We start from the raw sequence: 124,535 nt of genomic DNA, 5'->3' as shown, positions 1-124,535 counted from the left end.
TTGATTAACAAGCTGTAAACAAGAAACTGGCATTTGTGCTTGGGTGAGTAGTGTAAGGCTTTGGTGTGGTACTATTCACAGTAGCCTTGAAGCCTTCTTAATGGAAGGCTACTGCCTCCTTGCTAAAAGAATGAAATCTCCCTCTGAGAGGAGACAAGCCACCTTCTCTCCACATAGGAGTTAATAATGAATTCTGTCAGCCAAGCACCTGGCCTGAGGAGGGGATCCACTTTAAGGCATTCGACAGCAAATAGGGAGTAAGTGCCATTTTATGGGGCCATGTGCTTTTCCTTCTTCCCATAACCCCTGCTCTTCCTGCAGTCTCTCACAGAGCTGCAGTCTTGCTCCTAAGTCTGTCCACTTTTCTGAATCATCACCTAAACTCTAACTTTTCCTTTTCTTCTATCTCTTCTCTAGGTGTGCTCACACGAATACTTTTTGCTTATGTAATCCTGTGTGGGTCAGTCTCTAAAATTCACCTCCCTACCCAGTGGCTGCCTGTCAATCATGCAGATGATATCCATGCTGGCTTTGTTTATAAAGAACAGCTTCTTCTCATTTTATGCTCCATTATTTTCCCAAAGACAGCTGATGGGAAATAAAGCTAGGGAGGTATCCCTAGGGCTTTCTTTTTCACCTTGGTTTCCCACCTTAGATTTGTTTATTTAATTTCATCTGTGTGAGTATGTTGTCTGCATGTATGTCTCTGTACCACACGGTTGCCTGGTATCCAAAGAGGTCAGAAAAGGCATCAGATCCCTTGGAACTGGAGTTGTGCATGGCTGTGAGCCCCCTGGTGGATGCTGGGAACCAAACCTGGGTCTTCTGCCAGAAAAAGAGCTCCTGACTCATTAGTGTTTTCCTATTAAACTATAATGACATTGTCCTTGAGAAGCTGGGGAGATGGCGAAGTGGTAAAGAGGACTCTTTCTTGCAGAAAATCCTTGTGCAATTCTGACCACCCATATGGAAGATCGTAAACTCCCATAACTCCAGTTCCTGGGGATCTGACACCTCCTTCCGACCTATGCAAGCACCAGGCATAAAAGAGGAATATGTGAAGGTAAAATACTCATATATGTAAAATAACACATAAAATATTAAAAAATTATTGTCCTCGAGTTTTCATCATCTCTTTAAAGTCTCATTATCTGTCAGAGTAAGAACCTCAAGAGGATTTGCTGATTTTTTTCTTTCTGGAATCAGTATTTGTTAAGGGATAATGAAGATGAAATGAACAAGGATTCTGCCTGGGTTGTTCCTCTTCATAGCCATGCTTGAGTAAAACAAACCCTTAATGACCTGACATACAACAGTTAGGAGAGTCTGGCCACTTGATCTGGTATCAGTAAAGGGCTCAGCATCCCTTTTCTTCTTAGTGCTTGCCTCTCTGTTTGGACTTAGTTTCTCTAGTGTACCTTTTAGTACAAATCGACACACATTATCAGTATTTTCAGAAGTGCTATCAGACTCTGTAAAGTACACCACTTAATCTTGTTTAATACTTAAGGATATTTCACATTTCAGTAAACACACTGCAGTGTTTATGTCCAGAGTTAGTGGACTGATTTTGCCCTGTTTCATTCTCTGATTCATGGAGGTATTTTTCAAACAGTGGAAATGCTACCACTCATCTGGCTGGCTGGCCTGCTCTTACACCATGAAAGAAATCAGTGTGTGTAGATAGATAGGCTTTCAAATGCTGGTGTTTGCCAGATTTGCTTTCCCTCTGTTCTTGAAAGCTGCCAGGCATGACAGTATGATGTCAAGTGTAAACCACCAGACTATTCTCAACCTGTGCATCCTCCATACCATCAACAATGCTATTGAAAGGGAGAGGAAAGACCAAACCAGAGAAGCCTCTTCTTGTGTATAAGTCTGCAATACCAGATCACACAGTATAGGAGAACATCTTCCAGCCAAGCACGAACAACCTTATTCTATAGAAAAAAAAAGGAGTTGGATCCAGGGACCAATTACACCATCTGTTAGAAAAAAAATCACAGCCTTGCCTTTTACCACCAATCAGAATCGCGAAGGCTTTAGTTTTAAACCATTCACAGTCTTGCCTCTTAGCACCAGTCACTGTAGTACCTCTCAGGCCATCAAGAAAAGGGGTTGCCTCTTCTTTGTTGAACACTATTCCAGAGTCTTCAGTATTTCACTAAGTCTTGGATAACTGTAAATCTAGTGCAAACAGTTACAAACCATTCATCCAGGCCAGGGCCATATCCTCCGACTAGCAGCATCAATTGTGGTCTTAGTACAGTTTTCTCAAGAGGTCAGTGCAGAGTTCAAGACAGTTGGTGATGAGTAGTCTGCCTAGCATTTGACCTACACTAATTTTGCTCAAAATAAAGGTTTGGCTGTTGGGCTCTGTATTTACTCCCATCAGCTGCAAGAAGAATCTTCTCTGACCATTATTCTCTGAATAAAGTGCTTACCTATGTATTTAGCAGAACATCATTAGGATTCATTTTATCCTCCTCCTTTTCTTTCCTAAGACCAGTAGTATTTGGTTTTACCCTGGGTCCCCAGGCTATCTAGTCTCTGGTCTTGGTCACCAAAGCAGTGTCAGGTGTAGGTCCCATCTGTTGGAGTGGGACTTAAGTCACTTCAGATATTGGTTGTTGCCCCCACAGGACTATGCCACAGATGCCCTAGCATAATTTGCAGACAGGACCACAATGTAGATCCAAGCATTTCTGGCTGGACTGATGTTTGCATTTCTCTCTTGTTGGCTTGCAGAGTATTTGGCTGTACGTAAGACACTAGAATGTAGGGGTGAAGGTTCTATGTAGGCACCAGATTGACCTCTACATGTTTACTGAGGGGTCTCTCTCTCTCTCTCTCTCTCTCTCTCTCTCTCTCTCTCTCTCTGTGTGTGTGTGTGTGTGTGTGTGTGTGTGTGTGTGTGTGTTTCCTTAAACAATGAGGTCTTGCTGTCAGCTTGTACAGACCAAGTTATTGTCTTGGCAGTATTCTGGGTTTGGCGGGAGGGATATCCATGGGACCACTCTGGCCAAGATTTCTATTAGATTCAAACATTCCCAGTATGGAAGATTTGTTTGGTCACACTAGATGGACAGGTGATAATCCTCTCATTCTCTCTCTCTCTCTCTCTCTCTCTCTCTCTCTCTCTCTCTCTCTCTCAATCTGTCTCTGTCTCTCTCTCTCTCTGGAGATTACTCTTGCATTGACTTCATATATTTTAGAATATTTCTACTGCAGTAATCTCCTTAACACCTCTCAGCTCCCCATCGATTCTGTCTCTCCCACATTCTCTTCCTCAGTGCCATTACCCCTCTTCCAATGCAGCTGATCCTCCTATTCTTGCACCCTCCCCATTCATCCACAACATCCACTCTATTCTCCTCTCCCAGAGAGATTCCTGGGTCCCCCAGTCACTTCTTCTATACTGAACCTCTCTGGGTTTATAGATTGTACCTTGGTTATTATTATTTATTTAACTGAAACCACATAATAAGCAAATTTATACCACATTTATCTTTCTGCACCCAAGTTACCTCATTCTGGAATATTTTGTACTCTTCCATCCATTGGCATCCAAATTTTGTGATTAATTAATTGATGCTTAACATCTGAGCAATTCTCTATCCTATAAATGAATCACATTTACTTTATCCATTCTTTTATTGAGGAACATCTGACTTGTTTACAACTTATGGTGATGAATGAATGACCATGGTTGAGCAGCAACCATGGTTGAGCAGGTGTCCTGCTGGTAAGATGAATTGTCTTTTATGTATATGCCCAAGAGTGGTAAACATGGAACCAAAGGCAGATAGATTTCCATCTGGCATATTGTCGATCCAAATCAACATATATGAACTCACAGAGACTGAAGCAGCAAGGAAAGGGCCTGCACCAGGAAGTCTGCATATATATTATAGCTTTCAGGCTTGTCTTATTATGGGAACTCTGAGCATATGAATAGGTGGGTCTCTGATTCTTGTGCCTACACTTGGGGTCTTCTCTTCTGTTGTCTTGTTCATCTTCTAGGTGATAATTGTGTTTTATCTTATTCTAAGTCACATTGTTATGTTTAGATGTGATCACTTAGAAGCCTGTGGTTTTTTAATGAGAGACAGAAAGGCAGTGGATCCAGATGAGAGGGACTATGGAGTGGATCTTGGAGGAGTACAGCAAGTGGAAGTTAAAATTAGCATATTTTAGGGGAGGAAAAGTGAATTTACTTTGAATGAAAGAGGAAAACTTAAGGAAATCTGTCCAGAGCATATTAAGTGATAGAGAGTGGAAAAGTTGTGGAAGAAGATGACCAGTCTGCCAAAAAAAAAAAAATGAAAACAATTTTTCAAGCTCTGAAAACAAATGCATATTTTAAAAGAGAATAGATGTATGTTTGGGAAGTTGCAGGAAACCTTGATGCTCTGAGATATGATAGCATATTGCTAATTCAGTAACTCAGTTTTTAGAGTTACAAACATTTATGTCACAACTATGCCATAATGTGCTAAGCAGGCATGTACGGAGGACATTTACAACACTGGGACAGCCAGTGCTGAGACCCTTCCAGGCAGCAAGGTTCAGATGCACCACCATAGTGACTTACTTTGCTTCACTTAAACCATCTACATTCTTGGGTTTGTTAGTCCTTATTTTATACCAGACTTTCACTAGAGGCTCCCTGTTCTTCCAAATGAATTCATGACAGTACATGATATACTATATCCTAAGAGACCTCGCCATGATGCAGCTCCATAGTCAAAAGTTTCCATCCCAGGATCACCCCAGATGTATCCATGGCAATGATGGCTTTTAAGGCATTGCCTACCATGAATGGGAGAACGGGGAGGAAGATGATAGCGAGCCTCCCCCCAGGGATCTTGGTGCAGATGGCAGCATGAATTGTCATGATTGCTCCCAATGTGCCAACTGTAGGTCCTTATCTTCCTGTGGCAACTTTACACACATAACTGACAAAATTGGAAGGGACACCTTCAGACAGGCACACGGGAACAAACTGCTCTTGAACCAGCCTGTTCACAATGCTGGATGAGAAGTTCCACACAACACATATATTTGTGCCATGTGGAATAAGAAGAAATGACTGAACATCGACAGCCATATTGGAGACCAAAGGACCCTAGATTGTGGGTTTGAATGTGAAACATCTGACATGGTCAGACACAGAAACCACACTCTCCATAATCAGAATACAAGGGCGTCTGCAGCTATGATGCCTGTCACAGTCTTCTCGCCATCACCTAGGCTATTGCACTGTGTGTTAATCTCCTTTCTGAGGTCTACTTCTTTTTGTGCCCGTATGCTATCCAGCCAAATAGCTTTATGACATCAACACAATGCTGCACCTTGGACTTCAGTGGCTCAAACTGCCAAATAGCAGCTGATCCAAACGCACAGCCTGTGAACACAGTAGTGAAGAAAATGGGCTTCACTGGAGTTCTTATAAGCTAAGGGCAAGGATAAAAGACTGTTTCCCCTAGGGGTGGGATCAAGGCACATCTGTATGCTTGTCGCCATAACACTGTCTGATCTTCAAAGTTTATCCTTCCTCAGTACCTTTATAAATGTTCATTTTTTTCTGAAGAAATAATTTTATCCTTTATTCGTGCTGCTGTACAGCTTGGGTCTCAGAGAGCTCCTGGTAGCCTTCCCCCAAAGGAAGCGCAGAAAGCTAAAGACAGTTCCAGCCTCACTGTATCCAACCTTGCAATGCCCTCTTCCCAACCTCTGGCCCATCTTGGCCTGATCTTCCTAACCCTGCAGAAAGACATTATAAGGAATTTGACACGATACAGTGACTTTATTGTAGGTCTCACATGTTTTGCAGAGAACCAAAATTCTTGTTATTAATATCATTTTCTTTCCATTTTCAATAGATTCTTTTCTTATAGTAAATAACCTAAAAATTCCATAAAAATACTAAACTAAAAAGCCATAAATCGTAAACAAAGATGAGATGTAGATACTTTCAGGCCCTATGAATGTGTCTTCAACCTTTATGTCTTGATATGGGCTAAAATCAGTCTGTTGACTGTCCTTGTGATGTAGCTCAGTGGTAGTGCCAGTGTTCTTGCCAGCACAGTGTCCCGTGTTCGATTCCCAACATCTACAAGGTTTTTCTTTTCCTCTCTCGAGGTCTTTTTCTACTCTAAAACACATTTCTGTGGAGACCTCCATAGCCTCCTCACGATGATAAAAGAGCTCATCTATGATATGACAAAAATGTTGCTCTATACCTTGGAGATATTTCCATGGAGACCTCCATAGTCTGGAGAGTCCAGCCTGGTCATGTCTATAGGGATGTTCTGATCACAGCTTGAGCAAATCGCTGCTTTCAGGCCAGTGGGAGTTTCCTAGTGGGCATGCTTTCTCAGGTTATAGGTAACAAGGGGGAATCACTTCTGCTTTGAGAGAAAGGAAGGGAGGGATGGGCAGAGCATTCCTGTTTACTAAGAAGAGAGAGGGAAGGAGCATTGTGGTTGTCATGGAAACCTGAGGTCTTTGTGCACACTCTTTTCAGTGGCCAACCCAGGGATGTAGTGCAAGCTGCATTCTCTGTAGCCAAGCTTATGGGTTCCCAGAGGTGAGCAGTTGAACCTCCCTGAGGGTGGCAAGACAGATGCAGGGATCCCAGACGCAGGTAGGCTCACTCTCACTTCTGGATTTATGGCCAGTGTGTTGCGTGCAGCAGGAGACAGACTTGGGAACATTCTTCTTCGTCAGAGGGAGCTGCTCGGTTCTGGGGTGCGCTGGAGCCATTGCGGGGGAGCGTATTGAGGATGGGGAGATAGGGCAGACTATAATGTGCACTCTCTGACCCCAGTTTTCCCTCTGTCAAACAGGTATGAGAGGTGGTAATTAAGTGGAAAATTCTGAACAGTAGTATAGCATTTTCCTTTATAGATGTGTCAGATGATTTTTTTTACATATGCATTTTATCTTCCTTCCCTATTTTGTTGTTGTTGTTGTAGTCATTGTTGTTGTTGTTATTATTTTTGTTGTTGTTGTTCTCTTTTGCTTTGTTGTCTTTTGTTCCCTTTTTTCTTTTTCTTTTTCTTAGATATTTTCTTCATTCACCTTTCAAACACTTTCCTGAAAGTCCCCTATACCCTCCCCCCGCCCTCCTCCCCAACCTACCCACTCCTGCTTCCTGCCCCTGGCATTCCCTTGTACTGGGGCATATGATCTTTGTAATACCAAGGGCCTCTCCTCCCATTGATGGCCGACTAGGCCATCCTCTGCTACATATGCAACTAGATACACAGTTCTGGGTGGTACTGGTTAGTTCATATTGTTGATCCTCCTATAGGGTTGCAGATCCCTTTAGCTCTTGGATACTTTCTCTAGCTCCTTCATTAGGGGCCCTGTGTTCCATCCAATAAATGACTGTGAGCATCCACTTCTGTATTTGCCAGGCACTGGCATAGCCTCTCAAGAGATAGCTCTTGCATGCGCTCAACTGGCCAGGAAGAACGACACTGCAACAGGATCCTTCTGCACATGTTTATTGGGAGAGCATTGATTGCATAGGCGAAAGAAGAACCCCGAACAAGGAAAATGATGCTGCTTATATACCCCTCCATGTGACATGTCAGCTCCTGATTAGCTGCTCACTCATCACCCCACTACTATGCCCCGGGATGGGCAGTGACTTGGCACGAATTTACTCTTGCACCTGCGCACATTACTTGTTTACCAGTTAGGCACAGTGGAGGCTCGTGATGGCAATTGCTCACGGCTCTCCACAATAGCTATATCAGGATCCTGTCAGCTAAATCTTGCTGGCATATGCAATACTGTCTGGGTTTGGTGGTTGTATATGGGATAGATCTTCATGTGGGGCAGTCAAATAAAATCGACTTTCAACCTAAAGTTCTCATTAAGATAAGGAGAGGCACTTCTTACACATCAAAGTTAAATTTTACCAAGAGGAACTTTCAGTTCTGAATATCTATGTTGCAAATGCAAGGGCAGCCACATTCATTAAAGAAACTTTACTAGAGCTCAAAGCACACACTGCACCTCCCACAGTAATAGTGGGAGACTTTAACACCCCCTTTTCACCAATGGACAGTTCCTGGAAACAGAAACTAAACAGAGATACATGGACACTAACAGAAGTTATGAAACAAAGGGTTTTAACAGATATCTACAGAATATTTTACCCTAAAACAAAAAGATACATACTTTCTTCTCAGCACCTCATAGTACCTTCTCCAAAATTGACCACATAATTAGTCATAAAACAGGCCTCAACAAATACAAAATTATACAAATTATCCCATGCATCCCTTCAGATCACCACGAACTAAGGCTGATCTTCAATAACAATATAAATAATAGAAAGCCAACATTCAAGTGGAAGCTGAACAACACTCTACTCAATGATAACTTGGTCAAGAAAGAAATTAAAGACTTTCTAGAGTTTAATGAAAATTAAGCCACAACATACCCAAACTTTTGGGACACAATGAAAGTAGTCCTAAGAGGAAAACTCATAGCTCTGAGTGCCCCCAAAAAGAAAATAGAGAGAGCACACACTAGCAGCTTGACAACGCATCTAAATGCTCTTGAAAAAAAGGAAGAAAATTCACCCAAGAGGAGTAGACAGCAGGAAATAATCAAACTCAAGGGCGAAATCAACCAAGTAGAAACAAGAAGAACTATTCAAAGAATTAACCAAACGAGGAGTTGGTTCTTTGAGATAATCAACAAGATAGATAAACCCTTAGCTAGACTCACTAGAGGGCACAGGGACAACATCCTAATTAACAAAATCAGAAATGAAAAGGGAGACATAACAACAGATCCTGAAGAAATCCAAAACACCATCAGATCCTTCTACAAAAGGCTATACTCAACAAAACTGGAAAACCTGGATGAAATGGACAAATTTCTAGACAGGTACCAGGTACCAAAGTTAAATCAGGATCAGAGTAACGATCTAAACTGTCCCATATCCCCTTAAGAAATAGAAGTAGTCATCAATAGTCTCTTGTTTGCAATTCACTTTGTTTTGGGACAGCATTTTGCTGTGTCCTAGCCTGGCTTAAAACTCTAAACGATTCTCCTGCCTCAGCTTTCTGGTGACAAGATTACAATTGTGGGACACTGTATGGTTTGGATTAATTGGAAATTTTAAGTTGCCATCTTTTGTGGTACCCACTCTGCACCATAACCCTAAATCTCCTCAGTACCATTGCCAGATGACACTGGCACAGCATCTGTCTGCACACCTACTGTCTTAATGTCACTAATAAATCTCTTATAGAATGAGCAATCTTACTCAATGTCCCAGTAAACAACAGAACACATGAAATCTTTCCCATTTTTTTATTTCTTTTTCCTGTTTGACTTTTGGAAGTATTTCTGAAATTATCATAGACATTTGCTATTGAATATGAATATTTCAAACTTTCATCCTACTCATGGACTTAAATCTTCTCATTTTTTTAAGCTATGGACTTTTTTTTTATATTTTAATGATTTCACCTTCTCTAATTCACCAATTTTGATTTTTATTTGGTGTCTTGTCTGTGAAATCTTCACCTAGAACCCCGTGACAGAGATTTTCTTTTGTACATTCTGTTAAAAATTCTTTAGGCTCACATATGTATACAATGCTCTGTATATGATACATAGATCTTAACTTATATTTGTTTTTGATATTCATTAGCTTAGTTTATGTTAGTGCTCTACCTTCATGAAGAATGCACCAGATCTCCATATAGAAGGGGTGAGCCACCATGTGGTTGCTGGGAATTGGACTCAGGACCTCTGAGAAAAGCATGCAGTACTCTTAACTACTGAGGTATCCAACAGCCAACATTTTATATTTGTGTTTCTGCATATATGCTTACCTCAGTACAGTTCTCTGACAGACCATCCTTTATACACAGAGTTGACTTTGCATATTTGTCAAATAGCAGTTGTCCAGGAAGCCAGGCATGGAACATATGCCAATAATTGCAGTGCCTGGGGTTGGGAGTTGTAGAAAGAATTTATTCATTTCTCAGCCTAGCCTACACACAAGTTTGATTTGAGCATGGGCTACACAGATAAATGTTGGCTCCAAATTGACAGTTGTCTGCACATGTGTGAGTGCCAGTAGGACTGCTGATGTCTGTCTTTCCGGACTTGTCAACCTTGATTCCAATACCATTCTGACTCAGACACCTTAGGTCTATATGGAGGTCTCTCTTCACGCAATCTTCTTCTCTGACTTTGCTCTGTTTCTTGCATTATTTTTTCAATTGATTTGTCTATGAATTTTGGAATTAGACATGCAGTTAAAATAAATAGTATAAGTCTTATTCCTGTTACATTGAATATGTAGAAAAGTTTTGAAAGAATAGATATCATAGCAATAATGAACATTCAGACCCATGATCATGTATATTTTGGATTTATGTATGTAGTAATTCAGCAATGTTTTGAGCCTTTCTAATGTATACGCAATATAGGTATATGTACCCAGATTGCTCACAAATAGCTAACATTTTTTCATTCAAGTATTCCTGTTTGTGCTGTGTGTGTATATGCATGTGTGTGTTCCTGCTTAGACTTATTCAAGCTTCTATAACTTCATCAAGTCTAGACTTTATATTCACCTTAGACCAGGATTGAGTTCCAATCTCGGGTGTATATTAGATATGTCTGAGACATGAAGTTTTATATGCAATCAGAATATACTCAGGTGAAAGGTTTCCCAAACTGAAGAGTTAAGGAAGGTCCCATCAAGTCCAATGTTCTCTTCCTCCCCACCATAGTCCATCAGGCCTGACTCACACTGATGCAGTTCTCATGAAAGCCACGAGGTGGGAGCAAAACTAAATTCTTGCATTTTAGTGAATAGGGCTGATGTTTTACAGAGTAGCAAATATCCCAGAGTTAATGTATCTCTGGTGGGTTTGGAAGCTTCAAGGGTGTACTAGAGAAGTTCCGTTTGTGGATCACCACAGATCTAGTACTCAACAACTCACTTCATTGCTGCTCAGTGTAAAGTGAGCAATTCAAACTGTGTAAACAGTGCTCCTTCATAGAGAATATGGTGTCTGATTATTCAGGGGCATTTTGTAAAGAATATGGTATTCATACTTGGACTGAATTCTGTGGCATTCAGATGCATTCCCCAAACACTCCAAGTGAAGGATTAATTGCCAGGGGTTCGTTTCTCTCTTTCTCAGAAGACTTACTTGCCTCTATGTTGTCAGGCAGGATGAAGTTTTAGGTACAGGAATGTACTCTTCAAGCCACCAATAGAGAATTGCAAACATCAGTCCAGCCACAAATGTATTGATCATCATTTTGGTCCTGCATGCAAAATATGCCAGGACATCTGTGGCATAGTCCTGTGGGAGCAACAACCAACATCTGAAGTGACTTAAAGCCCAATATAACAGATGGACCTATACCTGACACTGCTTTGGTGACCAAGACCAGAGACTAGATAGCCCAGGGACCCAGGGTAAAACTAGATACCGTTGATCATAACAGAAAGGGGATATAAAATGAATCTTGGAGTAAGCTCAGGTTGTCTAACAACAAATAATAACAGGAAGCAACAATATTTCTTCCTTAATCTCTCTTAATATCACTGGACTCAATTCCCCAATCAATAGATATAGACTAAGAGACTGGATACATTAAGAGGATCCAACGTTTTGCTGCATACAGGAAACTCACCTCAGTGACAGAGATAGACTTTACCTCAGAGTAAAAGGCTGGAATAGCCATTTGGTGAGGAAATCAGAGAAAAGGTCTGGGGATAGTGGAGGTAGAATCTGAGTTTAGAGGAATCTTAGTCCTGTTTTGACATCCTTCAAGAGGACAGTCCTAGGTCACAATAACTTTGTTGTGTCTGTTGTAGATATCTCTAGCAGAGAATCTCCAGTGGTAGGTGTTGGGAAGGCTAGATAGAGTCTGGGCAGTAGCAGAGCTAGCATGAAGAATGACAAAAACAGCCAGGAGAATGGAGGAGAGGGGGCTTGTGGAGGGCACATGGCCTGGGAGATCTTGTTGTCCTTCTGGATGTGGTGTTTCCTCTGCCTCCTCCTCCTCTTCTTCTGTCCTTTGTCTAAGTAGAGTTTCAATGCAGTGGCTACAGCCTCCTGACAAATGGTTGGACTGTTAGCCATTCCCTGTGGGAGAACAGTCCATTCATGTTGTGAGGCGGGGCCAAAGTTGTTAATGGGGGTTACTGAGAATGCAAAGCGTTCACAGTCTCAGGGATGGAAAGGGATGGAAAAAAAGCATTTTTTAAATGTCTATTGCTAATAGGGGAACTTTGGCAGGGATGGCTGAGATATGGGGTAGCCCTCTTTGTGGGTAGCCCGAGTCTCCCATGGTTTTGTTAATTGCCCTCATATCTTGTAATAATCTCCACCCCTGAGCTCCTTTTTTATACCAAACACAGGGGTATCCCATGGACTGTGGAAGGGGCAGAGATGTAGCAACAGCTGTTCTTCTACCAGCTGTGTGAGGGCTCTAAGCTTCTCCCTCAATAGAGGCCACTTTGGGACCCAGATGGCTTCATTGGAAAGCCAATCAAGGCAGGGAGTACTATATCTGACAATGGCCCCTAGATTTGGGGGTGATTTGGAGGAGGGATTTTAGGGTCTCCTTGCATATTATCTTTATAGGTAATGTCCTCTATTGTAATGTGGTCTCTTTCTGGTTGGGTGGTAAGAACTACATCTAAGTCTTGGAAGATATCTCTCCCTAGAAGACTGGTGGCTACTTGAGCCATCAGGGGCCATATGTGACCTGTAGCTACATTTGGATCTTCCCACCTGTAGGCTTTTTTGGTAATGAATACATGAGAGGTACCCCCTATGCCTGTGAGTTGGGGCCCAGGGATCAGTCGCCAGTCATGTGGGATCTCTTGCTGTATTGAAATTGTCCTATTTGCTCCAGTATCAATTAAGGACTTGAATGGTTTATTATCTATTTTAATGATTAATTTTGGATGAAAGTCTTCTGAGATGCTGGATACCTATAAGGCTTCTATGGGAGTAGTTGTCCCTCTTACTGCCAGGGCTGAGGGCTTCTTCGTCTGAAGTTTAAAGGCTCCAGTGGCTTAACATCCTTATCATATACAGCAGTACAGTCTTTCCTCTAGTGAAAACGTTTTCTGAAGCAAGGGCAGATTTTCTTACTGCAATTAGAATCTGTTATGGGGAGAGAGTTTTGTGGGCATTCATCACTCCAATGTCCTGCCTCTCCACATTTGAAGCAGATTCCTTCTGTTTTCACTGCTGCTACAAATGCCTGAGCCATGGGTGAAATCTGGTATGATATGGTTCATATATCTGGTTGCCACAATCCACATCTCATGATGTTCCTCTTGAAGAGCCTGGAAAGCAAGTGTGGATTCAGAAGTCATGCCTTCCCATACAATGGTTTTAAGAAGGAGGTGTCTGGAAGTGGGGTTGGGAATTTTTCTTTCTAGGCTCATTTTGGTTCTGAGAATAAAATCAGATAGGGTTTCTCAAGGCTTTTGATGAAGAGAGCAGGGAGGAAGCAGGGTCTTGAGACTCTGAGGGTGGTCTCACTTATACCCTCCTTCCACCAGGGTCAGCTCTACTGTGCGGTTCAGGTGGGGCTCACTCTCCCGAGTGCTGCAGCTGGCAATGGAAGGGACCAGCTCTCCCATGCTGCCCAGGCAAGGGATGCTACCAGCTTTCCTGCTTGCCACAGACAGCAAGGGGCAGGACTGTCTCCTCCACATCCATATACCCCAATGGCCAACTGAGAATAGTGTCTGCTTTCCTGACTGCTGCTGAAGTGCAGGTAGGGGCAGGGTAGGCTGTGCTGCTGTACAGCTCTCAGTGAGCAGGGCTAATTCTCTCTTGCTGAAACCCTCTGAGCAGTGTCACCTATGACCAGCACCAGTTTTATTGTGATGCCCAGGCAAGGTGTGGAGCCCTCTCTCTGGAGTACTGCAGCTATGAGGGGTGGGACAAGTTTCCTCCTCTGCCTAAGCAAGGGGTAGGGCCAGATCTGATAAGTCCATAGACATCAACATGGCCCTCAGTGTCAGCATGGCCTGAACTTTAACATGGCCTCAGGTGACAGCCTCGGCTGCTCTCTTCATTGTGCATAGAGTATTCTGGTTCTCTTTCTCTCTCATGTGTGTGCTGTCCTGTGTATGATGTGTGTGTGTGCTATGAGGTGTGTGTGTGTGTGTGTGTGTGTGTGTGTGTGTGTGTGTGTGTGCTGTGTGCTTGTGCATGATGTGCATGTGTGTCTACCTGTGTGTCTCTGTGTCTGTGCTGTATGCCTATGTGTGGTGTGTCTGCCTGTCTGCCTGCCTGTCTGCCTGTCTGCCTGTCTGCCTGCCTGCCTGCCTGCCTGCCTGCCTGCCTGTCTGCCTGTCTGCCTGTCTGTCTGCCTGCCTGCCTGCCTGCCTGCCTGCCTGCCTGCCTGCCTGTCTGCCTGCCTGCCTGTCTGCCTGTCTGCCTGCCTGCCTGCCTGTCTGTCTGCCTGCCTGCCTGCCTGCCTGCCTGCCTGCCTGCCTGCCTGTCTGCCTGCCTGCCTGCCTGTGTGTGCTGTGTGCTTGTGCATGGTGTGTGTGTGCTGTGTGGTTTGTTGCGTGTGTCTGTGTTCTGTGTATGTTGTATGAGTACTGTTGTGTGACATATGCATACCCTGTGAGTGCTTTATGTGTGCTTTGGTTCCAAAGTTCCGAAGTTCATGGAATCACCAGCCATATCAGATTAGGCATTCACTGTACGCCAATGTCACTTCATTTTAACTATGTTAGTTACAAATTCAATATCCCTATTTCTGAATAAGATCACACTCTAGGCCAACAAGGGATAAGCTTTCAACATACATGTGAGGACACCATGCCACCCTGCATAGTTTGTATGGGGTATCATCACATTAATGCTGAAACTTTAATTTTTTGCTGTTCCTCCTGCTGCTGCTTTTGTTGTTGATGTGAGACAGGGTCTCATGTACAACAGGCTGACCTCAAACGTGTTATATAGCAAAGAGTGACTTTAAACTCCTGATTCTCCTGCCTCAACCTCTCTAGTGCTGGTATTGGAGGTATGTGCCTCCACCCCCAGCTCTTCAATTTTTACTTATTCATATTTTAAACCCAACCCTTCTTCTTCCTGTTGCTATCATTTGCCTATACCTCCTTGGCAAGGAGCAGGAATTTCTTTGACTGATTTATCAGGGGTTTTTTTTCTATTTAACCTTCCATGCCTGAGATTCTATCTTCTGTATATTGTACTCTGTTGGTGATGCTTGCAATTGTAACTTCTGATCACATACCTAGCTTTCCATCTTCAGGATTCCATCCGTTTGTGTTTTCTTTAAAACTTCTATATCCGTTTTCAGGTCATAAATTTTTTTGCCACTTACTTCACCTATTTGATTGTATTTTTGTATGTCTTTAAGGAATTTATTTCCTCTTTAAATGTCTTTATCATCTTCATATGATTGTATTTAAGGTCATTTTCATCTGGTTCTGCTGTGTTGACCTATCCAAGGTTTGCTGTATTAGGATATCTGGGCTCTGGGGGTGCTAGTTGCTCTGGATATCATTATGTTCTTATGTTACCCTCTAGTCATCTACGTTTTGTGGTTATTTTAGGTTTAGGTGCTGATTTCCGAGTTTATCTTTATTAGATGGGTGGTTTTGGATGTTATTCCCTTGGTTTTGTCCCCCACCCCCACCTCCCCGTCTTTTGGCCTAAGTGTCATTGTGTTCAGGTGACTGTTTATTGGGTCTCCTGTTCCAGTAGGATAGCTCCTTGTGGTTTTTGTGTCTTGTGTGACCTCTGGGAGTTAGGGTACATGCTCCTGGTAGGAGGAGACTTTAACAAATAGCACCTGGAGAACACAGAACAGCATATGTTAAGGCCCAGTGTTAAGAACAGGGTTCTGGAAGGAAGTTAGCAGGAGCAGGACAGAGTCAAGGTAGGGTAATTGGGTGAGAAAATTTTACACACACACACACACACACACACACACACACACATATATGATTGCTATGAGATACATTATGTTGTACAGCATAACAATATCACACACACACACACACATATGATTGCTATGAGATACATTATGTTGTACAGCATAACAATATATTGGAAATCTATGCTAATAAGCAGAATGAACCTTTGTTGGTATGGAATTGTAAGACAAACAGCATGCAGCTTCAAGTCGATCTAAAAATATAGTTGGTTACATTGTAGAGGTCTGAAACTAGGGAATACGTGGAGAACCATGGACTAATAAATAGAATGTGATTTCTGTAATGCTGTCAGTGAGGACCATAGTCTTTTTATGTATTAGTAAACTACATTAAGAACAGTATTGGAACAATTAAGGATAACCCCAAATTTAAAACTTATGCCTTCATATTCCAGCTGTTATTTCACTGCATCAAACAGCCTTTGTTGATGAAAAGGCTCTGTTTTCCACAAAAGACTTCCTTAGATCTTTCTTTGAGAACTCAGAGGGTGCAGACATTCTTTGATCTCAGTTTATCATTTCATAATTTCCATGTACACAATGGTATCTGCAGAAAACTCAGAAATTCGGGAAATGGGAGGCATCAAGTTTTGGTTGAAGATTCTCTGCTCAAGTTCTGTGTATGTAACCCCTGTCCTTCTTGTCTTTCAAAGTCCTGGAAAGCAGTAGATGATAAATGATTTGTATGCATGTATTATTGTAGAGTATGAGGGAAGATTAGACTGGGCAGAAGATGACATGCTCAGGAAGACCTACCTGTGTGTTTATTGTGTTTTTAACTTCATACTCTTGTTCCATGCTGGCTGCTGCATTTTTAGGGGACAGGAGAAATTAAAAACATGTAGTGAGATAGTCCAGCACTGTCAAATCAAATCCAGTGTACTTGAGACGTGCAGTAAAACCCATAGCTCCTCACCGGCCACAGAGCAGACTCTCCCTGTTCAGAGCCCCATCCCTCTCTTGCTCCAGACTCACAATTCTCTCTTTACCACAGTCTATCTCTCTCCCTCCACCTCCCCTTTCACACACCCATATCTCTCTCTCTCTCTTTCTCTCTCTCTCTCTCTCTCTCTCTCTCTCTCTCTCTCTCTCTCTCTCTCACACACACACACACACACACACACACACACACACACACACAAGACCTTCCCTGTATATAAGCTATGCTTTGGATGTGAAGAGGCAGAAGACACATTGAGATTTTCACCTGTGTTCTGAGAGCTGAGAAAAAGTACAAGAGCTCTGTTGCTCTCTCTAGAATGCTCAGTCTTAGTTTTCCTCATCTTGTGCCAAATTTCCTTTTGTAAGGGAAAACTACACACCATGATTCCTCCATTACTTATCATTCTACATAGATGACATTTACCTGCTTGTTTCTGAGACTTATTCTGTTTGGAGAAGTAACAAGAGTAAAAGATGATGATGACGACAAGGACCATGGTTACTAAGAGCCCAGTTAGAATGTGCAGGTTCTTGTAGTTATCTGGGAGAAAGATGTTAATTAGAGGTAAATCTTAGGATCCTCATTTTGTTACATTGCATAATATTTAATATTGACAGATAATTAATATATTTATTTAGCATTAAAGGACAAGATGGAGAGCCTACTACTTCTATTTATATTATTATACTATTAACACAGAATATAAATATATTCTTTATTTGCATATAGTATTTCACTGACTCCTAATGACTTATGATTAGATGTAGCCTCCCCCAGCCTGAAGTGGGCTGGTACAGACCCTGTTGCTACTAAGATGGGGCCACCTGCGGTGCAGCTTTCTGACTTGGTTGGCTCATTTTTGAAGTGACAACTGCCCTGCTCTTCTGCTACCTGTGAAGAGGCTGAACCTGTCTTCCTGAGACATTCCTGAATAGGCAATCAGCCTGGCGCCCAAGTGCTGACAGAATGGCTCCAAGCTAGGGGGTGGGGGGATGGGCCTTTCCCCTTATAAGCATGGTCTCTTAGTAAACTCGCAGGCCTTGAACAGAAAACGTGTCTTGGTCTCCACGTGTCTTGGTCTCCATTAATTTCTCTCGCAGTCTAAGTCTCTTTCAGCCCCAGCCTGCCTTCCAGGTGTACCTGGTTCTTGTAGGCCACAGGCTGGCATACAACAATTAGACATGTATATTAGTGAGTTTCTCAACTCTCAGCAGAAGTGCTTGTATTTGTGACATGTGGTTATTTATAGATATACACAACTGGAAAAGTTGCAGAGAGTAAGGGATTACAGAAATCTTGATCCTAAATGTGATGTTTATATCACATCTTTTCTATATATTCAGGGATCTTGTGAAAGATAGGAGATGAGATTGCACAAAAGGCCATGAATAAATACAAGGAAACAGTCTTGTGGACACAGCAGGGTAGTTGCATGTTTGAACTTCACAAAAAGATGTCACAGTGACTAAGACCAATGCAAGTTCAAGCTAGATAAAATTACAACATGGAGAGGAGAGATGCATGTGGAATCCAACCTATACCAAAGAAGCTATAGGTAATTGCTAAATGTTAGGAGAAGTGACAGCTTTAGGAGTGTTGTTACTTGTAAGCTGAGCATTCTCCAACAGAAGGCTATATCCAAGAATATCAGGGCATTATACCCAGGGGCCAAAAGCTCTAGAACCGGCAGTGAAGACCATGTGTTCAGTATCCTAATCTCAGATTGGTAACAGTGTTCAGTTTACATCTACAATACCCTTGAACCTAATGCTTAATTCTCTTTAAGGAGAAATGTGAAATCAAGTCTATCTCACCCATAGGTTGTATTTTTATAAAATATTCCTTCTGTCTGCTTCCCTTTTAAAGGCCACATCACCTTCTCTTCAGGAGTCATCCATTGTTTTGGGGAAGAGAGTAAAATTTACTCTTTTTTTCAATTAAAGGAGATCTTAGGTTCAGGAGTGAGAGACAAGTCGTCCCTAGAGGGTCCACACTGCTCCTCTGCTCCTAAACAACCTTCGATGTTTCAGAGTTTAAGATTCAGAGAATGGAGATGACCAGGCTAAGACTACAGAGCATTGAGGCAATGGAGCCAAAACATGAACCCAAAGAGGTTTTGGTAACCATGTTTTTACAAGAGAGAAGTGGAGTCATTTACTCACTTGTTTTGGTATCTGCTTCTGTGTATGCAGGACAGTTTCCTGTGAATTTAGTAGAGAAGGAGACAGACAGGAAAGGGAACAACAGCTGGTCAGTGGCACTGTCTGTCATCCTCTGATGGAATGTCCTTTGAGATTGGACCATGACCAGTACCTACCTCACTACTTAGTCCTGAGCATTTAAAGTTATAAGATGCCCTATGTGGTTTGCTTAAAGGAGGTGACTCCTTGGATTTCAAATTGTACTGAGATAATAGAAATACTGTGGAGAGCTCTATGTGAGCAGAGAGCAGAAGTGCTGCACCATCTCAGATCTACCCAAGCTGATCCCAACCTTATTCCTCATAAGACTGGCCTGACTCCTTCCTATATCTGTCTGGATACACAGATACCAAATGTGTCTGGCTGACAAGATAAGGATTTGTTGGCAAGATCCCTGTGTATCATTTTGTAATACCTTCACTTAAACTTCATCTCTTCTTTAAATATTTTTAATGGAAATATAGTTATATTCCTCTGTCACTCCATTTCCTTTCCTCAGTGTTTTCCTCTTACCCTTTCTTTTTTTTTTTTTTTTTTTTTAGGATGTATTTTATTTTTTTTTCCATTTTTTATTAGGTATTTAACTCATTTACATTTCCAATGCTATACCAAAAGTCCCCCATATCCACCCACCCCCACTCCCCTGCCCACCCACTCCCCCTTTTTGGCCCTGGTATTCCCCTGTACTGGGGCATATAAAGTTTGCAAGTCCAATGGGCCTCTCTTTCCAGTGATGGCCGACTAGGCCATCTTTTGATATATATGCAGCTAGAGTCAAGAGCTCCGGGGTACTGGTTAGCTCATAATGTTGTTCCACCTATAGGGTTGCAGATCCCTTTAGCTCCTTGGCTACTTTCTCCAGCTCCTCCATTGGGAGCCCTATGATCCATCCATTAGCTGACTGTGAGCATCCACTTCTGTGTTTGCTGCCTCTTACCCTTTCTTACAGGTTTCTTTTAACATCCCAATATTCTTAAGTTGAAAGTATCTTTTTCTTTAATTATAATTGTTATGGAGGGTTCTGTGTACACACATGTATTAATATTGATGACTCAATTTTTGTTTTATATATATGTGTGTGTATGTGTACACATATATGTATTAGTATATGATTGATATGCAAATATATATGCATTCGTATATGTATATGATGCATAGGCATTTACATATATATGTTGCATATGTACGTGAATATGTATACATGTATATGTATACGTATTTAAGTATTTCCTCGCCATCAGTAGGATGGTTCTCAGGAATGGCCTAGCCTCAGGATCTCATTAATTACCGGACATGAGATATATATGAGACAGTCTTACCTTTGGCAGGAAGGTACAAGGGGTCACTTGGGGAGGACCACACATGGGAAGCGTTCCTGAAAGAGCCATAGCATCTATAGTTCCCTTTTTGGATCATTGGACTAAGAAGGAATTTTGCCTCGAATTTACCACTGTGGCTCTGCACTGCAGGCATCCCCTGTCCCCGAGGCACCCCTTCCCTGGACATATGGAACGTGTCAAACTGATGGTCAGAGATGCAAGACAGGGTCATGGTCTCTCCTGACATCATCAGCACAGGGCCCATCAGGGCTGACAGAGAAGGTTTCTTGTATATACCTGGAAGAGAAGACATAGTCCCTTAGAAAGTCTGACTTTTTTGTTGATTGCTTTGATAATTTCATAAGATATATTTTATAGAGCTCTTCTTCTCTCCCGCTCCTCTCACACGCAACCTTCTTACCCAACTTTACTTCTCCTCACCCAACTCCATGTTCCCTCTCTATCTTTAATACTATTTTTCCTACGGAATTTCACATCATGCATCCACATCACATTCATCTCCCATCCCTTCTATATTAATTTCCTCACTCTTGTGACCTCCCTCCCCCAAAATATGAAATAAAAATAAAAGAAACAAAAATAGGAAAAATCTAAAGGGTAAAACGTCCAACTTTGTTATCTATGCACTCATTGGAGAACGGTCAAATTCCCAGTGTCATGCCCTTAAATATCATTGGCTCCTTCCCCTTCCTCACCTGCACCAGAAGCCATCAGGTGCAGAACAATAACTTCAGAGCCCTTATTTCATTTTTAAATATTTTTTTATTACGTATTTTCCTCAATTACATTTCAAATGCTATCCCAAAAGTCACCCATACCCTCCCCCCCACCACTTCCATACCCACCCATTCCCCCCCCCTTTTTTTTGGCCCTGGCATTGTCCTGTACTGGGGCATATAAAGTTTGTGTGTCCAATGGGCTCTCTTTCCAGTGATGGCCGACTAGGCCATCTTTTGATACATATGCAGCTAGAGTCCAGAGCTCCGGGCTACTGGTTAGTTCATAATGTTGTTCCATCTATAGGGTTGCAGATCCCTTAAGTTCCTTGGGTACTTTCTCTAGCTCCTCCATTGGGAGCCCTGTGATCCATCCAATAGCTGACTGTGAGCATCCACTTCTGTGTTTGCTAGGCCCCAGCATATTCTCACATGAGACAGCTATATCTGGGTCCTTTCAGCAAAATCTTGCTAGTGTATGCAATGGTGTCAGCGTTTGGAAGCTGATTATGTGGTGGATCCCTGGATATGGCAGTCTCTAGATGGTCCATCCTTTTGTCACAGCTCCAAACTTTGCCTTATTTCATTTTTAATGAGTTCTAGATTCTTATCCCTGTTCAATCACTTCTTAGTGTTCACTCTTCTCTCTCAAATTTTTGATCTCTCCTTCTCTGCCACCTCCCTGCCTCCAACTCTCTACTTCTCCCCTCATTGTCTCACTCTCTCTCTCTGCCATCCTTCTGTCTATAGTGTTATACTTTGACTCTGATCTCACTGTGGTTCCCCAAAATTTTCTCCCTACTTTTGATTTTTGACAGTTTTTACCTCTATTGCTACTTATAACTTAAGCATTTAATGTATACTAAAAATCTAGAAACTGACTTTATTTTCAGTTATTCCTTTTCTGTCTTGTCTCTTTTTTATATCTATGCTACTCTCTCTTGAATAAGCATTTCATTCCATCTGTTTTTTGAAAATATGTCTTTTATTACTATATATGATTTTTTTCTAACACTGGATTTATGGAATACTTTTATGTGTACATAAGGTCTTTTTATACTTCTTTAAAATATGTTTTAGTTTTTTAATTTAAATCACAGTTAAATTGTTTTTCAATTGTTGTTTGGTGGTAGTGGTGGTGGTGGTGGTAGTGGTGGTGGTGGTGTATGTGTGTTTGTGTTTTTCTGTGTATGTTTAATATTGAACACGTTTAGGCAAATATTTTTTATTGTCTCTCAACATTTACCAGTCTCATTATTTTTTCTAACTGGTGTTTTATACACCTTCATCTTTTTCAATTGTTTTGCACATTGATGCATTTAATCTGAGTTACATATGATTTTATCTTAATTAGCATGCAAATTAATTAACTTCATCATGACCTCTTCTAAAAGTTCATTTTTGTTCATTTTATTTCCATCCCTCCCTTGTGACCCCTTTGCTGGTCCTTTCCCTCCTGCTCATTTCTTCTTTGATGACATATACATTCTACCTGTTTTTCCATCCCTCTCTGTTAACCTTTCTCCATTCAAATTACTCCATAATTTCATCACTTATAACTTAAGCATTTAATGCATACTAAAAATCTAGAAACTGACTTTATTTTCAGTTACTCCTTTTCTATCTTGTCTCTTTTTTATATCTATGCTACTCTCTCTTGAATAAGCATGTAATATCTCATGAATGTGTTTGCTACCCATGTAAGGGACCATAAAGTTCGCCCCTCTCTTGTTCCTCTCAGGGTATTATTGCCTGAGTATATAATATCATGTGCTTCCACAGACATGATTTGAAACATCCAACATCTGCCATTATTTCTCTATTTACACTTGCAAATATTCAAATATTCCATCCAGGCTTTTGATTTTATAGGTTTTCTCTTTCTACACATGCCATGCTTTCTATTTTTCAGCTCTCTCTCTCTCTCTCTTTCTCTCTCTCTCCATCTTTCTCTCTCTCTATTTCTCTCTTTCTGTCTCTCTCTGTCTCTCTTTCTGTCTCTGTCTTTGTCTCTCTCTCTCTCTCTCTCCTCTCCCATGTTGCAATTATGTATATATTCCTGGGCACAATTTCTTAGATTCATTTTGGCCATCCTAGAATGTCTGAATAATTTTAGGAAAGGAACTGAAAAAGTTTGGATGTGTAGACAATAGACAGTGATTGGAGCTCTATTAAATCACCCAAGGCTATGATTTTCTGGGGTAAATAGTGGGTCAATCACAATAAAAGGAAGAATTGTCAAACAGTTGTCAAAGCCAGGTTCCACCTGTGCAAAGACTTAAAGACTCATTAAAAACCACTCCAACTAAGCAATTAACCTGAGGTATGATATATGGTTCTTCCAGCAGATTTCTTACAGAGGTAGAAGCCAAACAAAATTCTGAACTTCCCAAGTGTCTGAATGGAAGTAGAAGTACTTCATTCTCTCTGGTTAAATGAAGCTCACCCAGTGGCCCCTGACCCCTGAATATTTATCTCTACTTGTGACACCTTTGTACTTCCCTGCATTGGTGTCTTACAGAATAACCAATTGTCTGGCCTTGTATCTCTGTTTATATTGTCTATGCCAGTAAAATGCCCACCATGTCTTCTTTTCTCTAAATTTCCCACAGTTATCTTCCACCTGATGCCCCAAGGCTTCCACACTACACGATGTCTGTTATGCATCACGAAGAGGGTAAAGAACAGGTGTGCACTCTCTTACCTGTGATCTTGATGTCAATGGGGTCACTGGAGTCTGACCATTCATAGGGGTAGTAACTGTTAGCACCATAGCATGTGTAAGTCCCAACAAGGTCAGGTGTCATGGGACCTATTGAGTAGCTGACATGTGACCCACTTTCATGATGTTCTGCAGAAACTTGGACAGAGTTCTTGATTATTCCCATTCTGTGTGAAATCAAAATGTATGTATCGAACATATTCTCTGAGTGACATTCCAGGGTCACATTCCCTCCTGTATCCACCAGGGGACTTTGTAGAATCAAGAGGAAAGGCTTCATGTAGATTCCTAGAAATAAGGAAATTGCATGGACTTGGTCACATTCTCCATGTTTTGGAAAATCTATAGTCCTCCCTTTCTTACCCTGTTTTCCCTGTCATTGACCCTGTGTGCCTTTCTGTGCTTATGTCAACTTTGTACACAGACTCCTCCATGTCTCTATATCCCCTTCTCAATTCTTTGGCTCTGTCAGCAGCACAATATTTTCCCATTGACTTGTGAGAATGTGGCTTCTGAAACATTCTAACATAGATCCCATTGCCCCTTTCCAGGTTTGGGGAGAGCAGGAAACATGACAAGCTTAATACCAGGCTCTTTTATGAGTCACTTTGTGCTACTTTTGATCAACTGTAATGCTTGGAAAAATAAGGTATTTAGTAGTGAGTGTGGTTAACAGAGAAAGTCTTCTGATAATCGCTATTATACAAATTTATATCAAGCACTTGTCATTCTTGTTCATGAGCATTGTCCTCTCCAAAACTTTGGTGAGTCATCATTCTGGCCTACTGCTTTCTGGACATCTCTTCTCTAGGTTTTAAGATACCCATTGATATAGATCCTTCTATTAATTTCCAATCACTTGCAGAAAAAATAATCACAATACTGTTCTTAAAAGGAGTAAAAGTATTCTGGAGATCCGAATTTTGAAGCAAGCTAAATGTCATAAAGAATGTTTCTTCAGGGACATGTCACTGCTCAAATCACTAGAAATTTTTCATTATCTTTTCCTTTCATCTTCTAGAGGCCTCATTCATTCCTTGGCACTTGGAGTCTGTTTATCACTGCCAGTGTTAGTAATAGAGTGTCTCCGCCAACGCTTTTTAATGCTAACTACTGTTTTATTAATTATTTTTTTCATACTGACAGTTGTAATTCTACAGACCCAGACTAATTTAGTCTCTCACCCTGATGTCAATTTTTTGATACCTTCTCTGGGTTCAAATATCCATCTTCAAAGCCCAATTTTTCGTTGAGTTATTTTAAACCCAAGAATCCTTTAGTACAAGAAAGTACATATACATGGGTATTATATTATGCCCAGCATAATATTCAATTTTCTTTGTTGAACATTCCTCTATAATGATGAACCTGACTAAAGCTCTTTCTGGAATTTCTAGGGTTGGGAGAATCGGGGGCATGAAATGATAGTCCAAATATGGACTCTGACCTGAAATTATGATTTTCAGAGGCTCACTATGTGCTGACAATACATTAGCATATTGAGGATGGAAGCATCTGTAGGTTCCTGCATGTTCTGTTGTCACAGGACCAAAGACCTGGCTCTTCTGAAATGTAGTCTCATGTAACTGATGGTTTGGAGACCCTTCTTCTTTGTACAGCTTGAATATGTTAGATCCTCTATGAGAGTCACATGTAAGAGTCACATTCTGTCCCAGAGGAACAACATAACTTGGCCAGGCAGATAGGAATGGTTTATCATGGCTTCCTGCAAGAAGAGGAACAGAGTAAAATTTTATTGATCCCTTTATTCTTGAGAGTTAAATCTACAATTTTTAATTCTTTGGGGCCCTTTCTATAAAAATTTTCTGTGAATTAAACGATCCCTGTTCTAATGGGAGAGGTTGAGGGTCTCATGAGTCTTAGGAGGTTAAATAAACTTCAAATGTCCTGGAAAGCTAAAACTTACATGATTTACCTGTGTCCCTTTTAAGCTCTATAAAATAATTAAGAAGCTAGGACAGGTGAGCTCCAAGAGGAGATGTCTGAGTCATGGTGAGTGCCTGAATGTTGTGTGGTGTTCCATGGCTTTGCCCTTCATGGAAAACACCCATATTGAGGTGTGCATTTAGTTATGCTTTGAGTTTCTTCGTTCTTCTGTAAATAATCCCTCATCTCTACTGCTAGTAGTAATCTCAGTAAACGCACAGAATCAACCAATTGGGCATTGATGGAATCATTGTTTGGTCTCTCATGGGTTTGCTTTATGGGGTGAACATGTTAGTATGTGTTGCAGTCCTCTTTAAAAAATCACGATAGGTCATTTTTAAATAATCAGTATTCCCTTACTATTATATAAATATGGTATAGCTTTGTATGCTAAGATCTGTTAACCCAGAGTCTTAAAATAAATATTTAATAGTCAAGCAGATTTGGTCATAAAATTTGCAATTCAAAAAGGATTATATAAGATTATTAGGGGGAAATTCTTTCTCAGATAGCAGAAAATGAATGTTTTTTATTCACATTCATCAACTCTAGATATATAACTGTTATCAGATGAGGGATTACTTTGTAAATTTTCAAGAACTCAGGGGTGAGAGTAAGAAATCCCATAGTGCTTTCCAAAGAAGAAAATCTCCAAGAAATCTGGAGGAATGGAGTGTTTTGAACACATTTGTTCTTTCTGTATTCTCATATAAGTCTCCATCCACAGATGTCATACTGACTCATGCTTCTACACTGATAGTGACAAGGTAGATGCAGACGTGTAGTTTTACTACAATTCCAAGGCTCCACGCATGTGAAACATTGGAATACAGCATTACTTGGTCACTTGGGTGACTTTGAGATAGAATTAGCTATAGTACATGTACACACACACACACACACACACACACACACACACACACAATTAAAAGTTGATCAGCAGCTAAAGACAAGAGCTCCCGGGTACTGGTTAGTTCATATTGTTGTTCCACATATAGGGTTGCAGTTCCCTATAGCTCCTTGGGTAATTTCTCTAGCTCCTCCATTAGGGGCCGTGTGACCCATCCAATAGCTGACTGTGATCATCCACTTCTGTGTTTGCTAGGCCCCGGCATAGTCTCACAAGAGAGAGCTATAATTGGGTCCTTTCAGCGAAATCTTGCTAGTGTATGCAATGGTGTCAGAATTTGGAAGCTGATTATGGGATGGATCCCTGCATATGGCAGTCACTAGATGGTCCATCCTTTCGTCACAGCTCCAAATTTTGTCTCTGTAACTCCTTCAAAAGATGGCCTAGTCGGCCATCACTGCAAAGAGAGGCCCATTGGACTTGCAAACTTTATATGCCCCAGTACAGGGGAACGCCAGGGCCAAAAAGGGGGAGTGGGTGGGTAGGGGATTGGGGGGTGGGTATGGGGGACCTTTGGGATAGCATTGAAAATGTAAATGAGGAAAATACCTAATTAAAAAAATAAAATAAATTTCACTTAAAAAATAAATAAAATAGATTTCTTTTCAAGTAAAAAAAAAAAGTTGATCAGCAGCCTCATATGTGCCCAACTGCAACATCTTGTGATCCTCTCAGGAGGACCACACAAAGGAAAAACATAAGTGAGAATCTAGCACAAATACACACACCTGTTGGGACACCCACACAGCCCAGCTGACACAGGACCTGTCCCACCTCCCTGAGCTCCACCATCCTTCTCATAGAAGAGAAAGTGAGAAAGAGCCTCAAACTCATTGGCTTAGGGGAAAAGTTCCCAAACAAAACACCAGTGGTTCAGGCTCTAAAATCAACAATTGATAAATAGGATGTCATGAAACTAAACAGCTTCTGTGAGGCAAAAGACACTGACCATAGGATAAATAGGAAACCTACAGATTGGGAATAAAATCTTCACTAATCCCACATCCAACAGCAGCCTAATGTCTAAAATATATGAAGAACTCAAGATGTCAACCTCCAGAAAACCAAATAACCCAATTGAAAGTTTGGTGCAGAGCTAAACAGAGAATTCACAACAGAAGAATCTCACATGTCCAAGAAGCACTTAAAACATGTTCAAAATCCTCAGCCATCAGAGAAATGCAAATCAAAATGACCTTGAGATTCCACCTCACTCCAATCAAAATGTCTAAGATCAAAAAGGTAATAGTACATACTGGCCAAGACAGAAAAACACTCCTCCATAGTTAGTAGGAATGCAATTTGGTATAACTGCTTTGGAAATCTGTCTGATGGTTTCTCAGAAAATTGTAAATAGTCTATCTGAAGACCCAGCTATATTACTCTTAGACATATAGCCATATAATGTCCCAACATTCTACAAGGATATGTAGTCTGCCATGTCCATAGAAGCCTTATAAATCTGTAATAGCCAGAAGCTGGAAACAACCCAGATGTTCCTCAACCAAAGAATGGATACAGAAAATGTGGTTCATTTACAGAGTGGAATACTATACATCTATTAAAAAGAGGGGCATAATGAATTTTGTAGGGAAATGGATGGAACTAGAAAATAATACCCTGAATGAGGTAACACAGACCCAAAAGGACATGCATGGTATGTACTCAATAAGTGGTTATTAGTCTAAAAGTACAGAACACCTAGGACACACCCTACAGACCATTATAAGTGTAACAAGCAGAAAAGACCAAGTGAGGAGGCTTCAATCCCACTTAGGAGGGGGAAGGGAATAATCACCAGAGGCTAAGTGAGGGAGGAAGATGAATAGGAGGGCAGAAGGGAAAAATGGAACAGGATTATATATGGGGGAAAAGAAGAGAAGCCTAGAGCACCCAAAGAATGAATGGAGATAAGCACCCTGGGGGGAGGGAGGGGAACCTCTACAAAGTACTAAATACCCAGGAAGTGAGAGATGCTCAGGATTCATTGGGGATGACCTCAGACAAAGTGCCCAACTTTGGGGAGAGGGAAGTCAAAGCATCCACCTTCAGTAGATAGAGAGGTCCTCAATTGGCAGGTTAGAGTTACTAACCCACCATCAAAATTCCTGACCCACAATTGTTCCTGTCTAAAAGAACTGCAGGGACAAACATGGAGAAGAGACTGAAAAAAAGGCAATCCAATGACTGGCCCACATTGGGATCCATCTCATGGGGACCAAGGCCTGACACTGTTACTGATGCTATCACATGCTTATAGAGGGAGCCTGGCATAGCTGTCCACTGAGAGGCCCTACCTGCAGATGACTGAGACAGAGGTAGATACTCACAGCCAACCCATGCACTGGAGTCCTAGACCCCTCTGGTAGAATTAGGGGAAGGATTGAAGAAGCTGAAAGGGAGAGTGACTCCATAGGAAGACCTACAGTCTCAACTCACCAGGACCCCATGGCTCTCCCAGAGACTGAGCCACCAACACAGAGCACATGGGCAGCCAGAGGCCCTGACACACACAAGGCAGGCCTGGCCAGTCCTCGGTGGAGGAAGATGGACTTTAGTCTTGAGAGACTGGAGGCCCCAAGGAAGGGGAGGCCTCATTGGGGAGGGAGGCTCACATCTTAGAAACAAGGGAGAGGAGCACAGGATGAGGAAGTGTGGGTGAGGGGACCAAGGCAGGGACAATGACTGGAATGCAAATAAAAAAACAACTTTTAAAAACTTAATAGAATGATTCTGTTGTGAATTTGTTAAAATAAAAGAAGAAGTGAGCTTAGATCAAGCATTATATAATCTCACCTCTAAGTATAGAAAGAGTATTAAAATACAATGATGAAAAATGACCATATATTTTTATGCCACACAAATACCAAATTATCAGTCCTTAAAAATTGCTAGAGGGAAACTCAGGAAGGTGGACTTCAGAAAATCAAATAACCCCATTAAAAAATGGGGCTCAGAACTGAACAAAGAATTCTCACCTGAGGAATACCGAATGGCAGAGAAGCACCTGAAAAAATGTTCAACATCCTTAATCATCAGGGAAATGCAAATCAAAACAACCCTGAGATTCCACCTCACACCAGTCAGAATGGCTAAGATCAAAAATTCAGGTGACAGCAGATGCTGGCGTGGATGTGGAGAAAGAGGAACACTCCTCCATTGTTGGTGGGAGTGCAGGCTTGTACAAACACTCTGGAAATCAGTCTGGCGGTTCCTCAGAAAATTGGACATAGTACTACCGGAGGATCCAGCAATACCTCTCCTGGGCATATATCCAGAAGATGCCCCAACTGGTAAGAAGGACACATGCTACACTATGTTCATAGCAGCCTTATTTATAATAGCCATATACTGGAAAGAACCCAGATGCCCCTCAACAGAGGAATGGATACAGAAAATGTGGTACTTCTACACAATGGAGCACTACTCAGCTATTAAAAAGAATGAATTTATGAAATTCCTAGGCAAATGGATGGACCTGAAGGGCATCATCCTGAGTGAGGTAACACATTCACAAAGGAACTCACACAATATGTACTCACTGATAAGTGGATATTAGCCCAAAACCTAGGATACCCAAGATATAAGATACAATTTCCTAAACACATGAAACTCAAGAAAAATGAAGACTGAAGTGTGGACACTATGCCCCTCCTTAGATTTGGGAACAAAACACCCATGGAAGGAGTTACAGAGACAAAGTTTGGAGCTGAGATGAAAGGATGGACCATGTAGAGACTGCCATACCTCGGGATCCATCCCATAATCAGCATCCAAACGCTGACACCATTGCATACACTAGCAAGATTTTATCGAAAGGACCCAGATGTAGCTGTCTCATGGGAGAATATGCCGGGGCCTAGCAAACACAGAAGTGGATGCTCACAGTCAGCTAATGGATGGATCACAGGGCTCCCAATGGAGGAGCTAGAGAAAGTACCCAAGGAGCTAAAGGGATCTGCAACCCTATAGGTGGAACAACATTATGAACTAACCAGTACCCCGGAGCTCTTGACTCTAGCTGCATATGTATCAAAAGATGGCCTAGTCGGCCATCACTGGAAAGAGAGGCACATTGGACACGCAAACTGTATATGCCCCAGTACAGGGGAACGCCAGGGCCAAAAAAAAAAAAAAAAAGGGGGGGAATGAGTGGCTAGGGAAGTGGGGGGGGGTATGGGGGACTTTTGGGATAGCATTGGAAATGTAATTGAGGAAAATATGTAATATAAATAAATAAATAAATAAATAAAAAAGAAAAAAAGAAAAAAATTGCTAGAGGGCAAAGGAAAACAGATGTTCACTTGGGAGGATAGGAGAGAGAGGTCTTAAGAATTTAGGCAGGAGGATGCATCTAATTAAAACATAGTATGTGAATTTCTCACAGAATTAAAGGAAGAAAATGCCTATAAAAAAGCAGAAAACTCATTTAGAGAAAAAATAGAGAAGACTCTAAACAATGAGTAGTATGGAAATGATCAGGTACAAGATGGTCAATGACACAAAATTTTCAACCCAGATAAACAAGGTTACAGAGCATATTATTAAAAGAGATCCTGGCATCTGCATGACAAAGGATAATTAGACATAAGGATTTCTAATATAGCTAATGGCCACTTTCTGAGCCTACAAGTCACAAGAGACCAGGATGATGTTTTCAGTGAGGAAAGGGGAAAAAAGAAAAAGTCTGCCTATAGACAGCAGCAAACTGTCTTACAGACATGAAGTATGGAAAACTTGTGTCAGAAAACCTCTAGCAGATTGAGTTCCTCATCAAAAGGTCCAGAAAATGTCATGGAGTTCTTCAAGCTGAAATAAAGGGCTGGTAATGAGCTACATGAAAATATCTTCACGTAGAAAAAGTGAAATGATTCTTCAAAAGTAAGACAAGGAGAGGCATTACAATAGTGTGCTAGTGGCACAGAAATCTTATGTGTAAAAGGAATGCCTGAAGACAAAATTAATACCTGCAACAATTTGTTGAGCAACACATACATAATCCATAATAAATTATAATATCAAAACCTCAAATAAGTGTGGGATTTTGCGTAATAGTACAGAAAAAAGAAAGATTTAGGAAAATTTAAACAGCTTAATATCTATTTGGTGTTGTGGCACATGCTTTTAATAAGTGCACTTGGGTGTCAAAGGCAGGTGCATTTCTGAGTTTATGGCCATCTGGGTCTACAAACTGAATTGTTGGATATCCAGGACTACATAGAGAAACACTGTCCCCCCAAAACATAAAATTTTGCTCATCCAATCAAAATTTAATGTCCAATTCTGCCAGGCACAGAGCCTGGGAGTATCCAGGACAGACTGAGAGGCAGGTTTGGAGGGTCTTTCCTTGGCAGTTCAAAATACTCAGCACCAATCCCACAAACCAGTCCCTGTCCCCCCAAAATCATACTGCCTGCTCTCCTGTCTGAATAAAACCCGTCTATGGAAATGGACCGTAACTTCATGTTTTAGGGACGGACTCACCCAAGTGTGCTGACATCCTCTGGACTAGGAAGAAACCTGGAAGACAAAACCTCATGATGTAAGATCTCCTTTCACAGTAGCTTGACCCTCTGACACCTGAAGTTTCTGTCCATCCTCTAAACACTGGAATCAGAGCCCACGTTGTTTATATGAACTTATGCACCAACACCCTCCATGGAAGCCAGGATTTCTGCTTTGGACAATTCTCACCTCCCAAGATGATAATTCTACCCTGTTATTTCACACTTTTCATCCTCAGCAGAACTCACCAGAACACACGAGGCTGAGGAACCAGAGCAGCATGGCTGGCAAGGAGCAGAGCCAGAACAAAGTCTACCGGATGTTCTGAGAGGCTCAGAGGAGCTGCAAACCACGGGAAGCCAGGCTCACCAACAGATCACACTCATGCTCAGCCACAAGGTCTCTCTTTTTTGACACAGGTTTTTTGTGTCGCCCTGACTGTCCTGGCACTTTGTAGGAAATACTTGCCTTGAGCTCAAAGATCCACCTGACTTTGCCTCCCAAGTGAGTGGATTGTTGTTCTGTGAACCTGTCTCTTGCTGCAAGATGGATGCACTGATTTATTGTGGTCTAGGAGGATCATAGCTTGCTGAAAATTTTCAGACTTTAGTCTTTCAGACACAGCATTTTCTTTCTTTTTTTTTCTTTTTTTTCTTTTTTTTTGTTTTTGTTTTTTTTTTCCATTTTTTATTAGGTATTTAGCTCATTTACATTTCCAATGCTATACCAAAAGTCCCCCATAGCCACCCACCCCCACTCCCCTACCCACGCACTCCCCCTTTTTGGCCCTGGCGTTCCCCTGTACTGGGGCATATAAAATTTGCGTGTCCAATGTGCCTCTCTTTCCAGTGATGGCCGACTAGGCCATCTTTTGATACATATGCAGCTAGAGTCAAGAGCTCCGGGGTACTGGTTAGTTCATAATGTTGTTCCACCTATAGGGTTGCAGATCCCTTTAGCTCCTTGGGTTCTTTCTCTAGCTCCTCCATTGGGAGGCCTGTGATCCATCCATTAGCTGACTGTGAGCATCCACTTCTGTGTTTGCTAGGCCCCGGCATAGTCTCACAAGAGACAGCTACATCTGGGTCCTTTCGATAAAATCTTGCTAGTGTATGCAATGGTGTCAGCGTTTGGATGCTGATTATGGGGTGGATCCCTGGATATGGCAGTCTCTACATGGTCCATCCTTTCATCTCAGGCAGAGAAGCACCTGAAAAAATGTTCAACATCCTTAATCATCAGGGAAATGCAAATCAAAACAACCCTGAGATTCCACCTCACACCAGTCAGAATGGCTAAGATCAAAAATTCAGGTGACAGCAGATGCTGGCAAGGATGAGGAGAAAGAGGAACACTCCTCCATTGTTGGTGTGATTGCAGGCTTGTACAACCACTCTGGAAATCAGTCTGGCGGTTCCTCAGAAAATTGGACATAGTACTACCGGAGGATCCAGCAATACCTCTCCTGGGCATATATCCAGAAGATGCCCCAACGGGTAAGAAGGACACATGCTCCACTATGTTCATAGCAGCCTTATTTATAATAGCCAGAAGCTGGAAAGAACCCAGATGCCCCTCAAAAGAGGAATGGATACAGAAAATGTGGTACATCTACACAATGGAGTACTACTCAGCTATTAAAAAGAATGAATTTATGAAATTCCTAGCCAAATGGATGGACCTGGAGGGCATCATCCTGAGTGAAGTAACACATTCACAAAGGAACTCACACAATATGCACTCACTGATAAGTGGATATTAGCCCCAAACCTAGGATTCCCAAGATATAAGATACAATTTGCTAAACACATGAAACTCAAGAAGAATGAAGACTGAAGTGTGGACACTATGCCCCTCCTTAGAATTGGGAACAAAACACCCATGGAAGGAGTTACAGAGACACAGCATTTTCTATGACCAGAATTGAGTTATGTCTTGGACCAAACCTTCTTGTTCTAAATGTTTTAACTTGATTAACATACTAAAACCATTTATGTACTCTGTTTCTTTCTAAACCTGAGCATCAATGTTTCCTGTGGTGTTATGTGTGATGTGTTCAATGAATATCATTCATGTTATAAAAGCAAAAGTAATCTCTCAATCAAAATTACTATGCTGTGCTCCATCCAGTTTCAAGTCACAATTATGTAATTATAGCTGATTGATTAGTTATTTAGAGTAATAAAATTGCACTTCTGTTTAAAAGTCACAGAGATAAGGCAAGTGCGTTTTAACTCTAATTCAATTGTGTTTTATGACCTAATATTCAAATTCTTTAAAATATTTCACTTTAAAATTCTGTGCATGTGTCTGTGAGTATTTTCATCTGAGCACTGGTGTTTAGTAATGCCCGAAGTGGGTGTTGATTAGAGGCCCTGGTGCAGGGGTCACTGGGAGAAGTGATACTTCTAGTGTAGGTATGTGCATCTGATGCTGGACCCTCTGCAAGCACAGGACACAACTGTATCTTCTGAAGGATGTGTCCAGTCATATAGGCTTACCATTCTTTACAAAAAACCTAGACATAGATTCATTCTGTTTCCCACTTCATTCAGGAACGGTTGTCCTATGTGAGTGCTTCTGATATGTATAACTTGACAAGTCATTTTTGCATTTTCCAAATGGTTTTGATAGCTCCTGACTCTGTTTCTCTTCTTCTTATTCCAGCACAACATATTAAACACTCAATGACAGGACCAGGTAAGAAACATAAAGATTAAGATCTATTTCTAGAAGAATATGTAAGAGGGCAAGAACCAGCAAGGCCACTGTAAAGAAATGGCAACATTTGAAGCAGGACTACAGTTTCCACAACAAACAACTGGCTGCACAGAAACACTGCAAATGAAGTATGCATATGTAGTATTCATTATTTAACAGATAATAGTATTTTAGGCTTTGTAATATATATGTATATGATTCTACATTTTTAATTAAATAATTTGTTTGTACTTTCATGTGTATCCCAGCTTCCCCTATCTCCTCTCATGTCAGTATCTCCCTCTCCTTTCTACTTCTCCATCTTCCCTCCCTTCCTCTTCTGAGAAGAGTAGCCCTTCCATGGATATCAACTTTCCTTGGCATATCAAGTTCAGTAGGAATATAGATGTATCTTTTCTTATTGAGGCTAGACATGGCAGCTCACTCCAAAGGCAGGCAACGGAGTGAGAGGCAGCCCCTGCTCCTTTTTTCGGGGTCCCGTATGAAAACTAGCTGCACATCTACTACCTACATGTAGAGAGGGCTTATGCTCCTCCCATGCATGCTGTCTGGTTGGTGGGTCAGGCTCTGTGAGCACCTGTAAGCCCAGGTTAGCTGACTCTGTAGGTTTTGTTGTTGTGTCCTTGACCTCACTGGCTCCTACTACCCTTTCCCCCTCTTCCACAGGATTCTCCAACCTCTGCTGAATGTTTGGCTGTGGGACTCTGCATTGTTCCCATCAGTTTCTGGGTGATTGACGTTTCTTTGTGGATTTTTCTTGTGATGAGTGCAAAGTGCCCTCCTCTATCTCCTCTGGTGGATTTTGGTTGAAAGTCTATTTTATTAGACTTATGTCATTATGTTAGGATGGAAGCCTGACCTTGCTTTTTGAGTCTACTTGGTAAATCCTTTTCCAGCCTTTTATTCTAAGGTAATGTTTATCCTCCATGTCAGGGTGAATTTCTTCTACTCAGAATGGTGGATCCTGTTTTTGCATCCATTCGATTAACCTGTTCCTTTTTATTGGGGAATTGATTCCATTGACCTGAGAGATACTTATGTCCAATAATTGTAACTTCCTATCAGTTTTACATTGGTGGTGATAGTGTGTGTGTGTGTCCCTTCATTTGGTTCTTTCCTTTAAGACATTTTTTTCATCAACGTGGGTGAAATTTTTGCTGGCTGTAGTATCCTCTGCTGACTGGTATCCATTTTGTCTTAGCGAGAATCTAAATTTTTCAAACTTAAAACATACACTAATACGTTTTTCAAATCAATAATAATTATTTGATTTCTCCTTGCCTTTACTCACCTCAGTCTGTACTCACCATGTAGCTGATTTGTTCACCCTCAGATACACTTTTATATTTAATTAAGTCTACATATCTAGGTATATATTTCTAAATATATAAGTGCAGTCTGTTGAATCGGTATAATGTTATTTATATGTCTATAATTTTAGAGCTGACCACATTTCTAGGAGATGAAATCTCACACCACACTTCCTGTTCCTCTGATTCTTAGAATCCTTCCCCGTATTGCATGATGACCTGTGAGCCTCACTTGCAAAGGAGTGTTAGACTCAGATGGAGCCCCTGCATCTGGGCATCACACGATCAGTGTTTCTCTTTACTTTTACAGGCTTCAGTTTTTGTACTGTGTTTGTCTGTGGTGAATAGAATGTTGTTTTCCTTTTTTTTTCTTCCTTTTTATGGGGACAGTGTTTATATGTACCTATGAATACAAGCATAAATATTTTGACATCTGTCATGAAATTGGGAATTATTTTTATTTTGTAAACTCGCAGATTTTAGATCTCTCCAAAAGCAATGGTCTCACTAGTCCTGAATATTTGGATAGATTTCTAGAACTAGGAATTCTTTCCTTGAGGTAGAGCAGATATTAAGTTCAATTATAGAGCTATCATCTACCACAAACATATGGATGCCACTACAGCCTCTTAGGTTTATTGTGTGTGCTGGTAATTAAGAGACTGACAGAGCCTTAACCATTCATCCTCAGAAATGCCGAAGCATAAGCAACAATATTTGGTAATGTTTTCTGAAGATAAACAATGTCAACATTGTTTAGTTTTAAAATAATTACTTGCTACTGAGGAGATGGCTTTGTAGTGACCGAGAACCTTGCCCTGTGAGTGAGTCTTGTAATTGAAGGTCCATCACAGCAACTGACTTAAAGCTGGAGGATAAATACTGACTGCACAAAATGGTCCACTCACCTACACACCTAAGTTGTGGCAAGCACCTGACCCCTACAAACCCTCTCTCATAGTATACCCATTAGTAACATATAAACAAATTGCTTCGAACACAAGTAATACTCCCGTAGCTCCATGGTTGCTGCAAAAAGAGGTTTGCAGATTTCCCTGTGAAAATACCATTTGCATTTTTTATTATCAGTTTCTTTTTTGTTACCATATTTTTTTTCTCATAGAATTCATCAAGATTATGGCTTCCCTTTGCTTTGTGACTCATAGTTCCTCCCCACGTGAACCTGCTCCCTCTCTGTCTGTCTATAGGAAAAAAAGAACGGGCTTCTAAAGGGATATTATTAAGTAATGACAAAATAAAATACAGAAAGAGAAAGCAAATGCTATCAGATCAGATTTGGATGAAACAAAGTAAAAGGGGAAAAGATCTTGAGGAAAGCACAAGAATCACAGATCCACTCATTTGTATACTCATGAATCCCATTAAAATACCTAAATTGGAATTTGTTTTATACACACACACACACACACACAGATACACATGCACACACACATATGCACACACACATACATGGACATGACCACACTTGTACACACACATGCACACACACATATGCACACACACATACATGGACATGATCACACTTGTACACACACATGCACACACATATGCACACACACATACATGGACACGATCACACTTGTACACACACATGCACACACATATGCACACACACATACATGGACATGAACACACTTGTACACACACATGCACATACAGACACATGCACACCATACCATGCACATGCACACACACACAGACACAGATACAGACACACAGACACACACACACACATACTCATGTACACACATGCACACGCACACACACACACACACACACACACACACACACACACGACACCGGAACACCTGAAGGCTCTGTGCACGCCTCCCTCCTGTCTATGTGAGTCCCTGTGAGCTTTAATCATGTGGTTTTTCAGAGCAATGGCTCTCACCTTGTGGGTCACTATCCCTCTGGGGGACGCATAACAGTTTCACATGGGTCACATATCAGATATCCTGCATGACAGAGAATCACATGATAATCTGTGACAGTGTCAGAACTATAGTCATGAAATAGCAACAAAAACGATTTTACAGCTGTGGGTCACCATAGCATGATGAAACGTGTTAAAGGGCCACAGCTTTAGGCAAGCTGAGAACCAGCCTTTTGTTCACGTGTTGTCCTCCGTCTGTCCCCTTGGCTCACAATCCTTGTCTGCCTACTTTCCTTCTGGGTTCCCTGAACTGTCATGGGATGGGTGTGAGGGAGGGATCTATGTAGGAATGAACACTCAGGTACTTATGTGCATATAAGGGATGTCATTAGGAGTCACTTTATTGCTACTTTTTATTTCTTTTAAACTACAATGTGTTTTTTACACTAGGACCATAGGATATCTCATGTCTGGTTCTCAGCCACCCAAGTACAATTGAGGACAGGTTCCATCTTATGCAGTGGGCTTTAAGTCACAGGTGATATCAGTTGGTTGCTCTCACGACTTTTTGCCACCACCGACCTTGCTTATCTTGTAAGCATGATTCCAATGTAGATTGAAGGCTCTGTGGCCAGGTTGGTGTTTATGTTTCTCTTTTGGTGGTACACACAGTACCTCCCTGTACCAAACATGCCAGATGCCATTTACCTGTGTATTGTGAGATGCCCCCTATAGAATGGTTTAGCAATATTTCATTGTGTAAATGCTTTCTTTACCAACTCTTTCTTTTGGGGACCATATGTATTGTTTACAAACTGGAGCCATGAAGAACAGGATAGCAGTAAATGTGTTGGTGCTAGTATCTCTTTGGTAGGATGAAATACCCTTTGTGTATATCTCAGGAGTGATATAATTGCATTTTGTGGTATGCTGTTTCCCATCTTCCTGAGGAATAACACACTAATTTCTGTAGTGGCTGTACAAGTCTTCACTCCCACCAGAAATAGATGAGAGTTTCCTTAGATTCACTTCCTTGTGAGAATGAGCTATCACTTGACTTATTGATCTTAGGCATTGTGACACTTCTAAGAGGAAATGTTATTAAAGTAACTGATTTGCGTTTTCTTGATGCTAAGTATGTTGAACATGTGTTTAATGCTTTTTAGCTATTTGAATTAACTCTTCTGAGAATTCTGCTTATGTCTGTAAAACATGTTATACTAGGTTTATTTGTTTCCCTCATATCTACTTTTATGAGTTCTTTATATGCTTGGGCTAAGTGGAGGTGGTAATAATTGTTTCCCATTTTGCAGGCTGCATCATTGTCTGAATGACAGTGTGCATTTCCTTGATGAGGCTCCTCAGTTTCATGAGATCTCATTTATTTATTGTTGATCTCAGTGCCTCCAATAATGAAGAAACGGTTCAAAAGGCCATCCTGTAGACCAGTCAGCCATCCAGTTTGACCAGTACTGTTTGTTAAAGTAGGTGTTTTTTTTTCCAGAATGTATTTCTGGCCTCATTTTCAAAGACCAGATGTGCATAGCTATCTGGAATTATGTGGGTGTTTCCTATTTGATTAGAACCTGTCTAAATTTGTATCAATACCCTGCTCTGCTTATGACCAAGGTTGTGCACAAGAGCTATATATAGGTCAACAAAACAAGTGACAGTTAATCCTGGCTACAGAGCAAAATGAAGGAATTATTCATCTATTGCTGGTTGGAGTGAAGACTTATACAGCAACTCTGGTAATTGGTGTGAGATTACTCAGGAAGATGGGAATCGTTATAGAGCAAGACATGGTTCTATCTTTCTAGGTCATATACCTAAAGGACCATTCATTCTACCATAGATCCACCAGCACATACATGTTCACCCCTGTCCTGTTCAGCATAGCTAGAATTTGGAAACAACATACATGTTTCTCCACAGAAGAATGGAAAAGAAATCATGGATTATTTGTACACTGGAGTATTATTAGGCCATTAAGGGGTGTCATCACAAAATACACCGGTATAAAGGCTGAACTAAAAATAAACCAGACCCAGAAAGAAAACTTGAAATCAGGAATTTTGGATGTTTTTAGCTACACTTTCTTTTCTTTCTCATTTCACATGAAGCTAAAAACGGTCTTTTTATGGTTTGTGCAGATTGTAATGGAATTTGCATACGGGTTGCATGGCGTGTGTAGGTTACCTTTGGTAGGATGTCAATTTTTTTATCTTGTTACCACTACCGATCCATGAGCATTTGATCTTTTCATCATTTAACATTTCTTTAAACACTTGACTGTTTTATAGTCCAAGTCTTCCACTTGCTATGTTAAATACTCAAAAGTGCTTTAGATTATTGAGGCTCTTTTGAAAGCTATTTTTCCCCTGGTTTCTTTTTCCTGTCATGGGATGTTTGTACATGAGAGGACTTCTGATTTTTGAGAGTTAATTTTGTATCCAACTACTCTGCTGAAAGTGTTTAACAGTTGTTTTAGGAGGAACAGAAAGGACCCACGGCCAGGGGGTGGCTGCTTCCACAAGGCTATGCAAAACAAACAAACAAACAAACAAACAACAACAAACAAACAAATGGGACATCAAGGCCTCAATGATGATTTCTGCATATGGCCAACCTAGAAATTTGCCTGAGCCTGTAGGAACAACTTACAGCTGGAGCAATGTTGAATGAGGGGACACTACAAAGAGAGAGCACCTGGATCAGACCAATGGTGTTAGGGCGGAGGTTATAACCCTCCCCCAAGCTATAATAAATCAGCTTGCATCTGCATTCTCACCTGCTTGCAGAGTTTGTGTTGTTGATTTTGTGCCTTCTCACTGACTTCCCCCGAGGGGGGATGCTGGGCAGGATGGAGGATGCAGGTTCAAATTTGTCATTTCCCTGTGGAATATTTGGGTCATTTGTGTATGCTACCCTATCCTATCATCTGCCAATACATATGACTTGACCTTTTCCTTCAAGTTTTACTCCCTTGATCTCCTTCATTTGTCTTAGTGCTTTAGCTAAAACCTTAAGTACTGTATTGAGCAGGTATGGAGAGAGTCAACATGTTTGTCATTTCCTGACTATACTGAAATTGGTTTGTGTTTTATCCATAGAAGTCGATGTTGTCTATGGGCTTGCTGAAAACTGTCTCTTCGCTTTATTAATGCATCGATTTTGCATCTCCAAACTCTCCAGGACTTTTATTGTGACAGGTGTTGGATTTTTCCGAGGGCCTCTTCTGCAACTGATGATATGATGATGCAACTTCCATTTTTGATGATATGATCTAGACTGAGATTTTCAAAACCTACTTTAATAAGGATTTTTAAATGCTTTGACCCGCACCCCCCTTCTAGCCCACTATCCAAATGTAGGAGGGAAAAGATGGTAAATAGGACAAGGGAATGTGGACCGGTTTAGAAGTAGCTTTAGGGGGTAATGTAAATCTGTGTTTGTCAGGATGTCAGTGGTCTAGTTTAGAAGTGTTTAGAGACCAGCCCACTCCTGGGTTCTGGCTCCATTTATCCATTTAGAGAACTTGACCTAAGGTTGAACTCAAGTCAACCAAAGATCCTGCACCCAGCACTAGTTTCCAGGGTACTCCCGAGCAAGCATGCGCCTAACACTAGTTTCCAAGTCACTCCTTAACAACTACCAATCCTGAAGAAAGCAGTAGTCAAGTTTATGGTTTGGCGGCCAGCACAAGCCAATCATTTTAAGGGAAATCACAGCCCCTCCCCATCAGATGTATGCTAAGCTGAAAAATCCCCTTGCTTGTTTGTAATGCTTGCTGGAAACTAAGTTTGGGCTTCCCCCGCTCTTGTACTGCTGTTTCGGGGTTGACAGTGAGCCTAAGCTGGAGCTTTAATAAAAAGGACCCCAGTGTGGTCATTTTATTATTCAAAAAATAAATTTATTTAATCAGTTCCTTGGTAGTCTTTTGGGGTTATCAATTCTGATCAGGCACATTCGTGGCAGGATACCAGCTGTCCAGTTTAAAAGTGCCACCAAGTACGGATCAGCAATGATAGCATAATCCAGCAGAAACTGTCAGGCCTCCACTGAATTGGTGTGAGCCTTTGGACACAGCCAAGACCAGCTGAATGCCAGGGTTTTCCTGCCATGACTCTCTCAACAAAGTGAAGGTCAGAGAAGACACAAGACCAATGAAGAGCTGCACAGCTGGCTGTGCAAGCGCCACTCCCTGTCTGCTGCATCCCACTTATAGTCTGTTCAAACAACAAATGTCCTCTCTCAGGAAAAATGCTATGTGATTCTGCATCACATGACACATGTTGTCTTCCCCTTCAGTGTGGTGTATCACATTTATCAGTTTACATAGGTAGAAGCACGCTTGTATCTCTGTGGCTGAAATCCCGTGATCACGGCGGATGAGATTTTTTTTGTGTATTCTTTGATTCAGTTAGCAAATATATTTTGATTATTTTTCCACTGTATTTTCTTGAGGGAAAGTTTGTCTGCAGTTTTCCTTCTTTCTTTGGTCTTTGCATGGTTTGGATATCAGGGTAATTGAGGCATCAAAAAATGAACTGAGAAATATTCCGCCTTTTTATACTTTGTAGAATAACTTGCAGAATATTCACATTAAATCTCTGCTAAATCTGTCTCAAGCTTCTTCTTCATTTGGGGTGGGGGTTGGGGGCCTTGTAATGACTGGTTCTACTTCACTAGGGACTATAGATCTGTTTAAATTGCTCATCTGAACTTGATTTATCTTTTGTATGTGGTATGTGTCGAGGAAATAATCCACTTCTCTTAGATTTTTCTGATTTGTTGGAGTACAGGTTTTTAAGTAGGTCCTTCTGAGCCTCTGTATTCACTCAGTGTTTGTTTTTACATCCCTGTGTTCATTTCTCATTTGTTAATTTGGAGACCCATTCTCTCTCCCTGTGTGTGTTTCCACTAATTTGGACAACAGTTTGATTTTTCTCAGTGAACGGGCTTCCTGATTCATTGATTCTTTGTATTCATTGTGTTTCTATTCTATTAAAGTCAGCCACAAGTTGGATTATTTCTTGCCTTCTACTTCTTTGGGGTGTGAATTCTTCTTTATGTTCTAGAGCTTTCAGGTGTGCTGGTAAGTTCCTTGTACTAGATCTCCACAAAATATTTAATCTTTGTGGACTTAGTGCTATGAACACCTTTACTGTGCCCCATAAGTTTGGTTATGTCTATTACGTATCAGTGTCATTTATAATCATGTTGTCTCTATCTCTATATCACCTATTACATGTCTATCTACTATCTTTCATCTATGTATCTTTCTAACATCTACCTAATCTTTCTTCTACTTATCTATCACTTGTCTGTCATACATATATAACTATTATCAATCAAGTAATTACTCACCTTTTACCTGTCCTCTTGATGCTATCAGTTAACCAGTGTGTCAATCACCTGTGTATTTTTTTTCAAGAGAGGGTTTATCTGTGTAGCCCTGGTTAACCTGGAACTCTTTGTGTAAACTAGGTTGGATTTGATCTCTCATTACTTGCCTGCTTCTGCCTCCCAAACACGGGGATTCAAGGTATGTGCCACCACTGCCTGGCCTCATCTATATGTTTTTGATTTATTAATCTATATGTCAACCCTACTGACATCTACTTATCACAATTCTTTCTTCTATCCATCATCTATTTTTATGTCTGTCTATCTGTCTGCCTGTTATTTCAATCATATATCTGTAGGTAACATGTAAGTCAGTATACCAGTGCCATATTTTCTAAAATGAGCGAGTCTTGAGCATTTCTACTATATTTTCAATCCATCAGTCTCTAAGTCTAGAAGCCCAAACATCATGAAATCCAGACCATGTTTCACAGGTTGAATACATGTAACTGAGGCCCACACCCAAGACCCTTTTACAGTCAGCTCAGCATAAGGCTAAGGAGATTATAGTATTTTTGGCCACCACTAAAATCAGTGAGTCTGCATGTTAAGAGAGAATCTGCCTTTTCTGGGACGCCTGTCTTCCTTGTTTATGTATTTTCTTCTTTTTATTTCCTAGATAAATGATTTATTTTATTTTATTTTATTTTATTTTATATTTTATAGGAAATGAAAATATTTATTCCAGAACTTATTCACACTTCCAAAATATTTTTTGGTACTTTTGTAATAACCAGTTGACCTCCTGTTTCTCTTTTATTTTATTTTATCAGATGTTTTCTTCATTTACATTTCAAATGTTATCCCCTATCTTTGTTTCCTCTCTGAAAATCCCCTATAACTTCCCCCCTCTCCCTGCTCCCCAACCCACTCACTCCTACTTCTTGGCCTTGGCATTCCCCTATACTGGTGCATATAGTCTCCTCAGACCAAGGGCCTCTCTTCCCAATGATGGCCGATTAGGCCATCTTCTGCTACTTATGCTGCCAGAGTCATGAGCTCTGGAGGTACTGGTTAGTTCATATTGTTGTTCCACCTATAGGGTTACAGACCCCTTCAGCTCCTTGGGTACTTTCTCTAGCTCCTTCATTGAGGACCCTATTTCAAGACTTAACAGGACACAGGAAATCAGTGTCCTGTGTGGCCATGATCCTCAAATCAGTCAGCTTCCTGTCCTTGAGTGTTCACAACCACAGATCCTGTGCAGGACCATGAACCACAGGAAGTGTGAGGCCTGAGTCTCTCACCACTCACTCCTATGTCTGTTTCTCTAAAGACCAAGAAAAACAAAGCAAAACACCCAGCTGCTTTCTGAGATACTTGGTTCTTTGTTGCTCCCGAGAAGACTCTTAGAAGAACAATTCTTTTCATCATCTGAAAGTGAATGGAGGGATTTCCACAAAGACTATCTAATAGTGTTCATATTGCTGTCTCTCTAAATTTTGTGTTGTTTTTTTCTTACAGCATTCATTACTCAACCCAGATTACCCCAGAACTCACTGACAAGGAACCAACTCAGTCAGACCAAGTTCCTTCTCCATTTTTTCTGCCAAGTACTGGAAATACACGTGTGTCTAGCTGCCACACTTGCCTTGAAACATTTTTATTTTCATATTTAAGGGAGAAAAAGTTTGACTCCCAGTACAATCGCCAGAGATAGACATTTGATTGCACTGTACCAAAGTTTAAGTGGAGATATCAAAGGATACATGGTTGAGCTAAGCTATCATTGTCCACTATTAAACAATTCAGTACAACCTGCTTAGGAAATTGTGTCTTTCCCCAAATATGGCGTATATCACATTTAATCTAACTAATACCCTCAGATATGTCCATAGGCCTACTCTCTGATTTCTGTGACACTCTTTCAGACTCCGTCTTGAAGATATTGTAGGTTGTGGTAAAGCTACATTTAAAATTTTAAAAATCACATTTGCAGAAAAAAATAAATGTTTAAAAAAACATATGCAATTTGCCTAAAATATAGAGAAACAAATCTCACAATTCTTTTTAAATTAATTGATTTATTTTACATCCTGACTGAAGTTCTTGCTCTGTTCGCTCCACTCGTGGTTCCCCCACCCCAATCCAATCTCCCTGCATTTCTCTTCAGAAAAGGGGCAGGCTTCCAATGGACGTGAAGCAGCCATGGTATCTAAAGTTGCAGGAAGATCATGTGCCTCTTCTCATATGAAGGCTAGAGGAGGCAACGCAGCAGGAGGAAACAGTCATTCCCTTGCTGCACACACCTCACTTGGAATCATGCCCCTGCCTCATACCCTTCACTCGCAGTCATCTTTCTGCCTCACACTCTTCACTTGCAGTCATCCCCCTGCCTAATAACCTCAATCACAGTCATTCCCTTGCCTCACAAACGTCACAAGGAATCATGCCCAAGCCTCTCACACTTCACTTGCAGTCATCCTTCTGCCTCACACTCTTCATTTGCAGTCATCCTCCTGCCTCACACTCTACACATAATCTGGCATCAGAGTCAGACACAGCCCCTGATCCCACTGTTAGAGGAACACAATAAGAAGTCTAAACCTAACAACTGTAATGTGCATAGGGCTTAGGTCAGACTTATGTGGGTTCACTGGATGTTGGTCCATCTCTATGATGGCGTATGAACACAGGTTAGTTGATTCTGTTGGTTTTCTTGAGGTGTCCTTAAACCCTGGCTGCTACAGCCTTCCATCTGACCTTCTGCAGGATTCTCCAATCTCTGCTCCATGGTTGGCCATATGTCTCTGCATATGTGTCTATTGGTTGATGGATTAAACCTCTGTGAGCATGGACCTGCAAGGGCCCTGTCTGAAGATACAACAGAGTATCATTAACAGTGTCAAGAGTGGGCTCTCGCTCACAGCCTGGGCCCCAGGCTGGACCAGTCGGTCACTCCCATGATTTCCTTGCATTCTTCACCGTGACATATCTTCTATGCAGAGTAAATTATACATTAGAGATTTTGTGGCTGGCTCCATGTCCAGACTTCTTCATTGAAAGACTTGCCTGGATATAGGAGACAGTTACATCAGCGTCCTTGTTCTCCAATAGTAGAAGTTTTTTTTTCCATTTTTTTATTAGGTATTTAGCTCATTTACATTTCCAATGCTATACCAAAAGTCCCCCATATCCACTCACCCCCACTCCCCTAACCACCCACTCCCCCTTTTTGGCCCTGGTGTTCCCCTGTACTGGGGCATATAAAGTTTGCAAGTCCAATGGGCCTCTCTTTCCAGTGATGGCCGACTAGGCCATCTTTTGATATATATGCAGCTAGAGTCAAGAGCTCCAGGGTACTGGTTAGTTCATAATGTTGTTCCACCTATAGGGTTGCAGATCCCTTTAGCTCCTTGGCTACTTTCTCTAGCTCCTCCATTGGGAGCCCTATGATCCAACCATTAGCTGACTGTGAGCATCCACTTCTGTGTTTGCTAGGCCCCGGCATAGTCTCACAAGAGACAGCTACATCTGGGTCCTTTCAATAAAATCTTGCTAGTGTATGCAATGGTGTCAGCGTTTGGATGCTGATTATGGGGTGGATCCCTGGATATGGCAGTCTCTACATGGTCCATCCTTTCATCTCAGCTCCAAACTTTGTCTCTGTAACTCCTTCCATGGGTGTTTTGTTCCCAAATCTAAGGAGGGGCATAGTGTCCACACTACAGTCTTCATTCTTCTTGAGTTTCATGTGTTTAGCAAATTATATCTTATATCTTGGGTATCCTAGGTTTGGGGCTAATATCCACTTATCAGTGAGTACATATTGTGTGAGTTTCTTTGTGAATGTGTTACCTCACTCAGGATGATGCCCTCCAGGTCCATCCATTTGGCTAGGAATTTCATAAATTCATTCTTTTTAATAGCTGAGTAGTACTCCATTGTGTAGATGTACCACATTTTCTGTATCCATTCCTCTGTTGAGGGGCATCTAGGTTCTTTCCAGCTTCTGGCTATTATAAATAAGGCTGCTATGAACATAGTGGAGCATGTGTCCTTCTTACCAGTTGGGGCATCTTCTGGATATATGCCCAGGAGAGGATCCTCCGGTAGTACTATGTCCAATTTTCTGAGGAACCGCCAGACTGATTTCCAGAGTGTTTGTACAAGCCTGCACTCCCGCCAACAATGGAGGAGTGTTCCTCTTTCTCCACATCCACGCCAGCATCTGCTGTCACCTGAATTTTTGATCTTAGCCATTCTGACTGGTGTGAGGTAGAATCTCAGGGTTGTTTTGATTTGCATTTCCCTGATGATTAAGGATGTTGAACATTTTTTCAGGTGCTTCTCTGCCATTCGGTATTCCTCAGGTGAGAATTCTTTGTTCAGCTCTGAGCCCCATTTTTTAATGGGGTTATTTGATTTTATGAAGTCCACCTTCTTGAGTTCTTTATATATGTTGGATATTAGTCCCCTATCTGATTTAGGATAGGTAAAGATCCTTTCCCAATCTGTTGGTGGTCTTTTTGTCTTATTGACGGTGTCTTTTGCCTTGCAGAAACTTTGGAGTTTCATTAGGTCCCATTTGTCAATTCTCGATCTTACAGCACATGCCATTGCTGTTCTGTTCAGGAATTTTTCCCCTGTGCCCATATCTTCAAGGCTTTTCCCCACTTTCTCCTCTATAAGTTTCAGTGTCTCTGGTTTTATGTGAAGTTCCTTGATCCACTTAGATTTGACCTTAGTACAAGGAGATAAATATGGATCAATTCGCATTCTTCTACAGGATAACAACCAGTTGTGCCAGCACCAATTGTTGAAAATGCTGTCTTTCTTCCACTGGATGGTTTTAGCTCCCTTGTAGAAGATCAAGTGACCATAGGTGTGTGGGTTCATTTCTGGGTCTTCAATTCTTTTCCATTGGTCTACTTGTCTGTCTCTATACCAGTACCATGCAGTTTTTATCACAATTGCTCTGTAGTAAAACTTTAGGTCTGGCATGGTGATTCCGCCAGAAGTTCTTTTATCCTTGAGAAGACTTTTTGCTATCCTAGGTTTTTTGTTATTCCAGACAAATTTGCAAATTGCTCCATCCAATTCATTGAAGAATTGAGTTGGAATTTTGATGGGGATTGCATTGAATCTGTAGATTTCTTTTGGCAAGATAGCCATTTTTACAATGCTGATCCTGCCAATCCATGAGCATGGGAGATTTTTCCATCTTCTGAGATCTTCCTTAATTTCTTTCTTCAGAGATTTGAAGTTTTTATCATACAGATCTTTCACTTCCTTAGTTAGAGTCACGCCAAGATATTTTATATTATTTGTGACTATTGAGAAGGGTGTTGTTTCCCTAATTTCTTTCTCAGCCTGTTTATTCTTTGTATAGAGAAAGACCATTGACTTGTTTGAGTTTATTTTATATCCAGCTACTTCACCGAAGCTGTTTATCAGGTTTAGGAGTTCTCTGGTAGAATTTTTAGGGTCACTTATATATACTATCATATCATCTGCAAAGAGTGATATTTTGACTTCCTCTTTTCCAATTTGTATCCCCTTGATCTCCTTTTGTTGTCGAATTGCTCTGGCTAATACTTCAAGTACTATGTTGAAAAGGTAGGGAGAAAGTGGGCAGCCTTGTCTAGTCCCTGATTTTAGTGGGATTGCTTCCAGCTTCTCTCCATTTACTTTGATGTTGGCTACTGGTTTGCTGTAGATTGCTTTTATCATGTTTAGGTATGGTCCTTGAATTCCTGATCTTTCCAACACTTTTATCATGAATGGGTGTTGGATCTTGTCAAATGCTTTTTCTGCATCTAACGAGATGATCATGTGGTTTTTGTCTTTGAGTTTGTTTATATAATGGATTACATTGATGGATTTTCGTATATTAAACCATCCCTGCATCCCTGGAATAAAACCTACTTGGTCAGGATGGATGATTGCTTTAATGTGTTCTTGGATTCTGTTAGCAAGAATTTTATTGAGGATTTTTGCATCGATATTCATAAGAGAAATTGGTCTGAAGTTCTCTATCTTTGTTGGGTCTTTCTGTGGTTTAGGTATCAGAGTAATAGTGGCTTCATAAAATGAGTTGGGTCGAGTACCTTCTACTTCTATTTTGTGAAATAGTTTGTGCAGAACTGGAATTAGATCTTCTTTGAAGGTCTGATAGAACTCTGCACTAAACCCGTCTGGTCCTGGGCTTTTTTTGGCTGGGAGACTAATAATAACTGCTTCTATTTCTTTAGGTGATATGGGACTGTTTAGATGGTCAACTTGATCCTGATTCAACTTTGGTACCTGGTATCTGTCCAGAAATTTGTCCATTTCGTCCAGGTTTTCCAGTTTTGTTGAGTATAGCCTTTTGTAGAAGGATCTGATGGTGTTTTGGATTTCTTCAGGATCTGTTGTTATGTCTCCCTTTTCATTTCTGATTTTGTTAATTAGGATTTTGTCCCTGTGCCCTTTAGTGAGTCTAGCTAAGGGTTTATCTATCTTGTTGATTTTCTCAAAGAACCAACTCCTCGTTTGGTTAATTCTTTGAATAGTTCTTCTTGTTTCCACTTGGTTGATTTCACCTCTGAGTTGATTATTTCCTGCCGTCTACTCCTCTTGGGTGAATTTGCTTCCTTTTTTTCTAGGGCTTTTAGATGTGTTTCAAGCTGCTAGTATGTTCTGTCTCCCGTTTCTTCTTGGAGGCACTCAGAGCTATGAGTTTCCCTCTTAGAAATGCTTTCATTGTGTCCCATAGGTTTGGGTACGTTGTGGCTTCATTTTCATTAAACTCTAAAAAGTCTTTAATTTCTTTCTTTATTCCTTCCTTGACCAAGGTATCATTGAGAAGAGTGTTATTCAGTTTCCACGTGAATGTTGGCTTTCCATTATTTATGTTGTTATTGAAGATCAGTCTTAGGCCATGGTGGTCTGATAGGATACATGGGACAATTTCAATATTTTTGTATCTATTGAGGCCTGTTTTGTGACCAATTATATGGTCAATTTTGGAGAAGGTCCCGTGAGGTGCTGAGAAGAAGGTATATCCTTTTGTTTTAGGATAAAATGTTCTGTAGATATCTGTCAGGTCCATTTGTTTCATAACTTCTGTTAGTTTCACTGTGTCCCTGTTTAGTTTCTGTTTCCACGATCTGTCCTTTGAAGAAAGTGGTGTGTTGAAGTCTCCCACTATTATTGTGTGAGGTGCAATGTATGCTTTGAGCTTTACTAAAGTGTCTCTAATGAATGTGGCTGCCCTTGCATTTGGTGCGTAGATATTCAGAATTGAGAGTTTCTCTTGGAGGATTTTACCTTTGATGAGTATGAAGTGTCCCTCCTTGTCTTTTTTGATAACTTTGGGTTGGAAGTCGATTTTATCCGATATTAAAATGGCTACTCCAGCTTGTTTCTTCAGTCCATTTGCTTGGAAAATTGTTTTCCAGCCTTTCACTCTGAGGTAGTGTCTGTCTTTTTCCCTGAGATGGGTTTCCTGTAAGCAGCAGAATGTTGGGTCCTGTTTGTGTAGCCAGTCTGTTAGTCTATGTCTTTTTATTGGGGAATTGAGTCCATTGATATTAAGAGATATTAAGGAAAAGTAATTGTTGCTTCCTTTTATTTTTGTTGTTAGAGTTGGCATTCTGTTCTTGTGGCTGTCTTCTTTTTGGTTTGTTGAATGATTACTTTCTTGGTTGTTCTAGGGCATGATTTCTGTCCTTGTATTGCTTCTTTTCTGTTATTATCCTTTGAAGGGCTGGATTTGTGGAAAGATATTGTGTGAATTTGTTTTTGTCGTGGAATACTTTGGTTTCTCCATCTATGGTAATTGAGAGTTTGGCCGGGTATAGTAGCCTGGGCTGGCATTTTTGTTCTCTTAGTGTCTGTATAACATCTGTCCAGGCTCTTCTGGCTTTCATAGTCTCTGGTGAAAAGTCTGGTGCAATTCTGATAGGCCTTCCTTTATATGTTACTTGACCTTTCTCCCTTACTGCTTTTAATATTCTATCTTTATTTAGTGTATTTGTTGTTCTGATTATTATGTGTCGGGAGGAATTTCTTTTCTGGTCCAGTCTATTTGGAGTTCTGTAGGCTTCTTGTATGATCATGGGCATCTCTTTTATGTTTGGGAAGTTTTCTTCTATTATTTTGTTGAAGATATTAGCTGGCCCTTTAAGTTGAAAATCTTTATTCTCATCCATTCCTATTATCCATAGGTTTGGTCTTCTCATTGTGTCCTGGATTACCTGGATGTTTTGAGTTAGGATCCTTTTGCATTTTGTATTTTCTTTGACTGTTGTGTCGATGTTCTCTATGGAATCTTCTGCACCTGAGATTCTCTCTTCCATTTCTTGTATTCTGTTGCTGATGCTCGCATCTATGGTTCCAGATCTTTTTCCTAGGGTTTCTATCTCCAGCGTTGCCTCGCTTTGGGTTTTCTTTATTGTGTCTACTTCCCCTTTTAGTTCTAGTATGGTTTTGTTCATTTCCATCACCTGTTTGGATGTGTTTTCCTGTTTTTCTTTAATGATTTTTACCTGTTTGGCTGTGTTTTCCTGCTTTTCTTTAAGGGCCTGTAACTCTTTAGCAGTGCTCTCCTGTAATTCTTTAAGTGACTTATGAAAGTCCTTCTTGATGTCCTCTATCATGATCATGAGAAATGTTTTAAAATCTGGGTCTAGATTTTCGGTTGTGTTGGGGTGCCCAGGACTAGGTGGGGTGGGAGTGCTGCGTTCTGATGATGGTCAGTGGTCTTGATTTCTGTTAGTAGGATTCTTACGTTTGCCTTTTGCCATCTGGTAATCTCTGAAGCTAGCTGTTTTAGTTGTCACTGTTAAGAGCTTGTTCTTCAGGTGACTCTGTTAGCCTCTATAAGCAGACCTGGAGTGTAGCACTCTCCTTAGTTTCAGTGGGCAGAGTATTCTCTGCAGGCAAGCTCTCTTCTTGCAGGGCAGGTACCCAGATATCTGGTGTTCGAACCAGACTCCTGGCAGAAGTTGTGTTCCACTCACTAGAGGTCTTAGGATCTCGTGTGGAATCCTGTGTGGGCCCTTGCGGGTGTCAGGCGACTCCGCTGGCAAGGTTGCCCGGGGCTCGAGTGGAGCGGAAGGGGTTTGTGCCCCAGATCAAGCCCGGGTAGCCTGCTTCCCTATGTACCGCAGTCTCAGGTTCCGCGCGATTGGATTGGGGCAGGCGCTATGTTCCACTCACCAGAGGTCTTAGGATCCCGTGGGGAGTCCCGTGTGGGCCCTTGCGGGTGTTGGGCAAGACTCTGCTGGCAAGGTAGCCCGGGGCTCGAGTGGAGTTGAAGGGGCTTGTGCCCCAGATCAGGCCCGGGTAGCCTGCTTCCCTATGTACCGCAGTCTCAGGTTCCGCGCGATTGGATTGGGGCAGGCACTGTGATCCACTCACCAGAGGTCTTAGGGTCCCGTGGGGAGTCCCGTGTGGACCCTTGCGGGTGTTGGGCAAGACTCTGCTGGCAAGGTAGCCCGGGGCTCGAGTCTCGAGTCGAGCGGAAGGGACTTGTGCCCCAGATCAGGCCCGGGTAGCCTGCTTCCCTATGTACCGCAGTCTCGAGTTCCGCGCGATTGGATTGGGGCAGGCACTGTGGTCCACTCACCAGAGGTCTTAGGGTCCCGTGGGGAGTCCCGTGTGGACCCTTGCGTGTGTTGGGCAAGACTCTGCTGGCAAGGTAGCCCGGGGCTCGAGTCTCGAGTCGAACGGAAGGGACTTGTGCCCCAGATCAGGCCCGGGTAGCCTGCTTCCCTATGTACCGCAGTCTCAGGTTCCGCGCGATTGGATTGGGGCAGGCGCTGTGTTCCACTCACCAGAGGTCTTAGGATCCCGTGGGGAGTCCCGTGTGGGCCCTTGCGGGTGTTGGGCAAGACTCTGCTGGCAAGGTAGCCAATAGTAGAAGTTTTAATTGGGGTTCCTCGCACAGATTTTTGGGAGCCCCCATTGCACTGGCTTACTAGCCTGTTCCAGAGATGCTCCCCTGATCCCAGTAGTCTCACAGTCCCATCTCTCTCCAAGCTTCCTAACCAGATCCCTCCTGTTCCCATCCATAACGCCTACTGGAACTGATCCCCTGTCTGTCTTCAGTGTCTATTCTATACATCCTTCACAGTGCATCTCATGCACTCCTCTGTAACCTCTCCTTTCTGTGTAACTTTCTGGGTCTGTGGGTTGTAGCACGTTTACCCTTTGCCTTAAAGCTGATTTCTACGTGTAAGTACATACCATTTTTCTTCTTGGCTCTGATTTATCTCCCACATGATGCTCTTCCCTTCCCTTCCCTCCCCTTACCCTCCCCCTCCCCCTCCCCCCTCGCCCTCGCCTTCGCCTTGCCTTCTTTTTTTCTCTTTTTAAAAATTGGATATTTTATTTATTTACATTTCAAATGTTATCTCCCTTCCTAGTTTTCCCTCTGCAAACCCCGCCATTCAATTCCCTGCTTACCCTGCATCTATGAGGGTGTTCCCTCACCCACCTACCCACTTCCACCTACCGCCCTAGTATTCCTCTACACTGCAGCATCAAGCCTTCACTGGACCAAGGTCTCCCCTCCCATTGAAGGCCCCTTCAGCTCCTTCACTCCTTCCCCTAACTCCTCCATTGGGGTACTTGTGCTCAGTCTGATGGTCGGTTGAAAGCATCCACATCTTTAATTCCATCCATTTGCCTTCAACTTTCACGATGCCATTCTTTTTAAGAGCTGAGAAATACTCAGTTGTAAAAAAAAATATTTTTTTCTTAATCCATTCTGCAGTTAAGTGACATCTAGATTGTTTCCAGCTTCTGGCAATTATGAACAAAGCTGTTATGAACACAGTTGAGCAAGTGCCCTTGTGATACAGTGGAGCAACCTTTGTGTTTAGGCCCTAGAGTGGGATATCTGGGTCTTAAGGTAGATTGATTCCCACCTTTATGAAACACTGCTAAATAGACTTCCAAAGCAGCTGTGCAAGTTTGCACTCCTACCAGCAGCCAAAGTGTTCTCCTTGCCCCACATCCTCACTAGTATGAGTTGTAGTTTATAGTTTTTAATCTTAGTCACTTTGAAGGGTACAAAATGGAATCGCTGAATCATTTTGTTTTATATTTCTCTGTTGGCGAAGGATATTGAATATTTTCATGATCGCTGACCACCCTTTTCATTTTTGTTGAGAATTCTCTATTTCAATCCATGCACTATTTAATTATTTATTTATTCACTTAAATTCTGATGGCTGCCTTCCCAGTTCACCCTTACAGAGTTCTTCCCCCTTCCCTTTACTTCTGAGCAGGTTGTCGCCCCACCCCCCATCTATCTCCCCATCACCTCTTTTCAGAACTTAGTGCATCATCTCCCACTGAGGACAGACAAGGCAGCCCACTGCTACACATGTGACAGGGACTGCAGACCAGCCTATGCATGCTTTCTGATTGGTGGCTCAATCTTTTGGAGCTCCCAAGGGTCAAGGTTAATTGTCATTGTAGGTCTGCCTATGGGACTGCCATCTGCTTCAATTCCTTCAATCCTTCCCCTAACTCATTCATTCACACAGGTCCCAGACCTCCGGCCAATGTCGGCTGTGAGTATCTGCATCTGTTTCAATCAGTTGCCATTAAAGCCTCTAAGAGAACAGCCATGCTAGATTCCCATCTGCAAGCACAACATAACATCAGTAATAATGTCAGGGAGTGGTGCCCGCTCACAGGATGGATTCCAAGTTGGACTAGTAACTGGTTGGCCGATCCTTCAGTCTCTTCTCAGTTTTTGTTCCTGCACTTCCTTCCAATAGGAGCAATTTGGGGTTGAAAGTTTTGTAGGTGGGTTGATGTCCTCACCCATCCACTGGGATCCCTGTCTGACTCCTAGAGGTGGTCTCTTCAGATTCCCTATCCCCACCACTGTTGGATAGTGTGGCTAAGATCACCCATATTGAGTCCTGGGACCCTTCCTCATCCCAGGTCTCTGGGTATTTCTAGAGGTTTGTACCCACCCACACCCCCAGCAATGGCATATTTCCATTCATTCTTCTGACCCTCAGGGTCTCTTTCCTGTCTCTCTCCCCATACCTGACCTTAACCTAATTCCTCTCCCTCTCTCCAGTTCCACCAGGTTCTTCCCTCCCTTGACCCTTCATTGTTATTAACGCATTCTCACGCCCGGCCAGGAAGAACACAGCAAACCAGAATCTTCTGCGGCAAAACTTTATTGCTTACATCTTCAGGAGCAAGAGTGTAAGAAGCAAGAGAGAGAGAAAACGAAACCCCGTCCCTATTAAGGAGAATTATCCTTCGCCTAGGACGTGTCACTCCCTGATTGGCTGCAGCCCATCGGCCGAGTTGACGTCACGGGGAAGGCAGAGCACATGGAGTGGAGAACCACCCTCGGCACATGCGCAGATTATTTGTTTACCACTTAGAACACAGCTGTCAGCGCCATCTTGTAACGGCGAATGTGGGCGCGGCTCCCAACATCTCCCCCTTTCCTTTTAATAAGAGCAAATAGGCCACCCATATTAATGAGAGTGGAGATAGAGGTCAAATCCCCAGTGTGTAGGTAAAGGAGCCATGTACAGGATTAGCTCTTAGGCTCACAGGCTTTTACCCAGAGCAACCCTGACCTGCTCCCGTGTCGTTTTGCCTGGAGAGAAGGACACTTGGACACTCAACCTTCTTGAAAGATGACATGTCTCCCTAGAATAGGCTCATATATGCTGCAGAGCCTTTCTACTGCAGTGCTTAGCCGTGCAACTCTCTCGGGCTGCTGAAGCACACTCACTCTATCCCGTGCAATGAGACTAGCCTCATGGGATATAAGAGCTGAGTGGCCAGCGACCTATTGCCTAAGCATAGATATATCAGGGGAAGCTCCATGTTCTAGTCCTGCAAGCGCCTGGGCAATAACCACCTTGTCTCTCCTAGTTTGGGCCTTAAGCTTACAGACCAATCAAAGAAGCAACACTAATCCACAGCAAAGTGTATCTCCAAATAATATCAATCCCACCCATTCTTTAAAGAAGGAAAATGCTGAGGAGATCCAATTGGGTAATCCTTTGGTCAGGGACAGGTCCAAGCGCGTGGAGTTGACCTGAAGTCTCAATTCCCGAAGGATCTGTTCAAATTCAGCCATCCAATTCTGTAACATATACTGAAAAAGACTTTTTGACAAATTAGCTGTCCTAGTAAATTTAACATACTGAATGGAAATAACACACAATCCCGGAAACTTTTGTTCACATCCCAGCTGAGTTATTTGTCATAATACATCTAGTTGTATCTGGACAAGATCTATGAGTTGATTAACCAGCATGAGACCTCCCTGTATCTTGACATTAGCTGAGGCCTGTTTATCTATGACTGTAGTCACTGAGGCTGACAAAGTGTTAATGGTGTCAGTCGTCTGGACCTGTCCAGACAGAGCCAAGGCTGTCTGAATCAAGGCTAAACCCAGTTCCTAGTTAGTGGTAAAAAAGCAGGAGAATACTTGAGCATTATACATCACCGTCATTGGGAGTGGAAATGTCGACATTCTCCCCCAACGCTGCTCTCTCTTTATTATTGATGCCCTGGACATCACCAAGACGAGGGACATCAGTATTCCCTTGGTCAGTCTGGATTTTTCGGGTGAGTCTTTCTGGTATCCAAAATGGGTTGTCTTCATTCTGTGGGAAAACACAGATAGCTCCCCTGGATCTTATCAAAATAGGATCCGGGCCATACCATTTATTATCAAGGACATTTTTCCATTTAACCATCTCATTGGGCCTATCTGGCTCTGTACAATGACGTTCAGCCGCAGTATGGCCATGAACATCAATATTTAAAAAATTGAGTGTAAAGAGTGCCAAAGACACAGACACTCTTGGTGCTCGGGGTAAAATCTCTTCAATTCCCCTCTTCTGTTTTATAAGATAGGTTTTGAGGGTGCGATGCGCACGCTCAACAATACCCTGTCCTTGAGGGTTGTATGGAAGTCCAGTCAGGTGGGTCACGTCCATCTGACGGCAGAACTGTTGGAATTTTTGAGATGTGTAAGCTGGTCCATTATCAGTCTTAAGGAGTCTGGGTTTCCCCCAAGCACTCCATGCCTCAAGGCAATGTTGAATCACATGTGAGGCTTTTTCTCCGGTTAACGGAGAAGCAAACATGATGCCAGAACATGTGTCAATGGACACATGGAGATATTGAAGTTTTCCAAAGGAAGAAACATGTGTAACATCCATTTGCCAGACCTGTAGAGGTCGAATACCGCGTGGGTTAATTCCCACATGAGGAACTGGCAAGAACTCACAGCAGCTTTGACATTGAGTAACAATGTCACGGGCTTCTTTTCTTGTCAAGGAGAAACGACTGCGTAATGTTTCAGCCGTCACATGAAAATTGTTATGAAAATTTCTTGCAGCCTCTACCGGGGATGATAGGGCAGCAGCCACCACTTTAGTGGCCTTATCTGCCAAATCGTTTCCCAGAGCCATGGGGCCAGGTAGGCCTGAATGGGCTCTAACATGAGTAATATAAACAGGAAATCTTCTAGATAACAAAACTAATTGTATTTGCTGAAAAATATTGGCAACTCTACTGGAAGGCTTAATCACTCCAGCCACTTCTAAAAGATTTACTGCATTAACCACATAACAGGAATCTGACACAATATTAAGGGGTTCTAAAAAGGTTTTTAAAACTTCTAAAACCACTAAACATTCTACCACTTGAGGTGAAATTTCATTATACTGTTTGGATACCACTTTACCATTAGCCACATAGGCACCTATGCCAGTTTTTGATCCATCAGTATATACCACAATCCCATTTTTAAGTGGGTTTCTTCTAAACATGTAAATATTGATTTCTCTCAAAGGAGGAAATATGCGTGACATCCATTTGTCAGACCTGTAATGGCCTGACGCCACGAGGGTTTACCCCTACGTGAGTAGACAAAATTTGACAACAATCTAAAGGCATTATTAAGTAATCAGAATCATTTTCAGTAGAACCAATCTCTCTGGCAGCTCTAGGAATACCAGAGGAAGAAAAAACAGCCATGTAGGCTTGGCAAAATTATTAGTTGAGCTATTTTGTCTCTTTGTGATATAGAAAAGACAACTTGAGGACAAGAACAGAGAACCTGAAGTTCCCCTTTACAATCCTGATCTACAACTCCAGGGTGGACAATAAGACCTTGTAGGCTGCAAGAGCCTGCCTCTGTCATTATTGTCCAGTGGCTTCACCTGCTCGGGAGAGCGCCTTCCAGGCCCTAATAGCCTTTTCATCTGATTCAGAACTATTAAGAACTGGCTCCTCTAATTGATCTTTTTTCTTTTCTTTTTCCTTCTCCTTCCTTCTAATCTCTCCCCAGGTATTCTTACCTGACCTAAACTTTTCCTCGGGTTCAAGACCCTTGGAAAGGCCTGTATACTTATTTTGTGTACCATATTTTCTCTTTGCTCCTACTCTCTCTCCCCGCTTTACTTCTGATAGATTGTCCTGAATTTCATCTAGAATCCGCCCTGCCTTAACCACTTGATAACATGTGAAAAGGAACAAAAGGGCTTCTAACACTAGAGAAAGTTCAAGGCCAAACATACCTTATAAAGCTATTTTCCACTTTACTTCTGATAGACTGTCTTGAATTTCCTTAGAAAGTTCAAGGCCAGGCTTACCTCGTAAAGCTATACTCACTGGTACTCTCGTTCCCCAGCTGAAAAGTTCTGAATTCATGCAGTTGAATCCTTCTTAACAGTCTGCTTTACGGGAACCTTTATTACCGCGACCCGCAGTTCTGGTTCTGGAATGAGGGATCTTCCTTGCGCCGGTCCCGAGTTTTCTTGTATTTTTTCGTCCCGGATTTTTTCTCGTCCCGGATTTCAGCACCAATTCTTAATCGCGTTCTCACGCCCGGCCAGGAAGAACACAGCAAACCAGAATCTTCTGCGGCAAAACTTTATTGCTTACATCTTCAGGAGCAAGAGTGTAAGAAGCAAGAGAGAGAGAAAACGAAACCCCGTCCCTATTAAGGAGAATTATCCTTCGCCTAGGACGTGTCACTCCCTGATTGGCTGCAGCCCATCGGCCGAGTTGACGTCACGGGGAAGGCAGAGCACATGGAGTGGAGAACCACCCTCGGCACATGCGCAGATTATTTGTTTACCACTTAGAACACAGCTGTCAGCGCCATCTTGTAACGGCGAATGTGGGCGCGGCTCCCAACACTTCATGATTATTTTGCTCCCCTTTCTAAGTATGAATGAAGCTACCTCACTTGGGCCTTCCTTCCTCTTAGGTTCTGAGGTGTACACCATGGGCACCCACAATACTGACTGGGCTTGGTGTCTGTATATGGGATGGATCCCCAGTTGGGACAGTCTCTGAATTGCCTCTCCTTCAGTTTCTGCTCCACACTGTGTCCCCGTATTTTCTTTAGACAGAAGCCATTCTGGTTAAAAGTTTGGAAATGGGTGGCCCCATTTCCCAACTGGGGGCCTTGCCTAACCTCTGAATGCGGTCTCTACAGGTTCTCTCTCATCTTTGTTGAGTATTTCAGCTAATGCCATCCCTGTTGGATCTTGGGAGGGTCTTGCTTTTCTGGCATCTAGGACTTTCCAGTGGCTACCCCCAGTTCCCCACACCTCATTGCTACACACCTGTTCAATTCCCTGAACCTCTGTACATCTCCCCCATATCCTCACATACCTGATCCTGCCACCTTCCCCCCCCCCTCCGCCTGCTCCTCCTCCTAAATCCCTCCCACCCTCAACCTCCCATGAGTATTTTGTTTCCTCTTCTAAGAAGGACTGAAGCATCCACCCTTTGGTCTTCCTTCTTCCTGAGCTTCATACAGTCTGTGAATGGTATCTTGAGTATTCCGAGCTTCTGGGCTTCATGTAGAACTATATGCAATTTTCTGAGGAACTGCCAAATTGATTTCTAGAGTACTGGTACAAGTTTGAAATTCTACAAGCAATGGAGGCATGATCCCCTTTATTGACATCATTGCCAGTGAAAGAAAATAAGATTTTGTATCTTGTGATTCATGTTGTCTATGAGCCTGCGGCCTGGGGCCTAGAACAAAGCAGAACAGACAGGGCTTTTGTTAAGACATTCCTAAGAACAGCTTGATTGTACAAGCAGGGCTATCTTGTCTAGGTCAACACTACCCGGCCGGAACCTCCCCACTGTCTACTGCCCCTCGATGCCTGGTAAAGTCATACATCAACTGGTTGCTATGTGAACAAAGATAAACCCCCAGCCCACAGGAACAAAGTCCTGATGCCCTTTTTCTAACATGTAATCTTTCTGTTAATGTTTGAATAAGCCAAGTGTGTCGCTATGCTGAATTCCACACCCCTAAGCCCCTTACCCCATAAAACCCCGTAGCTTTCTAGCCTCGTGGCCGACATCCTTTATCTCCTGTGTGGGATGCATGTAGGTCCTGAGCTCCGTCATTAAATGTCCTTATGTAATTACATCAAGAGATGGTCCTTCGTGATTTTTTTGGGTGCATACTGAATCGAGAATTGGGTGGGGGGTTCCCCACTAGGTCTAACATCAGCATCTGCCATCTTTTGAGTTTTTTAGCTCAGTCATACGATGAAACGATAGGAATACTCCACTGAGAGTATCTCTGACCTGCACAGATTGACCCCAAACTTATCCACCAAGAGTCTGTCCTGACCCATTTCTATGTCTGCCTAAACTTATAGATATTCCAGGGTGATAGCCAAGGAAAAGGATGAGTGTTTAGGAAGCTCCATATCTACATTTTGTTACCTGATAATCACTCTCAAGCTCAATTTTGTTCAAGTTTTTGTATGAAATGTACTGATATCTCTTTCATTTTTCTTTCATCTCTGTAGCCTGTTGCAAGTATTCTTCCCTCGTGCTTTACCATAACCCCCTTCTTAAACTGATAGTTTCTTTTTGTTTGATTATTATTATCATCATTGTTGTGTGTGGGTTTAAATATATTTTAGTGAGTCCATTCTTCATAGAGCTAATATATTCATATATATATATATATATATATATATATATATATATATATATATCCCAGAAGTTCTTCCCTGTAGCTCTCTACTATACTTTCTCTCCATCACTTGAAGGATTTCTCACACATAGCTTTAAAATTTTGTTAGTCACAAGAAACGAGGTATACATAAGAGTTTCTTAGCTGTGGCAGGATAGTATAAGTGGCCACCCTGGGATGACCATACACAAGAACAGTACAGAAAGAGCCATGGTATCTATAGGTCTCAGCCTGGATTACAGGACCAAGAAGGAAATTGGCCTCAAATGTACCTTTGTGGCTCTGTACCTCAATCAGTTCTTGTAGCTGAGTCTCATCTTTCCTGGACAGATGGAACATATCAATCTGATAGTCACTGAAGCAGGGCAAGACCATGTTCTATCCTGACATCACTACAGGGCCCATCAGGTCTGACAGAGGATGTTTCTTGTATAAACTTGGAAAATGAGGATTGAAATTTAGATAGAAGGCTAGTTCCTTACCCGTGCTCATTCACTCCTCACTATCACTCTCTCTGCTTACATTTTTGTCATCTATATCTTCCCATTTCTTTCTTCATTTACCCATCCTCTATCTCTCTCTTCTCTCTGTACCATGTCCTTATAAGTTATCATACTGTGTCCCTTACATCACTTTTTTATTCTAACATTTTACTCCACTACTTGTTTTTTGAAATTCATTTAATTTACTGTTACGTCTTATCTTTTTTACATGTCTATTTATTAATCTCTCTTTTTAGACCACAGAATATTCTATGAATGTGGGAGGGGCGTGCTAACCTTGAACAAGAGCCATGATGATCTTCTCTCCCTTGTTCCTCTTAGTGTATGAACTTCTCCACTGTGTTCTAGCACTGGATTCCCCAGCTCTGTTTTGAAATATCTAACATCTATCATTATTTCTTCATCTCCACTTTGAGTTCTTCCACTCAGCTTTCTCACTTTTTGTAGTTTTTTCATCCCACACATGCCATATTATAATTTTCTCAGCCCTTTCCATCTCTGAATCTATCTCTTAGTTCCCCTTGACTGAGTAACATATGCATAAATATTTCCATTTTTCTGCTTTATTATTTTCTGGTTATTACTGGAAGACTCTGTGGGTTTTTTCTTTTTTTCTTTTTACTTTGCCATCATAGTGTGTTTGAATAATTTTTTCATGGATTTTAACCGTCGGCAGATGTATAGAGCAGACAGTTATTGCTGCTGTGTGCAATTATTCAGGGTCATAGTATTCTGTGTTGAGTAATGGGTCATTTACAAGAAAGGAAGAACTCTCAAACTAGACAGAAAATCTATGGGCACCATCTTCTACCAAGTCCTCTTCACCAAGAATCAACCCCACTCAGCATTGAAACTCAGGTCAGGCAAACAGTATATCTATCTCTTCTCAGAAATGTCTTGCAGAAGTAGAAGTCCCCAAAAATTTGAACTGTCCTAACCCCCGAATATTAGTAGAATGATTTCACATTCTTTGATTTATGTCAAGTTTGCTGACTCACCCCTTTCTCTTTATCTCTACTCTTTATGTCTCCAGTCATCTCACTGTATCTACAATGGACTATGTGACCAATAGTCTGTTTTTGTATTTACATTTTTCATTGTTTATGTATGCAATATACTCAAGATGGCTACCTTTCTCTAAGATAACCACCTTCATCTTCCTCATGACCTCTCAGAACTTCTAGTCTATATATCTGTCTATATCTGTTCTGTGTCAGAAAGAGAATGATAATCAGGTGTACACTCTATTACCTTGATTTTGATGTCAATGGCGTCACTGTATTTGACAGCTCCTTTCGGGTTTGATGATCAGAATCATCACGTGGGCAGTCTCAGCACAGTCAGTGGTCACAGGACCTATTGAGAAGTTGGCATCAAACACCTCCCACCCCAAAAGATGTGATTCTGGAGCAATCTGAAAATAGTCCTCTATTTCCTTTCTTTAGGGAATCAAAATGAAGGCATCAAACATAATCTTTCAATGTTCCAGGGACACATTCTCTCTTAATTTACCATGGGTTTTTGTAGGGTCAAGATGAAAAGTTTCCTATAGATTATTAGGATGGAAAGACTGTGCATGTAAAACTGACTGCACTATCTGTATCCTGAATAGCTATGGTATCTCCACCCTTAGCCTATTCTTTCTGTCAGTTCCCCAGTGCCCTTGACGGTACCCACGGAAACACTGCACACACACTCTTCCATCTTTCTTTGTTCATTCCCCACTTATCTGTCTCTAGTGGCAGCACAGTATTTTCCCACTGGCTTACTGTGAGTGTCTCTTGAAACTTCTTGCCCTGTCATGTCCATGGAATTACAGAAACGTGACAAACTTCATGCCAGATTCCTCTTTATGAATTGTTTTCATGATACTTTGGACCAAGATTAATTATAGGTAGAACAAGAGAATTAGTATTGAGGATTTTTAACAGAGATAGGTCCCTAGGCTCTCTTGTCTCAATTTCTTGACCACCCCAATGGTATCACTTATGGATTCCATTGCATAGAGGGGGTTTTAAGTCAAATCAGACATTGGTTAGTTAGATTTTATACCACCATTGCTCTAGCATATCGTGAAGGCAGACCATCAATGTAGAACAAAATATGCTTGGCTTGGTTGGTTGTTTATTTTTCTCTTTTGATAGCGTGCAAATTATTTCCAATACCAAAGAGGCTATCATTTTGTCATGAAGGTTTTATGGAATACCCAGTTTACCTTCTTAATGCTCAATGAATTGTTGTTGTTATCTACAGCAGTATGGCATTGATTTTAATTTTTAAAGAACAACCTATGATCTTGGCAAATCCTGGGAATTTTAGGCATTTCTATGGCTCCCCCTTGGCTCACATCACATTTAGATGGAACCCAGTCCTGGTACTAGAAGCTTTACTTCTTGACAAGTCATGTCCTGTTATGACTCTGCGTTCCCAGTTATTTGACAAGTTCATTATATCACCTACATCTTTGTATTCATTTTAGGAAACTTTCACTGTATTAGGTTTCCATATTACCCCTTAAATAGCTTATAAGTTTAGCTTCCTCACTTATTCCATCTATTGTCCTATCTCCCCTATTGTACTCCCACTTGATCCTATTGTTAGAGCTCATCTATTTATTAATATCTATCTATTATATTTTTCTTTCCCAGTGTGATGTGTTGTACATTCTATAATGCCTTAATTTATGCAGAAACTCTTGAATCACAGATTGTAGCTCTGTTACCATTGATTAAAGAGCTAATGTCTACACACATGTAATGTATATCACATTGGTCTTTCTGATCTGTGCTACATCAATCAGGATGGGTTTTTGTCATTACATTCAAGTATTTGCAGATTTCATGAAATTCTTATTTATTTATTTATTTTTATTCATTCACATTACATCCTGCTCACTGCCCCCTCCCACCACCCCTGCCCCAATATTCTTCCTCAAATCCTTTCTCCCCTTCTTCCCTAAGCAGGTGGTGGACTTCTGGGTATTACCCCTCCCTGGCACTTTAAGTCTCTGTGAGGTTAGTTATATTCTATCCTACTGAGGCCAGACAAAGCAGCCTAGCTAAAAAATTATATCTTACATACAGGGCAACAGTTTTGGGATAGTCCTCCACTCCAGTTTTTTAGGATCCACACAAAGACCAAGCTACACCTCAGATACATATGTGTGGGGAGGCCTAGGTCCAGCCCCTTTATGCTTTTTGTCTGGTGATTCAGTGTCTGAGAGCCCCAAGGTTTGAAGTTAGTTGATTCTGTTGATCTTCCTTTGGAGTTCTTTTCCTCTTTTGGCCCACAATCCTTCCTATTATTCTTCCATAAGAGTCCCCAAGCTCCATTCAAAGTTTGGTTGTGGGTATATGTATGTGTCTCTATCAGCTGCTGGTTGGATCCTCTCAGAGGATGGCCATGTTAGACTCCTGTCTATAAGCGAAGCAGAGTATCATAAATAGTGTCAGGGAGTGGTGCTTGCCCATGTGATGGGTCTCAAGTCAGGCTAATTGTTGGTTGATCAATTCCTCAATATCTGCTCCATTACCCTGTCCTTGCATTTCCTTCACGTTAGAAGTCTGGAAAGATTAGGAATCCAAGGCCCACAACTAACCCTAGTAAAAGCAATATACAGCAAACCAGTAGCCAACATCCAACTAAATGGAGAAAAACTTGAACCAATCCCACTAAAATCATGGACTACACAAGGCTTCCCACTTTATCCCTATCTATTCAATACATACCTGAAGTTATACAGCAAAAGTAACCCAACTGGATACATGTAAATTGAAAATGGAGAAGTCAAAATATCATTATTTGCAGATGATATGATAGTTTACTTAAGTGACCCCTCCAAAAAAATATACCAACCAGAAAACTCTTAAATCTGATAACTTCAGCAAAGGGCCTGGTTATAAAATTAACTCAAACAAATCAATAGTCTTACTCTACTCAAAGGATAAACAAGATGAGAAAGAAATTAGGGAGCCAGGCAGTGGTGGCATATGCCTTTTATCCCAGCACTTGGGAGGCAGAGACAGGCAGATTTCTGAGTTTGAGGACAGTGTGGTCTACAGAGTGAGTTCCAGGACAGCCAAGGCTACACAGAGAAACCCTGTCTTGAAAAGGCAAAGAAAAAAATTTAAGAAAGGAATTAGGGAAATGACACACTTCACAATCATCACCAATAATATAAAAGACATTTCTGCTACTTTAACTAAGCAAGTGATAGATCTCTATGAAAAGAACTTCAAGTCTCTGACAAAAGAAATAAAAGAAGATCTCAGAAGATTGAAAGATCTGCCATTTTTATGGATGGGCAGGATTAATATTGTAAAAATGGCCATCCTGCCGAAAACAATCTACAGATTCAATGCAATTCCCATCAAAATTCCAACTCAATTCATCATAGAGTTAGAAAGAGCAATCTGCAAATTCATATGAAATAACAAAAGACCCAGGATAGAGAAAATTATTCTCAACAATAAAAGAACTTCTGGTGGAATCACCATTCCTGACCCCAAGTTGTACTACAGAGAAATAGTGATAAAAACGGCATGGTATTGGTACAGTGAGAGGCAGGTAGATCAATGGAATAAAATTCAAAACTCAGAAATAAACAAGCACACCTATGGTCACTCGGTCTTTGACAGAGGAGCTAAAACAATCCAGTAGAAAAAAGACAGCATTTTCTACAAATGGTGCTGATTCAACCGGTGGTCAGCATGTAGAAGAATACAAATTGACTTATTCTTAACTTCCTGTACCAAGCCCAAGCCCAAGTGTATCAAGAACCTCCACATAAAACCAGATTCATTGAATCTAGTAGAAGAGATAATGGGGAAACCCTTGAATACATAGGTGGAGCAAAGTTCCAGAACAAAACACCAATGGCTTATGATCTAAGATCAAGAATCAACAAATGGGACCTCATAGAATTGCAAAACTTCTGTAAGGCAAAGGACACTACTAAAGTATGAAATGGCAGATTGGAAAAAGATCTTTTTTTTCCCATTTTTTATTAGGTATTTAGCTCATTTACATTTCCAATGCTATACCAAAAGTCCCCCATACCCACCCACCCCCACTCCCCTAACCACCCACTCTCCCTTTTTGGCCCTGGCATTCCCCTGTACTGGGGCATATAAAGTTTGCAAGTCCAATGGGCCTCTCTTTCCAGTGATGGCTGACTAGGCCATCTTTTGATACAAATGCAGCTAGAGTCAAGAGCTCCGGGGTACTGGTTAGTTCATAATGTTGTTCCACCTATAGGGTTGCAGATCCCATTAGCTCCTTGGCTACTTTCTCTAGCTCCTCCATTGGGAGCCCTGTGATCTATCCATTAGCTGACTGTGAGCATCCACTTCTGTGTTTGCTAGGCCCCGGCATAGTCTCACAGGAGACAGCTACATCTGGGTCCTTTCAATAAAATCTTGCTAGTGTATGCAATGGTGTCAGCGTTTGGATGCTGATTATGGGGTGGATCCCTGGATATGGCAGTCTCTACATGGTCCATCCTTTCATCTCAGCTCCAAACTTTGTCTCTGTAACTCCTTCCATGGGTGTTTTGTTCCCAATTCTAAGGAGGGGCATAGTGTCCACACTTCAGTCTTCATTCTTCTTGAGTTTCATGTGTTTAGCAAATTGTATCTTATATCTTCGATATCCTAGGTTTGGGGCTAATATCCACTTATCAGTGAGTACATATTCTGTGAGTTCCTTTGTGAATGTGTTACCTCACTCAGGATGATGCCCTCCAGGTCCATCCATTTGGCTAGGAATTTCATAATTCATTCTTTTTAATAGCTGAGTAGTACTCCATTGTGTAAATGTACCACATTTTCTGTATCCATTCCTCTGTTGAGGGACATCTGGGTTCTTTCCAGCTTCTGGCTATTATAAATAAGGCTGCTATGAACATAGTGGAGCATGTGTCCTTCTTACCACTTGGGGCATCTTCTGGATATATGCCCAAGAGAGGTATTGCTGGATCCTCCGGTAGTACTATGTCCAATTTTCTGAGGAACCGCCAGACTGATTTCCAGAGTGGTTGTACAAGCCTGCAATCCCACCAACAATGGAGGAGTGTTCCTCTTTCTCCTCATCCTTGCCAGCATCTGCTGTCACCTGAATATTTGATCTTAGCCATTCTGACTGGTGTGAGGTGGAATCTCAGGGTTGTTTTGATTTGCATTTCCCTGATGATTAAGGATATTGAACATTTTTTCAGGTGCTTCTCTGCCATTCGGTATTCCTCAGGTGAGAATTCTTTGTTCAGTTCTGAGCCCCATTTTTTAATGGGGTTATCTGATTTTCTGAAGTCCACCTTCTTGAGTTCTTTATATATGTTGGATATTAGTCCCCTATCTGATTTAGGATAGGTAAAGATCTTTTCCCAATCTGTTGGTGGTCTTTTTGTCTTATTGAGGTGTCTTTTGCCTTGCAGAAACTTTGGAGTTTCATTAGGTCCCATTTGTCAATTCTCGATCTTACAGCACATGCCATTGCTGTTCTGTTCAGGAATTTTTCCCCTGTGCCCATATCTTCAAGGCTTTTCCCCACTTTCTCCTCTATAAGTTTCAGTGTCTCTGGTTTTATGTGAAGTTCCTTGATCCACTTAGATTTGACCTTAGTACAAGGAGATAAGTATGGATCGATTCGCATTCTTCTACATGATAACAACCAGTTGTGCCAGCACCATTTGTTGAAAATGCTGTCTTTCTTCCACTGGATGGTTTTAGCTCCCTTGTCGAAGATCAAGTGACCATAGGTGTGTGGGTTCATTTCTGGGTCTTCAATTCTATTCCATTGGTCTACTTGTCTGTTTCTATACCAGTACCATGCAGTTTTTATCACAATTGCTCTGTAGTAAAGCTTTAGGTCAGGCATGGTGATTCCACCAGAGGTTCTTTTATCCTTGAGAAGACTTTTTGCTATCCTAGGTTTTTTGTTATTCCTGATGAATTTGCAAATTGCTCCTTCTAATTCGTTGAAGAATTGAGTTGGAATTTTGATGGGGATTGCATTGAATCTGTAGATTGCTTTTGGTAAGATAGCCATTTTTACAATATTGATCCTGCCAATCCATGAGCATGGGAGATCTTTCCATCTTCTGAGATCTTCTTTAATTTCTTTCTTCAGAGATTTGAAGTTTTTATCATACAGATCTTTCACTTCCTTAGTTAGAGTCACGCCAAGATATTTTATATTATTTGTGACTATTGAGAAGGGTGTTGTTTCCCTAATTTCTTTCTCAGCCTGTTTATTCTGTATATAGAGAAAGGCCATTGACTTGTTTGAGTTTATTTTATATCCAGCTACTTCACCAAAGCTGTTTATCAGGTTTAGGAGTTCTCTGGTAGAATTTTTAGGGTCACTTATATATACTATCATATCATCTGCAAAGAGTGATATTTTGACTTCCTCTTTTCCAATTTGAATCCCCTTGATCTCCTTTTGTTGTCGAATTGCTCTGGCTAATACTTCAAGTACTATGTTGAAAAGGTAGGGAGAAAGTGGGCAGCCTTGTCTAGTCCCTGATTTTAGTGGGATTGCTTCCAGCTTCTCACCATTTACTTTGATGTTGGCTACTGGTTTGCTGTAGATTGCTTTTATCATGTTTAGGTATGGGCCTTGAATTCCTGATCTTTCCAACACTTTTATCATGAATGGGTGTTGGATCTTGTCAAATGCTTTTTCTGCATCTAACGAGATGATCATGTGGTTTTTGTCTTTGAGTTTGTTTATATAATGGATTACATTGATGGATTTTCGTATATTAAACCATCCCTGCATCCCTGGAATAAAACCTACTTGGTCAGGATGGATGATTGCTTTAATATGTTCTTGGATTCGGTTAGCGAGAATTTTATTGAGGATTTTTGCATCGATATTCATAAGAGAAATTGGTCTGAAATTCTCTATCTTTGTTGGGTCTTTCTGTGGTTTAGGTATCAGAGTAATAGTGGCTTTGTAAAATGAGTTAGGTAGAGTACCTTCTACTTCTATTTTGTGAAATAGTTTGTGCAGAACTGGAATTAGATCTTCTTTGAAGGTCTGATAGAACTCTGCACTAAACCCATCTGGTCCTGGGCTTTTTTTGGCTGGGAGACTAATAATAACTGCTTCTATTTCTTTAGGTGATATGGGACTGTTTAGATGGTCAACTTGATCCTGATTCAACTTTGGTACCTGGTATCTGTCCAGAAATTTGTCCATTTCGTCCAGGTTTTCCAGTTTTGTTGAGTATAGCCTATTGTAGAAGGATTTGATGGTGTTTTGGATTTCTTCAGGATCTGTTGTTATGTCTCCCTTTTCATTTCTGATTTTGTTAATTAGGATTTTGTCCCTGTGCCCTTTAGTGAGTCTAGCTAAGGGCTTATCTGTCTTGTTGATTTTCTCAAAGAACCAACTCCTCGTTTGGTTAATTCTTTGAATAGTTCTTCTTGTTTCCACTTGGTTGATTTCACCCCTGAGTTTGATTATTTCCTGCTGTCTACTCCTCTTGGGTGAATTTGCTTCCTTTTTTTCTAGAGCTTTTAGATGTGTTGTCAAGCTGCTAGTATGTGCTCTCTCCCGTTTCTTCTTGGAGACACTCAGAGCTATGAGTTTCCCTCTTTGAAATGCTTTCATTGTGTCCCATAGGTTTGGGTACGTTGTGGCTTCATTTTCATTAAACTCTAAAAAGTCTTTAATTTCTTTCTTTATTCCTTCCTTGACCAAGGTATCATTGAGAAGAGTGTTGTTCAGTTTCCACGTGAATGTTGGCTTTCCATTATTTATGTTGTTATTGAAGATCAGTCTTAGGCCATGGTGGTCTGATAGGATACATGGGACAATTTCAATATTTTTGTATCTGTTGAGGCCTGTTTTGTGACCAATTATATGGTCAATTTTGGAGAAGGTCCCGTGAGGTGCTGAGAAGAAGGTATATCCTTTTGTTTTAGGATAAAATGTTCTGTAGATATCTGTCAGGTCCATTTGTTTCATAACTTCTGTTAGTTTCACTGTGTCCCTGTTTAGTTTCTGTTTCCACGATCTGTCCATTGATGAAAGTGGTGTGTTGATTTCTTCCACTATTATTGTGTGAGGTACAACGTGTGCTTTGAGCTTTACTAAAGTGTCTTTAATGAATGTGGCTGCCCTTGCATTTGGAGCGTAGATATTCAGAATTGTGAGTTCCTCTTGGAGGATTTTACCTTTGATGAGTATGAAGTGTCCCTCCTTGTCTTTTTTGATAACTTTGGGTTGGAAGTCGATTTTATCCGATATTAAAATGTCTACTCCGGCTTGTTTCTTCAGACCACTTGCTTGGAAAATTGTTTTCCAGCCTTTCACTCTGAGGTAGTGTCTGTCTTTTTCCCTGAGATGGGTTTCCTGTAAGCAGCAGAATGTTGGGTCTTGTTTGTGTAGCCAGTTTGTTAGTCTATGTCTTTTTATTGGGGAGTTGAGACCATTGATATTAAGAGATATTAAGGAAAAGTAATTGTTGCTTCCTGTTATTTTTGTTGTTAAAGTTGGCATTCTGTTCTTGTGGCTGTCTTCTTTTAGTTTTGTTGAGGGATTATCTTCTTGTTTTTTCTAGGGCGTGGTTCCCGTCTTTGTATTGGTTTTTTTCTGTTATTATCCTTTGAAGGGCTGGATTCGTGAAGAGATAATGGGTGAATTTAGTTTTGTCGTGGAATACTTTGGTTTCTCCATCTATGGTAATTGAGAGTTTGGCTGGGTATAGTAGTCTGGGCTGGAATTTGTGTTCTCTTAGTGTCTGTATAACATCTGTCCAGGCTCTTCTGGCTTTCATAGTCTCTGGTGAAAAATCTGGTGTAATTCTGATAGGCTTGCCTTTATATGTTACTTGACCTTTTTCCTTTACTGCTTTTAGTATTCTATCTTTATTTAGTGCATTTGATGTTCTGATTATTATGTGTCGGGAGGAATTTCTTTTCTGGTCCAGTCTATTTGGAGTTCTGTAGGCTTCTTGTATGTTCATGGGCATCTCTTTCTTTAGATTTGGGAAGTTTTCTTCAATAATTTTGTTGAAGATGTTTGCTGGTCCTTTGAGTTGAAAATCTTCATTCTCATCTATTCCTATTATGCTTAGGTTTGGTCTTCTCATTGTGTCCTGGATTTCCTGGATGCTTTGAGTTAGGATCTTTTTGCATTTTCCATTTTCTTTGATTGTTGTGCCGATGTTCTCTATGGAATCTTCTGCACCTGAAATTCTCTCTTCCATCTCTTGTATTCTGTTGCTGATACTGGCATCTATGGTTCCAGATTTCTTTCCTAGGGTTTCTATCTCCAGCGTTGCCTCACTTTGGGTTTTCTTTATTGTGTCTACTTTTCTTTTTAGGTCGAGTATCGTTTTGTTCATTTCTATCACCTGTTTGGATGTGTTTTCCTGTTTTTCTATAAGGACTTCTACCTGTTTGGTTGTGTTTTCCTGTTTTTCTTTAAGGACTTGTAACTCTTTAGCAGTGTTCTCCTGTGTTTCTTTAAGTGAGTTATTAAATTCCTTCTTTATGTCCTCTACCATCATCATGAGAAATACTTTTAAATCCAGGTCTACCTTTTCAGGTGTGTTAGGATGCCCTGGACTGGGCAAAGTGGGAGTGCTGGGTTCTGATGATGGTGAGTGGTCTTGGTTCCTGTTAGTAGGATTCTTACGTTTACCTTTCGCCATCTGGCAATCTCTGGAGTTAGTTGTTATAGTTGTCTTTGTTTAGAGATTGTTCCTCTGTTGATTTTGTTACCCTCTACTAGCAGACGTGGGAGACTAGCTCTCTCCTCTGAGTTTCGGTGGTCAGAGCAGTCTCTGCAGGCAAGCTCTCCTCTTTCAGGGAAGGTGCACAGTTATCTGGTATTTGGACCTCCTCCTGGCTGAAGATGAAGGCCCAAAACAGGATCTTTCCCAGAAGCTGTGTTGCTTTGGCCAGGAAGGTGGCCGGTTGTCTGGAGCCGAAGATGGCGCCGCCTCAGAAGCTCTCTGGCTCTTGCTTGTCCCAGAAACGGCTGGCCTCTGTATTCCACACCGTCACCCGTGTGCAGCCTGCCCTCCGCAGCCTGCCCTCCGCGGAGTCCCAGAGCCAAGGAGGCTCCCGCTGGGGCCTGAGGCACAAACCTCTCAGGCTGGCGGATCCCTGTGCACTCACCAGGAAGGTGGCCGGTTGTCTCGGAAAAAGATCTTTACCAATCCCATATCCTATAGAGGCATAATATCCATCATATACACAGAACTCAAGAAGTTAGACTCGAGAGAACCAAATAAATCTATCTTTTTTGTTGCTATTTCCTGACTGTAGTTTTGATACTGTCACAAATTATCAGGTGATTCTCTGTCATGCAGGATGTTTGACATGTGACCCATGTGAAAGTGTTATGCTTCCCTCAGAGGGGTAGTGACCAACAAGGTGAGAGCCATTGCTCTGAAAACCACATGATCAAAGCTCACAGGGACTCACATAGACAGGAGGGAGGCATGCACAGAGCCAGCAGGTGTTCCTGTGTCATGTGTGTGTGTGTGAGCAGGTGTGTGTAACCATGTGTGTACGTGTGTATGTGTATGTGTGTCTGTATCTGTGTCTGTGTCTGTGTGCATGTGCATGGTGTGGTGTGCATGTAACTGTGTGTGCATGTGTGTGTACAAGTGTGTTCGTGTCCATGTATGTGTGTGTGATCTGGTAGCATTTGCTTTCTCTTTCTGTATTTTATTTTGTCATTATTTAATAATATCCCTTAGAAGCCTGCTTTTTTTTTTTTTTTTTTTTTTTTTTAGAGACAGACAGAGAGGGAGCAGATTCACGTGGGGAGGAACTATGAGTCATAAGGCAAAGGGAAGCCATAATCTGGATATATTCTATGAGAAAAAAACCTATGGTAACAAAAAATAAAATGATAATAAAAAATACAAAAGGTATTTTCACAGGGAGATCTGCAAACCTCTTCTTTCAGCAACCATGGAGCTACGGGAGTATTATTTGTTTTCGAAGTAATTTGTTTATATGTTACTAATGGGTATACTATGAGAGAGGGTTTGTAGGGGTCGGGTGCTCGCCACAACTTAGGTGTGTTGGTGAGTGGACCATTTTTTGCAGTCAGTATTTATCCTCCAGCTTTAAGTCAGTTGCTGTGATGGACCTTCAATTACAAGACTCACTCACAGGGCAAGGTTCTCGGTCACTAAGCCATCTCCTCAGTAGCAAGTAATTATTTTAAAACTAAACAATGGGGGAGCCATCTTGTATCCGGGTCCCGGCCGAAAGAAGTCTGCACAGGTGAGAGTGTGCACTACAGAAGTTAACAGCTTCTGAGACAGGCGAGAGCCACAGAGCTTCTGAGGCAGCCTCCTTTTCGGGCTCCTGACATTCGGGCACCTTCCCAGCCAGATAGGTGTCCGCCCAGCACTGGAGGGCTTTGCCTCAGCATTGGCGGGAGACATCTTGGTTAAGAGACTCTGCCGAAAGTAGTCTGCACAGGTGAGAAAATGAAGCCACAACATACCCAAACTTATGGGACACAATGAAAGCATTTCTAAGAGGAAAACTCATAGGTCTGAGTGCCTCCAAAAAGAAACTAGAGAGAGTACACATTAGCAGCTTGACAACACACCTAAAAGCTCTAGAACAAAAGGAAGGAAATTCACCCAAGAGGAGTAGACGGCAGGAAATAATCAAACTCAGGGGCGAAATCAACCAAGTGGAAACAAGTAGAACTATTCAAAGAATCAACCAAACGAGGAGCTGGTTCTTTGAGAAAATCAAAAAGATTGATAAACCCTTAGCCAGACTCACTAGAGGGCACAGGGAAAGCATCCTAATTAACAAAATCAAAAATGAAAAGGGAGACATAACAACAGATCCTGAAGAAATCCAAAACACCATCAGTTCCTTGTACCAAAGGCTATACTCAACAAAACTGGAGAACCTGGATGAAATGGACAAGTTTCTAGACAGATACCAGGTACTAAAGTTAAATCAAGATCAGGTTAATTATCTATACAGTCCTATATCTCCTAAAGAAATAGAAGCAGTCATTAATAGTCTCCCAACCAAAAATGCCCAGGACCAGATGGGTTTAGTGCAGAGTTCTATCAGACCTTCAAGGAAGATATAATGCCAGTTCTTCAAAAACTATTCCATAAAATAGAAACAGAAGGTATACTACCCAACTCATTCCATGAAGCCACAATTACTCTGATAACTAAATCACAAAAAGACCCAACAAAGATAGAGAACTTCAGACCAATTTCCCTTATGAATATCGATGCAAAATCCTCAATAAAGTTCTTGCTAACTGAATCCAAGAACACATCAAAACAATCACCCATGCTGACCAAGTAGGTTTTATTCCAGGGATGCAGGGATGGTTTAATATACGAAAATCCATCAACATAATCCAGTATATAAATAAACTCAAAGACAAAAACCACATGATCATCTCGTTAGATGTGGAGAAAGCATTTGACAAAATCCAACACCCATTCATGATAAAAGTCTTGGAAAGATCAGGAATTCAAGGCCCATACCTAACCATGATAAAAGCAATCTACAGCAAACCAGTAGCCAACATCAAAGTAAATGGTGAGAAGCTGGAAGCAACCCCACTAAAATCAGGGACTAGACAAGGCTACCCACTTTCTCCATACCTATTCAACATTGTACTTGAAGTCCTAGCCAGAGCAATTAGACAACAAAAGGAGATCAAGGGGATACAAATTGGAAAGGAAGAAGTCAAAATATCACTTTTTGCAGATGATATGATAGTATATATAAGTGATCCTAAAAATTCCACCAGAGATCTCCTAAGCGTGATAAACAGCTTCAATGAAGTAGCTGGATATAAAATTAACTCAAACAATTCAATGGCCTTTCTCTACACAAAGGATAAACAGGTTGAGAAAGAAATTAGGGAAACAACACACTTCTCAATAATCACAAACAATATAAAATACCTTGGCATGACTCTAACTAAGGAAGTGAAAGATCTGTATGATAAGAACTTCAAGTCTCTGAAGAAAGAAATTAAGGATGATCTCAGAAAATGGAAAGATCTCCCATGCTCATGTATTGACAGAATCAATATAGTAAAAATGGCTATCTTGCCAAAAGCAATCTACAGATTCAATGCAATCCCCATCAAAATTCCAACTCAATTCTTCAAAGAATTAGAAAGGGCAATCGACAGATTCATCTGTAATAGCAAAAAACCTAGGATAGCAAAAACTCTTCTCAAGGATCAAAGAACCTCTGGTGGAATCACCATGCCTGACCTAAAGCTGTACTACAGAGAAATTGTGATAAAAACTGCATGGTACTGGTATAGAGACAGACAAGTAGACCAATGGAATATAATTGAATACCCAGAGATGAACCCACACACCTATGGTCACTTGATCTTTGACAAGGGAGCTAAAACCATCCAGTGGAAAAAAGGCAGCATTTTTAACAAATGGTGCTGGCACTACTGGCAGTTATCATGTAGAAGAATGAGAATTGATCCATTCCTATATCCTTGTACTAAGGTCAAATCTAAGTGGATTAAGGAACTCCACATAAAACCAGAGACACTGAAACTTATAGAGGAGAAAGTAGGGAAAAGCCTCGAAGATATGGGTACAGGGGAAAAAATCCTGAATAGAACAGCAATGGCTTGTGCTGTAAGATCGAGAATTGACAAATGGGACCACGTAAAGTTGCAAAGCTTCTGCAAGTCAAAAGACACCGTCAATAATACAAAAAGACCACCAACAGATTGGGAAAGGATCTTTACCTATCCTAAATCAGATAGGGGAATAATATACAATATATTTAAAGAATTCAAGAAGGTGGACTCCAGAAATTCAAATAACCCCATTAAAAAATGGGGCTCAGAGCTAAACAAAGAATTCTCACCTGAGGAATACTGAATGGCTGAGAAGCACCTGAAAAAATGTTCAACATCCTTAATCATCAGGGAAATGCAAATCAAAACAACCCTGAGATTCCACCTCACACCAGTCAGAATGGCTAAGATCAAAAATTCAGGTGACAGCAGATGCTGGCGAGGATATGGAGAAAGAGGAACACTCCTCGATTGTTGGTGGGATTGCAAGCTTGTACAACCACTCTGGAAATCAGTCTGGCGGTTCCTCAGAAAATTGGACATAGTACTACTGGAGGATCCCAAAATACCTCTCCTGGGCATATATCTAGAGGATGGTCCACTATGTTCATAGCAGCCTTATTTATAATAGCCATATACTGGAAAGAACTCAGATGCCCCTCAACAGAGGAATGGATACAGAAAATATGGTACATTTACACAACGGAGTACTACTCAGCTATTAAAAAGAATGAATTTATCAAATTTCTAGGCAAACGGATGGATCTGGAGGGCATCATCCTGAGTGAGGTAACCCAATCACAAAGGAACTCCCACAATATGTACTCACTGATAAGTGGATATTAGCCCAGTAACTTAGAATACCCAAAATATAAGATACAATTTGCTAAACGCATGAAACTCAAGAAAAACGAAGACCAAAGTGTGGACACTTTGCCCCTTATTAGAATTGGGACCAAAACACCCATGGAAGGAGTTACAGAGACAAAGTTTGGAGCTGAGACAAAAGGATGGACCATTTAGAGAGTGCCATATCCAGGGATCCATCCCACAATCAGCTTCCAAATGCTGACACCATTGCATACACTAGCAAGATTTTGCTGAAAGGACCAAGATAGATCTGTCTCTTATGAAACTATGCCGGGGCCTAGCAAACACAGAACTGGATGCTCACAGTCAGCTATTGGATGGACCACAGGGCCCCCAATGGAGGAGCTAGAGAAAGGACCCAAGGAGCTAAAGGGATCTGCAATCCAATAGGTGGAACAACAATATGAACTAACCAGTACCCCCCTGGAGCTCTTGTCTCTAGCTGCATATGAATCAGAAAATGGCATAGTAGGCCATCAGTGGAAAGAGTGGCCCATCAGTCTTGCAAACTTTATATACCTCAGTACAGCGGAACGACAGGGCCAAGAAGTGGGAGTGGGTGGGTGGGGGACTTAGTGGGGGAGCGTGTGGGGGACTTTTGGGATAGCATTGGAAATGTAAATGAAATAAATACCCAATAAAAAAAAGAAAAAGAAAACCATTCCAAATTATTAAAATAATTCTTCATATTTAGTTTCCCCAAATGGAGTCTGCCTGTGGCAACAAACTATTCTTAAGGACTGTATGCCCAGCAGAATATGACTAACCGAAAACAAACAAACAAAGAAAAAAACTAAACAATATTGACATTGTTTATCTTCAGAAAACATTACCAAATATTGTTGCTTATGCTTCGGCATTTCTGAGGATGAATGGTTAAGGCTCTGTCAGTCTCTTAATTGCCAGCAAACACAATAAACCTAAGAGGCTGTAGTGGCATCCATATGTTTGTGGTAGATAATAGCTCTATAATTAAACTTAATATCTGCTCTACCTCAAGGAAATAATTCCTAGTTCTAGAAATCTATCCAAATATTCAGGGCTAGCGAGATCATTGCTTTTGGAGAGATCTAAAAACTGAAAGTTTACAAAATAAAAATAATTCCCAATTTCATTACAGATATCAAAATATTCAGGCTTGTATTCGCAGGTACATATAAACACTGTCCCTATAAACAGAAGAAAAAAGGAAAACAACATTCTATTCACCACAGACAAACACAGTACAAAAACTGAAGCCTGTAAAAGTAAAGAGAAACACTGATCGTGTGATGCCCAGATCCAGGGGCTCCATCTGAGTCTAACACTCCTTTGCAAGTGAGGCTCACAGGTCATCATGCAATACGGGGAAGATGGAGTCTAAGAACCAGAGGAACAGGAAGTGTGGTGTGAGATTGCATCTCCTAGAAATGTGGTCAGCTCTAAAATTATAGGCATATAAATAACATTATACCAATTAAAAAGACTGCACTTATATATTTAGAAATATATACCTAGATATGTAGACTTAATTAAATATAAAAGTGCATCTGAGGGTGAACAAATCAGATACATGGTGAATACAGACTGAGGTGAGTAAAGGCAAGGAGAAATCAAATAATTATTATTGATTTGAAAAACGTATTAGTGTATGTTTTAAGTTTAAAAAAAAGTAGATTCTTGCTAAGACAAAATGGATGCCAGTCACAGAGGATACTACACCCAGCAAAAATGTCATCCATGTTGATGAAAAAATTATCTTAAAGGAAAGAACCAAATGAAGGTACACAAACACACACACACACACACACACACACACACACACACACACACACACAATCAACACAAATGTAAAAATGATAGGAAGTTACAATTGTTGGACATAAGTATCTCTCAAGGTCAATGGAATCAATTGCCTAATAAAAAGAAATAGGCTAATTGAATGGATGCAAAAACAGGATCCACCATTCTGAGTAGAAGAAATTCACCCCGACATGGAGGATAAACATTACCTTAGAATAAAAGGCTGGAAAGGGATTTACCTAGTAGACTCAAAAAGCAAGGTCAGGTTTCCATCCTAACATAATGACATAAGTCTAATAAAATAGACTTTCAACCAAAATCCATCAGAGGAGATAGAGGAGGGCACTTTGCACTCATCACAAGAAAAATCCACAAAGAAACGTCAATCACCCAGAAACTGATGGGAACAATGCAGAGTCCCACAGCCAAACATTCAGCAGAGATTGGAGAATCCTGTGGAAGAGGTGGGAAAGGGTAGTAGGAGCCAGTGAGGTCAAGGACACAACAACAAAACCTACAGAGTCCTGGGCTTATAGGTGCTCACAGAGACTAACCCACCAACCAGACAGCATGCATGGGAGGAGCATAAGCCCTCTCTACATATAGGTAGTAGATGTGCAGCTAGTTTTCATACGGGACCCCTAGAAAAGAAGCAGGGGCTGCCTTTCACTCCGTTGCCTGCCTTTGGAGTGAGCTGCCATGTCTAGCCTCAATAAGAAAAGATACATCTATATTCCTAATGAAAGTTGATATGCCAAGGAAAGTTGATATCCATGGAAGGGCTACTCTTCTCAGAAGAGGAAGGGAGGGAAGATGGAGAAGTAGAAAGGAGAGGGAGATACTGACATGAGAGGAGATAGGGGAAGCTGGGATACACATGAAAGTACAAATAAATTATTTAATGAAAAATGTAGAATTATATACATATACATTACAAAGCCTAAAATATTATTATCTCTTAAATAATGAATTCTACATATGCATACTTCATTTGCAGTGTTTCTGTGCAGCCAGTTGTTTGTTGTGAAAACTGTAGTCCTGCTTCAAATGTTGCCATTTCTTTACAGTGGCCTTGCTGGTTCTTGCCCTCTGACATACTCTTCTAGAAATAGATTTTATCTTTATGTTTCTTACCTGGTCCTGTCACTGAGCGTTTAATATGTTGTGCTGGAATAAGAAGAAGAGAAACAGAGTTAGGAACTATCAAAACCATTTGGAAAATGCAAAAACAACTTGTCAAGTTATACATATCAGAAGCACTCACATAGGACAACCGTTCCTGAATGAAGTGGGAAACAGAATGAATTTATGTCTAGGGTTTTGTAAAGAATGGTAAGCCTATATGACTGGACACATCCTTCAGAAGATACAGTTGTGTCTTGTGCTTGCAGAGGGCCCAGCATCAGATGCTTATACCTACACTAGAAGTATCACTTCTCCCAGTGACCCCTGCACCAGGGCCTCTAATCAACACCCACTTCGGGCATTACTAAACACCAGTGCTCAGATGAAAATACAGACACATGCACAGAATTTTAAAGTGAAATGTTTTAAGGATTAGGTCATAAAACACAATTGAATTAGAGTTAAAACGCACTTGCCTTATCTCTCTGACTTTTAAACAGAAGTGCAATTTTATTACTCTAAATAACTAATCAATCAGCTATAATTACATAATTGTGACTTGAAACTGGAAGGAGCACAGCATAATAATTTTGATTGACACATTAGTTTTGCTTTTATAACATGAATGATATTCATTGAACACATCACGCATAACACCACAGGAACCATTGATGCTCAGGTTTAGAAAGGAACAGAGTACATAAAAGGATTTAGTATGTTAATCAAGTTCAAACATTTAGAACAAGAAGGTTTGGTCCAAGACATAACTCAGTTGTGGTCATAGAAAATGTTGTGTCTGAAGGACTAAAGTCTGAAAATTTTCAGCAAGCTATGATCCTCCTAGACCACAATAAATCAGTGCATCCATCTTGCAGCAAGAGACAGGTTCACAGAGCAACAATCCACTCACTTGGGAGGCAAAGTCAGGTGGATCTTTGAGCTCAAGGCAAGTATTTCCTACAAAGTGCCAGGACAGTCAGGGCGACACAGAAAACCTGTGTCAAAAAAGAGAGACCTTGTGGCTGAGCATGAGTGTGATCTGTTGGTGAATCTGGCTTCCCGTGGTTTGCAGCTCCTCTGAGCCTCTCAGGACATCCGGTAGACTTTGTTCTGGCTCTGCTCCTTGCCAGCCATGCTGCTCTGGTTCCTCAGCCTCATGTGTTCTGGTGAGTTCTGCTGAGGATGAAAAGTGTGAAATAACAGGGTAGAATTATCATCTTGGGAGGTGAGAATTGTCCAAAGCAGAAATCCTGGCTTCCATGGAGGGTGTTGGTGCATAAGTTCATATAAACAACGTGGGCTCTGATTCCAGTGTTTAGAGGATGGACAGAAACTTCAGGTGTCAGAGGGTCAAGCTACTGTGAAAGGAGATCTTACATCATGAGGTTTTGTCTTCCAGGTTTCTTCCTAGTCCAGAGGATGTCAGCACACGTGGGTGAGTCCGTCCCTAAAACATGGAGTTACGGTCCATTTCCATAGACGGGTTTTATTCAGACAGGAGAGCAGGCAGTATGATTTTGGGGGGACAGGGACTGGTGTGTGGGATTGGTGCTGAGTATTTTGAACTGCCAAGGAAAGACCCTCCAAACCTGCCTCTCAGTCTGTCCTGGATACTCCCAGGCTCTGTGCCTGGCAGAGTTGGACATTAAACTTTGATTGAATGAACAAAATTTTATGGTTTGGGGGGATAGTGTTTCTCTATGTAGTCCTGGATATCCAACACCTCAGTTTGTAGACCCAGATGGCCATGAACTCAGAAATGCACCTGCCTTTGACACCCAAGTGCACTTATTAAAAGCATGTGCCACAACACCAAATAGATATTAAGCTGTTTAAATTTTTTTCTAATTTTTTCTTTTTTCTGTACTATTACGCAAAATCCCACACTTATTTGAGGTTTTGATATTATAATTTATTATGGATTATGTATGTGTTGCTCAACAAACTGTTGCGGGTATTAATTTTGTCTTCAGGCATTCCTTTTACACATAAGATTTCTGTGCCACTAGCACACTATTGTAACGCCTCTCCTTGTCTTACTTTTGAAGAATCATTTCACTTTTTCTACGTGAAGATGTTTTCATGTAGCTCATTACCAGCCCTTTATTTCAGCTTGAAGAACTCCATGACATTTTCTGGACCTTTTGATGAGGAACTCAGTCTGCTAGAGGTTTTCTGACACAAGTTTTCCATACTTCATGTCTGTAAGACAGTTTGCTGCTGTCTATAGGCAGACTTTTTCTTTTTTCCCCTTTCCTCACTGAAAACATCATCCTGGTCTCTTGTGACTTGTAGGCTCAGAAAGTGGCCATTAGCTATATTAGAAATCCTTATGTCTAATTATCCTTTGTCATGCAGATGCCAGGATCTCTTTTAATAGTGTGCTCTGTTACCTTCTTTATCTGGGTTGAAATTTTTTGTGTCATTGACCATCTTGTACCTGACCATTTCCATATTACTCTTTGTTTAAAGAGTCTTCTCTATTTTTTCTCTAAATGAGTTTTCTGTTTATTTTAATAGACAATTTCTTCTTTTTCTTAGTATTTTACAAATTCTATGAGAAATTCACACCCTACATTTTAATTACATGCTTCCTCCTGCTTACATTCATTGAGACCTCTCTCTCCTATGCTCCCATGTGAATGTCTGCTTTCCTTTTTCCTCTAGTGATTTTTAATGACTGATAATTTGTTATTTGTGTAGCATCAAAATATATGGTAGTTTTTCTTCATTGTATTTTAATACACTTTCCATACTTAGAGGTGACATTATATAACACCTGATCTAAGCTCACTTATTCTTTTAACAAATATGCTACAGAAACATTCTATTAAGTTTTTAAAAGTTTTATTTATTTATTTATTTATTTATTTATTTATTTATTTATTTATTTATTTATTTATTTATTTGGATTCCAGTTGTTGCCCCTGCCTTGGTCCCCTCACCCAAACTTCCTCATCCTATTCTCCTCCCCCTTGGCTCTGAGAGGTGAGCCCCCCTTCCTAATTAAGCCTCCCCTTCCCTGGGGCCTCAAGTCTCTCAAGATTAAAGCTCATTTTCCTCCACCAAGGCCTGACCAGGCCAACCTCTGCCCTGTGTGTGTTAGGGCCTCTGGCTGCCCCTGTGCTCCTAGTTGGTGGCTCAGTCTCTGGGAGAGCCATGGGGTCTGGGTTAGTCGAGACTGTAGGTCTTCCTATGGAGTCACTCTCCCTTTCAGCTTCTTCAATCCTTCCCCTAATTCTACCAGAGGGGTCTGGGACTCCAGTAAAAGGGTTGGGTGAGAGTATCTGCCTCTGTCTCAGTCAGCTGCAGGTAGGGCCTCTCAGAGAACTCTATAAGCATGTGATAGCATCAGTAACAGTATCAGGCCTTGGTGCTCCCCATGAGATGGATCCCAATGTGGGCCAGTCATTGAGTCATCTTTCCTTCAGTCTCTTCTCCATGTTTTTCCCTGCAGTTCTTTTAGACAGGAACAATTGTGGGTCAGGAATTTTGATGGTGGGTTAGTAACTCTGACCTGCCACTTGAGGTCCTCTCTATCTACTGAAGGTGGATGCTTTGAGTTCCCTCTTTCCAAAGTTGGGCACTTTGAGGTCATCCCCATTGAATCCTGAGCATCTCTCACTTCCTGGGACTTTGGTCTTTCTAGAGGTTCCCCTCCCTCCCCCCAGGGTGCTTATCTCCATTCATTCTCTAGGCTTTCTAGGCTTCTCTTCTTTCCCCTCATATATGATCCTGTTCCCCTTTTCCTTCTGCCCTCCTAGACTGCTCCCTCCTTAACTTAGCCTCCAGTGATTATTCCCTTCCCCCTCCTAAGTGGGATTGAAGCCTCCTCACTTGGTCTTTTCTGCTTGTTACACTTATAATTGGTCTGTAGGGTGTGTCCTAGGTGTTCTGTACTTTTAGACTAATATCCACTTATCACTGAGTACATATCATGCATGTCCTTTTGGGTCTGGGTTACCTCACTCAGGATGACATTTTCTAGTTCCATCCATTTGCCTACAAAATTCATTATGCCCCTGTTTCTAATAGATGTAAAGTATTCCACTCTGTAAATGAACCACATTATCTGTATCCTTTCTTTGGTTGAGGAACATCTGGGTTGTTTCCAGCGTCTGGCTATTACAGACTTATAAGGCATCTATGGACATGGTAGAGTACGTATACTTGTAGATGGTGTGGCATTCTATGGCTGTATGTTTAAGAATAGTATAGTTGGGTCTTCAGATAGACTATTTACAATTTTCTGAGGAACCATCAGACAGATTTCCAAAGTGGTTGTACCAGCTTGCATTCCTACTACAATGGAGGAGTGTTTTTCTGTCTCCACATCTTGACGAGAAGGTACTGTTACATTTTTGATCTTAGCCATTTTGATTGGAGTGAGGTGGAATCTCAGGGTCATTTTGATTTGCATTTTTTTTAAAGAATTCTTTTTTTTTTCTTTCCATTTTTTATTAGGTATTTAGCTCATTTACATTTCCAATGCTATACCAAAAGTCCCCCATACCCACCCACCCCCAATCCCCTACCCACCCACTCCCCCTTTTTGGCCCTGGCGTTCCCCTGTACTGGGGCATATAAAGTTTGTGTGTCCAATGGGCCTCTCTTTCCAGTGATGGCCGACTAGGCCATCTTTTGATACATATGCAGCTAGAGTCAAGAGCTCCGGGGTACTGGTTAGTTCATAATGTTGTTCCACCTATAGGGTTGCAGATCCCTTTAGCTCCTTGGCTACTTTCTCTAGCTCCTCCATCGGGAGCCCTGTGATCCATCCATTAGCTGACTGTGAGCATCCACTTCTGTGTTTGCTAGGCCCCGGCATAGTCTCACAAGAGACAGCTACATCTGGGTCCTTTCGATAAAATCTTGCTAGTGTATGCAATGGTGTCAGCGTTTGGATGCTGATTATGGGGTGGATCCCTGGATATGGCAGTCTCTACATGGTCCATCCTTTCATCTCAGCTCCAAACTTTGTCTCTGTAACTCCTTCCAAGGGTGTTTTGTTCCCACTTCTAAGGAGGGGCATAGTGTCCACACTTCAGTCTTCATTTTTCTTGAGTTTCATGTGTTTAGGAAATTGTATCTTATATCTTGGGTATCCTAGGTTTTGGGCTAATATCCACTTATCAGTGAGTACATATTGTGTGAGTTCCTTTGTGAATGTGTTACCTCACTCAGGATGATGCCCTCCAGGTCCATCCATTTGGCTAGGAATTTCATAAATTCATTCTTTTTAATAGCTGAGTAGTACTCCATTGTGTAGATGTACCGCATTTTCTGTATCCATTCCTCTGTTGAGGGGCATCTGGGTTCTTTCCAGCTTCTGGCTATTATAAATAAGGCTGCTATGAACATAGTGGAGCATGTGTCCTTCTTACCAGTTGGGGCATCTTCTGGATATATGCCCAGGAGAGGTATTGCTGGATCCTCCGGTAGTACTATGTCCAATTTTCTGAGGAACCGCCAGACGGATTTCCAGAGTGGTTGTACAAGCCTGCAATCCCACCAACAATGGAGGAGTGTTCCTCTTTCTCCACATCCTCGCCAGCATCTGCTGTCACCTGAGTTTTTGATCTTAGCCATTCTGACTGGTGTGAGGTAGAATCTCAGGGTTGTTTTGATTTGCATTTCCCTGATGATTAAGGATGTTGAACATTTTTTCAGGTACTTCTCTGCCATTCGGTATTCCTCAGGTGAGAATTCTTTGTTCAGTTCTGAGCCCCATTTTTTAATGGGGTTATTTGATTTTCTGAAGTCCACCTTCTTGAGTTCTTTATATATGTTGGATATTAGTCCCCTATCTGATTTAGGATAGGTAAAGATCCTTTCCCAATCTGTTGGTGGTCTCTTTGTCTTATTGAGGTGTCTTTTGCCTTGCAGAAACTTTGGAGTTTCATTAGGTCCCATTTGTCAATTCTCGATCTTACAGCACATGCCATTGCTGTTCTGTTCAGGAATTTTTCCCCTGTGCCCATATCTTCAAGGCTTTTCCCCACTTTCTCCTCTATAAGTTTCAGTGTCTCTGGTTTTATGTGAAGTTCCTTGATCCATTTAGATTTGACCTTAGTACAAGGAGATAAGTATGGATCGATTGGCATTCTTCTACATGATAACAACCAGTTGTGCCAGCACCAATTGTTGAAAATGCTGTCTTTCTTCCACTGGATGGTTTTAGCTCCCTTGTCGAAGATCAAGTGACCATAGGTGTGTGGGTTCATTTCTGGGTCTTCAATTCTATTCCATTGGTCTACTTGTCTGTCTCTATACCAGTACCATGCAGTTTTTACCACAATTGCTCTGTAGTAAAGCTTTAGGTCAGGCATGGTGATTCCACCAGAGGTTCTTTTATCCTTGAGAAGACTTTTTGCTATCCTAGGTTTTTTGTTATTCCAGATGAATTTGCAAATTGCTCCTTCTAATTCGTTGAAGAATTGAGTTGGAATTTTGATGGGGATTGCATTGAATCTGTAGATTGCTTTTGGTAAGATAGCCATTTTTACAATATTGATCCTGCCAATCCATGAGCATGGGAGATCTTTCCATCTTCTGAGATCTTCTTTAATTTCTTTCTTCAGAGACTTGAAGTTTTTATCATACAGATCTTTCACTTCCTTAGTTAGAGTCACACCGAGATATTTTTATATTATTTGTGACTATTGAGAAGGGTGTTGTTTCCCTAATTTCTTTCTCAGCCTGTTTATTCTTTGTGTAGAGAAAGGCCATTGACTTGCTTGAGTTAATTTTATATCCAGCTACTTCACCGAAGCTGTTTATCAGGTTTAGGAGTTCTCTGGTAGAATTTTTAGGGTCACTTATATATACTATCATATCATCTGCAAAAAGTGATATTTTGACTTCCTCCTTTCCAATTTGTATCCCCTTGATCTCCTTTTGTTGTCGAATTGCTCTGGCTAATACTTCAAGTACTATGTTGAAAAGGTAGGGAGAAAGTGGGCAGCCTTGTCTAGTCCCTGATTTTAGTGGGATTGCTTCCAGCTTCTCTCCATTTACTTTGATGTTGGCTACTGGTTTGCTGTAGATTGCTTTTATCATGTTTAGGTATGGGCCTTGAATTCCTGATCTTTCCAACACTTTTATCATGAATGGGTGTTGGATCTTGTCAAATGCTTTTTCTGCATCCAACGAGATGATCATGTGGTTTTTGTCTTAGAGTTTGTTTATATAGTCGATTACATTGATGGATTTTCGTATATTAAACCATCCCTGCATTCCTGGAATAAAACCTACTTGGTCAGGATGGATGATTGCTTTAATGTGTTCTTGGATTCGGTTAGCGAGAATTTTATTGAGGATTTTTGCATCGATATTCATAAGAGAAATTGGTCTGAAGTTCTCTATCTTTGTTGGATCTTTCTGTGGTTTAGGTATCAGAGTAATAGTGGCTTCATAAAATGAGTTGGGTAGAGTACTTTCTACTTCTATCTTGTGAAAAAGTTTGTGCAGAACTGGAATTAGCTCTTCTTTGAAGGTCTGATAGAACTCTGCACTAAACCCGTCTGGTCCTGGGCTTTTTTTGGCTGGGAGACTATTTATAACTGCTTCTATTTCTTTAGGGGATATGGGACTGTTTAGAAGGTCAACTTGATCCTGATTCAACTTTGGTACCTGGTATCTGTCCAGAAATTTGTCCATTTCGTCCAGGTTTTCCAGTTTTGTTGAGTATAGCCTTTTGTAGAAGGATCTGGTGGTGTTTTGGATTTCTTCAGGATCTGTTGTTATGTCTCCCTTTTCAGTTCTGATTTTGTTAATTAGGATTTTGTCTCTGTGCCCTCTAGTGAGTCTAGCTAAGGGTTTATCTATCTTGTTGATTTTCTCAAAGAACCAACTCCTCGTTTGGTTAATTCTTTGAATAGTTCTTCTTGTTTCCACTTGGTTGATTTCACCCCTGAGTTTGATTATTTCCTGCCGTCTACTCCTCTTGGGTGAATTTGCTTCCTTTTTTCTAGAGCTTTTAGATGTGTTGTCAAGCTGCTAGTATGTGCTCTCTCCCGTTTCTTCATGGAGGCACTCAGAGCTATGAGTTTCCCTCTTAGAAATGCTTTCATTGTGTCCCAAAGGTTTGGGTACGTTGTGGCTTCATTTTCATTAAACTCTAAAAAGTCTTTAATTTCTTTCTTTATTCCTTCCTTGACCAAGGTATTATTGAGAAGAGTGTTGTTCAGTTTCCACGTGAGTGTTGGCTTTCTGTTATTTTTTTTGTTATTGAAGATCAGCCTTAGTGCATGGTGATCTGATAGGATACATGGGATAATTTCAATATTTTTGAATCTGTTGAGGCCTGTTTTGTGACCTATTATGTGGTCAATTTTGGAGAAGGTACCATGAGGTGCTGAGAAGAAGGTATATCCTTTTGTTTTAGGATAAAATGTTCTGTAGATATCTGTCAGATCCATTTGTTTCATCACTTCTGTTAGTTTCAGTGTGTCCCTGTTTAGTTTCTGTTTCCATGATCTGTCCATTGGTGAAAGTGGTGTGTTGAAGTCTCCCACTATTATTGTGTGAGGTGCAATGTGTGCTTTGAGCTTTACTAAAGTTTCTTTAATGAATGTGGCTGCCCTTGTATTTGGAGCATAGATATTCAGAATTGAGAGTTCCTCTTGGAGGATTTTACCTTTGATGAGAACAAAGTGCCCCTCCTTGTCTTTTTTGATGACTTTGGGTTGGAAGTCAATCTTATCAGATATTAGGATGGCTACTCCAGCTTGTTTCTTCATACCATTTGCTTGGAAAATTGTTTTCCAGCCTTTTATTCTGAGGTAGTGTCTATCTTTTTCTCTGAGATGTGTCTCCTGTAAACAGCAAAATGTTGGGTCTTGTTTGTGTATCCAGTTTGTTAGTCTATGTCTTTTTATTGGGGAGTTGAGACCATTGATGTTAAGAGATATTAAGGAAAAGTAATTGTTGCTTCCTGTTATTTTTGTTGTTAAAGTTGGCATTCTGTTCTTGTGGCTGTCTTCTTTTAGGTTTGTTGAGGGATTACCTTCTTGTTTTTTCTAGGGCATTGTTCCCGTTCTTGTATTGGTTTTTTTCTGTTATTAACCTTTGAAGGGCTGGATTCGTGGAGAGATACTGTGTGAATTTGGTTTTGTCGTGGAATACTTTGGTTTCTCCATCTATGGTAATTGAGAGTTTGGCTGGGTATAGTAGCCTGGGCTGGAATTTGTGTTCTCTTAGTGTCTGTATAACATCTGTCCAGGCTCTTCTGGCTTTCATAGTCTCTGGTGAAAAATCTGGTGTAATTCTGATAGGCTTGCCTTTGTATGTTACTTGACCTTTTTCCCTTACTGCTTTTAGTATTCTATCTTTATTTAGTGCATTTGTTGTTCTGATTATTATGTGTCGGAAGGAATTTCTTTTCTGGTCCAGTCTATTTGGAGTTCTGTAGGCTTCTTGTATGTTCATAGGTATCTCTTTCTTTATATTTGGGAAGTTTTCTTCAATAATTTTGTTGAAGATGTTTGCTGGTCCTTTGAGTTGAAAATCTTCATTCTCATCCACTCCTATTATCCGTAGGTTTGGTCTTCCCATTGTGTCCTGGATTTCCTGGATATTTTGAGTTAGGATCTTTTTGCATTTTCCATTTTCTTTGATTGTTGTGCCGATGTTCTCTATGGAATCTTCTGCACCTGAGATTCTCTCTTCCATCTCTTGTATTCTGTTGCTGATGCTCAAATCTATGGTTCCAGATTTCTTTCCTAGGGTTTCTATCTCCAGTGTTGCCTCACTTTGAGTTTTCTTTATTGTTTCTACTTCCCTTTTTAAGTCTAGTATGGTTTTGTTCATTTCCATCACCTGTTTGTATGTTTTTTCCTCTTTTTCTGTAAGGACTTCTACCTGTTTGATTGTGTTTTCCTGTTTTTCTTTAAGGACTTGTAACTCTTTAGCAGTGTATTTCTTTAAGTGATTTATTAAAGTCCTTCTTGATGTCCTCTACCATCATCATGAGATATGCTTTTAAATCTAGGTCTAGGTTTTCGGGTGTGTTGGGGTGCCCTGGACTGGGCGAAGTGGGAGTGCTGGGTTCTGATGATGGTGAGTGGTCTTGGTTCCTGTTAGTAGGATTCCTACGTTTCCCTTTCGCCATCTGGTAATCTCTGGAGTTAGTAGTTATAGTTGACTCTGTTTAGAGATTGTTCTTCTGGTGATTCTGTTACCGTCTCTCAGCAGACCTGGGAGACAGATTCTCTCCTCTGAGTTTCAGTGCTCAGAGCACTCTCTGCTGGGAAGCTCTCTTACAGGGAAGGTGCGCAGATACCTTGTTTTTAGACCTCCTCCTGGTCGAAGAAGAAGGCCCAAAACAGGGCCTCTCTCAGAAGCTGTGTTGCTTTGGCAGTTCCCAGAAGCTGTCAGCTTCTGTGGTGCAGACTCTCACCTGTGCAGACTAAAATCCTAAGTTCCAGGGAGTCCTGGAACCAAGATGGTGACCGCTGCTCCTGAGGCTGAGGCCGCCTCCCGAGCCAGGCGGACACCTGTCCTCTGGTCCGGACGGTGGCCGGCTGTCTGCGGCCCGCCAAGGGTGCTGCCTCAGCGGCTCTGTGCTTCTGCCCGTTCCAGACGCTGTCCGGTTCTCTGGCGCACCCTCTAACCTGTTCAGACTAATTTCCTAGGTCCCGCGGAGTCCGATTTGCATTTTTCTGGTGGCCAAGGATTTTGAACATGTTTTAAGTGCTTCTTGGACATGTGAGACTCTTTTGTTGTGAATTCTCTGTTTAGCTCTGCACCAAATTTTCAATTGGATTATATGGTTTTCTGGAGGTTGACATCTTGAGTTCTTCATATATTTTAGATAGTAGGCTGCTGTTGGATGTGGGATTAGTGAAGATTTTATTCCCAATCTGTAGGTTTCCTATTTATCTTATGGACAGTATCTTTTGCCTCACAGAAGCTTTTTAGTTTCATGACATTCTATTTATCAATTGTTGATTTTAGAGCCTGAGCTACTGGTGTTTTATTTGGGAACTTTTCCCCTAAGCCAATGAGTTTGAGGCTCTTTCTCAATCTCATAAGAAGAGTGGTGTAGCTCAGGGAGGTGGGACAGGTCCTGTGTCAGCTGGGCTGTGTGGGTATCCCAGCAGGTGTGTGTATTTGCGCTAGATTCTCACTTGTGTTTTTCCTTTGTGTGGTCCTCCTGGGAGGATCACAGGATGTCTCAGTTGGGCACATATGAGGCTGCTGATCAACTTTTAATTGTGTGTGTGTGTGTGTGTGTGTGTGTGTGTACATGTACATGTACATGCACATTCGATCTCCAAGTCACCCAAGTGGCCAAGTAATGCTGTATTCCAATGTTTCAAATGCATGGCGCCTTGGAATGGTAGTGAAACTACACGTCTGCATCTACCTTGTCACTATCAGTGTAGAAGCATGAGTCAGTATGACATCTGTGGATGGAGATCTATATGAGAATACAGAAAGAACAAATGTTTTCAAAACACTCCATTCCTCCAGATTTCTTGGAGATTTTCATCTTGTGAAATACTATGAGATTTCTTGCTCTCACTCCTGAGTTCTAGAAAATTGACAAAGGTATCCTCATGTGACAATTGTTATATTTCTAGAGTTGATGAATGTGAATCAAAAACATTCATTTACGGCTATCTCGTTATTACTGGCTTCCATCAGGCATCTGACAAAGAATTTCCCTCTAAACATAAAATATAATTCTTTTTGGATTGCAAATTTTATGACCAAATCTACTTGACTATTAAAAATTTATTTTAAGACTCTGGGTTAACAGATCTTAGCATAGAAAGGTCTATCATATATATATGATAGTTAGGGGATACTGATTATTTGAAAATGACCTATTTTGTTTCCTTAGGAGGAATACAACACATACTAATATGCCCACAAAGTAAACACATGACAGACCAAACAATGATTGCATCATGCCTAATGAGGTGATTCTGTGTGTTTTCTGAGATTACTACTAGCAGTAGAGATGATTATTTTCAGAAGAATAAAGCAACTAAAAGCATGACTAATGGAAAAATTAATATGGGTGCTTTTCATGAAGTGCAAAGCCATGGAAATCCACACAACTTTCAAGCACTGGCCATGACTCAGAGAACTCCTTTTGGAGCTCAGCTGTCCTAGTTGCTTAATTACTTTATAGGGCTTGAAAGGGGCACAGGTAAATCACGCAAGTTTTAGCTTTCCAGGGAATTTGAAGTTTATTTAACCTCCTAAGACTCATGAGATTTTCTACCTCTCCCATTAGAACAGGGATAGTTTAATTCACAGAAAATTTTTATAGAAAGGACCCCAAAGAAATAAAAATTGTAGATTTAACTCTCAAGAATAAAAGGGATCATTAAAATTTTACTCTGTTCCTTTTCTTGCAGGAAGTCATGATAAACCATTCCTATATGCCTGGCCAAGTTATGTTGTTCCTCTGGGACAGAATGTGACTCTTACATGTGACTCTCATAGAGGATCTAACATATTCAAACTGTACAAAGAAGAAGGGTCTCCAATCCCTCAGTTACATGAGACTACATTTCAGAAGAGCCAGGTCTTTGGTCCTGTGACCACAGAACATGCAGGAACCTACAGATGCTTCCATCCTCAATATGCTAATGTATTGTCAGCACATAGTGAGCCTCTGAAAATCATAATTTCAGGTCAGAGTCCATATTTGGACTATCATTTCATGCCCCCTATTCTCCCAACCCTAGAAATTCCAGAAAGAGCTTTAGTCAGTTTCATCATTATAGAGGAATGTTCAACAAAGAAAATTGAATATTATGCTGGGCATAATGTAATACCCATGTATATGTACTTTCTTTTATGAAAGGATTCTTGAGTTGAAAATAACTCAAGGAAAAATTGGGCTTTGAAGATGGATATTTGAAACGAGAGAAGGTATCAAAAAATTGACATCAGGGTGAGAGACTCAATTAGTCTGGGTCTGTAGAATTACAACTGTTAGTATGACAAAAATAATTAATAAAACAGTAGTTAGCATTAAAAAGCGTTGGCAGAGACACTCTATTCTTAACACTGGCAGTGATAAAAAGACTCCAAGTGCCAAGGAACGAATGAGGCCTCTAGAAGATGAAAGGCAAAGATAATGAAAAATTTCTAGTGATTTGAGCAGAGACACGTCCCTGCGGAAACCTTTATGACATTTGGCATGCTTCAAAATTTGGATCTCCAGAATGCTTTTGCTCCATTTAAGAACAGTATTTGTGATTATTTTTTCTGCAAGTGATTGGAAATTAATAGAAGGATCTGTATCAATGGGCATCTTAAAACCTAGAAAAGAGATGTCCAGAAAGCAGTAGGCCAGGATGATGACTCACCAAAGTTTTGGAGAGGACAATGCTCATGAACAAGAATGACAAGTGCTTGATATAAATTTGTATAATAGCGATTATCAGAAGACTTTCTCTGTTAACCACACTCACTACTAAATACCTTATTTTTCCAAGGATTACAGTTGATCAAAGTAGCACAAAGTGACTCATAAAAGAGCCTGGTATTAAGCTTGTCATGTTTCCTGCTCTCCCCAAACCTGGAAAGGGGCAATGGGATCCATGTTAGTATGGTTCAGAAGCCACATTCTCACAAGTCAATGGGAAAATATTGTGCTGCTGACAGAGCCAAAGAATTGAGAAGGGGATTTAGAGACATGGAGGAGTCTGTGTACAAAGTTAACATAAGCACAGAAATGCACACAGGGTCAATGACAGGGAAAACAGGGTAAGAAAGGGAGGACTATAGATTTTCCAAAACATGGAGAATGTGACCAAGTCCATGCAATTTCCTTATTTCTAGGAATCTACTTGAAGCCTTTCCTCTTGATTCTACAAAGTCCCCTGGTGAATTCAGGAGGGAATGTGACCCTGGAATGTCACTCAGAGAATATGTTCGATACATACATTTTGATTTCACACAGAATGGGAATAATCAAGAACTCTGTCCAAGTTTCTGCAGAACATCATGAAAGTGGGTCACATGTCACCTACTCAATAGGTCCCATGACACCTGACCTTGTTGGGACTTACACATGCTATGGTGCTAACAGTTACTACCCCTATGAATGGTCAGACCCCAGTGACCCCATTGACATCAAGATCACAGGTAAGAGAGTGTACACCTGTTCTTTACCCTCTTCGTGATGCATAACAGACATTGTGTAGTGTGGAAGCCTTGGGGCATCAGGTGGAAGATAACTGTGGGAAATTTAGAGAAAAGAAGACGTGGTGGGCATTTTACTGGCATAGACAATATAAACAGAGATACAAGGCCAGACAATTGGTTATTCTGTAAGACACCAATGCAGGGAAGTACAAAGGTGTCACAAGTAGAGATAAATATTCAGGGGTCAGGGGCCACTGGGTGAGCTTCATTTAACCAGAGAGAATGAAGTACTTCTACTTCCATTCAGACACTTGGGAAGTTCAGAATTTTGTTTGGCTTCTACCTCTGTAAGAAATCTGCTGGAAGAACCATATATCATACCTCAGGTTAATTGCTTAGTTGGAGTGGTTCTTAATGAGTCTTTAAGTCTTTGCACAGGTGGAACCTGGCTTTGACAACTGTTTGACAATTCTTCCTTTTATTGTGATTGACCCACTATTCACCCCAGAAAAATCATAGCCTTGGGTGATTTAATAGAGCTCCAATCACTATCTATTGTCTACACATCCAAACATTTTCAGTTCTTTTACTAAAATTATACAGACATTCTAGGATGGCTAAAATGAATCTAAGAAATTGTGCCCCTGGATATATATACATAATTCCATCATGAGAGAGGAGAGCGACAGAGAGCCTAAGACAGAGAGACAGAGAGAGACAGAGAGACAAAGACAGAGAGAGACAGAGAGAGACATAAAGAGAGAAACAGAGAGAGACAGAGAGAGAGAGACAGAGGAAGATGGAGAGAGAGAGTGAGAGAGAGAGAGAGAGAGACAGAGCTGAAAAATAGAAAGCATGGCATGTGTAGAAAAAGAAAACCTATAAAATCAAAAGCCTGGATGGAATATTTGCAAGTGTAAATGGAGAAATAATGGCAGATGTTGGATGTTTCAAAACAGGTCTGTGGAAGTACATGATATTATAGACTCAGGCAACAATACACTGAGAGGAACAAGAGAAGGGCAAACTTCATGGTCCCTTACATGGGTAGCAAACACATTCGTGAGATATTACATGCTTATTCAAGAGAGAATAATATAGATATCAAAAAGAGACAAGACAGAAAAGGAATAACTGAAAATAAAGTCAGTTTCTAGATTTTTAGTATGCATTAAATGCTTAAGTTATAAGTGATGAAATTATGGAGTAATTTGAATGGAGAAAGGTTAACAGAGAGGGATGGAAAAGCAGGTGGAATGTATATGTCATCGATGAAGAAATGAGCAGGAGGGAAAGGACCAGCAAAGGGGTCACAAGGGAGGGATGGAAATAAAATGAACAAAAATGAACTTTTAGAGGAGGTCATGATGAAGTTAATTAATTTGCATGCTAATTAAGATAAAATCATATGTAACTCAGATTAAATGCATCAATGTGCAAAACAATTGAAAAAGATGAAGGTGTATAAAACACCAGTTAGAAAAAATAATGAGACTGGTAAATGTTGAGGGACAATAAACAATATTTGCCTTAACATATTCAATATTAAACATACACAGAAACAGACAAACACACACACACCACCACCACCACTACCACCAAACAACAACAATTAAAAAACAATTTAATTTTTATTTAACTTCAAAAACTAAAAGATATTTTAAAGAAGTATAAAAATACCTTATGTACACATAAAAATATTTCATAAATCCAGTGTCAGATAAAATTCATATATATTAACAAAAGACATACTTTCAAAAACAAATGGAATGAAATAATAGCAATAGAGGTAAAAACTGTCAAAAATCAAAAGTAGAGAGAAAATATTTAAGTACCAGAGTAAGATCAGGGTCAAAGTATGACACTATAGTCAGAAGGATTGCAGAGAGAGAGTGTGTGAGAAAATGAGGGGAGAAGTAGAGAGTTGGAGGCAGAGAGATGGCAGAAAGGAGAGATCAAAAATTTGAGAGGGAGGAGTGAACACTAAGAAGTGAATGAACAGGGATAAGAATCTAGAACTCATTAAAAATGAAATAAGGGCTCTGAAGTTATTGTTCTGCACCTGATGGCTTCTGGTGCAGGTGAGGAAGGGGAAGGAGCCAATGATATTTAAGGGCATGACACTGGGAATTTGACCGTTCTCCAATGAGTGCATAGATAACAAAGTTGGACGTTTTACCTTTTAGATTTATCCTATTTTTGTTTCTTTTATTTTTATTTCATATTTTGGGGGAGGGAGGTCACAAGAGTGAGGAAATTAATATAGAAGGGCTGGGAGATGAATGTGATGTGGGTGCACGATGTGAAATTCCGAAGGAAACATAGTATTAAAGATAGAGAGGGAACATGGAGTTGGGTGGGGAGAAGGAAAGATGGGTAAGAGGGTTGCGTGTGAGAGGAGTCGGGGAGAAGAAGAGCTCTATAAAACATATCTTATGAAATTATCAAAGCAATCAACAAAAAAGTAGTCAGATCTTCTAAGGGACTGTGTCTTCTCTTCCAGGTGTATACAAGAAACCTTCTCTGTCAGTCCTGATGGGGCCTGTGCTGATGATGTCAGGAGAAACCATGACCCTGTCTTGCATCTCTGACCATCAGTTTGACATGTTCCATATGTCCAGGGAAGGGGTGCCTCAGGGACAGGGGATGCCTGGAGTGCAGATCCACAGTGGTAAATTCGAGGCAAAATTCCTTCTTAGTTCAATGATCCAAAAGGGGAACTATAGATGCTATGGCTCTTTCAGGAACTCTTCCCATGTGTGGTCCTCCCCAAGTGACCCCTTGTACCTTCCTGCCAAAGGTAAGACTGTCTCATATATATCTCATGTCCGGTAATTAATGAGATCCTGAGGCTAGGCCATTCCTGAGAACCATCCTACTGATGGCGAGGAAATACTTAAATACGTATACATATACATGTATACACATTCACGTACATATGCAACATATATATGTAAATGCCTATGCATCATATACATATACGTATGCATATATATTTGCATATCAATCATATACTAATACATATATGTGTACACATACACACATATATATAAAACAAAAATTGAGTCATCAATATTAATACATGTGTGTACACAGAACCCTCCATAACAATTATAATTAAAGAAAAAGATGCTTTCAACTTAAGAATATTGGGATGTTAAAAGAAACCTGTAAGAAAGGGTAAGAGGAAAACACTGAGGAAAGGAAATGGAGTGACAAAGGGATATAACTATATTTCCATTAAAAGCATTTAAAGAAGAGATGAAGTTTAAGTGAAGGTATTACAAAATGATAGACAGGGAATTGCCAATAAATCCTTATCTTGTCAGCCAGACACATTTGGTATCTGTGTATCCAGACAGATATAGGAAGGAGTCAGGCCAGTCTTATGAGGAATAAGGTTGGGATCAGCTTGGGTAGATCTGAGATGGTGCAGCACTTCTGCTCTCTGCTCACATAGAGCTCTCCACAGTATTTCTATTATCTCAGTACAATTTGAAATCCAAGGAGTCACCTCCTTTAAGCAAACCACATAGGGCATCTTATAACTTTAAATGCTCAGGACTAAGTAGTGAGGTAGGTACTGGTCATGGTCCAATCTCAAAGGACATTCCATCAGAGGATGACAGACAGTGCCACTGATCAGCTGTTCCCTCTCCTGTCTGTCTCCTTCTCTACTAAATTCACAGGAAACTGTCCTGCATGCACAGAAGAAGATCCCAAAATACGTGAGTAAATGACTCCACTTCTCTCTTGTAAAAACATGGTTACCAAAACCTCTTTGGGTTCATGTTTTGGCTCCGTTGCCTCAAGGCTCTGTAGTCTTAGCCTGGTCATCTCCATTCTCTGGTTCTTTGTATTTTTCCTCCAATTTTTGATTAGGTATTTACTTCATTTACATTTCAAATGCTATCCCGAAATTCCCCCATACCCCCCCTGCCCCGCCGCTCCCCTAAAGATCCACTCCTACTTCTTTACCCTGGTGTTTCCCTTATACTTGGGCATATAAAGTTTGCAAGAACAAGGGACCTCTCTTCCCAATGATGGTCGATTAGGCCATCTTCTGATAAAGATGCAGCAAGAGACATGAGCTCCGGGAGTACTGGTTAATTCATATTGTTGTTCCAACTATAGGGTTGCATACCCCTTCAGCTCCTTGGTACTTCCTCTAGCTCCTCCATTGGGGGCCTTGTGTTCCATCAAATAGCTGACTGTGAGCATCCACTTCTGTGTTTGCCAGGCACTGGCTTAGCCTCACAAGAGACAGCTATATCAGGGTCCCTTCAGCAAAATCTTGCTGGCATATGTAATAGTGTATGCATTTGGTGGCTGATTATGGGATGGACCCCCGGGTGGGGCAATGTCTGGATGGTCCATCCTTTGGGCTTAGTTCCAAACTCTGTCTCTGTAACTCCTTCCATGGGTGTTTTATTCCCAATTCTAAGAAGGAGTGAATTGTCAACACTTTGCTCTTCCTTCTTCTTGAGTTTTATGGGTCTTGCAAATTGTATCTTGGGTATTCTAAGTTTCTGGGCTAAAATCCACTTATCAGTGAGTGCATATCATATGAGTTCTTTTGTGATTGGGTTACCTTACTCAGGATGATACCTTCCAGATCCATCCATTTGCCTAGGAATTTCATAAATTCATTATTTTTAATAGTTGAGTAGTACTCCATTGTGTAAATGTACCTCATTTTCTGTATCCATTCCTCTGTGTCTGTTGAGGGACATCTGGGTTCTTTCCAGCTTATGGCTATTATAAATAAGGCTGCTATCATCATAGTGGAGCATGTGTTCTTATTACCAGTGCTGTAAGATCAAGAATTGACAAATGGGACCTCATAAAATTGCAAAGCTTCTGTAAGGCAAAAGACACTGTCAATAAGACAAAAAGGCCACCAACAGACTGGGAAAGGATCTTTACCAATCCTAAATCAGATAGGGGACTAATATCCAATATAACATACACACACACACACACACACACACACACACACACACACACATACATATATATATATTTCAAGAAGATGACCTCCAGAAAACCTAATAACCCTATTAAAAAAATGGGGCACAGAGCTAAACAAAGAATTCTCAACTGAGGAATATCAAATGGCTGAGAAGCACCTGAAAAGTGTTCAACATCCTTAATAATCAGGGAAATACAAATCAAAATAACCCTGAGATTCCACCTCACATCAGTGAGAATGGCTAAAGTCAACAATTCATGTGACAGCAGATGCTGGCGAGGATGTGGAGAAAGAGGAAAACTTCTCCATTGCTGGTGGGATTGCAAGCTGGTACAACCACTCTGGAAATCAGTCTGGCGGTTCCTCAGAAAATTGGACATAGTACTACCAGAAGATCCAGCAATATATCTCCTGTACAGAAGATGTTTCAAGTGGTAATAAGAACACATGCTCCATTCTCTGATTCTTAAACTCTGAAACATTGAAGGTTGTTTAGAAGTAGTGTGGACCTTCTGGGGACAACTGGTCTCTCACTCCTGAACCTAAGATCTCCTGTAATTGAAAAAGAGAGTAAATTTTACTCTCTTCCCCAAAACAATGGATGACTCCTGGAGAGAAGGTGATGGGGCCTTTAAAAGGGAAGCAGACAGAAGGAATATTTTATAAAAATACAACCTATGGTGAGATAGACTTGATTTCACTTTTCTCCTTAAAGAGAATTAAGCATTTAGCTCAAGGGTGTTGTAGATGTAAACCGAACACTGTTACCAGTCTGAGATTAAGATACTGAACACATGGTCTGCACTGCTGGCCCGCTTTTGGCCCTTGGGTATAATGCCCTGATATTCTTGAATGTAGCCTTCTGCTGGAGAATGCTCAGCTTACAAGTAACAACATTCCTAAAGCTGTCACTTATCCTAACATTTATCAATTGTCTATAACTCCTTTCTTATAGGTTGGATTCCATGTGCACCTCTCCTCTCCATGTTGTAATTTTCTCTAGCTTGAACTTGCACTGGTCTTGGTCACTGTGACACCTTTTTGTGAAGTTCATACATGCAACTACCCTGCTGTGTCCACAAGACAGTTTCCTTGTATTTATTCATGGCTTTTTTCGTGCAATCTCATCTATCTCTTCACATGATACCTGATATGTAGAAAATATGTGATATAAACATCACATTTAGGGTCAAGATTTCTCTAGTCCCTTACTCTCTACAACTTTCCCAGTTGTGTATATCTATAAATAACTACCTGACACAAATACAAGCACTTTTGCTGAGAGTTGAGAAACTCAATAATATATGAATCTAATCATAAGTCATTAGGAGTCAGTTTATTACTATATCCAAATACAGGATATATTTATATTCTATATTTATATTATTAATATTCTATATTTTATTATAATACTATAGATTAGGAGTATGTCCTCCATCATGTCCTTTTATTGTAAAGAAATAGTATATTAATTATCCATCAATTAATAAATATTATGCAATGTAACAAAATGGGGATAGTCAGATTTACCTCTTAATTGGTTTCACATTTTTCTCCAGATAACTGCAAGAACCTGCGCATTCTAACTGGGCTCTTAATGACCATGGTCCTTGTCATCATCATCATCTTTTATTCTTGTTACTTTCCCAAACAGAATAAGTCTCAGAAACAAGCAGGTAGGTGTCATCTATGTAAAATGATAAGTAATGGAGGAATCATGGTGTGTATTTTTCCCTTAAAAAAGGAAATTTGGCACAAGATAAGGAAAACTAAGACTGAGCTTTCTAGAGAAAGCAACAGAGCTCTTGTACTTTTTTTCAGCTCTCAGAACACAGGCGAAAATCTCAATGTGTCTTCTGCCTCTTTACATCCAAAGCATAGCTTGTTATATAGGAAAGGTCTTGTGTGTATGTGTGTGTTGTGTGTGTGTGTGTGTGTGTGTGTGTGTGTGTGTGAGAGAGAGAGAGAGAGAGAGAGAGAGAGAGAGAGAGAGAGAGAGAGAGAGAGAGAGAGAGAGAGAGAGAGAGAGAGATGGGTGGGTGGGTGGGTGAAATGGGAGGTGGAGGGAGAGAGATAGACTGTGGTAAAGAGAGAATTGTGAGTCTGGATCAAGAGAGGGATGGGGCTCTGAACTGAGAGAGTCTGCTCTGTGGCAGGTGAGGAGCTATGGGTTTTACTGCACGTCTCAAGTACACTGGATTTGATTTGACATTGCTGGACTATTTCACTACTTGTTATTAATTTCTCCTGTCCCCTAAAAATGCAGCAGCCAGCATGGAACAAGAGTCTGAAGTTAAAAAACACAATAAACAGACAGGTAGGTCATCCTGAGCATGTCATCTTCTGCCTAGTCTAATCTCCCCTCATACTCTGCAATAATACATGCATACATCATTTAACATCTACAGCTTTCTAGGACTTTGAAGGACAAGAAGGACAGGAGGTGACATACACAGAACTTGAGCAGAGAATCTTCAACCAAAACTTGATGCCTCCCATTTCCCGAATTTCTGAGTTTTCTGCAGATACCATTGTGTACATGGAAATTATGAAATGATAAACTGAGATCAAAGAATGTCTGCACCCACTGAGTTCTCAAAGAAAGATCTAAGGAAGTCTTTTGTGGAAAACAGAGCCTTTTCATCAACAAAGGCTGTTTGATGCAGTGAAATAACAGCTGGAATATGAAGGCAGAAGTCTTTAAATTTGGGGTTATCCTTAATTGTTCTAATACTGTTCTTAATGTAGTTTACTAATACATAAAAAGACTATGGTCCTCACTGACAGCATTACAGAAATCACATTCTATTTATTAGTCCATGGTTCTCCACGTATTCCCTAGTTTCAGACCTCTACAATGTAACCAACTATATTTTTAGATCGACTTGAAGCTGCATGCTGTTTGTCTTACAATTCCATACCAACAAAGGTTCATTCTGCTTATTAGCATAGATTTCCAATATATTGTTATGCTGTACAACATAATGTATCTCATAGCAATCATATGTGTGTGTGTGTGTGTGTGTGTGTGTGTGTGTGTGTGTGTGTGTGTGTAAAATTTTCTCACCCACTTACCCTACCTTGACTCTGTCCCGCTCCTGCTAACATCCTTCCAGAAGCCTGTTCTTAACACTGGGCCTTAACATATGCTGTTCTGTGTTCTCCAGGTGCTATTTGTTAAAGTCTCCTCCTACCAGGAGCATGTACCCTAACTCCCAGAGGTCACACAAGACACAAAAACCACAAGGAGCTATCCTACTGGAACAGGAGACTCAATAGTCACCTGAACACAATGACACTTAGTCCAAAAGACGGGGAGGTGGGGGGGACAAAAACAAGGGAATAACATCCAAAACCACCCATCTAATAAAGATAAACTCGGAAATCAGCACCTAAACCTAAAATAACCACAAAACGTAGATGACTAGAGGGCAACATAAGAACACAATGATATCCAGAGCAACTAGCACCCCCAGAGCCCAGATATCCTAATACAGCAAACCTTGGGTAGGTCAACACAGCAGAACCAGATGAAAATGACCTTAAATACAATCATATGAAGATGATAAAGACATTTAAAGAGGAAATAAATTCCTTAAAGACATACAAAAATACAATCAAATAGGTGAAGTAAGTGGCAAAAAAATTTATGACCTGAAAACGGATATAGAAGTTTTAAAGAAAACACAAACTGGTGGAATCCTGAAGATGAAAAGCTAGGTATGTGATCAGAAGCTACAAATGCAAGCACCACCAACAGAGTACAATATACAGAAGATAGAATCTCAGGCATAGACTTAAATAGAGAAAAAAAACAAAACAAAACAAAACAAAACAAAACAAAACAAAACAAAACAAAAAAACAACCTGATAAATCAGTCAAAGAAATTCCTGCTCCTTGCCAAGGAGGTATAGGCAAATGATAGCAACTGGAAGAAGAAGGGTTGGGTTTAAAATATGAACAAGTAAAAATTGAAGAGTTGGGGGTGGAGCCTCCAATACCAGAACTAGAGAGGTTGAGGCAGGAGAATCAGGAGTTTAAAGTCACTCTTTGCTATATAACACGTTTGAGGTCAGCCTGCGGTACATGAGACCCTGTCTCACATCAACAACAAAAGCAGCAGCAGGAGGAACAGCAAAAATTTAAAGTTTCAGCATTAATGTGATGATACCCCATACCAACTATGCAGGGTGGCATGGTGTCCTCACATTTGTATGTTGAAAGCTTATCCCTTGTTGGCCTAGAGTGTGATCTTATTCAGAAACAGGGATATTGAATTTGTAACTAACATAGTTAAAATGAAGTGACATTGGCGTACAGTGAATGCCTAATCTGATATGGCTGGTGATTCCATGAACTTCGGAACTTTGGAACCAAAGCTCACATAAAGCACACACAGGGTATGCATATGTCACACAACAGTACTCATACAACATACACAGAACACAGACACATGCAACAAACCACACAGCGCACACACCATGCACAAGCACATAGCACAGGCAGGCAGGCAGGCAGGCAGGCAGGCAGGCAGGCAGGCAGGCAGGCAGGCAGGCAGACAGACAGGAAGGCAGGCAGACAGACAGGCAGGCAGTCAGGCAGGCAGGCAGGCAGACACACCACACATAGGCATACAGCACAGACACAGAGACACACAGTTAGACACACATGCACATCATGCACAAACACACAGCACACACACACACACACACACACACACACACACACACACACATCTCATAGCACACACATATCATACACAGGACACCACACACGTGGGAGAGAAAGAGAACCAGAACACTCTGTGCACAATGAAGAGAGCAGCCGAGGCTGTCACCTGAGGCCATGTTAAAGTTCAGGCCATGCTGACACTGAGGGCCATGTTGATGTCTGTGGGCTTATCAGATCTGGCCCTACCCCTTGCTTAGGAAGAGCAGGAAACTTGTCCCACCCCTCATAGCTGCAGTACTCCAGAGAGAGGGCTCCACACCTTGCCTGGGCATCACAATAAAACTGGTGCTGGTCATAGGTGACACTGCTCAGAGGGTTTCAGCAAGAGAGAATTGGCCCTGCTCACTGAGAGCTGTACAGCAGCACAGCCTACCCTGCCCCTACCTGCACTTCAGCAGCAGTCAGGAAAGCAGACACTATTCTCAGTTGGCCATTGGGGTATATGGATGTGGAGGAGACAGTCCTTCCCCTTGCTGTCTGTGGCAAGCAGGAAAGCTGGTAGCATCCCTTGCCTGAGCAGCATGGGAGAGCTGGTCCCTTCCATTGCCAGCTGCAGCTCTCGGGGGAGTGAGCCCCACCTGAACCGCACAGTAGAGCTGACCATGGTGGAAGGAGGGTATAAGTGAAACCACCCTCAGAGTCTCAAGACCCTGCTTCCTCCCTGCTCTCTTCATCAAAAGCCTTGAGAAACCCTATCTGATTTCATTCTCAGAACCAAAATGAGCCTAGAAAGAAAAATTCCCAACCCCACTTCCAGACACCTCCTTCTTAAAACCATTGTATGGGAAGGCATGACTTCTGAATCCACACTTGCTTTCCAGGCTCTTCAAGAGGAACATCATGAGATGTGGATTGTGGCAACCAGATATATGAACCATATCATACCAGATTTCACCCATGGCTCAGGCATTTGTAGCAGCAGTGAAAACAGAAGGAATCTGCTTCAAATGTGGAGAGGCAGGACATTGGAGTGATGAATGCCCACAAAACTCTCTCCCCATAACAGATTCTAATTGCAGTAAGAAAATCTGCCCTTGCTTCAGAAAACGTTTTCACTAGAGGAAATACTGTATTGCTGTATATGATAAGGATGTTAAGCCACTGGAGCCTTTAAACTTCAGACGAAGAAGCCCTCAGCCCTGGCAGTAAGAGGGACAACTACTCCCATAGAAGCCTTATAGGTATCCAGCATCTCAGAAGACGTTCATCCAAAATTAATCATTAAAATAGATAATAAACCATTCAAGTCCCTAATTGATACTGGAGCAAACAGGACAATTTCAATACAGCAAGAGATCCCACATGACTGGCGACTGATCCCTGGGCCCCAACTCACAGGCATAGGGGGTACCTCTCATGTATTCCTTACCAAAAAAGCCTACAGGTGGGAAGATTCAGATGGAGCTACAGGTCACATATGGCCCCTGATAGCTCAAGTAGCCACCAGTCTTCTAGGGAGAGATATCTTCCAAGACTTAGATGTAGTTCTTACCACCCAACCAGAAAGAGACCACATTACAATAGAGGATATTACCTATAAAGATAATATGCAAGGAGACCCTAAAATCCCTCCTCCAAATCACTCCCAAATCTAGGGGCCATTGTCAAATATAGTACTCCCTGCCTTGATTGGCTTTCCAATGAAGCCATCTGGGTCCCAAAGTGGCCTCTATTGAGGGAGAAGCTTAGAGCCCTCACACAGGTGGTAGAAGAACAGCCGTTGCTACATCTCTGCCCCTTCCACAGTCCATGGGATACCCCTGTGTTTGGTATAAAAAAGGAGCTCAGGGGTGGAGATTATTACAAGATATGAGGGCAATTAACAAAACCATGGGAGACTCGGGCTACCCACAAAGAGGGCTACCCCATATCTCAGCCATCCCTGCCAAAGTTCCCCTATTAGCAATAGACATTTAAAAAATGCTTTTTTTCCATCCCTTTCCATCCCTGAGACTGTGAACGCTTTGCATTCTCAGTAACCCCCATTAACAACTTTGGCCCCGCCTCACAACATGAATGGACTGTTCTCCCACAGGGAATGGCTAACAGTCCAACCATTTGTCAGGAGGCTGTAGCCACTGCATTGAAACTCTACTTAGACAAAGGACAGAAGAAGAGGAGGAGGAGGCAGAGGAAACACCACATCCAGAAGGACAACAAGATCTCCCAGGCCATGTGCCCTCCACAAGCACCCCTCTCCTCCATTCTCCTGGCTGTTTTTGTCATTCTTCATGCTAGCTCTGCTACTGCCCAGACTCTCTCTAGCCTTCCCAACACCTACCACTGGAGATTCTCTGCTAGAGATATCTACAACAGACACAACAAAGTTATTGTGACCTAGGACTGTCCTCTTGAAGGATGTCAAAACAGGACTAAGATTCCTCTAAACTCAGATTCTACCTCCACTATCCCCAGACCTTTTCTCTGATTTCCTCACCAAATGGCTATTCCAGCCTTTTACTCTGAGGTAAAGTCTATCTCTGTCACTGAGGTGAGTTTCCTGTATGCAGCAAAACGTTGGATCCTCTTAATGTATCCAGTCTCTTAGTCTATATCTATTGATTGGGGAATTGAGTCCAGTGATATTAAGAGAGATTAAGGAAGAAATATTGTTGCTTCCTGTTATTATTTGTTGTTAGACAACCTGAGCTTACTCCAAGATTCATTTTATATCCCCTTTCTGTTATGATCAACGGTATCTAGTTTTACCCTGGGTCCCTGGGCTATCTAGTCTCTGGTCTTGGTCACCAAAGCAGTGTCAGGTATAGGTCCATCTGTTATATTGGGCTTTAAGTCACTTCAGATGTTGGTTGTTGCTCCCACAGGACTATGCCACAGATGTCCTGGCATATTTTGCATGCAGGACCAAAATGATGATCAATACATTTGTGGCTGGACTGATGTTTGCAATTCTCTATTGGTGGCTTGAAGAGTACATTCCTGTACCTAAAACTTCATCCTGCCTGACAAAGTAGAGGCAAGTAAGTCTTCTGAGAAAGAGAGAAACGAACCCCTGGCAATTAATCCTTCACTTGGAGTGTTTGGGGAATGCATCTGAATGCCACAGAATTCAGTCCAAGTATGAATACCATATTCTTTACAAAATGCCCCTGAATAATCAGACACCATATTCTCTATGAAGGAGCACTGTTTACACAGTTTGAATTACTCACTTTACACTGAGCAGCAATGAAGTGAGTTGTTGAGTACTAGATCTGTGGTGATCAACAAACGGAACTTCTCTAGTACACCCTTGAAGCTTCCAAACCCACCAGAGATACATTAACTCTGGGATATTTGCTACTCTGTAAAACATCAGCCCTATTCACTAAAATGCAAGAATTTAGTTTTGCTCCCACCTCGTGGCTTTCATGAGAACTGCATCAGTGTGAGTCAGGCCTGATGGACTATGGTGGGGAGGAAGAGAACATAGGCTGGGAACTGGACTTGATGGGACCTTCCTTAACTCTTCAGTTTGGGAAACCTTTCACCTGAATATATTCTGATTGCATATAAAACTTCATGTCTCAGACATATCTAATATACACCCGAGATTGGAACTCAATCCTGGTCTAAGGTGAATATAAAGTTTAGACTTGATGAAGTTATAGAAGCTTGAATAAGTCTAAGCAGGAACACACACATGCATATACACACACAGCACAAACAGGAATACTTGAATGAAAAAATGTTAACTATTTGTGAGCAATCTGGGTACATATACCTATATTGCGTATACATTAGAAAGGCTCAAAACATTGCTGAATTACTACATACATAAATCCAAAATATACATGATCATGAGTCTGAATGTTCATTATTGCTATGATATCTATTCTTTCAAAACTTTTCTACATATTCAATGTAACAGGAATAAGACTTATACTATTTATTTTAACTGCATGTCTAATTCCAAAATTCATAGACAAATCAATTGAAAAAATAAAGTAAGAAACAGAGCAAAGTCAGAGAAGAAGATTGCGTGAAGAGAGACCTCCATATAGACCTAAGGTTTCTGAGCCAGAATGGTATTGGAATCAAGGTTGACAAGTCCGGAAAGACAAAAATCAGCAGTCCTACTGACACTCACACATGTGCAGACAACTGTCAATTTGGAGCCAACATTTCTCTGTGTATCCCATGCTCAAATCAAACTTGAGTGTAGGCTAGGCTGAGAAATGAATAAATTCTTTCTACAACTCCCAACCCCAGGCACTGCAATTATTGACATATGTTTCATGACTGGCTTCCTGGACAACTGCTATTTGACAAATAAGCAAAGTCAATTCTGTGTATAAAGGATGGTCTGTCAGAGAACTGTACTGAGGTAAGCATATATGCAGATACACAAATATAAAATGTTGGCTGGTGGATGGCTCAGTAGTTAAGAGTACTGCATGCTTTTCTCAGAGGTCCTGAGTCCAATTCCCAGCAACCACATGGTGGCTCACCCCTTCTATATGGAGATCTGGTGCACTCTTCATGAAGGTAGAGCACTAACATAAACTAAGCTAATGAATATCAAAAACAAATATAAGTTAAGATCTATGTATCATATACAGAGCATTGTATACATATGTGAGCCTAAAGAATTTTTAACAGAATGTACAAAAGAAAATCTCTGTCACGGGGTTCTAGGTGAAGATTTCACAGACAAGACACCAAATAAAAATCAAAATTGGTGAATTAGAGAAGATGAAATCATTAAAATATAAAAAAAGTCCATAGCTTAAATAATGACATTTAAAAAAAATGACATTTAAGTCCATGAGTAGGATGAAAGTTTGAAATCTTCATATTCAATAACAAATGTCTATGATATTTTCAGAAATGCTTCCAAAAGTCAAACAGGAAAAAAAAATCAAAAAATGGGAAAGATTTCATGTGTTCTGTTGTTTACTGGGACATTGAGCAAGATTGCTCATTCTACAAGAGATTTATTAGTGACAATAAGACAGTAGGTGTGCAGACAGATGCTGTGCCAGTGTCATCTGGCAATGGTACTGAGGAGATTTAGGGTTATGGTGCAGAGTGGGTACCACAAAAGATGGCAACTTAAAATTTCCAATTAATCCAAACCATACAGTGTCCCACAATTATAATCTTGTCACCAGAAAGCTGAGGCAGGAGAATCGTTTAGAGTTTTAAGCCAGGCTAGGACACAGCAAAATGCTGTCCCAAAACAAAGTGAATTGCAAACAAGAGACTATTGATGACTACTTCTATTTCTTAAGGGGATATGGGACAGTTTAGATCGTTAATCTGATCCTGATTTAATTTTGGTTCCTGGTACCTGTCTAGAAATTTGTCCATTTCATCCAGGTTTTCCAGTTTTGTTGAGTATAGCCTTTTGTAGTAGGATCTGATGATGTTTTGAATTTCCTTGTGACCTGTTGTATGGCTCCCTTTTCATTTCTGATTTTGTTAATTAAGATGCTGTCCCTGTGCCCTCTAGTTAGTTTGGCTAAGGGTTTATCTATCTTGTTGATTTTCTCAAAGAACCAGCTCCTGGTTTGGTTGACTTTTTGAATAGTTCTTTTTGTTTCCACTTGGTTGATTTCAGCCCTGAGTTTGATTATTTCCTGCTGTCTACTCCTCTTGGGTGAATTTGCCTCCGTTTGTTCTAAGAGATTTAGCTGTGCTGTCAAGCTGCTAGTGTGTGCTCTCTCTATTTTCTTTTTGGGGGCACTCAGAGCTATGAGTTTTCCTCTTAGGACTACTTTCATTGTGTCCCAAAAGTTTGGGTATGTTGTGGCTTAATTTTCAATAAACTCTAAAAAGTCTTTAATTTCTTTCTTGACCAAGTTATCATTGAGTAGAGTGTTGTTCAGCTTCCACTTGAATGTTGGCTTTCTATTATTTATATTGTTACTGAAGATCAGCCTTAGTTCGTGGTGATCTGATAGGATGCATGGGATAATTTGTATAATTTTGTATTTGTTGAGGCCTGTTTTATCACTAATTATGTGGTCAATTTTGGAGAAGGTACTATGAGGTGCTGAGAAGAAAGTATGTATCTTTTTGTTTTAGGGTAAAATATTCTGTAGATATCTGTTAAAACCCTTTGTTTCATAACTTCTGTTAGTGTCCATGTATCTCTGTTTAGTTTCTGTTTCCAGGAACTGTACATTGGTGAAAAGGGGGTGTTAAAGTCTCCCACTATTACTGTGGGAGGTGCAATGTGTGCTTTGAGCTCTAGTAAAGTTTCTTTAATGAATGTGGCTGCCCTTTCATCTGGAGCATAGATATTCAGAATTGAAAGTTCATCTTGGTAAAATTTAACTTTGATGAGTAAGAAGTGCCTCTCCTTATCTTAATGAGAACTTTAGGTTGAAAGTCGATTTTATTTGACTGCCCCACACGAAGATCCATCCCATATACAACCACCAAACCCAGACAGTAATGCATATGCCAGCAAGATTTAGCTGACAGGATCCTGATATAGCTATCTCTTGAGAGTCTATGCCAGTGCCTGGCAAATACAGAAGTGGATGCTCACAGTCATTTATTGGATGGAACACATGGCCCCTAATGAAGGAGCTAGAGAAAGTATCCAAGAGCTAAAGGGTTCTGCAACCCTATAGGAGGATCAACAATGTGAACTAACCAGTACCATCCAGAACTGTGTATCTAGTTGCATATGTAGCAGAGGATGGCCTAGTCGGCCATCAATGGGAGGAGAGGCCTTTGGTATTACAAAGATCATATGCTCCAGTACAAGGGAATGCCAGGGGCAGGAAGCAGGAGTGTGTGGGTTGGGGAGGAGGGCGGGGGGGAGGGTATAGGAGACTTTCAGGAAAGTGTTTGAAAGTTGAATGAAGAAAATATCTAAGAAAAAGAAAAGAAAAAAGAAAAAAGGGAACAAAGGACAACAAAGCAAAAGAGAACAACAACAACAACAAAAACAACAACAACAATGGCAACAACAACAACAAGAAAATAGGGAAGGAAGATAAAATGCATATGTAAAAAATCATCTGACACATCTATAAAGGAAAATGCTACACTACTGTTCAGAATTTTCCACTTAATTACCACCTCTCATACCTGTTTGACAGAGGGAAAACTGGGGTCAGAGAGTGCACATTATAGTCTGCCCTATCTCCCCATCCTCAATACGCTCCCCCGCAATGGCTCCAGTGCACCCCAGAACCGAGCAGCTCCCTCTGATGAAGAAGAATGTTCGCAAGTCCATCTCCTGCTACATGCAACACACTGGCCATAAATCCAGAAGTGGGAGTGAGCCTACCTGCGTCTGGGATCCCTGCATCTGTCTTCCCACCCTCAGGGAGGTTCAACTGCTCAGCTCTGGGATCCCATAAGCTTGGCTACAGAGAATGCAGCTTGCACTACATCCCTGGGTTGGCCACTGAAAAGAGTGTTCACAAAGACCTCAGGTTTCCATGACAACCACAATGCTCCTTCCCTCTCTCTTCTTAGTTTACAGGAATGCTCTGCCCATCCCTCCCTTCCTTTCTCTCAAAGCAGAAGTCATTCCCCCTTGTTACCTATAACCTGAGAAAGCATGCCCACTAGGAAACTCCCACTGGCCTGAAAGCAGCGATTTGCTCAAGCTGTGATCAAAACATTCCTATAGACATGACCAGGCTGGACTCTCCAGACTATGTAGGTCTCCATGGAAATATCTCCAAGGTATAGAGCAACATTTTTGTCATATCATAGATGAGCTCTTTTATCATCGTGAGGAGGCTATGGAGGTCTCCACGGAAATGTGTTTTAGAGTAGAAAAAGACCCCGAGAGAGGAAAAGAAAAACCTTGTAGATGTTGGGAATTGAACCCAGGACACTGTGCCGGCAAGATCACTTTTTCCAATTTTGCCAGTTATGTGTGTAAAGTTGCCACAGGAAGATAAGGACCTACAGTTGGCACATTGGGAGCAATCATGACAATTCATGCTGCCATCTGCACCAAGATCCCTGGGGGGAGGCTCACTATCATCTTCCTCCCCGTTTTCCCATTCATGGTAGGCAATGCCTTAAAAGCCATCATTGCCATGGATACATCTGGGGTGATCCTGGGATGGAAACTTTTGACTATGAAGCTGCATCATGGCGAGGTCTCTTAGGATATAGTATATCATGTACTGTCATGAATTCATTTGGAAGAACAGGGAGCCTCTAGTGAAAGTCTGGTATAAAATAAGGACTAACAACCCCAAGAATGTAGATGGTTTAAGTGAAGCAAAGTAAGTCACTATGGTGGTGTGTCTGAACCTTGCTGCCTGGAAGGGTCTCAGCATTGGCTGCCCCAGTGTTGTAAATGTCCTCCGTACATGCCTGCTTAGCACATTATGGCATAGTTGTGAGATAAATGTTTGTAACTCTAAAAACTGAGTTACTGAATTAGCAATATGCTATCATATCTCAGAGCATCAAGGTTTCCTGCAACTTCCCAAACACACATCTATTCTCTTTTAAAATATGCATTTGTTTTCAGAGCTTGAAAAATTGTTTTCATTTTTTTTGGCAGACTGGTCATCTTCTTCCACAACTTTTCCACTCTCTATCACTTAATATGCTCTGGAGAGATTTCCTTAAGTTTTCCTCTTTCATTCAAAGTAAATTCACTTTTCCTCCCCTACAATATGCTAATTTTAACTTCCACTTGCTGTACTCCTCCAAGATCCACTCCCTAGTCCCTCTTATCTGGATCCACTGCCTTTCTGTCTCTCATTAAAAAACCACAGGCTTCTAAGTGATCACATCTAAACATAACAATGTGACTTAGAATAAGGTAAAACACAATTATCACCTAGAAGATGAACAAGACAACAGAAGAGAAGACCCCAAGTGTAGGCACAAGAATCAGAGACCCACCTATTCATATGCTCAGAGTTCCCATAATAAGACAAGCCTGAAAGCTATAATATATATATATATATACATGTATATATATATATATATATATATATATATATATATATATATATATATATATATACAGACTTCCTGGTGCAGGCCCTTTCCTTGCTGCTTCAGTATGTGTGAGTTCATATATGTTGAGTTGGATCGACAATATGCCAGATGGAAATCTATCTGCCTTTGGTTCCATGTTTACCACTCTTGGGCATATACATAAAAAAAAATTCATCTTACCAGCAGGACACCTGCTCAACCATGGTCATTCATTTATAACCATAAGTTGTAAACAAGTCAGATGTTCCTCAATAGAAGAATGGATAAAGTAAATGTGATTCATTTATAGGATAGAGAATTGTTCAGATGTTAAGCATCAATTAATTAATCACAAAATTTGGATGCCAATGGATGGAAGAGTACAAAATCTTCCAGAATGAGGTAACTTGGATGCAGAAAGATAAATGTGGTATAAATTTGCTTATTATGTGGTTTCAGTTAAATAAATAATAATAACCAAGGTACAATCTATAAACCCAGAGAGGTTCAGTATAGAAGAAGTGACTGGCGGACCCAGGAATTTCTCTGGGAGAGGAGAATAGAGTGGATGTTGTGGATGAATGGAGAAGGTGCAAGAATAGGAGGATCAGCTGCATTGGAAGAGGGGTAATGGCACTGAGGAAGAGAATGTGGGAGAGACAGAATCGATGGGGAGCTGAGAGGTGTTAAGGAGATTATTGCAGTAGAAATATTCTAAAATATATGAAGTCAATGCAAGAGTAATCTCCAGAGAGAGAGAGAGAGAGAGAGAGAGAGAGAGAGAGAGAGAGAGAGAGAGAGAGAATGAGAGGATTATCACCTGTCCATCTAGTATGACCAAACAAATCTTCCATACTGGGAATGTTTGAATCTAATAGAAATCTTGGCCAGAGTGGTCCCATGGATATCCCTCCCGCTAAACCCAGAATACTGCCAAGACAATAACTTGGTCTGTACAAGCTGACAGCAAGACCTCATTGCTCAAGGAAACACACACACACACACACACACACACACACACAGAGAGAGAGAGAGAGAGAGAGAGAGAGACCCCTCAGTGAACATGTAGAGGTCAATCTGGTGCCTACATAGAACCTTCACCCCTACATTCTAGTGTCTTAAGTACAGGGAAGTACTCTGCAAGCCAACAATAGAGAAATGCAAACATCATTACAGCCACAAATGTATGGATCTACATTGTGGTCCTGCCTGCAAAATATGCTAGGGCATCTGTGGCATAGTCCTGTGGGGGCAACAACCAACATCCGAAGTGACTTAAGTCCCACTCCAACAGATGGGACCTACACCTGACACTGCTTTGGTGACCAAGACCAGAGACTAGATAGCCTGGGGACCCAGGGTAAAAACCAAATACTACTGGTCTTAGGAAAGAAAAGGAGGAGGATAAAATGACTCCTAATGATGTTCTGCTAAATACATAGGTAAGCACTTTATTCAGAGAATAATGGTCAGAGAAGATTCTTCTTGCAGCTGATGGGAGTAAATACAGAGCCCAACAGCCAAACCTTTATTTTGAGCAAAATTAGTGTAGGTCAAATGCTAGGCAGACTACTCATCACCAACTGTCTTGAACTCTGCACTGACCTCTTGAGAAAACTGTACTAAGACCACAATTGATGCTGCTAGTCGGAGGATATGGCCCTGGCCTGGATGAATGGTTTGTAACTGTTTGCACTAGATTTACAGTTATCCAAGACTTAGTGAAATACTGAAGACTCTGGAATAGTGTTCAACAAAGAAGAGGCAACCCCTTTTCTTGATGGCCTGAGAAGTACTACAGTGACTGGTGCTAAGAGACAAGACTGTGAATGGTTTAAAACTAAAGCCTTCGCGATTCTGATTGGTGGTAAAAGGCAAGGCTGTGATTTTTTTCTAACAGATGGTGTAATTGGTCCCTGGATCCAACTCCTTTTTTTTCTATAGAATAAGGTTGTTCATGCTTGGCTGGAAGATATTCTCCTATACTGTGTGATCTGGTATTGCAGACGAGAAGAGGCTTCTCTGGTTTGGTCTTTCCTCTCCCTTTCAATAGCATTGTTGATGGTATGGAGGATGCACAGGCTGAGACTAGTCTGGTGGTTTACACTTGACATCATACTGTCATGCCTGGCAGCTTTCAAGAACAGAGGGAAAGCAAATCTGGCAAACACCAGCATTTGAAAGCCTACCTATCTACACACACTGATTTCTTTCATGGTGTAAGAGCAAGCCAGCCAGCCAGATGAGTGGTAGCATTTCCACTGTTTGAAAAATACCTCCATGAATCAGAGAATGAAACAGGGCAAAATCAGTCCACTAACTCTGGACATAAACACTGCAGTGTGTTTACTGAAATGTGAAATATTCTTAAGTATTAAACAAGAAAAAGTGGTGTACTTTACAGAGTCTGATAGCACTTCTGAAAATACTGATAATGTGTGTCGATTTGTACTAAAAGGTACACTAGAGAAACTAAGTCCAAACAGAGAGGCAAGCACTAAGAAGAAAAGGGATGCTGAGCCCTTTACTGATACCAGATCAAGTGGCCAGACTCTCCTAACTGTTGTATATCAGGTCATTAAGGGTTTGTTTTACTCAAGCATGGCTATGAAGAGAAACAACCCAGGCAGAATCCTTGTTCATTTCATCTTTATTACATCCCTTAACAAATACTGATTCCAGAAAGAAAAAAATCAGCAAATCCTCTTGAGGTTCTTACTCTGACAGATAATGAGACTTTAAAGAGATAATGAAAACTCAAGGACAATATTTTTTTAATATTTCATGTGTTATTTTACGTGTATGAGTATTTTACCTTCACATATTCCTCTTTTATGCCTGGTGCTTGCATAGGTCGGAAGGAGGTGTCAGATCCCCAGGAACTGGAGTTATGGGAGTTTACGATCTTCCATATGGGTGGTCAGAATTGCACAAGGATTTTCTGCAAGAGTCCTCTTTACCACTTCGCCATCTCCCCAGCTTCTCAAGAACAATGTCATTATAGTTTAATAGGAAAACACTAATGAGTCAGGAGCTCTTTTTCTGGCAGAAGACCCAGGTTTGGTTCCCAGCATCCACCAGGGGGCTCACAGCCATGCACAACTCCAGTTCCAGGGGATCTGATGCCTTTTCTGACCTCTTTGGATACCAGGCAACCGTGTGGTACAGAGACATATATGCAGACAACATACTCACACAGATGAAATTAAATAAACAAATCTAAGGTGGGAAACCAAGGTGAAAAAGAAAGCCCTAGGGATACCTCCCTAGCTGTATTTCCCATCAGCTGTCTTTGGGGAAATAATGAAGCATAAAAGGAGAAGAAGCTATTCTTTATAAACAAAGCCAGCATGGATATCAGCTGCATGATTGACAGGCAGCCACTGGGTAGGGAGGTGAATTTTAGAGACTGACCCACACAGGATTACATAAGCAAAAAGTATTCGTGTGAGCACACCTAGAGAAGAGATAGAAGAAAAGGAAAAGTTAGAGTTTAGGTGATGATTCAGAAAAGTGGACAGACTTAGGAGCAAGACTGCAGCTCTGTGAGAGACTGCAGGAAGAGCAGGGGTTATGGGAAGAAGGAAAAGCACATGGCCCCATAAAATGGCACTTACTCCCTATTTGCTGTCGAATGCCTTAAAGTGGATCCCCTCCTCAGGCCAGGTGCTTGGCTGACAGAATTCATTATTAACTCCTATGTGGAGAGAAGGTGGCTTGTCTCCTCTCAGAGGGAGATTTCATTCTTTTAACAAGGAGGCAGCAGCCTTCCATTAAGAAGGCTTCAAGGCTACTGTGAATAGTACCACACCAAAGACTTACACTACTCACCCAAGCACAAATGCCAGTTTCTTGTTTACAGCTTGTTAATCAAGGAAGCCAGACATCATTTGTGTTTGCCTGGGTTTCACATGAGAAAGCCTTCATTTCCTTATTCAGAATCCTATTTATGTTTATTTACTTTGCAGCCCCTGTTTCCCTTTCTGCTCAGGTGGGAAGGTGTCCTGGGTCTCAGAAGGTCAGGTACCACACAGCTCTGATAGGAGAAATTATCCCAACGGAAGGGCATCCTGAGATACCAGAGCCCAGGAACCATACAGCTTTGAGGTGGGACAGTGTCCTCAACAGGACAATCCTCAGGTTATCCTAATTTTAAGTGAAAATTCTGACCAAAAGCCTCCAAACCCTGAGCACTCTGAAACTTTCACAAAAAGTTTATCTGAAGTCTCTCAACGGGACCAGCTGCGGGTTATGCGAATTTTAGGGAAAATGTCTGTCCAAAAGCCACCAATTGTTTTAACCCTCCAATTACTGATACTAGAGACTTCAGTGTTGTATACAGTTTGTCTCTGAGTCCCCCCAATCCACCCTCCACCCCACCCACCCACCCACCCCCCACCCCACCCCCACCACAAGTTTCCATCCTCCTCCAGCCAGTGGCAAGATATGCAGACAGCTCCTTTCTGTGCTGTGTCTGCAGCAACCAGGGGCTCATTGCCCCTCTCCCAGCTTTAGAATGGCACTCCCCATAAAACCCCCTTAATGAGGACATTGTAAAGAGGCATCCTCCCCACATTTGTGTCTCCAAAACCCAACCCTTCTGCTGATAAGCAGCAGAACTGCAGGTGCCTGTCCTTGAGATCTTAGAGAAATAACAAGCTCAGAGGAGACCATGGATTAAAAGGTAAACCGAGGTCAGGTTACTCAGACAGTTACGACTAGCCATAAAATTAGTCCATGTAAAGACACCCATTAACCCCACTCCTGCTTCAGTACTATCCCACCAAATGATTACAGCCCTCTACTCCCCTTTGACACTATTTCTAACTATACTGTATATAAACGCAATGTTTTCTGGACTCAGGGTCTCTTGCCAGCATTCACACAGTGAGTGCTAGGTGAGTGATCTGAGTTTAAATAATAAAAAACTCTTTTTTCGAGTTGCAGCAGACTTCACAATTCTTGAGCTCTTCTGTGTTCCCTGTGGACTAAGGGCACAACACAATCTTAGAGTACTCGGGAATTTTCAAAGTTTATCTGCAGCCCCTCAACAGAACCAACTGCAGGTTATCCTAATTGTAAGTGAAACATCAAAACAAAAGTCTCCAACGTTAGAGCACTCTGAAACTTGCACAAAGGTCATCTACAACCCCGCAACCCCATCCCCAGGTTATGCTAATTTCAGGTGAGAAGTCAGAATCAAAGCCTCCAATCCCTGAGCACTGTGAAACATTTGCAGTTTATCTACATCCCCCAGCAGGACCGTCTGGAGGTTATGATAATTTTATGTGAAATGTCTGGCCAAAAGCCTCCAATCTTACTCTGAAACTTTCACAAAGTTTATCTCAGCCTCTCAACTTGACTATCTCCAGATTCTAGAAACATTAGGTGAAAAGTCAGAGCAGAAACCACCAATCCCTGAGCACTCTGAAACATTTACAAAGTTTACCACCAATCCCTGAGCACTCTGAAACATTTACAAAGTTTACCTGAAGCCCCTTGGTACGATAATCCCCAGGTCCTGCTAATTTTAAGTGAAAATTCTGATCAAAAGCCACCAATCCCTGTGCACTCTGAAACTTGAACAAAGTTTACCTGCAGCCCCTCATCAGGATCATTCTCTGCGCATGCTCATTTTAGCTGAAAGTCTGAACAGAAGCCACCAATCCCTGAGCACTGGGAAACTTTTACAAAGTTTATCTACAGCCTCTCAATATGGCAATCCCCCGATTATGCTAAGTTTACAAGTAAAGTCTGAACAAACCTATATTGCCTCTCGATAGGACCCGCCTCGGTTTTGCTAATTTTAGATGAAACATTTGAACAAAGGTTCAAATCCTTTGATCCCTAAGCCTGAAAACCCATCAATTCATCAATAGGAAAATCTTCAAACTGGACTTGAAATCTCACCAATCCTTACTTACCCTGGAAAGCTATCTGGAACGCTCTCCTGGCAAAGAAACCCTTTGTATTGAATATGTCTGCTCAGTTTTGGTCTGGCAGCCCCATCCTGGGAGCAGTGTCCACCTTTGACTGTCTTGGTCCTTCCGTCAGCATCTTGGACCCTCCCAGTGGATTTCGATTATATGTGCTGCTTTATGTGACTTAAGAAATCAAGAAGTGGTAATAAGAAGAGAGGATAGGATGAGAGGAGCTTGGCTAAGGCTCTTGAGCTCCTCAGCCCAGCTGAGGTATCTTCCTTGCTGAGGAATCTCCTACCCAGACACCTTCCCATATAAGCAGAAAGGCCAACAGGGGCTTAATTTCCTTTCTGAGGTATCCTTCGTTTTGTCATTGTTTGCTATCCAACAAGTTAGCTTTTATGCCTTCAAAATAACTCTGCACCCTGGATTTCAGTGATTCACAATGCCGAATATCTGATCCAAATACACAGCCTGTGAATCCAGTAGAGAAGAAAAAAAGGCTTCTCGAGAGATCCTATAAGCTAGGGGGACGAAAGCACACAAGCGTTTCCTCCAGGGACAAGATCAAGGCACTTGTCTTGTATGCTTCTCAGCTTGACACTGTTTAAATTTCAAGGTTCAGCCTTCCTCAGTACTTTTCTAAATCCATAGTTTTGCTGAAGAAATAAGTTAAAACTGTATCTGAGCAGCCGTTGGGGTCTCGGTCTCAGCTCGCGGTAGCTACTGCCAAAGGGAGGCACAAGCCTGAAGGCAGCCGCGTCTTCCCAACCCCTGCCTCACCATGGCCTGATCTTAACTAACCCTGCAGAAACACATTATAATTAATTTGACATGATACTCTCAGTTTACTAGAGGTCTGCTATGTTTTGCAGAGTACAAAACTTCTTATTAATATTTTTTTCATTGAAAATAGATTCTCCTCTCATAAACGAAATAACATAAAGATCCCATAAAAATCCTAAAGTGGAAATCATAAATCATCTACAAAGATGTTATGCAAATCCTTTCAGGCTGTATGAATGCAGCTTCAGACATTGTGGATTCATATGGGCTGAGATCAAGTACTGTGCAGGAGTGGGGATGTAGCTCAGTGGTAGAGCACATGCTTTGCATGTATGGGGTCCTGGGTTCGATTCCCGGCATCTCCAATGTATTCTATATTTTCTAGTTTTGTTTCTTCACAAGATGTCTTAGACGTTAGCTTTCTGTTATGAGGGTATATATGCATAGGTAAATATTGGATACAGTGCTCATCTATGGCCATGGCAACAATGTTCATCTATAATTGTGACAACATTGCCATGGGATCTCCATAGTCTGGTGAGTACAGCGTGGTCATTCCTCCAGGAAGATGTCTTGTTCACAGTTTAAGGGAAGCTCTGCTTTCAGGCTGGTGGTAGTTTCCTAGTGGGTATGCTTTCTCAGGTGATAGATAACAAGCATGAATGTGTCTGCTTTGAGAGAAAGGAAGGGAGGGCTGGCCAGAGCATTCTTAGTTACTGAGAAGAAAGGGGAAGAGCTTTGTGGTTGTCATGGAAACCTGGGGGTTTTTGTGGACACTCTTTTTCAATGGCTACCTAATGGATGTAGTGCAAGCTGCATTCTCTGTAGCCAAGCTTATGGGTTCCCGGAGGTGAGCACGTGAATCTCCCTGAGGGTGGGAAGACAGATGCCGGGATCCCGGACCCACGTAGGCCCACTTCGGGATTTGTGGCCAGTGTGTGGCTAGCAGAAGGAGAGAGATTCCTGACCATTCTACCTCCTCAAAGGTTTCTGCACTAGGGTACACTGGAGCCATTGCCAGGGCATTCTGGGAAGTGGAGGGAGGAGGGGGGGATGGGACAGAATATAGTGTGCACTTCCTGGTCCCTACTTTCCACTTTGTAAATCAGGGATGAGAAGTAGAACATTGCTAGTAAAGCCTAAACAGTAGTCAATAATTGCCCCGTATAGATGTTTAAGATGATTATTTACATACGCAGTTGGTTAGAGGACCCTCTTTTCTTTTTCTTTTCTTTCCTTTTATTTTTTTTTCCAACTTTCGGTTTTCTTTTGTTTTGAGACTGCATTTCATGATCCTCCTACCTCAGCTTCCTGCTGACAAGATTACAACTGTGGGACGCTGTGTGCTTTGGATTAATCGGAAATTTTAAGTTGCCATCTTTTGTGGTACCCACTCTGCCGCGTGACCCTGATTCTCCACAGAAGCCCCTGCCATGCTGCTCTCTGCACAGCTACTGTCTTAATGTCGCTAGCAAATCTCTTATGAAATGAATAGTTTTATTCAGTGTCCCAGTGCACAAGGGTACTGACGTCTTTTTTGCATTTTTCTATTTCTGTTTTCTGTATGACTTTTGGAAGCTTTTCTGCACGTTTCATAGAATTGGCTTTGGATTTGAACATTTCAAACCATTCCCCTAGCCATGGATTTAAATCATCTCATTTTTTTAACCTGTGGAAATTTTTAGATTTCTAAGAATTTCACCTTCTCCATTTCTCCAATTTTGGTTTTTATTTGGTGTCTTGTGTGTGAAATCTTCACATAGAACCTAGTGACAGGGATTTTCTTCTATGTATTCTGTTAAGGATTATATAGCCTTATTTTTTATAAAAATGTTTTTGTATATGATACATATTTAAATCCTAATTTATATTTGTTTTTGTAATATTTATTAATTTGTTTTATGTGACTAATCTACCTTCATGTACACCACCATGCCAGAAGAGAGCACCATATCCCCATATAGATGGTTGTGAGCCACCATGTGGTTGCTAGGAATTGAACTCTGGACCTCTGTAAGAACAGGCAGTGCTCTTAACCACTGAATGAATTCCCAATGCCCAAATTTGAATTCCTTGGATATGGCTATGCACTTACCTCAGCACTGTTCTCTGAAAGACCATCCTTTCCGAACTTAATTGACTTTACATATGTATCAAATATCAGTTGTATAAGAAGACAGGCATGGAATATATGCCAATAATCCCAGTGCCTGGGGGAGAGGGCATGTAGCAAAAGTATGTTCAGTTCTCAGCACAACCTACAGATAAGCTTGATGGGATAAAGCACTGAAACGATTTAAATATTCAATTACAAGCCAACTGAATTTTATGATGTACTATGATAGAGCCATTTTAAAATGGTATAAGAACATAATCGAGGCAGTTGTAAAGTATTTGCACTACCTTTTTATAGGAAAGGCAGTATACAAATTATTTTGAACAGTTTGAGCCTTAATGGGTAGGAATTAAAAGCCTCTATACTTAGAACTTGTGTGATAGGATGTGCACTGAGCTGTCAAACTGTCATCAAAGGGTCTCTGTAGGTAGTTGGATGATGAAAAGTTTCTCTTTTTTTTCATTTTGCTTATGTACATTTTCTGTTCTCTCAGCGCTAAATGTGTGCTGTGTCTAGAAAAGCAGTAAGTTTAAGGTTTTAAAAGCGGTGCCCTTCCTGTGTTACTGCTGTCATACTGCAGGTACAGCAGTTCTGATGCTACTATGACAGCTGGCATAGAACTAGGTGGCCAAAGCCAGTGCAACGAAGCATGTCACTATGAGAGCCTCCAGTCTGGTCAAACAGACTAGGGAAGGGTTGTATCAGAGAAGCCGGAGACCAGTGTGGGATTTCATATTAACAACCCCTTGCATCTTGCACAGATGATGCTGAGAACTGCATCAAAGGTTACATTCCTTCATCTGTGTATATGTATGTATGTATGTATGTATGTATGTATGTATGAATGTATGTATGTAGGAATGTATGTATATAAAAGTCAGGAAAGAGTCCCTAAAGGAAGTAGGGATTGGATTAAATATAGAAGCAAACTCAGAATTGCTGAGTCCTGGAGGAAAATTACATTCCTGCAGCAGGAGAAAATGCTGTTAGGTCAGTTTTGCTGGTTTGTCAATCACCAAAGTAATTTTGTAAATGAATGATGTCATGGGCCCAGGATAGGACACATCTTGTTTCTGTCACCTGCTGAATATTTGCTAATCTAAGTTACTTCACTCTTCCAAACCTTAACTTTCTTGTCCACAAAATAAGAATCATAGTAACACTTACTCCATTTTCACAGTGCTGTGAAAATTAGCTAAAATATTAGAAATCCTACATAGTCCAGCACCTGACTGGCTCATGATAAATTGCTAATGCTAATAGAACAAACTATATCACAGGTTTAAAGACATAGTTTAATAATTATTATAAAAACAGCATGTGTGTGGAATTCAAAATGCTCTGAGGCAGACACAGTTTATTTAGAGGTCTTCGGTATGAGGTGTCAAAAATGCTTATAGTTTATAGAACTCAGAAAGGTATCTATTCTTATAAATGAGAAAAGGGATGGAGGTACAGAATATTAAATATTGGCCACGGACTTGAGATGATAAGATGTTAAGCCCCTGACTTTGACATACACATTTTGTAATGTTCGTTAAATACTTCTTTAATATTAGGTATCATTTTCTCAATCTGAAAAACGTGGAAATGATGCAAAGTATTTAAAAAATTGTTAGCATAAAAATAAAATGAAAAACTTAGATTAATTGCTTAGAGTTTGACATTAGGTTAGTGCTCAGGTCATTCCTAAAAAACTGTCTGAATATCTACAATGTGTTAGATTTTGTGTTTAGATGATGCAAATTCATTTATAATGAGACAATGTCCTTGTTCTTTTTTTTCTTCTTTTTTTTTTATTACGTATTTTCTTCAATTACATTTTCAATGCTATCCCAAAAGTCCCCCACCCCCTCCCCCCCACTCCCTTACCCACCCATTCCCATTTTTTGGCCCTGGCGTTCCCCTGTACTGGGGCATATAAAGTTTGCCTGACCAATGGGCCTCTCTTTCCCGTGATGGCCGACTAGGTCATCTTTTGATACATATGCAGCTAGAGTCAAGAACTCTGGGGTACTGGTTAGTTCATAATGTTGTTCCACCGATAGGGTTGCAGATCTCTTTAGCTCCTTGGATACTTTCTCTAGCTCCTCCATTGGGGGCCCTGTGATCCATCCAATAGTTGACTATGAGCATCCACTTCTGTGTTTGCTAGGCCACGGCCGAGTCTCACAAGGGACAGCTATATCACCGTCCTTGCAACAAAGGCTTGCTAGTGTATGCAATGGTGTCAGCGTTTGGAGGCTAATTATGGGATGGATCCCTGGATATGGCAGTCTCTACATGGTCCATCCTTTTGTCTCAGCTCCAAACTGTGTCTCTGTAACTCCTTCCATGGGTGATTGTTTCCAATTCTAAGAATGAGCAAAGTGTGCACACTTTGGTCTTCGTTCTTCTTCAGTTTCATATGTTTTACATATTATAACTTATATCTCACTATACTAAGTTTCTGGGTTAATATCCACTTATCAGTGAGTACATTTCATTTGAGTTCTTTTGTGATTGGGTTACCTCACTCAAGATGATGCCCTCCAGGTCCAACCATTTGCCTAG

The 124,535-nt window shown here is 41.1% G+C and overlaps 2 protein-coding genes, 1 long non-coding RNA gene, 1 other non-coding gene and 1 pseudogene across 6 annotated transcripts; 2 read left to right on the top strand and 3 right to left on the bottom strand.

The window, feature by feature from the left end:
* On the bottom strand, window positions 4,455–5,758 carry Gm15006 (predicted gene 15006; annotated as a pseudogene).
* Kir3dl2 (killer cell immunoglobulin-like receptor, three domains, long cytoplasmic tail, 2) lies at window positions 6,519–102,669 on the top strand. Of its 2 annotated transcripts, XM_006528538.3 has the most exons (10): window positions 6,519–6,649; window positions 34,951–34,983; window positions 81,827–81,862; window positions 92,799–93,077; window positions 94,234–94,539; window positions 97,043–97,339; window positions 98,229–98,267; window positions 101,071–101,187; window positions 101,778–101,828; window positions 101,920–102,669. In XM_006528538.3, the coding sequence occupies exons 2-10, from the start codon at window positions 34,971–34,973 to the stop codon at window positions 101,925–101,927; spliced, it is 1,146 nt and encodes a 381-aa protein (XP_006528601.1). In that variant the 5' UTR covers window positions 6,519–6,649; window positions 34,951–34,970; the 3' UTR covers window positions 101,928–102,669. The 2 variants fall into 2 exon arrangements, with proteins under 2 accessions (XP_006528601.1, NP_808416.1); NM_177748.2 differs by lacking the exons at window positions 6,519–6,649; window positions 34,951–34,983 and adding an exon at window positions 81,555–81,593 and having other exon boundaries at window positions 101,920–102,489.
* Window positions 16,290–32,597, bottom strand: Kir3dl1 (killer cell immunoglobulin-like receptor, three domains, long cytoplasmic tail, 1). 2 transcript variants are annotated; one of them, NM_177749.4, is made up of 9 exons: window positions 32,532–32,597; window positions 32,263–32,298; window positions 25,369–25,647; window positions 23,904–24,209; window positions 20,463–20,759; window positions 19,105–19,143; window positions 17,366–17,482; window positions 16,756–16,805; window positions 16,290–16,654 (listed from the first exon to the last, which is right to left on the bottom strand). In NM_177749.4, the coding sequence occupies exons 1-9, from the start codon at window positions 32,563–32,565 to the stop codon at window positions 16,583–16,585; spliced, it is 1,230 nt and encodes a 409-aa protein (NP_808417.2). In that variant the 5' UTR covers window positions 32,566–32,597; the 3' UTR covers window positions 16,290–16,582. The 2 variants fall into 2 exon arrangements, with proteins under 2 accessions (NP_808417.2, NP_001297619.1); NM_001310690.1 differs by lacking the exon at window positions 25,369–25,647.
* Gm14991 lies at window positions 60,483–111,602 on the bottom strand. The gene is made up of 4 exons (XR_387069.2): window positions 111,493–111,602; window positions 80,437–80,469; window positions 63,322–63,426; window positions 60,483–60,603 (listed from the first exon to the last, which is right to left on the bottom strand). It is a non-coding gene; the product is annotated as a predicted gene 14991 (long non-coding RNA).
* An 8,557-nt stretch (window positions 111,603–120,159) lies between these two features.
* n-TAtgc4 lies at window positions 120,160–120,231 on the top strand. The gene has a single exon. It is a non-coding gene; the product is annotated as a tRNA-Ala (tRNA).
* Window positions 120,232–124,535: the final 4,304 nt, after the last annotated feature.

This window comes from Mus musculus, chromosome X (genome assembly GCF_000001635.26).
Source record: "Mus musculus strain C57BL/6J chromosome X, GRCm38.p6 C57BL/6J".
NCBI lineage: Eukaryota > Metazoa > Chordata > Mammalia > Rodentia > Muridae > Mus > Mus musculus.
This window is presented reverse-complemented; position numbering and strand designations above follow the sequence as displayed.

Coding starts and splice junctions, on each gene's coding strand:
- Kir3dl1 (NM_177749.4), bottom strand. CDS start 32,565: ATGCTGCTCTGGTTCCTCAGCCTCGTGTGTTCTG. Junction 32,299..32,531: donor CCTCAGCCTCGTGTGTTCTG/GTGAGTTCTGCT, acceptor TTTGTCTTCCAG/GTTTCTTCCTAGTCCAGAGG. Junction 25,648..32,262: donor GAGGATGTCAGCACACTTGG/GTGAGTCCGTCC, acceptor CTCTTCTTGCAG/GAAGCCATGATAAACCATTC.
- Kir3dl2 (NM_177748.2), top strand. CDS start 81,560: ATGCTGCTCTGGTTCCTCAGCCTCATGTGTTCTG. Junction 93,078..94,233: donor TCTGAAAATCATAATTTCAG/GTCAGAGTCCAT, acceptor CCTTATTTCTAG/GAATCTACTTGAAGCCTTTC. Junction 101,188..101,777: donor TAAGTCTCAGAAACAAGCAG/GTAGGTGTCATC, acceptor CTAAAAATGCAG/CAGCCAGCATGGAACAAGAG.